At 32.7% G+C, this 140,970-nt stretch overlaps 17 protein-coding genes across 22 annotated transcripts; 8 read left to right on the forward strand and 9 right to left on the reverse strand.

The window, feature by feature from the left end:
• Positions 1 to 352: 352 nt before the first annotated feature.
• LOC107611795 (uncharacterized) lies at positions 353 to 1,461 on the forward strand. Its single transcript, XM_016313688.1, has 3 exons — positions 353 to 672; positions 946 to 1,124; positions 1,175 to 1,461. The coding sequence occupies exons 1-3, from the start codon at positions 353 to 355 to the stop codon at positions 1,459 to 1,461; spliced, it is 786 nt and encodes a 261-aa protein (XP_016169174.1).
• A 10,812-nt stretch (positions 1,462 to 12,273) lies between these two features.
• Positions 12,274 to 19,006, forward strand: LOC107612334 (transcription factor GTE10). Its single transcript, XM_088496485.1, has 10 exons — positions 12,274 to 14,388; positions 15,022 to 15,070; positions 15,258 to 15,416; positions 16,092 to 16,162; positions 16,334 to 16,403; positions 16,523 to 16,603; positions 16,682 to 16,797; positions 17,055 to 17,121; positions 17,254 to 17,384; positions 17,997 to 19,006. Exons 1-10 carry the CDS (start codon positions 13,093 to 13,095, stop codon positions 18,462 to 18,464), a joined length of 2,508 nt encoding a protein of 835 aa, XP_088352611.1. The 5' UTR covers positions 12,274 to 13,092; the 3' UTR covers positions 18,465 to 19,006.
• Positions 19,007 to 19,068: 62 nt separating this feature from the next.
• PDE312 (Nucleic acid-binding, OB-fold-like protein) lies at positions 19,069 to 25,140 on the reverse strand. Its single transcript, XM_088496486.1, has 12 exons — positions 24,297 to 25,140; positions 23,514 to 23,573; positions 23,388 to 23,417; positions 22,675 to 22,748; positions 21,846 to 21,927; positions 21,342 to 21,415; positions 21,179 to 21,242; positions 20,724 to 20,816; positions 20,259 to 20,435; positions 20,127 to 20,177; positions 19,740 to 19,891; positions 19,069 to 19,644 (listed from the first exon to the last, which is right to left on the reverse strand). The coding sequence occupies exons 1-12, from the start codon at positions 25,044 to 25,046 to the stop codon at positions 19,191 to 19,193; spliced, it is 2,061 nt and encodes a 686-aa protein (XP_088352612.1). The 5' UTR covers positions 25,047 to 25,140; the 3' UTR covers positions 19,069 to 19,190.
• Positions 25,141 to 29,662: 4,522 nt separating this feature from the next.
• On the reverse strand, positions 29,663 to 33,258 carry LOC107612337 (zinc finger protein ZOP1). Its single transcript, XM_088497613.1, has 5 exons — positions 32,464 to 33,258; positions 31,810 to 32,010; positions 31,076 to 31,151; positions 30,324 to 30,419; positions 29,663 to 30,160 (listed from the first exon to the last, which is right to left on the reverse strand). Exons 1-5 carry the CDS (start codon positions 32,470 to 32,472, stop codon positions 29,793 to 29,795), a joined length of 750 nt encoding a protein of 249 aa, XP_088353739.1. The 5' UTR covers positions 32,473 to 33,258; the 3' UTR covers positions 29,663 to 29,792.
• Positions 33,259 to 35,762: 2,504 nt separating this feature from the next.
• Positions 35,763 to 40,219, reverse strand: LOC107612336 (Sec14p-like phosphatidylinositol transfer family protein). The gene is made up of 7 exons (XM_088496065.1): positions 39,816 to 40,219; positions 37,920 to 38,385; positions 37,605 to 37,757; positions 37,180 to 37,326; positions 36,534 to 36,686; positions 36,261 to 36,383; positions 35,763 to 36,066 (listed from the first exon to the last, which is right to left on the reverse strand). The coding sequence occupies exons 2-7, from the start codon at positions 38,076 to 38,078 to the stop codon at positions 35,989 to 35,991; spliced, it is 813 nt and encodes a 270-aa protein (XP_088352191.1). The 5' UTR covers positions 38,079 to 38,385; positions 39,816 to 40,219; the 3' UTR covers positions 35,763 to 35,988.
• Positions 40,220 to 41,891: 1,672 nt separating this feature from the next.
• Positions 41,892 to 45,069, reverse strand: LOC107612335 (lysine histidine transporter 1-like). The gene is made up of 7 exons (XM_016314090.3): positions 44,841 to 45,069; positions 44,252 to 44,635; positions 43,753 to 44,146; positions 42,908 to 43,013; positions 42,687 to 42,778; positions 42,525 to 42,593; positions 41,892 to 42,304 (listed from the first exon to the last, which is right to left on the reverse strand). Exons 1-7 carry the CDS (start codon positions 44,987 to 44,989, stop codon positions 42,206 to 42,208), a joined length of 1,293 nt encoding a protein of 430 aa, XP_016169576.1. The 5' UTR covers positions 44,990 to 45,069; the 3' UTR covers positions 41,892 to 42,205.
• Positions 45,070 to 58,028: 12,959 nt separating this feature from the next.
• Positions 58,029 to 62,222, forward strand: LOC107611798 (ankyrin repeat-containing protein BDA1-like). 2 transcript variants are annotated; one of them, XM_016313690.3, is made up of 4 exons: positions 58,064 to 58,354; positions 58,465 to 58,931; positions 61,334 to 61,649; positions 61,866 to 62,222. In XM_016313690.3, exons 1-4 carry the CDS (start codon positions 58,207 to 58,209, stop codon positions 61,877 to 61,879), a joined length of 945 nt encoding a protein of 314 aa, XP_016169176.1. In that variant the 5' UTR covers positions 58,064 to 58,206; the 3' UTR covers positions 61,880 to 62,222. The 2 variants fall into 2 exon arrangements, with proteins under 2 accessions (XP_020965888.1, XP_016169176.1); XM_021110229.2 differs by having other exon boundaries at positions 58,029 to 58,354; positions 61,334 to 62,222.
• A 1,613-nt stretch (positions 62,223 to 63,835) lies between these two features.
• On the forward strand, positions 63,836 to 65,532 carry LOC107611799 (ankyrin repeat-containing protein BDA1-like). Its single transcript, XM_088496716.1, has 3 exons — positions 63,836 to 64,031; positions 64,147 to 64,595; positions 65,203 to 65,532. The coding sequence occupies exons 1-3, from the start codon at positions 63,884 to 63,886 to the stop codon at positions 65,530 to 65,532; spliced, it is 927 nt and encodes a 308-aa protein (XP_088352842.1). The 5' UTR covers positions 63,836 to 63,883.
• Positions 65,533 to 66,804: 1,272 nt separating this feature from the next.
• On the reverse strand, positions 66,805 to 70,731 carry LOC107612897 (uncharacterized). 3 transcript variants are annotated; one of them, XR_001613872.3, is made up of 13 exons: positions 70,508 to 70,731; positions 70,296 to 70,433; positions 70,137 to 70,221; positions 69,978 to 70,054; positions 69,789 to 69,892; positions 69,175 to 69,304; positions 68,871 to 68,987; positions 68,699 to 68,784; positions 68,265 to 68,331; positions 68,005 to 68,083; positions 67,729 to 67,820; positions 67,396 to 67,544; positions 66,805 to 67,282 (listed from the first exon to the last, which is right to left on the reverse strand). XR_001613872.3 is itself a non-coding variant. In XM_021110227.2 (13 exons), the coding sequence occupies exons 1-13, from the start codon at positions 70,640 to 70,642 to the stop codon at positions 67,247 to 67,249; spliced, it is 1,299 nt and encodes a 432-aa protein (XP_020965886.1). In that variant the 5' UTR covers positions 70,643 to 70,731; the 3' UTR covers positions 66,805 to 67,246. The 3 variants fall into 3 exon arrangements, 2 of the variants coding, with proteins under 2 accessions (XP_020965886.1, XP_016170158.1); XM_021110227.2 differs by having other exon boundaries at positions 67,396 to 67,548; XM_016314672.3 differs by having other exon boundaries at positions 67,396 to 67,539; positions 70,508 to 70,727.
• Positions 70,732 to 71,678: 947 nt separating this feature from the next.
• Positions 71,679 to 76,271, reverse strand: LOC107612896 (uncharacterized). Its single transcript, XM_016314670.3, has 8 exons — positions 75,501 to 76,271; positions 74,850 to 75,008; positions 74,429 to 74,521; positions 74,210 to 74,284; positions 74,042 to 74,113; positions 73,514 to 73,651; positions 73,114 to 73,434; positions 71,679 to 72,348 (listed from the first exon to the last, which is right to left on the reverse strand). Exons 1-8 carry the CDS (start codon positions 76,047 to 76,049, stop codon positions 72,064 to 72,066), a joined length of 1,692 nt encoding a protein of 563 aa, XP_016170156.1. The 5' UTR covers positions 76,050 to 76,271; the 3' UTR covers positions 71,679 to 72,063.
• A 1,887-nt stretch (positions 76,272 to 78,158) lies between these two features.
• Positions 78,159 to 79,575, forward strand: LOC107611831 (large ribosomal subunit protein uL6m-like). Of its 2 annotated transcripts, none has more exons than XM_016313723.3 (3): positions 78,159 to 78,352; positions 78,541 to 78,921; positions 79,269 to 79,575. In XM_016313723.3, the coding sequence occupies exon 2, from the start codon at positions 78,568 to 78,570 to the stop codon at positions 78,874 to 78,876; it is 309 nt and encodes a 102-aa protein (XP_016169209.1). In that variant the 5' UTR covers positions 78,159 to 78,352; positions 78,541 to 78,567; the 3' UTR covers positions 78,877 to 78,921; positions 79,269 to 79,575. The 2 variants fall into 2 exon arrangements, with proteins under 2 accessions (XP_016169209.1, XP_088352613.1); XM_088496487.1 differs by having other exon boundaries at positions 78,160 to 78,352; positions 78,532 to 78,921.
• Positions 79,576 to 81,449: 1,874 nt separating this feature from the next.
• Positions 81,450 to 84,641, reverse strand: LOC107612720 (glyceraldehyde-3-phosphate dehydrogenase GAPC2, cytosolic). The gene is made up of 12 exons (XM_016314433.3): positions 84,389 to 84,641; positions 84,253 to 84,276; positions 84,016 to 84,116; positions 83,752 to 83,867; positions 83,354 to 83,453; positions 82,998 to 83,144; positions 82,849 to 82,909; positions 82,639 to 82,736; positions 82,376 to 82,518; positions 82,132 to 82,215; positions 81,909 to 81,998; positions 81,450 to 81,754 (listed from the first exon to the last, which is right to left on the reverse strand). Exons 1-12 carry the CDS (start codon positions 84,390 to 84,392, stop codon positions 81,712 to 81,714), a joined length of 1,011 nt encoding a protein of 336 aa, XP_016169919.1. The 5' UTR covers positions 84,393 to 84,641; the 3' UTR covers positions 81,450 to 81,711.
• Positions 84,642 to 106,591: 21,950 nt separating this feature from the next.
• Positions 106,592 to 107,845, forward strand: LOC107611800 (F-box/kelch-repeat protein At3g23880-like). Its single transcript, XM_016313692.2, has one exon. The coding sequence runs from the start codon at positions 106,667 to 106,669 to the stop codon at positions 107,843 to 107,845; it is 1,179 nt and encodes a 392-aa protein (XP_016169178.2). The 5' UTR covers positions 106,592 to 106,666.
• Positions 107,846 to 108,297: 452 nt separating this feature from the next.
• On the reverse strand, positions 108,298 to 114,089 carry LOC107611801 (uncharacterized). Of its 2 annotated transcripts, XM_016313693.3 has the most exons (11): positions 113,867 to 114,089; positions 113,139 to 113,267; positions 111,989 to 112,183; positions 111,702 to 111,749; positions 111,496 to 111,624; positions 111,137 to 111,261; positions 110,738 to 110,848; positions 110,208 to 110,316; positions 109,950 to 110,068; positions 109,160 to 109,313; positions 108,298 to 108,550 (listed from the first exon to the last, which is right to left on the reverse strand). In XM_016313693.3, exons 1-11 carry the CDS (start codon positions 113,993 to 113,995, stop codon positions 108,416 to 108,418), a joined length of 1,383 nt encoding a protein of 460 aa, XP_016169179.1. In that variant the 5' UTR covers positions 113,996 to 114,089; the 3' UTR covers positions 108,298 to 108,415. The 2 variants fall into 2 exon arrangements, with proteins under 2 accessions (XP_016169179.1, XP_020965891.1); XM_021110232.2 differs by lacking the exon at positions 110,208 to 110,316 and having other exon boundaries at positions 109,950 to 110,072.
• Positions 114,090 to 120,532: 6,443 nt separating this feature from the next.
• LOC107614102 (putative ubiquitin-like-specific protease 2A) lies at positions 120,533 to 123,130 on the forward strand. The gene is made up of 7 exons (XM_016316336.3): positions 120,533 to 120,673; positions 121,464 to 121,710; positions 121,783 to 121,950; positions 122,332 to 122,463; positions 122,535 to 122,616; positions 122,702 to 122,812; positions 122,916 to 123,130. The coding sequence occupies exons 1-7, from the start codon at positions 120,616 to 120,618 to the stop codon at positions 122,982 to 122,984; spliced, it is 867 nt and encodes a 288-aa protein (XP_016171822.1). The 5' UTR covers positions 120,533 to 120,615; the 3' UTR covers positions 122,985 to 123,130.
• A 337-nt stretch (positions 123,131 to 123,467) lies between these two features.
• On the reverse strand, positions 123,468 to 131,392 carry EMB2423 (telomere length regulation TEL2 family protein). Its single transcript, XM_016315347.3, has 13 exons — positions 131,163 to 131,392; positions 131,022 to 131,050; positions 130,776 to 130,878; positions 130,380 to 130,551; positions 130,040 to 130,225; positions 129,524 to 129,684; positions 128,710 to 128,986; positions 127,473 to 127,681; positions 126,994 to 127,092; positions 125,738 to 126,258; positions 124,691 to 125,469; positions 124,292 to 124,490; positions 123,468 to 123,913 (listed from the first exon to the last, which is right to left on the reverse strand). The coding sequence occupies exons 1-13, from the start codon at positions 131,311 to 131,313 to the stop codon at positions 123,761 to 123,763; spliced, it is 3,039 nt and encodes a 1,012-aa protein (XP_016170833.1). The 5' UTR covers positions 131,314 to 131,392; the 3' UTR covers positions 123,468 to 123,760.
• Positions 131,393 to 137,288: 5,896 nt separating this feature from the next.
• Positions 137,289 to 139,129, forward strand: LOC148550100 (F-box/kelch-repeat protein At3g23880-like). Its single transcript, XM_088497030.1, has 2 exons — positions 137,289 to 137,471; positions 137,624 to 139,129. The coding sequence occupies exon 2, from the start codon at positions 137,637 to 137,639 to the stop codon at positions 138,963 to 138,965; it is 1,329 nt and encodes a 442-aa protein (XP_088353156.1). The 5' UTR covers positions 137,289 to 137,471; positions 137,624 to 137,636; the 3' UTR covers positions 138,966 to 139,129.
• Positions 139,130 to 140,970: the final 1,841 nt, after the last annotated feature.

Raw genomic sequence — 140,970 nt, forward strand, 5'->3', positions numbered from 1 at the left:
AGAACTACATTGGAAGCAGATGTCGAGGTCTAGGCATGCGAGGGACATGGATAAAAATACAAGATATTTCCACAACTTAGCTTCTGCAAGAAGGAGGAATAATAGGATTGATGCACTTGTCATTAATGGATGTTTGATAAGAAATCAAGCTAGGATCAAGATAGCCATCAATCAGTTCTACAAAAAATTATATCAAGAGAAGTCTCCATTGGTGGGATTCAAAGATGGTCTGGTGGATGTGATCAGTGAGGAGGATTCTAAGGTGTTAGAGGTACTACCGACGGCTCAGGAGGTTAGAGAGGCAGTGTGAGATTGTGAATCATCCAAGGCTCCAGGTTGCGATGGCTACAACATGAACTTCATAAAGAAGTGCTGGGATAAAATTGGCAATGAATTCACGGCAGCATTATTGAATTTCTTCCAATGTTCAAAGCTACCGTCAGATGCTAATGTTACGTGGGTGGCGCTAACCCCCAAGTTTACTGGTGCTAAGAAAATCAAAGACCTGCGACCAATTAGCATGGTGGGGTGTGTGTATAAGGTGATCTCGAAGTTGCTGGTGAGGAGAATGCGTAGAATTATGCCAGGGCTAGTAGGTGAGACACATAGTGCTTTTGTCAAAGGTCGAAAGATTCATGAAGAGGCCCTTATCGCGTGCGAAACTGTCGAGTGGTTCAAGCTGAGGAAGAAGGAAGCGGCAATTATAAAATTGGATTTCTAGAAAGCATATGATAGAGTTAAGTGGAGTTTTGTGGACCTTGTACTACAAAAGATGGGTTTTGATAAAAGGTGGAGGGGTTGGATAAAGGAATGTGTCAGTATGTGTTCTATGTCAGTGCTGATTAATGGCTCGCCATCTAAGCCTTTTAAGATGGCAAGAGAACTGCGATAAGGTGATCCTTTGTCTCCTTTCTTATTTGTACTTGTGGTTGACGTGCTACATAGGATGATTGGAGAAGCTATCAGGATCGGTCGTATATCTCCGTTATTGGTAGGGAGAGATCATATAGAGTTGTTGCACCTTCAGTTTGCAGATAATACGATGTTGTTCTGCCCACCTGAGGAAGAGACCATCAAGAATTACAGGAGGCTGCTTCGTTGCTTTGAGTTGATGTCAGGCTTAAGTATTAATTTTGATAAATCTAGCTTGATTCCTATTAATTGTAATGAGCAGTGGGTACAACGTGTAGGGTGCTAGGCTGTAAGGATGTCACTCTTCCAGTAAAATATCTAGGTGTCCCGCTTGGAGCTAACCTGAGGTTGGTTAAGACTTGGAAGCCAATAATAGACAAAGTGGAGGAAAAGCTCAGCCTTTGGAAGGCCAAGGCCCTTAATAAAGCCGGCAAGTTGGTGCTTATCAAATCTGTGTTGAATAGCCTTCCTGTTTATTATTTGAGCTTATATAAGATGCCCAGGGCTATTGCAGAGAAGTTAATTTCCTTGCAGAGAAGATTTCTTTGAAGTAAGGAGGATGTGAGGAATGGTATGGCTATGGTTAAGTGGGAAGTGGTACAGGCTCCTAAAAGGCTAGGCGGATTGGGAGTTGGAGATGCTGTGGTCCGCAACACAGTTCTTCTGTTTAAATGGTGGTGGCATTTTTCGAAGGAGGAGTGTCCGCTGTGGAAGAATGTGGTTTGTTCCTGTAATAATCTGGATCCAAATGTACCCCTGGCCAACCAAGAAATACCTGCTCGGGGGGGGGGGTGGAGGAATATTTGTCAGTTATAGTTCATGAATCAAGAAGTGAGACAGAAGATGATCACTGGGTTGTCTATGGTGGTGGGGGATGGGAGAGGTACTCACTTTTGGGAAGATGTCTGGCTTTTTGGAGGTTCGTTGAAAGATTTCTTTCCAAGACTCTTCTCTGTTTCAAACTAAAAGGGATCAGTGATAGGAGATTGTGGGTTTTGGGATGGTTAGAGTGGATATGGAACTTCCAATGGAGACGACAACTGTTCCATTGGGAGATAGATCTAGTGAACCAGCTACACGATGTATTAAGGCTGGTCAAGCTTGCACATGACAGAGAGGATACGATTGTGTGGAAATATGATAAACATGAAATTTATTCAACTAACTCTTTTGTGCAGGTAATGCAGGCAGAAATAGTCCCGGAGGATATCACAAGTTACAGCTTTACTAAAACTATTTGGAAATGACTAGTCCTGCCACGAGTGGAGTTGTTTGTTTGGTTTGCTTTGACTGGCAGGATCAGTACAAAGGAGAGACTGAGTCGGTTTGGGGCTATTAACCAACAAGATACATTGTGTGTTTTCTGTAATGAAAATATTGAGTCTGGTCACCACTTGTTCCTTGGCTGTAGTTTTGCTTGGCAGGTTTGGTGTGCATAATTATCGTATGTTGGTAGTCAATGGTCTTGCCCATGTACGTTGAAGGAGCATTTCTTAAGCTGGACAGAGATATCACAAAGGAAGGCGGAGTGCAAGAAATGGATGGTGTGCTTTTGTGCGATTACCTGAAACTTATGGCTGGAAAGGAACAGGAGGATCTTCCAAAACAAAGGAAAAGGAGTTGACGAGATTATCAACATGTCCTTTCTGAGCTACAAGGAGTGGTTAGGTGTAGATCTCTTTTATTGTTGATGGCAATGCCGGAGATAACAAAGGGATATATGTTATTGTAGGTTACAGGATTTGTCTCTTTGTCTGAGTTGTTTTACTTTTGTTTTTCTCTATGCTCCACTTTATGTGTTGAGCTTCTCTTTCAAAAAAAAAATTATCAATAATAATAAATTTTCAACTCTCTTGAACAAAGAAAATCTCTTAATAATTAAATCACATACATTACTTATATCCTCCAAGTTCAAGAGTTTATAATTTTAAGCACTTATATGACTTTGTGCTCATCCTGGTTTCATGAATATTTACGAGAATAAAACCTCTGAAATTCTCGATTAGAGTGGCACCACTACTATATTCATATATGTGGAATATTTTGATAAATAATATTATCATTCCATTAAGAGTTTTAACTCGCCCTCCTAATTTATTGTAAATAGCACTAAATCTTATACCTTAGTGCTCCAATTGCTAAATAAGGTTGGATTCTCATTAAACCTTGAAACTAGTAGTCTACTAGAATAAGGTTGGATTCTCATCATTTAGCAATAATAGATTGTAATCCCATTTTAGCAGTAGTCTCTTTGATTTTATCCCTTGACAAACCTTTAGTCAAAGAGTCTGCTAAATTTTCTTGAGATCTTATATAAGTGATGGTAATTACACCATCATCTATTAGTTGCCTCACAAAATCATATCTCAAACTTATGTGTCTAGACTTTTCATTATAAACCTTATTATATGTTCGAGACATGGTTGATTCACTATCACAGAAAATTGAAATGGTTGTCGTCTGTTGTGGCCACAACTTTATATCATACAACAAATTTCTTAACCATTCCACTTCTTTATCTGCGGCTGATAAAGCTACAAACTCAACCTCCATAATAGAATGTGTAATATATGTTTGTTTCTTTGAGGTCCAACTTATTGCTCCACCACCTATGGTGAAAATCCATCTTGAAGTGAATTTGTTATCACTAAGATTTGTAGTCTAACTTGCGTCGAAATAACCTTCTAAAACTGTGGGATAATAACTATAATGTAATCTCAAGTTTATGGTTTTCTTAAGATAACCAAGAACTCTTGTTATAACTTTTCAATGTTGATTGCTAGGCTTTCTTGTAAATTTTGATAATTTACACATAGCAAATGCTATATCAGGTCTTGTACAATACATTGCATACATTAAACTTTTCCAATACATTTTTGATATAATGAGATTGACTTAAAGTAAAGCCAACTTCATTCTTATGTACCTTTATGCCTAATACTATATCAACTTCATTCAAATTCTTCATCTTGAATATAGAAGTTAGATACTCCTTCGTTACACGAATTCCTTTTAAATTTGTTCCGATGATTAACATATCATCAACATATAGACAAATGATTACTCCATAATTTTTAGTAAATTTTGAGTAAATACATTTATCTGTACTATTATGTGAGAAGCCATTTGATAATACCACTGAATCAAGCTTCTTATGCCATTGTTTAGGCGCTTGTTTTAGACCATACAAAGACTTAATCAATTTACAAGCTTTTTTTTTTTTCATTTCTGGTTAGCACATAGCCTTCCGGTTGCTCTATATAAATTTCTTCATTAAAATCTTCATTTAGAAAAGTCGTTTTAACATCCATTTGATGTATATGAAGCTTGTAAATGGATGCTAATGTTATAAGAGTCCTAATAGAAGTCATTCTTGCCACAGGTGCATAGGTATCAAAATAGTTTAGACCTTCTTGTTGTCTAAACTCCTTGGCCACTAACCTTACTTTAAAGGTTTGTAATGAACTATCAGTGTTATACTTTTTTCTAAATACCCACTTACATCCTATAGGCTTTGATCCTGGAGGTAAATTAACCAAGACCCAGTATTATTTGATAATATTGAGTCCATTTCATCATTTGATGCTTCTTTCTAAATGATAGAATTCCTTGAAGTCATAGTCTCTTTGAATGTTTGAGGATCACCCTCTATGTTCATCACAATAAGAATCTTGTTTGCCATAGAATTTCTAGTTTCTTCTACCAAAAAGGGTGATAGCGTGAGAAGAAAAAAAATTTAGATCCAATTCCTTTTCTTTTTTTACTCTCAAACTCTTCTTTGGTTCAATCAATTCTTTGTCACTTAGACGTTTACTATTTTGATTATTTATTTCTTGTGAAATATTAATATCATTTTGGAGATATTTTAAACTAGAAGTTGAATCATTGATAAAATTATTTTAAAAAATTCTACCTCTCTTGATTCAACAACTACATTAGACACTAAGTCTAATATTCTATATGCTTTAAAATTTTGAGCATATACTATGAAAGTGGCTTTTATGGCTCTTGGCCTCAATTTGGTTCTCTTTTGATCGGGAACTTGATAAAAGGCTAAACACCCCCACACTTTTAGATAATTCAAATTAGGTTTTCTTCCTTTCTAAATTTCATAAGGAGAAACCTTTCTATGTCTTAAAGGTATCCTATTATGGATATGACATGATGTTAATAATGATTCACCCCACAAATTGTAAAGTAATTTTGCATTTAGTAACATTAAATTAACCATATCCACTAAGGTACGATTTTATTTTCTTCTTATTGATTTTGTCTTCACCAATATGATTCACTTTAGAACTTTGAGAGAGATACACAGCATTATATTTTCGAGTTTCCTCCTCTATACGTCTATGCCTTAGTAATTTCTCAATTGTGAAGTCCTCGCCAAGATATAAAATTTTCTTCCTATAACCATTCCATGATGAAGGCAATTTTAAAATAATTGCTCCAACTTGTAATGATTCAGAGATCACCACTTGTAGATCACGAAGTCTACTTATAAGGATTTGTAATTCATGAATTTGATCCATAACAGGTATAGTATCATTCATAATAAATTTGAAATATTTCATCATAATAAATTTATCTGTTACTTGTTGTTCAGTATTGTACTTTTCTTCTAAAAATTTTCAAATCTTGAATGGTGATTGAATTGACATATAAAGATCATAAAATCGGTTGGATAAAGTATTGAGAATATAACCTCGACATGCAAAAGTATCTTCATCACGTTTCTTCTTCAATTGAACAATCTTTTCTTTCTCTTCCGGTGTGGAATTTTCAGCGGTATCGACAATTGATGTAGTCTTTGGGTCAATCACATATGTAAGATTGAGAACTGAAAGAAGAAACATCATCTTGTCCTTGGAGTTCGTTCCATCAAAGCGATATAGCTTGACAAACTCTTGATTCATGACTTTGAACGTGGTGTTTTGATCTTGTGCCATCTTCAAATATCTCCCTAAAAATTGTTAGGTATATGAAGATGATTTCAAGGCACGATTAGATCGCTTTCTTTAGAGAGATATTTGTCTCCTCACTTAGTTGCTATAGGATTGATAATACTTTTCCAGGATACAATGAAACCTAAGAATTTCTTAATTAGCAATAGTAAGAAATTCTCAACTCTCTTGAATAAAGAAAATCTCTTAATAATTAAGTAAAATATACACTTAGTACTTGTGTATATGAAATAGGGGACAATAACTTATTTATATTTTGCACGTAGCAATTATAATTTATGTACACAAATGGTTGTGTCTTTTCTATTACTAATAGATACAATATTTTGAACATACACAATTATTAAAGAGTTGTATTCCTTTAGTCAATGGATACAATATTTTGAATATACACAATTTTTAAAAAGTTATGTCCCTTTAGTCAAATGGTACTAAATGGTTAGTAACCGTTTATTAATATTAATAATAATATTAATAATATTAATTAATCAAATTTGTAAGTACCCTTCAACAAAAAACTCAACACATTTAAGGTGGAGCATCAATAAAAAAGTACTAGACAGATAAAATAAATTAATCTCTAATCATCTTCGACAATGCCATCAACAACCCAAAAGATTAAATATCACTCCACTCTTTGTAACTCCTAATCGACATGTTGACAACTTCCACAACACCTATCTTTTGATTCCTAAAAATTCTGTCATTCGTTACTAACCAAGTGCTCCAAATGATAGCAAAAAAACCAAACTCACCAACATTCTATCAATTCGACTACACGATTGACCCCTGAACGACATAAATTTACGGTCATTCAATTCTATATCCACCGGTTTCATATCGTGTATCCATGTTTTAAATTCTTCCGCTGTTGTTGTTAACACACTAGCGCCTTTTCTTTCTTCCAACTGCACAACCTCATTAAAGTCTAGGGATGTTCAAAACCGATCCAATCCGAATAAAACCGACCAACTGAACAAAAAAAACTGATAACTGAACAAATCGAAAATCGAAAAAACTGAAAAAATGAAATTTTGTAGTTTTTCTGCGATTTGGTTCGGTTTTTGGTTCTGATAAGGAAAACCCTAACTGAACCGAACTGAACCGGTTTATAAAAAACCCTAAATTAAACCTACCCCCAAATGACCTAACAGCCGCAGCAACAACATAACCCTAACTCTTCTTTCCCCTTTGCCTCCAATCCTCTGAACTCTCAGCGCCTTTTGCTCTCCCTCTCCCTTCCTCTTCCTCCTTCTGCTCCACGCCTCCACCATTGTTGCCGGCCTGCCGCTGGACAACACCAACCCTGACTCGCGTCCTGCAGCCCTGTTCTATCCTTCTCCCTTCCTTGTAGCACCGCTCTCTCTTCGTCGTCCTCCCTAGCACGGCTCCACACAGCACGTCGTCGTCCTCTCCCAGCAGCACGCCATCGTTCTCCATGGATCCACGAAGGCTGCAGCAACACGTCGTCATCCTCGTAGCACCTCTCTCTCCGTCGTCCCCCCTGCACTCATCCAGTCTGTCTGCATCAGCAAATCATTAAGAATGGAGCATGAGTCAGGTTGGTTCTTCTACTTCTGATCCAATCTCTTGCTATTTTTTGCTTCTTGATTTTCTGTGTTCTATTAATTTTACTTCTTGATTTACTATTCTCTCTTCTAATTTTTGCTGACTGCTGCTACTATTATCTTTTTTTTTTAATTTGTTAATTATGAATTTTAATTTGTTAATTAATCATTATTATTGCTACTGCTACTATTAACTGTGATTGTTAATTGTTTATTCTTATTATTGCTGCTGCTAATTGATTTGAATCTGAATTTGTTAATCTGTTAATTAAAAAGTGGAGACTCAAAATATGATTTTGGTGGTATTTGTATGGTTTTGATAAATTGGTGGTGTGATGAGGTTGATAATAATAGTCACTGTTATTGTAAAAATTTTCACGGGTAGAATAATTCTAAATATGTTTTTGAAACCTTCAAATATGGTGCAAAGGGTACAATGAACATGACAGGTCTTCTTGCGTTATTGGTCTAATGGCTGCTGCTATTTTTTTCTTTTAACTTGTTATTGATTCAATGATTTATTGTTATTCTATTTTTGGTTTTGATTCACGGGTGTGTTGATATTTAATGTTGTATCTGTAATATTTTTGTAGTTTGATCATAGTATGAAGGATAATATTGGTGAAAGTGAAGGTGGAACTGGTGGACATGTAATGCTCCTCCAAACAAATCTACAAATATAAGATCACCAAAAAATTGATTGATTGAATTATTCTTTTCATTAATCTAGGTTTTTTTATAAATATTATTTGTTATGATTGTTCCTTGTTTTATAGAAGTTGCATCCACTCCTATCTTTTTTTATATGTTTTATCTTATTCTTCCTTTTCTTTTATAAATTTTGTATCATTATGAATTTATGATGAGCTATGTGCTTATATTGTTCATTGTTTTTGTTTGAATTAATTAAAAAACTGAACAAACTGAACCAAACCAAACTGATTTTAATTGGTTTGGTTTGGATGGTCTTGGCAAAAAAATCGAAATAAACCGAACTGCAGTTTTAATAAACGATCGGATCGGATGTCTTTTTCTTAAATAACCGAACCAAACCGCACCGCACCGCGAACACCCCTAGAAGTCACCCATGTAATAAAGATGAACTTGACATATCCCCGATAAAAAAACTCAACTCTTCCTACACATCAAGTTTCTCCTCCCTTATATGCACACCATACACCAAACAAACTGCAAAAAGAAAATTTTTGTTTGTCAATTCTCCTTCTATACACAACATCTCTCCTCTTTGTAACAATTACTTAACCTAAACATCATACTATCCCACATTATTAATAAACCTCCGGAAGCACCTTCTGATCCCACAAATTTCCAATCCACCACATCATTATCCCAAATTTACACTACATCAAACTTAGTAATCATCTCTTTTTTTTTTTTTATCTCTATCAATCCTAGCATATTCACATTATTTTTACACTTAAATTTTTTTACTATTCTCCACTTTCTAACACTTTTTAAACTCTTCATATTCCACGAACTAAAAATTATTTTAAAATTTTATTACACATCTTATTCTAGATTTTGGAGTGATTCTTTCTTATTTTCTTTTTCTGTTTTGTTTGCCTTCTTTTGTATGTCAATGTCTAATTTTTTTATTTAAGTCCATTAAAATGTCTCTCAATTATAGTTAATGTCTGATTTTTGCATACATGTCCATAAGAATTGAATCTAAAATATGATGTTTAAAAAACCACTAGCTATGCTAGGTTGCATGTATTTGTTTAATTGTTTTTATGTTATTGGAATTTTTCAATTACTTGTTTACATAGACCAAAACCAAAGCACGAATTTTCTATTTTTATATTGACGTATTGTTGCTACAAGAGTAAAATAAAATAAATTCCGCTACAACTAAAAAATCAGTTTTAACATTATTTTTTTAATAATCAAATACGTATTTTCTTTGTTTTATTAATTAAAGAATAATTTAAACATATAATTAATAACAATTGTATTTTTATATAGGTATCAAGAATGTTTTGTGCATGAATAGTATTTTCAAATACAATATGCATATTTTAACTACCAATTTCACCACTAAAAAATTGTTGTTTTGTTCCAACATACAAAATTAATAAATATTTAAATAAAAAAGCACAAAATATATTTTCTATTTCTAAAAGATTAATACTTAAATCCAATAATATTAGTTAAAAAGTCAAAGCATTATATTACAAAATATTAATTTGAGAAATATTTTTAAATAATTTATCTGATAATAAAATAATAATAGTATAATTATTCTAATTAGTGATGTGATTTATTTAAATTGAAAAATATGAATTACAGTTAATATTTTAAAAAAATAAAATGTCCTTTTCAACAGTCATACACACCCAACAGAATTTTAGTTTATTTGATTCATTCTCACGAAATTATATTAGACAAAGTATTATCTAAAGACAAATAAAAGACTATATATATACTACAAATCAGCAACTAAATTAACTGTTTTATATATTTTATATAAATAACAGATTTTTAATATATATGTAACATGATTATAAATCACATTGACGCCAATCTAATTTTAATAAAATTCATTTTACAAAAGCAAGTTGATACCAGATCTGTCTACAAACATTAATACATACACATTTAATATTTTTATTTTTTATTTTTGGGTTGGACAGAGAGAATATTTTTGGGTCAGGGAGGATACAATTTTCAAAAATAAGTCTCTTCATAGCAAGTTTACAAAAAAAAAAAAACATTTGTCTTTTGTTTTTAGGATCCGCTAGTTGTTTTTTTCTTTCTTTCTTTTGTTGGATCAGACTTGTTTTTTACAAAGTGTCTGATGTTGGTCTAAGAGCCTAACTCTAAACTATGTTTGCAACCCAAATATTGGAAAAATAAAAATAGCCCTCGAATAAGAACTTGGGATTATAACCTTCCAGCCCAGAAAAAGAAATAAGCAATTTATTGAGAATCAATTTAGATAGGTTGAATGGTTTGTTTAAGCAAGTATGAGGAATTTAAATCCCGTCTTGTATATGCAGGAACTTATTGACCAATGACACACTCTTAAATGGAGTTCAGATCTTATCGTGCATAATTTTTTAATCAGTATTATAACACCCATAATTCTCTTCATACCTCATTGCGTATCAGGAAGTCAATGTCCAACAAAACAGATCAGCTATTTCATTTTTTTTTTGTCCAAAAGCTCAACTACTATTATTACTCACTCTTTCTTAAAATATTTTCGTTTTGGGCATTTACATTATGATAATGCTACTTGTTCTTTAAAATTTAGTCTTTGTTAAGCTTTTTTAAAAATTTATTATTATTTAATTAATTTAAATACCCACTTTCATGTACCCATTATTTAAAAAGTCAGAAAAATTACTTATTTTTTATTTTTTTTCTTCTAAAAGCTGAATAAAGAACAATATTTAAAAGATATCTAATTGCACTGCTTACATTATACGCCTGCTACTCACATCAATTCATTGGATAACAAAAAGCCTAACCCAACTAGCTTTTTTTGATCAAATTATACATTTCAAAACAAAAAATTCATACCGGTCCACAAATGATGAGTCTATTACTCCAATATTTAATGACAAAACTAATTATCACAGAATGACTCTTATACGTAAAACAGAACACCTCTAGCTCTCCATTTCACACCACTCTCATGCCTATGCGTAAAGACAGCATACCATGCTGAAAACATACGTCAGTAGGATAGAATTTTTCATATAATGACTCTCACATGCAAAACGGAATACTTTTACTTCTCTGTTCCACAACCATTCCCATGTCCATGCGTCGTCCTCTCATGTTGCCACGTAAAGACAGCATACCATGCTGAAAAACTATGTCAGCATGATAGAATTTAAAAAAAAAATATTAATAGATTGTGTACCTATCAATCTAACTTTTTCTATTTTTAGTATAAATTTAAATTAAATTTTAAGAAAATAAAGATGCATTAATGGGTCATAGTAGTTAATAGATAGTTTTGTATGAAAACACAATATTGTGAGAATGATAGAATAATATTTAAAAGATAACTAATCGCACTGTTTACATTATATACCTTCTACTCATGTCAAATTTATAGGATAACAAAAAGCCTAACTCGAATAGCTATTTTTGGTTAAACTATATATTTCAAGCTAAAAAAATTCCTACCAATTCACAAATGATGGGCCCATTACTCTAACATCTAGTTACAAAATTAACTACTATATAATGACTCTCACGCGTAAAACGAGATACCTCTACTTCTCTTTTTTACAACTATTTTTATATCCATGCGTCGTTCTCTGATACTGCCACGTAAAGATAGTATACCATGCTGAAAACATATATCAGTATAATAGAATATTTTAAAAAAATATCAATAAAATATGTACTTATCAATCTAACTTTTTTTATTTTTAGTATAAATTTAAATTAAATTTAAGAAAATAAAAATGCATTAATGGATCATAGTAGTTAATAGATAATTTTGTATGGAAAAACAATATTATGAGAATGATATACTTTCATATGCTTGTGATTGTGAAACTCAAACTTTTTAATTTTTCTTCAAGTTGGTTTAGAAACTCAAACTCAAACACAATTAAAATACCAATTTAATGGGGGAAAAAAATATTTAAATGAAGAGTTAAGAGACTAGTTGAAAGGACAGGAGTGTGTTGTGTTTGTGGTTAAAACTCTGATTAATCACAAGAGGGTCCACATTTCACAGTCCACGTGGCGAAAGCGGAAAGGACTAACACGCAAAAACACCCCAAAAATATGTGCCGTCAGATATGCAGTCGTGTGTAAAATGTTTGAACGGCTGAGATCTTCTCAGCAGCGGCGGGGAAGGTTGTAGCGTGGCTTTAAGTAGAGAGAAGAGAAAGCGAAACAACTAAACCAGCGATCTCACAGCCTTCGCTCTGTAGATTTCGTTTCGTTTCGTTTTTTCGTTCTCTCTCTCTTTCGCTCTCTTAATTTTCTCTCTCTCTCTCTCGTTCGTTCACACAGAGAAAAGGCTGCTTCTTCTTCTCATTCTTCTTCTTCTTCTGTTAGGGTTTGTGGCTCATTGCATTTCATGCGTGCTCGGTGATTGAGATCCAGGTTTTCTTCGAATTGGATTTATGCTTAGGGTTTCGAGATTTTTCGTTCTTTCTATTTGCTTCCGTCGCCGCATTTTCTCTACGTCCTTATCGATCTAGGGTTTATGATTCCGTTAGTTTCCTTTACCTATTACATTCTTTCGATTGCTTTGTAATAATATTGTGCTCTATTTTGGGGGAAGAGGTAAATAAATAGAAAAGGAGGGTTTCTTCATAGTGTGGCTTTCCCTCTCTATACTAGTTGGTACTCGCATAGAGCTTCTGCATTTTTTGAATAGGAAGAAACTGGCTTTATTTGATTGGACCAGCTATTTTTTATTTTTGAGGATCAAGTTGTGGAGAATAAAGAACTTCTAGTGGATTGGATAGGTAATGAGAGAAGAACACCCACCATTGGGTTTTGTAGTGCTGTGTTGCATTAAGATTTGGAGATTAGACTTGATTTGTGCTTCTGAGAATTTGGGTCTTATTCAGAGATTGCCGTGTGGTGTGGGAGAAGAACATGTTTCATATTGTTGTAGTTGATATGTGCAGTTATTGTGAGCTTATGCTATGGCACCAACTGTACCAATAGACTTTGCTGGGCAAAAGGAATCCAGGTTGTACGCTCACTCACAGACAATGGGCAAGTCTAGGAAATACTCCAAAGGCTTTTCTACTGGATTTGTTCCGGATTTCCGACATGCGGTGGAGACTATGGGTGAATCAGAGGGGTTGGGTAGCTCCGGACGGGTTGATACGGAACTGACAGCGCCAAAGAGGAAATGCATTGGATTGAATGCTGATGGTTATGGTGATTTTGATGTGCCATTCCAGCATTTCAAATTGTCAAAGATGTCAGATTTCGAGAGGAAGGACTTGAAACAGAGGTTAGCACGGGAGCTCGAACGTGTAAGGGAACTTCAGAAGAAAGTTGATGGTATGAAGCCGAATGTTGTTGCATTAACTTCCCCCGGCGATATTAGGGGCTGCAGTGCGGGACAGAAAAGACCTCACCCGGAGAGCAAGTATAGACCACAAGAAGCATCGGTGCCCCAGGGTAAGAAAAGGCCCTTACCAGGACATAACGGTCCAAAGACCAAAAAAAGTATGTCTGGGCAGTTTGAGCATGCAAAACCTGCTGATTCTTCATTAGCTGCATTGATGAAACCTTGCGAGACATTACTTAACCGGTTGATGTCTCATCAGTTTAGTTGGGTTTTTAACACACCAGTTGATGCTGTTAAATTGAACATTCCGGATTATTTCAATGTCATCAAACATCCCATGGATTTGGGTACAGTGAAGAATAGAATAACGTCTGGTAAATATTCAAGTCCTATGGAGTTTGCTGCAGATGTACGGCTAACTTTTTCAAACGCAATGACTTATAATCCACCTGGGAATGATGTACACCTCATGGCAGAGACTCTTAGTAAGATGTTTGAAACGAAATGGAAGCCGATAGAGAAGAAACTTCCTGCCATGAACAGTGCTCGTTCTGAGCCATCAAAGTCAACTGCTTATATAGAAACTGGAAATTTTAACCAAATTCCTCCCATGAAAAAGAATAAAATTACCCCGAAAGAAACTAAAGTGAAACCAGAGCCTGTTAAAAGAACCATGACTGATGAGGAGAAGCATAAATTGAGTATGGAGTTGGAGGCAATGCTTGGAGAGTTGCCTGAAACCATTGTTGACTTCTTGAAAGAGCAAAGTTATGGTTCAGGTCAGGCCAATGATGATGAGATTGAGATTGACATTGATGCCCTAAGTGATGATACCTTATTCAAATTGCGGAAGCTTCTTGATGATTATGTGCTGGAGAAGCAAAAATCCGTGGCCAAAGCGAGACAGAGTGAAATGGAGGTCCGTCTCTCTCTCTCTCTCTCTCTCTCTCTCTCTCTCTCTCTCTGTATGTGTGTGTGTGTGTGTATTTGCTCATATAGGGTGGGTATTTTCACCTATTATACAGCTGGGATTGCCTTTTTGTGTAACCTATCTGTTGGATAGTCCGTCATGATGTCAAACTAAAAGATAGAAGTGGGTATTTGAAAAAATCCAATCAACTGGTTGATGTTTATATTTCAAAATATTAATATTAAAAATTTAATACAGCTGGGATTAACTTTTTGTGTAATAACCTATCTGTTGGATAGTCCGTCATGTTGTCAAACTAAAGATAAAGTGGACATTTGGAAAAATCCAATCAACTGGTTGATGATGTTTATATTTCAAAATATTAATATTAAGAATTAAATGGAGCTATATAGTGCTTAAATTTGTGATCTTTTGATATGCAAATTCAATCTAACATTTGTGTGCAAATTCAACATTTTTAGAAATGAAATATTTGGAGCAAATCTGTGATTTAGTCTTATGTTTTTCTTTATGTGCTGTACTATCACGATGGGCGTAATATAGTGCATGTCTTTAAATAATCTATGGCATGTGTATCATTCAGGCTAATGGTTTTTGTTTGCTTGCTTGATCTTTGTGCAGCTTGTGAATGAATCTGGGTTTAGCAACTCGTCAATGCAACCACCTAAAGGTATATTCGATTTGTTGTTGTTTTCTTCTTTTTTCCTGGTTATATCTTGATGATAGACATGTCTATGATAAATTGATCTTTATATATATATATTATTTTTTTAGTTATCTTTGTTTTTTTTGGGTTCATATGATAAGTTCATCGTTGAAACTACTTGTAATTCTTGAACTTTGCTGTGCAAATGCAGGTAATGATCAAGTTGAGGAGGATGTGGACATTGTTGGTGTGAATGATCCTCCTGTATCAAATTATCCTCCAGTAGAGATTGAGAAAGATGGTGCCAACAGAAACACTAAATGCAGCAGTTCAAGTAGCTCCAGTAGTGAATCTGGCTCTTCTTCCAGTGGTTTGTGTAGCTGCTTACTTTTCTTATTTCTCATATCACAATGAGTTTAGTCTTCTGATAATTTGTAATTTGATCTGTATTTTCTTGTTGTGGACTCCCTTATTGTTCATTGAGTATTAGTGTGTCATTGCGTATGATATCTGACCCCCCCACCCCCCCACAAAAAAAAAAAAACCAAGAAAAAGAAAAAGCAGCAAAAAAAGGCCTTCTCTTGTCCAAGCAATTGCCTCCAGAACTTGGTCCTTCTAATATTCTTATGTTCTGTAACTAGACTAGTCTTTTAACATTAATTTTGTGTTAGATTTGACTCCTAGAAAACAACCTAGTCTCTATTTATCTGCATCAGTAGGTTTTCTTGGATATTTTATTTTAATTGTACATTTTTTGTTGCCCGGACAGTGTTGACTGTTATTTTTATGTTCTAATTATTGGATAAAAGAAAATCTCATGATAGTTTATGTTTATGGTTTTACTATTTTTTATTTTCTATAAATGAGATTGAGGATTTTAGATAATGTGATGATTGAACATTGCACTTTTGCAAGACATTTCGTAGGCTATTCTTTAAAATTCAGTTCTTATCTCAAGATGAAGGCAATATAACCCTTGATAATGAATTTCTCTGTATGTTGGATCTGGAATATGCTTTTCTTATACAACTTTGTTGCGTGACAGATTCAGACTCAGCTAGTTCCTCGGCTAGTGAGTTAGACACTGCCAAATCCCCAGAACCTCCTAGTGCCAAGGTAAAAGGGATATCCATGAGTTGTCTAATAATATGGTGTATTAGACACTTATATAATATCCCATCATAAACAATGTCTATGAACAGACTGCTGAAATTTTATTAATTCCTAGTTGTTTGCAATGTACCCCTACTATTTTTAATGAACCTTCATTTCTGAACAATATTGCAGGAAAATGTAGGGCCTGTCTTTATTTCCAATCAAAACAGACAGGATCCTGGTAATTCTGAGTCCGAAAAGGGTGAGTCCCCAAGTTGGTGTTTTTTAATTGTGTGTATATTTTCATCTTAGGCATTTCTTTTGATGAGGAATTGAGGATGGTCCAGGAATTGTTGCCTTATAGCTCTCTTTCATGTATAGATTCAATTAATGTGGATGGCCAAGCCGAAAAGGATTCGCAGACCAAACTAGTGACTACTGAGCCAGAAAGCCTTCAAGAGGGTAAGCTTGAAACATGAAGAAACTGTCTGCTCTTAGTTTTGGGGGCATGATCTCACCCTTCGTAATATAACATTTTAGGGGAGAGTGCTCCACCTCAGAGGCAAGTCTCTCCCGACAAGCTCTACCGGGCAGCTTTACTAAGGAGCCGGTTTGCTGACACTATTCTTAAAGCTCGAGAGAAGGCTCTTGAAAAGGTTTGTTAAGGTGGTAATGTGGTAGCTAGAGATTTTTGTACCCTACTCTTGGAAACAAGTCTGTTGGCTGTCAACTCGGTACATCTAAAAAAAAAATCGTAGTTTTTAATTTTTCTTTTCTCGCCAATAAAGTTCTTTCACTTCACAGGTTTCTAATCTGGTAATTACCATCATTACCACCTTTGATAAAAGCCTTGCCAACATTAATGCAAGTGGTTTTTAAAATCTGGTCTAATTGGTTCCACCTTTGATCTCAGGCCGAAAAGCAGGATCCAGAAAAACTTAGGATGGAGAGAGAAGAACTTGAAAGGAGGCAGAAGGAAGGTGTGTTTCTGATTTTTGAACCTTGTAATACTCATTCTGTGGTACCTGTAGTCTAATTTTCTCAAATTATACTTTTTCAAGGTTTGCATTGTTTTACTAATTTATCGTTTTCAATTTGGTTTGCATCTGTAGAGAAAGCACGGTTGCAGGCAGAGGCAAAGGCTGCAGAAGAGGCTCGGAGGAAAGCTGAAGCAATAGCTGCAGCTGAAGCTAAGAAGAAGAGGGAACAGGAGAGAGAAGCAGCTCGGTTGGCATTGCAAAAGGTAACTTCTAAAGAGAGGTAGAAAATGAAAATCAATAAGAAACATGAAACATACAGTTCCTTAAAAAAGCCTCTGTGGGGTCCTAAAGAATAGCAGTGAACAATAGCAAACATTTCCAAAGTCCCTATGTAAATCAGTAACATAATCTCCCTTAAGAGAGTTGGAAAGTGATTCCGAGATTTGTATTCTATCCCACAAGTCAATAGGTAATCCAAAGGATTTAAAAATCTTAATGTCTCCAAACTAACTTCATTGTTCCCCACAATTATTATTTTCTCTATTTTACAAAGAATTTGCAATGAGACATTGTAAAATCATGCAATTGATTCTGGTATCATCCATCTATTTTTTATAAAGGGGATGGGATTTGTAATTTTCTTCCTAAAATACTCTACATGATATATATGTGTGTGTGTGGCTATTTTCAAGATTTGAATCAAGCCCACCTAAAGTAGAGAAAAATATTTACTGTCTTTGACTAATCTCACAGTTGTCACTAAATAAAAGGGTGGATTAAGTCACTAGTGCACATAACACTAATATCTTGTAGTTCATATGTTGTGATGCAAATTGAGCTTCCTTTGTGTTCTTACCGAATGGTGACTTTTTTAGATGGAGAAAACTGTTGACATCAACGAGGGCAGTCAATTTTTGGAAGATCTGGAGATGCTGAGTGCTGTACAAGGTGAACAGTTCCCAAGCTACATAGAAGAGGCGAGCCCAGATCCTCTACAAAGTAGATTGGGTAGTTTCAAGCTACAGGGAAATCCTTTAGAACAGCTAGGATTGTATATGAAGGACGATGATGAGGATTTGGACGAAGAACTGCCTCAGGGTGCTGCAGGACAACCAAAAGATGAAGAGACGGCTAGTGCTGCTCCTGGTGAACAGTTACCAATTTTCAAAGACGAGACAAATCCAGATCATCCTGAAGGTGGATTGGATAGTTCCAAACAGGAGGGTAATCCCTTAGAGCAGTTGGGATTATACGTGAAGGATGATGATGAAGATTTGGAGGAACAACCACCTCAACGTGCTGCTGGGAAATCAAATGATGTTGAAGAAGGAGAAATTGACTGATCTGTCCCTTTGTTTTCCTTCTCGCTCATGCAAGAATTTGGTGGTCGTGAGGAACAGTTGTAGGGTTACAGGGTGCTCGTTTTTCCAGCACCCCTGTAAGATAGAAGATGAGCTGTCTCCTTGAGAAGTTTGAAGATGGTATAGTAAAAGTTTATGGCTGGACTGCCTGGACATTGGATTTGGTTTGGGCTCTCTTCAATATTAGTATTAGTTTGGGAAACAGTTTAAAAATGTGGTATACCAAGCTAGACCGCATTTATTGTAGGGGTTTGATGTGTAGATGGGAAGTGTGCCAATTTTGCTTGCAAGAAGTAACTCCTTTGCAACGATATGCATCACCTTGACTAGTTAGCCTCAGTTGCAAAGTAAAATGTTAGAACAGAGGTTAAAATCGATTCTTTCTATTTATTTCAATCTTTAAAGTTGCTTGTGGTGCTTGTGAGAGGATAGCTTTAGTGTGATGAGGCAAACTAGGTTGAATATTTTAGATGTTATTTGTACATTTTTCGTATCGAAATGAATAGGATCATTAGCATGTTTAAGGGGATTGCGAGCTTTTGCAAATTTCCTACCCAACCCAACCCAATGAATCAATTACAAATAATTCATGAAAGACAGTGGATATTACTGCATAGAATTCCTACACCGCCAAAAATTTATGCACATTTCTCAGCAGCCTAGCTGTACACTATTTTTGTTTTATCTCAATACATTATGATTATAGCCTCACTCCTCAAACATACCCTCGTCTGACATTTTGAAGGACTCGGTTCCATTAACATGAATCTGTTCAGACAAGTTGCCATCTACATTTCTCAGCAGGCTAAAGTCAAAGTCGTCATCAGAATCAGAATCTTCGTCCTCATTTGAGCCCTGATCTTGCTTGTTATCTGCATTCCTCCGTTCTTCTTCCCTCTCTCTCTTGGCCTGAGCTTTTCTTACTTCTTGTTGCTTGATGCAGTCTTCATATGACATCTCATACCAAACAGTGCCCTTCCCCACAATTGATTTGTTATGTTGATCTGCTATGCGTTCTAGCCTGCTCTTCTCTGAATTCTTGGGTTCTCCCCAATAATCATAACGATATAAAGGATTTTCAGGATCAAATTGGTCTTTACCAAAGTGACTGGCATCCACATACCTTCCTGGTTCTTCCAATGGCAGACCAAGCGCTTTGCGACTGATAAGATGAAAAATAAGGGAGAAGAGACATTTTGAATAAAAAGATCTGTAATAACAGGGAATCCATTTGAAAAAACATCAACACAACATTACCAGCTGACGTCTCTAAGCAGGGCTTCTCTTTCCTCAAATGATCTGCGCCAATGCATGGCATCATACTCATCCATCTCGATGTGACGCCTTAATTTGGAAACTTCGTACTCCTCGCCTCTGGCTTTTGCTTCCGCAAATTGTTTATTATGGTGCTGCATCCGAAAAGGTGCAAAGCCATATGGGAAATAGAAATTTGAACGATAATTTGAGGGGGGAAATGAGGCATATTCAGTGAACTTATGTTTTGGCACTTTTGTTTCATTATGCTCAACAAATTTTAAGTGACCCTTACAATGTTGAACTCTCAAACCAGCCATATAATATGTGGTACCAACAGTAACACAAAAACCTTATTTTAAATAAAGGCTGGGGAGGTTGGAAGCTTACCTGACGCTCAGCAAATGCAGCCTCTAAGTCAAGCTCTTTGACACTTACTTTCTGCCAAAGTATCACAAACAAGAAGTAAATAAAAAAACATAAGTAACCAGATGCATGCAATCTCATAAAAATATCACTAACCAGAATAGTCTTGGGTAATATTGTGTTCTTATATTTGACTTCTGTATGCTGAACAGAATTTTGTTCATCAAAGTCGTCTTCATCAGTCAACTCTGACAGCTTTTTGCCTTTATATTTATCTGGATTAACCTCCATATCCGTCAAAATCATTTGCTCAGCTGCATTAATCTGCCATAACTGCAAAAGAAATGTAGTAGTTACTAGTTAGTGATGATGTCAGGTAAAGATGGACCAACCAGAGAGAACTTGAAATGTGGATGAATGATGAGGGTGGAGACAAAACAAAAGTCATATCCCATGTCCTGAAGGATGATTCTGCCTGGCGCATACTTACATTTTCATGAATGTTGTTAAGATAACTAGCGTAAGCTTTTAGGAATTATATAGATTTGACAACATTGATTTGCCAAAATACTCCGATTCCAAAATGGAATAAAATTTTAAACAGAGGTGCATCTAATAAACCTTGTCAACATATGGGTGATCTGACAACAAAGGTTCTTCCTCCGGCTTGTCTCCAGGATCTTTCCTAGGAATGGGAGGCCTTCCACAGTCTCGCTGCAAATTTCAAAATATAAAATCAAGAGAACAACTATGATAAGGTCAACCAATGCTTTTGAAACATTAAATCATTACTGCCACCTTTTTAAATAACCATGAAATTAAGACACTTAACAAAGTCAATTGAACAATCTAGCCTAATTCAATTGAGTTACAATTCTAATATCATGTGCAGAATCCATGATTAAATTACATCATTGTGGAAACTTACACGTTGCAATCAACCTTGTGAAAACATTTTCAATTAAAAGTTCTTAGATATAGATAAATGTCACGAATCCTTAGAGATCAGTGTTTGTGAAATACTTTTTCTTTAACAAGATTGCAGTCAACTTGCATAACGAGGGAAAGACACAAACCCGTATTTCATCTGGGTTAGTATCGTTACGTTGAAATATTGGTGGGTACTCGAATCTGTTAAAGCTGAAATATAAAACACAAGTTGAATATGATGCCTCAATCTAATCAAAATAAATATCAAATACTTATAGAAAGCTCAATATTGCAAATAGATAATCATACATCAGATGATCTATATTTGGATGGACAAACCGAAGTTCGATCGGAAATCGGAAACGGTAGGGATCTCTCTTTGCCTGCCAAAAAAAAAAAAAAAAATACAAACACTATTAAATAAAATTGATTCAAAAAAATTATGATGATATTTATACACGAGGGAAACTTAATACTATAGTGAAAAAACTATAATGACTATTCAGATTGCTCAGGAAACATACAATATAGAATCAGACAAATAGACCATGTATCCTAACTAGAGGAATAGTTAAGGGTTCAGTAAAGTGCATGGTTAAAGTGAGAGGGTTGATCTCAGTTACAAAATAAAATAAATAAATAAGAACATGGCCAAAAGCTTCTATCAATCCATCAATACAAAATGTGAAATCTCATGAATGGTAGTATAAGCTAAGAGATTTATCTTTGGAACAGTCCAAGTGGCCAAAATAATATACAGTCCAAGTGACAACTAATATAGGAAGTTATCAACTTGGGATTTTAAACACTCACCAAAACTTCAACCATGACATGCATACCCACTTTTATGTGATGGCGGATCCAATACCAGTCATTGTTCTTTATGGGAACCCACCTAGAACACATCATGCTATATGAGTCTTCCAGAAAAAAACACTTGCGAAAATAAATAAATAAAAATAATTGGAACATGCTCAAATAGTAAAACTGGAAGGCAAAAAAGATTTAAAGCCTTAAGTTACTAATGATAACAAGATGAGTGTGCTGGTTATATGGCAACACTATGACAGTAAATAAAATATGCAATAATTTATGGCTTCTGGAGAGAAAACATCACATTTTGAAATTTTACACAGAAGGACTGTCTGAAAATAAAATAGAATAGTGTCGACATCCTTTCAATAACCATGCCAAACGAGAGAGATTATGGTTATTATCTTCTAAATAAACTACTATTCCTTTTTCTCTAGTAAGACTGTAAGAGAACGGATCCAATATCTCAACTCAAATGCTTTAAATAGTCCCAAGTATGAAGTATGTCTGTCTCTTAAGGCTTGACCTCGTTCATGGTTGTTGATGCCAACAGATTAGAGCATCTAAGTGCTATGGATGCTTATGTAGTTGCTTTTCCCATTTTAGAAAACTCATCTTGTTTTTGTATACTAATTCCCTACATTTTGTTCATGTATGCATTAAATAACCTTTTACTTTCTAAACTTATAGCTAATCAATTAGCAACATCATGATAGTGGAAGCAACATGTTCACTTGAGTGTGTATTCCAAAAAATTAAGCAAATTAACATCCTGAACAGAAAGGACTTGAAGAATTCTAAAAAGAACAATATGAAGATTGGTAGTTACCCCTCATATACGCCGCCAATGTCAACAAATGCCCCTTGATAGAGATGCAAAGTTGTCACCATCCCTTCACAAATCTGCATAGAAGAAATTCTAGGTAATTAATATTATCATAATAACAAATAGTATAGGTGAAAAGCACTGTTAGGCATTTAAATTGCCTGCATCTCAATTATACACATTCAGGTAAGTTTTGGTTCTTGTTGGAAAAAATGTTTCAAAACATATGTAGGCATGGAGATAAAACAGAGCCAACCAAACCATGAATTACATGAGGATCATCTATTAAGTTATTAATACTATATAACTGTTCAAATTAGGACATTGTAACAGGTGAACATGAAAATTCAGTCATCATTATTAAACGGAAGAAAATCAGTGCAAACCACTAAAGCATAGAGTTGGTCAGTGGCTGAGAATTGCAACTAAGTTTCATGATCAGACTTGAAATGGTCACTACAACGAGCTACCAGAAAATCATCAGGAGCCTTCTACCATGAAATTAGTTTCCCCAAAATTGGTTTTCAATGATATGCCCTTACCCTATAAGCCACTTGAACTCATAAATCATAATCAGCAGGTTGGTAATGCAAGCATCCTAACACCTAAAAACACTTGCAGTATATGCAATCTTGGAATATTGACAACAGGTGAAGTGTCTAGAAGACAAAATTGCAGCATTAATCAAAATGAAAAACAGGAGCTAGAGGGCTTACTTGACCAGGATAATAGAATGGAAGCTCATACTGCAGAAAACATTAAAAAATCCAAACAGTGAGCACCATGTTGTAATGTTCCTAAATTGAAAGAAACAAAAAATTTGCTACTTCATCCAATCCTACCATGCCCTCCTTGTAGTCTTTCCCTCTTTTCCTCCTACCAGGGTGATAATCTTGGTCATGCTGTCACATTGACACAAAAGCACACCTATCAGCAATCAACATAACCCCAAACAACAACAAAGTCATACACAGGATGAACGAGAGTACTTAGAGGGAACATTTGGGTAAACAATACTGGAAAAAGAAAATTAGATTTTTTTTTTTTGGGGGGGGGGGGGGTGAAAGGAGAGTCAATTTCCTTTTTAGCTGTTTCTCACAAAAAGCACATTATTATACTACTTTTTTATATATATATCTATGATTCATTTTTTATCCCAAGCACTAGTATCCAAAATTCTAAATGCCAAAACCAAATAGGCTGCAACTAATCTTGGTCGAGACATCCACCATGAGGTAAAGGTCTTCACCCAGAGAATTCATTTAAACAGAATAAGTGTTTAATCACTTGATCCATGGACTCAATCTTTATCATGAATTATAAGCTTCAACTTATTTTAGCAGAAAATGACTTTCTTTATTGAAAGAAATACCACTTTTCACATACTTAAATAAATCTTTTAAAATAATCAGTATTCGGATTTCTCTCTTACTTTTTCTTTTTGCATTACAGAAGCTGAAAATAGTAGCATAGAAAAATCAATTTTCAGTTTTTGCAATCACATAAAACATTTGGGTTATAGAATCATTTTCTCCAAAGCAGAACAAAGCACACCCTATATATCAATATCATGAACACTTAAAGTAAGTAACATTTGGATTGAATTGGTAGGAAAACAAAAATACCAGATAAGATTCCTCCTCCAACCTATCCCTATTAGCTTCAACCCATTCCTCATACTGCTTCAAGAACACCTTGTACCTATCCAATGCAAGCCCACCAGTATCATAGTCTTCATCCACAATCACACCACCTTCAAGTTGTTCCAAACTCACTCTCCTGGCCAGCATCTTATGCGCCTCCCTCATGAACGCCAGCTCCTCCCTATCCACCTCCCATCCCCGCGGCGGCCAATCCCTCGGCGGCACCAAGCGCACCACCATAGGACCCGCCCAAAGCGTCTCAATAGGCTCCGGAATCTCCCCTTTGATCTCAAACTGCTTCTCAGAGAATTCGTCCTCGTCCATCCCCAATTCCTCCATCTTCTTCTTCCTGTAGCTAGGGCTCAGCATGTTGAACGCTTCAATGGCTTCGGGAGTTTTCAGAGGCACCTCTTCGCCTTCGTTGAGGCTCTTCCGAGCGAAATTGGCTTCGGGAGTGAGGATTTCCTCCCATGGCGCCCAACCGCGGTCGATCCAGTTTCGGCGGCGAGCTTCGTCTTCGGTTTCTTTGTTCCTGTGGACGAAGTTTTCGGGTAAGGTTTCGTCGACGGGGAACTCGTCGGAGGCGAAGCATTTGAGGGGAGGGTGGTGGCGGTGGAGGCGCAGAGGCGGTGGCGGAGGACGGTATCGAGGGTGGAATGAAGAGGTGGAAGGAGCGTTTAAGGGTTTAGGGAAAGTGAAGAAAAAGAGATAAGGTGATTCAAGGCTTTGCATTTTTGCTGCAGAGTGTGTAGTGTATTACTCACTCTATCCACTTTTCACTTGTTCTCAACTGAATTTTTATGCAATTTCTCCCATTTTTGGTTTTATTTTGAAGAAATTGAAGAAGAAAATTATTTGTACAATTTTATAGGAGACTCGAACCCACAACCTCTTAATTGAGAGTATGGAGAGACTATACCATTTGAGTTATAACTTATTGGCGATAATGATATCTTTCTACAAAGACGGTATTGATAATATATCTGACCAAATATATTTGATTAATTATCTAATAGGTCGTAATATAATTTTGATGTGAAAATGTCATTATCAGAATATTTTTTTTAAATAGAATTTTAGTATTATTTTAAAAAAAATTATATTATCCTAAAATGATGGTGTTAAAATAATAAAAATTCTAGTATTTTTTACATAATTAGATACTTAATAAAAAATCATGAACACACTTATTTAAAATGATTTCCAAGTATTTTTTATCTCCTTTTTTTTTCTTCCTTTAACACAATTTTTTTTTTGAAAAATTTACAAAACACCAGAAAATTTATATTTTTTTATTTTGAATTTTCTTCTTTGACGGACAAACTACGTTTCCTTTCTTTTCAAAATTTATCTAATGCTTTACAGCCCATGACCTCAAGGAATAAAAAGAAAAAGTAAGAAGGAATTTGGGAATTGATAGAATGAAGAGATAAGGAGAGAGATATGAGGAGGTAGGTGATAATAGAAGAAAGGTATCCAAAGGTGAAAATGATTTCTCCTTGTTATTATAATGAGGCATTCAAGGGTTCAGCTAGGACATAAAACATGGTCTGAGCCAAAACTCCAGATTCACCACCTGAATCTGAAGTAGAGTGAATACCCCATCCGGTGACAATTATCTCGAAAGGATAACGAGGTCCCAAGAAAAAAAACACCCAATCTGCTCTCTGATATAATTTTTTGGGACTGATTAGCTCCTGTATCAAAAAAACAACATTGATTTTTTTTTGGCACAGAGGCCTCATTGTTCTTTCTAAGCAATTGTCACGGGTCGGGTTGGGTTTTTTTTTTTTTTTTTTAAAGATCTCGTTGTCTTTTGAAGTAATTGTCAGGAGTTATTTTGGGTTTTATTCTATTATTAAAAGGATAAGGTGATGACTTGAATGAATATTGCTTGCTCCAAATTTCTGAACCATTAGACAGAAGATGCCCCAATCGGTATGTGTACCTGAATAAAATATATTTGACGAAAACCAAGTTGGGTTGGTCTAGTGGTTAGCTCACTAGTCCGCTTAAGCAAGTGTCGGGGGTTCGAATCCCGCCTTGTGCATGCAGCAACCCATTGGCCAGCGGCAAACCCTTAAATGGAGCTCAGTCCCGCGACGGATTAGTCCTTGACCTACCGGGTTGGGGGATACCGTGGGAGACCAAAAAAAAAAAAAAAAAAAAAATTATATTTGACGAAAGAAATTATGAAACAAACTCTTCCCGTTACTCAGTTTTGCTATCTACATACATGGATATCAATAAGCATACACTTTAATTTGTAAGGTTAAATAAACAATAAAATTCAAGAGTATTATTTATGCAATACACAAGCTAATTTAGCAGATTGAATGAAGCATACCACATGGCGTTGAGACCAAATGTCAATGTTCCAGCAGTAAATGGTGTAGCTTCATTTATGTCATATCCACTTAATAGATCAAGTGTCTAAAGAGTATGGTACTGAATTTTATCACGATGATTCATTAGGTAGATAATGAAAACATTAAACAATGTAAACAATAGATATATCAGATGTTCATTTCATCAGGTGTATAGATGGTTATTTTAATATTAAAATTTAGATGATTAATTTGGAAGTATAGTGTATTTTTATTTGATTAGTGGTTGTTCATATTGTTTAAGATGGTCATTGTTTACCTATCACTCCCTTTCATATAAATGGCATGTATCACTCACTATGCTCAACTAATATTAAGTCATAAGAACTAAACTTACTTCATCCCAAGATTTCCCTTGAGCAAGGCGCAGATATAGAGGTGCCTTAGGATTCACAAATGATATGAAATTGGAAACTGCAATGATCAACGGTTAGCAATTTCATAAAATAAAAATCATATACATATTCTGAATCAAGATAATAATCAGTGTTTTTGTAAACAGCAATGCTAGATCAAAGTTTCTAAGGTAACACTCAGTATTATCAATTGGAACTTCAAAGAAGCCTTTCCTGTCTTTGTATCACAAATTTGTACTGGCACAAACATTCAAATGGATAAGATCAGCATTCAGCAGGGTTCCACTTTGAAGTAGTTAATCATAGAGAGATTAATGAATAACATACTAACCTTTATTAACAAAATAACAATAATAATTAAAAAAAAAGAATTATTCAGATACACTGACTAAAAAAAGCCGAATAAATAGAGTATTTGATACTTTTTCGGTTAATGCAGGTGATTGCTTGTTAAAGCATCCCATCTTGTGTTGAATTCTCTGCAAGGAAAAGTCTAGAGGGCCAGCACCTTTGTTAAATTCTGGCCAGCATGTAACCAGCAAAGAAAAATGAGCCATTAGATGAAATCTCACACCAATCTCACACCATTAAAACCATCATTGATGGCTACAAATCACAAAAGTTGCTGGCCCCTAGCATTCCTCTTCTTTGCAATACTGAGGAACAGAGTAAGAACATTACCTGAAATCATCTGCAGATGGGCGAGGGTGATAAACATTCAGTCACCCTTTGCGAGTGGTTGTTCCCCGAAGCGATGCTCAAGTTGATAAGCAACGAAACAAGAAGAATCATACAACAATAACACCATGACCATCATATAATACCTCCATATATATGAATATATTGAAAGTGAGGAGTGGACTTGAAGTAGCAGTAGGGCAACTTGTTAAATGCATCTTCCACCTACCTACCAAGCTTGGCTTTTTAATTTGCTTACATTGACAAGTTATTTATTTTCACCCTAATCAGGCTTCCAATTGTTGCCATTAACAGACTTTACTAATAAATAATTCTTCATGAGATTGAAGGTTCTTTTGTCACGACACAAAGTATATAGACTGAGGAATAAAAGTATATTTCTAACAATTTTCATGGATGAAACTTACCAATTTTGCATGACCTATCCAATATGATATATCCATTTTCATCTCCAGCACACTTAAAAAATAAACAAATAAATAAATAAAACGGTTAACCAAGTTACAGAAAGAAAATTCATGAGTTCCCAAATTAAAAAATAATTAGATAAAAAGAAAACTCAAAAGATGTTTGGTTAATCTGGTTCATATTCATTGCATCATTGAGAATTAGTTTAGTTTTGGACTTAGTTTTTGTTCTTTGCTTTTCTAGAGAGAGAAAAATTCTCACTTCTTTTTAGATTTTATGATTCTTTAATCATCTTTTACCTTAATTTTTATATTGGATCTTGTTAATTTCAGTGTTTATTGCTTTAATTGTAGTTTCTTCATTATAATTTTGCTTAAATATTTTACTAGTAGTTTCATCTTAGTTTATCTCTTTGTTTCAATTTGTGAACCTTGTTAATTTTAATATTTCGTCAACACATTGATGTTTTTATGTTTCACTAGTTTTATTTTAGTTGTTATTATTGATAATTGTTAGTAGGTAGTTTTAATTTCTATTTAATTTTGCAATTTAGTTATATTTTTGACTATTGCATATCAAGTATTTGATGAAATATCTTCTTTAATTATGGAGTAGTTTTTCATACTCTTAGCCTAGGTTAAAGTAATTGAGTGACCTTGAGTCATTGGGTCTAATCGAATTGATGATTTGGGAGTCCTTATTAGCCAAGTTGATAGCCAAGAGTTCTTTTGCCATTTGTACTTGAAAACCCAAAAATCTCATTCACTTAATTCTAGTCTTAGTTATAGTTAGTTTAGTTAGCTTTAGAGTAGAATTAGATTCATACATTGATTTGTTAGATTGCCATCCACTTAGGTATTGCTTGAATTGCTTGAATTTAATTTCTTGTCATTTAAGTTTCTTGCATGTCAAGTTTGTTAGTTTAAATGTTTGTTTATGTCTTTTAACTCTGAAATTCTAGCCAACTTTAATTTAAGTTTCTTGCATGTCAAGTTTGTTAGTTTAAATGTTTGCTTATGTCTTTTAACTCTGGAATTCTAGCCAACTTTAATACACACGATTATCCATTCTTGTGGGGATGACTGAGTAATACTTTCGGTTATTTTTATTGAGTTGAACTTGTAACAACCAAATTAAACTTTGATTAAGAGCTAGTTGTCGGTTTAGAACTATACTTGCAACGCAATCTTTATTGATAAATTCTAGACCGACAATCGACTCCTATCACCCCACATACGGCGCCAATATACAAAAAGTCTCTGATACCGGAACTTGCGAGTCAAAACCGTCGCCGATTATTTTCATGCTAAACTAAATAATTTCAGACGGTACGGGGATCTATTTTCATGCTAATTTTAAGTTATATGAGCGGAAGCAAATCTTGTTATGTTGTCATGTCATATAGTGTAGTATGCGCAAATGCATGTGAAAACCACATTAGTGATGTGATATGTAATCATTGTCGAAAATGATACGCGAGGTTAATATGCATGCAAAATGGCCAAAAAATATATATAAGTATAAAAGAAATGGAACATTTTAATTTTACAAGGTACAATCACATGGAGAATTACATAACCCACAAAATTTAGGGTGAGGAGGAAGGGTGTTAACGTAATTTCCCAAACTTAGTAAGGTTTATTGTATAAACCAAGCAAGGATTTCTCCCTCTCTTCTACTCTTTTCCTTGCAGCTTCTCTTGCCTTAAGAGCTGCTTTCTCTTCTTCAGAGATAACCTTGGCTTTGGACTTCTCTTCAGGTCTCTTTCTCTTGCCAACAGTAAGAGACGAAGGAGCACCTTTCACATTTCTTTTGGGATTCAAAGAAGAACTAACAACTGGCCCTGGTGAAGGTCCATTTTGAGATTTATTTTCTGTTTTCTTTTCAACTGATTTTGATTGTGAAGTTGACAAAGACTTTGAATTTGGTCTACTGATCCCAGCATTTGATGAAAACTGAGGTGAGGCATATGCTTCTTCTTGAGTCACCCACTTCCCTGTTAAAAATTTCTTTGAGTAAAGGTCCCATCCATAACTAATCTATGATATTGACTTATAGAAATCATGTGTAATGTCACTTAATCATAGATGAAATCAAATAATCAATATAATATTACTTCATATAGTAAAATGAGAAAAGGAGAAGAATAAAGCCCAAACCTATAGCTTCAGAATAGTAAAACCCTGATTTTGGATCATAGCAAAATCCATTTGTTTTATGGTAGTAGTAACCTGAACTGTCATCGAACTGCCATTCTGCAAATTATGCAGTCAACTTCAGGCATAAAATAAAATTGCATGACAAAATATGCTTGAAACTCGCAATGCATAGTTACATGAGTTGAGTATATAAAGCTAAGTGGATATTTTATCCATGCTTAACAGCAGCAAAAATGTATTTTTGTTTAAATCTCAACTCAAAACAAAAAAAAACGAAACACAGTATGAGAAAAGGCAAAGCACTTCCAAATTTCTCTAAGGGGAAAAAGGTTAATAGTTATTTGACTAATTTTTCCATTTCATTGATCTTGGTGTGACATGAAAACATATCTAATTTTCGACATTATCTAGTAAGTTTCCTGAAACACAACACTCATTGATCTTGGTGTGACATGAAAACATATCTAATTTTCGACATTATCTAGTAAGTTTCCTGAAACACAACACACTACTCTTAATTCTTGAAGGATAGTTAACTTGGTCTTTTATTTATTATCTATAGAGGACTATGTCTCCTCAATCTACCACAGATAGTTGATTGATTATACAAGAAATTGCAAATGTTAAATAGACAGTTTTTATTTCCTTATCTTTTATTTATGGATACCTACAGAATGCTATCAAACTATGCCAATTAATTATTAATAGACCTGTATCAAGAAAATAAATAAACAAAAACTCATACTTACAACCTTGGTCATCCAATTCATGAAATTCTCTTGTTTCCTCAAACTTTGCTTTATCCTTTTGATAGCTGCGATGTGCTTTCTGCAAAAGAGAACACAGATATAACAAACGTTGTACATCTGATCTGAGTGTAAATGTATATAAAACATTAGCACTTGTCCAGATATTTCCAACTCCTGGACAAACTATTTTTGAGTTCCTAATCAGTAGTTGCTAAAATTGTATAGTCCCTTTGGAATTTGAAGGCTGTTCTGAAATCAGGTCTTATATTTGGACTATAAGCAATAGTATATATGTGGAATTGTGAGTTATGCATTAGCCATGTGGATCACATAAGATACTTTTTATTATCATAAATCAATGGTCGTACTCAAGCTATTAAAACTAAGTTATGAAAATGGTTTTGTATATAATTTTCTAACCCCATCTGATATCTATCTATCGGACAGCCCTCAATCTGATATACTCTTATTACTAAAGAACCAACTAAGGTGATTTTATCATCTTTCTTTTCTAACTTTTTTACAACAAGTGCTATCTCATCTCTCTCAAATGCAATGATTACTAAAATTCACAAGCAAGCTTTCCAGTGAAACTAGACAAAAGGCATATACATAGAAATAAATCATACGCTTCTATATCAGAAGCTAGTATATACTCAAAGGGTTTTCGAAACAGTGGAAGAAAGAGCCAGGTAAGCATCATTTTAACCAATAAGAGAAGTGTAAAAAGATCTTACGGCTTCAATTTGCTCAAGGGCGCGAGCTGTTTCCTTCTGCTCTTTCTCCTTAGCAGCATTCTCCTTTCGCATAACAGCTAGCCTCTTGGCGACATTGTCTTTGTGGCGTTGACCAAGCTCATGATTTCTAATGCTCGAAGGATTGTTCGATATATAAATTTTACAAAAGTCACACCATTTGTTCCCTTGGCTCACCCAGTACTGAAAACAAAAAAAAAGGTAATCAATAACAAAGTGCCTCCAATCAAAATCTATTACAACTCACAAGTCTAACTTATACACATCATAAAAGTGAACAAACCACCACATCTCCATAATCCAAGTTAATATTTGCATCCTTACCTAATGAAGGAAGCAGGATCATATAATGCAAACAATAGAACTACCTTCGGTGGAAATAATAAATGCACACAGTTTACAGTTTCATCAAACTACACTTCTGTGAATTATTATAATTTACAAAACCAAAATAATATTACATTAATTTGGCTTTTAGGCACCAAAGCTGCCACATCTAGTACACAAATGAGAATTACGGCGGAAAAGTAATTTTGAGTGCGGGAACATAGAACGTAAATTTAAAAGAAAAAACAGAGGAAGTTAGAGCATGGAATATAATTAGGGAAATTAAATTAATAAAAATTAGGCGCTTACTTCCGTCATGGCAGCAAATTAGGGTTCCGAATAGGAGGCTATGAAGAGATTTCGGAGATGTAGGTTAAGCTCTGAAAAGCTGGGAGTGGTTGGAACTTTGAAACTAGGCGTCCCTAAATGTCTTCAACTTTCAAAACCTGGACAACGAAGAAGATGAGTTCGAAAACTCGGTCAGAGACGTCAGATCAGAGACACCGCAACGACGGAAACGAACCACTGCAACGCAACCCGCAAGTTTTTTAATGGGCCTCTGTGCTAAAGAGTACCATCTCGGCACTGGGCATTTTAATATTATATGGGCTTATCTAGGCCCAAAATTAGAATCGTAATAGAGTTCCAGACCCTAACTAAAATCAGGAAGAGAAAATTTTCTAAGCCCAAAAATAATGTTAAGACACCTCCTTCTTCCGTTCGCCATCCACTGTTGGGTTGGCAAAGAAGTGGAACACCTGTAGATAGGAGATGATCTTGTCGATTTCCTCTATGTCGGTGGTGGTGGCATTGAGGGTGTCGTTGGATTTGGCGATGTCGGCAAGGGCGAGGGCATAGCTTGTGGCGGCAGTGGCGCCATTGTTGTTTGACTGGGAAGATGAAGAAAAAGTGCGAGGGATCTGAGAAGAAGGTTTTTCTTTTCTTTTTCTTTTTCTCTCCTTTTTGTTTTGGATGTTGGATTTGGTGGTGTGAAAAAGGAGAGGCTGAGGTGACCACTGCGAGAAGCTTGGAGCCTCTTGTTATCAGATAAGATAATTGGCTCCTATGAATAAGAGGACATGATTTGGTGTAATGGGGATATGCTTTTGTGTGGATTAACTGCTAATTTAGTATTAAGTAAATTTAACTGTGGATAAAATTTTTTTTAAAATATATTATTGATAAAATAATTTTTAATAATTAAAAATATAACAAAAATAATTAATAAATATTATATTTTTAATAAATAACAAAAAAATTATATTTAATAAATAATTTATTTGTTTCGAATTTTTTAAGGACATTTGAATAAATATTTAAAATATACATAAAAAAAAGTTTGTAAAAAAATTAATCTCTAAATTTTCCTTTTATGTTTCAAACAAATATATTCATTCATACTAAAAAGGTAGTTTACTCATTTAAAAATATTAGATTAAAAATATATTATTAAATTGTTAGACTAAAAATGGACTAATAACTAATACCGACAAAAAATAATAAATTTTTTCAACTCTTGAAATTTTTTTTTGAATATAACATTTTTTTATGAATAATATATTATCAATTAATATATTTATTATTATTAAATATAATATATATAAATCTAAATTAATATTAATAAATTAAAATTCTTATCTCTTTGTTTAATAATTAATAAGAATATAGTGATAGAAAACCGTATTGGTAGAAATCTAAATTAATAATATATTTACTCATAACTAACATGTATACATGAATGACATTTGTGTGGAAACAAATCATTTTGATAAATATATATGCTATGCAAAAATGTGTCTGAAAACTTTGAAAGACACCAAAAAGAAATTTTGACTAAAATGGCGCATATTCGGCCGACATCTTTTTCCCCAGATCCCATATGACCACATTCCCTTCATCTCTCTTCTTCCCTCCTTTCCTAGCAACTATTAGTTCTCTCTTCTCGGTTGATGACCTCTCATTTTCTCTATTTGCCATCTTTTCTCCTACAAAGTTTTTACTCTGATTTTGGTGTGTCTATGCTTATATCTTTATATATATATTTTTGAAACTCATGTTGTTTTAGCTGGTTCAATCTGTGGACTATACTTGTGCGTGAGGAAATGTTAAATTGATGATTTTGAACACGAACCATACATGCTATAAACGACCACCTAATTTAATTTGTTTAAAATATCTAGTCTTACTGTTTTACAGTTTTACCATATTACAATTTTAGAAGATTAATATACTCTTTTAATTTTATTATGACAATTTTAATATACTCATTTGTTTAAAATAATTTCATCTATTTATACAATTTTTAATAAAATTATTTCGTGTTTATCTTTCATAAATTACCTAAGAATTCGACAACTAACATGAATTTGTGTCTATTTTTCGTGATAAAATAACCAATGTTGGATATGTGTCTATTTTTCGACAATTAAGTGTGTGTTTGGATTACGGTTTGCAAACTGAGGTTTGTATAAAATTGATTTTGTAGAATTGATTTTGATCAAAAGTGAGTTAGTATTAACGTGCTTTATGTTTGGTAATTCTTATTCAAAATGGATTATAGTAAACTAAATATTGTTTGGATTACATTATTCAAAATCACTTTTAGATAAATAATTACAAAAAAGACATGAATTTAAATAATTATTTTATGTTATCTTATAATTTTATTTTAAATATTTAAATAAATTTTAATATTTTTTTTAGTACTCTCAATATTTTTTAGTACTCTAATAGGATTAATAGAATTATAATACAAAGTAAAAAAAATATTCCATACAAAAAAGAAATAACAATAACAGTCAAAAAAATTCATATAAAAAAACAGAAATTTTATAAAAAATAATAATATACATAAGAAAGTACGAGAAAAAAGTACTATAAAAAAAATAAATATATGAATAATGAAGGACATAATTGGTATATAGAACCTAAAGTTTAATCCAACGTGAAAAGGTGAACGGAAAAGCTAGAATTTTTAGCTTTTGGTAAACCTAGGTTGAAGGCAGAAATCACTTCTGCGTTTACAGCATAAAAATATTGCCAAACATAAAGATGAAGCTTTCAAGAAACTCAAACGAGCTTCTCTCTTCTCCAACGCAAATCCAAACACACCCTAAGTGGTTTGTGACTCGACTCACATTAAATAATGCTATGAAAGAATAATTTAAAAATATTTTATGTAACTTAATAAATATAATTTCATAGGTGTAATATATATAATTACATATTTATTACCTTTAATGTTATAAGTTATTCTGAATAATTATTAAATACAAACAAAAGGCAAAAAAAAATAACAGTGAGATCGAATGGTGAACATAAATGCCAAGAATGTGAAGCAAACAGCATTAGACTTGCCAATGATTGAAAGAGCGTTATTGAACGCTAGAGCAAAACTTGGTGCATCAATTGTTGTTGAATCCTTTGGTATAACTTTAATTTCTATTAGCGTCTGAATCTTTTATGGTTAAAAATAATTATTTACTCATATATATATATATATATATATATGAAAATATAATCTTAAATAAATATAATAAATCATAAATAATTTATTATTTAATTTTCAAAAATTTAAAATTTTACCGAACTAATGGTGGTGGTAGTGGTGAAGTGAAGTGTTAGAGGAATTGAAATTGGTTAGAGTTGGATGAGAGAAGGTTAAAATTAAAAAAAAAAAGAAATTAATTAAATGTTGACTGGTACAAATTTGACGGTAAGAGTAAAATTAAATCAATCTTTCTCTGAAATAAAGTGTATTGGTATCACAACCACATATCGGTCACTGAAAACCAAGACAATGCTATGCAGGAGTAACTTTTGTGGAAAAGGCTTTTAATCTCTGAAGTTGGGTGGCAAATTTTTATCAGTAAAATATTCCTTCCTGACCTCTTCTGCAGAGCAAAATCTTACCTGCGAAAGTGGATTTAACCAAAAGAAAATAAAGATAGGGAAGCATTTAGACTTGATATCTAACACCAAACACTGCGGAAAATAGTAAAAGAGAGTCATCATCTTACATACAATATAATTAAGTAAAATTATAACAGATCTCCTCTTTCTTATAATCATAAATAGAAAGTTAACATAACATGGCTAATGCTCACCAGAGAAGCATAGGACTTTAATAAGGGTTTGGCTATCTGCCAAATTGGCTTAAACACAAAAGGAGCATCCACGAATAGTACTTCACCCAATCTCTTGGGATAGTAATAATAGAATACATCAAACTGCAGAAAGTGAAGGAAATGCATTAGGTTTTTGGAATGCTCCTTTAGTACAATTTCTTACAAGTGAGGCACTTGCATTCATAAAACACAAATTACACAATGGTAATACGTATTTATCAATCAAAAACTAGTAAGAAAAAATAAATATACCAAGAATGTCAAATATTTAAGATCAGCATTTTCTGTTCCAAAACCTCTGAGATCAACTATTGCAACCATCTGCTCCTTCCCGGTTGGAAGCTTACTCAATGCCTTCTCAACCAAGAAAACACACAATCTTTCATCATCTTTGGGGTCCTGTGCCTAATGATATAATCAGAGGTAAGGTACATCCACTAACAAATAAATGCAATGCAATAAAAGAATGTACTATGGTAAATCCAACATAGTAGACATTCATGGGTCTTGCTTGTGCAAATTGAAATTAAATTGGACATAATTGCGACCATAAATTCATGGCAATTTAGGCAATCTTGTACTCAAATTTAAGAGTTATTATGCAGAACATTGCGGCACTTGGAAGCAATGGACGGACAAGGTAGAACAGAGGGAACACAACTATGAGCTAAACATGTAGGCAAGTTCTTAACAAATCAAAGAACCAAGGGCAAATGAAAATCATACAAAATAAGCTTACAAAAATTGAAGAACCTAGCTATTCAGTAGAGCAAAGCAATTTGCACTTGCATCCGAGTAGCCATGCTTATTTTCCTCTTATTGTATATATAATTAGAAGCAACACAGGCAAACATAAATCAAAATAAAAGATTTCTATTACTGCAACTTCCAGACTTACTTCAGGAAAATGTTTTGAAGCAACCACCATAAGTACAGGTCTACCATAGATATCTAGAAAGTCATGTACATATGCCTTTCCAGTTTGAGCAACATCTTTAACTGCCTCTTCGGTAAGCTCCGCCACATTAAAGTCTTTACGCCATTTCTTATAGAGCATAAGGAAAGCACAAATCATGTAAAATTTTCAAGCAAGGGCTGTTCACTTGGTTTTGTAGTTGGTACATGGGAAGGTAGAAAACTTGGAATGAAAATCAAATTATGCTTGCTTGCTTAGTTTAGCAAATGATCCATAACAGTTGAGTACAAAATGCACTCAAAATTCACCAACATTTCCACATTTCCATATTCCAATTAGTAAATGTCACTATCCCTATCATGTTTGCAAAAATTTATTGATGATGTATATAAGTAGGGAAAGGATACAATGGCTTTAGTCAACTTCTTAACAGCTTCGTTAACAGAGAACTTGCGGTCTTTAAGGAACCATAGTATCATGTCTTCATCATCCCTTCCATTTTTTCCTACAGGGAGGCTATAGTGTTCTTTCTCAAGCTTCTCCTTCACTGCCACAACTAACTACAAAATTCTCAACAGACACAACCTATAAGTGTGCCTTTAATGAAATTAGTAGCATTCAATTAATCAATTCTAATATTATCTAAGGTGTGGTCAATTTCAAGAACCCTAAGATAGAAAGGAATGGGAAATTGGAGGAAACAAAAAGAAAAAGAAGAGTACCTTGCGAGACTCATTAGGATCCAAATCGAGTGGAAAGTTAGAGCTGCGAACAGTGAGATTGGAGAAACGATGAGGATTGGTTGTTACAGGAAGCTTTGATCTAGCGACGGAATAAGGAAGGTGAAGAGTCATGGCTGGGCAAACTCGTAGCAGCAACATTCTGAATTTTTTTTTCCTAGGCGGTATAGTTTATTGTGGAAAAGGTGATTTTGGCTGGGAAGTTAGTTAGGATGAAGCTAATAGCAAGAGAGTCGAATTGTGTGGCTGACCAGCTTGCCAGACATGGAGGATGGAGCCCTTGGAGTTGAATGGCTTATTGGCTGCAACCTCCTCAAGACCTGAACCTATCTTGCAGCTGTTGGAGTTTGACCAAGGTTTTGAAAACCGGACTGGTCATCAAACCGCTTAAGTCACTGATTTTTGGTTTTTTGATCCAACCGGTTCAACCGTAATTCAACTGGAATAACTGTTTTATGATAAAATAATAAATAAAATATAAATAAACACATTAGAACATATTATAGTCTAATATAAACTTTAAAATGTTATCCAAATTTAAAGCACTACATGAAACGCCATCAACCAAAGTCATAACTTCTCCGGTTATAAGTTTAAAACAAAGCCTATTGTTACTTTAGCTAAGAGAACTCTGGATCGGACAAAAAATAACGTGTTTACTTCTCCAGTTATAAGTTTAAGAGCTTTGTGATATAATAAGAGTATTAAGCACCAACTTATGGCAAAATGTACTATCAAGGATACATATACTCATGTTTTGCGTTTTTGTTGCCACTTTATTTGGCTAATCAAGTTCAGTTTTAAAGTATGAAATCCCAAAGGTTCTAAAAGTTGATTTCTTAACCAATAAATCAAATTGCATAGTATCACAAAGTTAAATTTTATGTTAAAACATGAGGCTTGTTGGTATTAAGCATAAAGTGAAATTAACAACATTCAAACTTTACACACAATTACTTTCAAGTTGACATATAGTGGTTAATCACATATCATTTCAGTTTTTCCCTGTATTCAACAGTATTAACACAGACGGAAATGATAATCACTTGGTTTCTGAGAGCTAAAACAGTATTACTAAAATGTCAGTAAGACAATATTATACGAGTTCATTCCAATACACAAATTGTTACATTTTGTGATTAAATTACAAGTATTCCTTTAGGAGGCATTTGTTTTGTTTTTTGGTTTATAACTAGTTCACAGAAACTAACAGTACTTTAAATAACAAAAAATCAACACATATCAAGAACATGCCAAAGTTTTCAACCTAATTTTAACAAGCTCAGCACAATGATTAACAACAGAAAAAAAAAAAAGCACTGAATGAGGCAATGAGCACAAAATTTATCACCAAAAAACTTTAACAAAATTTAACAACAGCAAAAAAAAAACAATTTATCAGTATCAATTTATCATCAATCGACAATCAGTAAGCCATTAACTGAGTTAATTGTTACCTAGATTATTTATTTATTTTTTTATTTTTTTATTTATTTATTTTTTTTTTTTTGAAAAGAATGAAAAATCCCTTAAAAAAATATTTGTTGAGTTATAACTCCTTATATACTATGTACTCCTTATGTACTCCCACTATATAAAAAAATACAAATAAAAAAATAATCTAGGTAACAGAATGAAAAATCCCTTAAAAAAATATTTGTTGAGTTATAACTCCTTATATACTATGTACTCCTTATGTACTCCCACTATATAAAAAAATACAAATAAAAAAATAATCTAGGTAACATTAATCAACCCAGAACAAGCAACAAGAAGCTAGTAAGCCTATACCAGAGCTAAAATTTATCATCAAGCAGTGAGCAAAGCCAATCAACCAAGAAAAAGCACCGAGAACTGACTGAGCATCCGAGGCATTACCTTCGGCGAGGGGCAGTGACCAGAGATTTGAAGAGAGCGACGGACGACGGGAAGCTGGCGACGGTCGACGGGGAGCTGGCGGCGAACACGACGGACGGACGACGGACGGACGACGGCGGAGCAGAACCTGGAGACGCTGGCGTTGGGCGAACGGGAGGGCCTTCGAGCACGGCGAACCAGGAGGAATGGCGAACGACCACGACGAAGCAGGCGGCGATGGTGAGACCAACGGCGGAGCGATGGAGGCTAGGATTTTCAAGGAAGAACGGGAAAGAACTTTGAAAGAAGACCAGGGTTTTCAAGGAAGAATGGCACTGAAAGCTTGGAAGGGGAGAGAGAGAGAGTGGTTTCTCAATATCAAAACAGTGTGTTTAGAGTACACTGGCCGGGTCCCGATTAACTCTTCTTGGACCAATCAATACTTCCAATATTAAATATTAGTTTTGAAAATAAAATACCTATTATAGAGTAAACTATGCTGCACTTACACGGACACGGACACTGGACACGACACGACATGACACGGGACATATTGACACGCAAATTTTAAAATTTGATAAGACACAAGAACACGCATACACATAAAATATAAAATATTTAATAGATAAATTATAATGATATTTTGATATTTTATTCAAATAGTTTGAATTGAATTAGATTTACAATTTTATAAATTAAAAAAATTAAATATATATAACAAATCTCAACATCAAATTTTAAATAACCAATAATAAAATAATAAGTCTCGACAAAAATAAAATTAAATAAATAAATCTTATTTTAAATATAAAATATTTAATAAATAATATAATACATAAATAATATAAAAATATGTAATAAATAAAATATATTATAAGTATAATAATAAAATAATAAATGATGTGATTTGGATTAGATTAAATTGATTTTATAAAATAGATTTAAAATTCGATCTAATTTATGTAATTTGCAAAAATATAATCCAATTAAATCTAAATTAGTACAATTTAGATTGATTTTTAATTTAAATTAAATTAGATTTGATTTAAATTGGTTTAGATTTAAACATCTCTACTACTACGTGGGACTAAAATCTCTGCTCTTTATACAATTAAAATATTATTGCTTAATAGATTTGTTGATATTTGAATAATGACTTATGTATTGGTATATATTGATATTTATGACTTATATAATACTTTAGTGGTGATTTTAAACAAGCTTCAAATTAGAATAATCCGTTTAAACGTTAAAAAAACATAAAAGATCAGGCCTGTTTTCATGTCTATTTTTTATTATGAGTATTGAATTGTAGTTGTTAGTACAATTGATGCTAAAGTTATTTACAGATTAATTTATACACACAAAAAAATGATCTAACTAACTCCAGAAGTATATAAATTTAGAGTAAATAGCAACTCTAAAAAAAGAAATTTTAAAATGTGTGATTAAAAAGTCAAAAATAAATTATTTCACTTTGAAAAACATAAAATAAATTTTTAAATTATCGAGGACAGTAATTTAAAAAATTATGCGGTGATTTAAATATATAATACCTTTAAAAATATTAAAATAATTTAAAATCATGATTTATTAGTAAAATGTAAAATAATTTAAAATATATAATAATATATAATTTAAAATTGAATAATATTAATTATAAAAATTTATTAATTATAGAAATTATGTATATAAATTTATGAATATTACATGATAAACAAAAAATGTTTTTATTATTATAATATAAATTATATGTATTTATTTAATAAAAATGTAAATTGATAAATATATATAACTATAATATGTTATTTAATATATGCACTTAATAGTTTTTTATACGGTAAATATTAAGATAAAAAAGATAAGAACCCTGAAAAGAATAAATAAACATTACTTATCTTATTAAATAGAAAATTTTGGCTATTTTTATTTTTGGCATCTACTCAAATAAAGATGCTAAAAATATTATCTTATGAAAATTTTTTTGTTAAAAATATATTTTATTTATTTAGCCATACTTTTAAAAAAAATAATACTTTTATAACACATCAAATTCAAACCAAAAAATTCATAATCTAATGGTAAGAGAAAAATATCTTCATATAAAGACAATTATAAAATCTTTCATTATACTATCTACCTTTGTTCTTGGTTCCCAAACTTTTGCGGGAAAGGAATATGGATTCTACTCTAATGAAATAACCTATTAAAAGCTGAAAAGGAAGTTCGACCATACTTAAAATGAAATTAGTCTGTTCTTCTAATAATATACTTCACTTAATAAAAGTGTTTTTCTAAAATAGTTAACTAGGTATTTGACTAAAGGGCTAAAAGAAATAGATGAATAAATGTGATGAATAATATTCAAAGTAACATCATCGTTGACGCAACCTCGTTTGTGCCAAAAAAGATCAAGAGAAAAATTTGTAGTCCTTAGCTTGCATAATGATCTCCCTCATTGCGCCAATCGAGCCTAAAACCATCAATAATACTCCAAATACGATGCAAAACTAAACACCATGAAAAAAAATTTAGTCATATATATAGTATAATCGTAAATTTTGTGAGATTTTAATCCATGCACTCTTAGTACGTATAAAATAGTACTACACTTATATTTGATTTTTTATTAGTTATCAAGAGCACTATATATTTATTAGATGTCATATTATGCAATATATGGAAATTCAACTATATAGAACTATGAGAAGAATTTTTAAAAATACATACCCAATTTGCACACCAGGATCCGCTAAATCTCTTTGGTTTATAGACTACTAGCCATATTATGCAAGGGAGCTGCGAAAGTTCATTAAATTGAATACCATCAGAGTTTGTTTGTAGGTTACAAAATAATAAATAAATAAAATGAGATTAATTTGATTTCCTTACGAAGTATGTGGTTGGAGCGAAGACAAGTCCTCCTAAGAAGCTAAGGAGCCCACCAAAAAACGGAAATATAATTGCAACTAGCATAGTAAGTGCTGCATGTGAACAAAATTTTCAACGGTGCTATTAGATTCTACTCCCGTATTCATTGAAAAAGAACAACTATATATATATACATATATATATATAGACATAGTAGGGAAAATATTATGAAGAACACTCACCAACATAAATATTGCGGGAAATGAAACGAAGGTACCAGGTTGGCCTGAAATTCATTCTCCGCACCATGATTGATTCCATCATGTCAAACACCGGAACAGCAAACACCTAACAACATGAGAACTTCTTAGTGCTCTCGGGAACTCTTGCATTCATTTATTAGTTAAATGATAAGTCATTAATAAATATTTATAACAAAATTACTTTCACCGTATGTAGCATAAATTAATTAGAGAAGATAAATCCTCTTAAAAATAACTGAATATTATATATTCAGATAATAAATTATGATAATGATGTAATACATCTATGTTTTTACAGTGAAAGGATACAATGAACCCTTTCCGCTATATATAAGTAAACTCTTAAAAAATACTATAAATACATAAAAAAATAGCCATCAAATTAATTATTAAACTAAAATATATATTAAAATATAAAATATATAAAAATAATTTAAATAATATATGTATTTATAAAAAAAATCCAAAATATTAATTCATCTTTTTAATTATCAAGTTTTGAATTTTTTTATTTTTTATGTTTTTAAAAATTAACATATAATTTGAAGTTTTTACTCTTTTAATTATTAGGAGAATAAGTAGGAAGATGAATTATGATTTTTAATTATTATTTTTTGTAAAAATATATATCAACTAATTTAGTGACTAATTTTTAGTGTACAAATAAACTTTTTAAACAGAAATTTGATAGCTAGTTAGTGACTTATATTCATTTAAGTTTGTGTGTAAACAAAAATTATAAAACTAAAAGATACATGAAGCCCAATATGGAACCCTAAAATAGCAAATAAATTAACACAGCTTTAGTGTAAAGTGAAGTGTACCTGATAACTTCCGGTGACATGAATAACCACAAACATATTGGCAACGGCGGTGAGCCAATGGGGTTTATCGAGGGACATGAGGATGTTATCAGTAACAGAGTTTCCAAAAGCCCAGTAGCCAAAGATTGCAACAGGGAAGTAACACAAACCCACAACAATGTAAGCAGCAATCATTCCCTTCCACATGGCCTTCTTTGAAGGCTTCTCTGGCGTCGAAGGAACTGTTGCTTGGATCTCAAGTAACACATTGTGTGCAGCATACCCAAATGCTATGGTCCCCAAACCGGTGAAGAAGTCGAAAACGTTCCCTGTCGTAGTTGAAGATCTTCCATCATATTTCACATCTGGTAAGGCACCTTTATGAGCCGAACTTGTCCATGCAATCGTTGAGTAGCTGCAATTTTCAAACATGTAACTAATCAAGTTCTTAACTAATATAATTAATTACCAGACTAATATTATCTTAGCATACAATATATATAAGCAAAACAGAAATTACCAGATGGACATGACGGCTGCAGAAATAGATACACCAATGATGGAATTGAAACTGGGGAGATGCGAGAGGAAAAACTGAAGGCTTGCAAAGATCATAATGAAGTAAGTGGTCCTAATTGGCTTACAGTCTTTGCAAAGAATCTGATGGGCCTTCTTCAAGGAATTTCCACCAGTAATCATGTAAATTATATCTGTGCCAATATCCACTATGAGTGTTTGAGGCACCACAATCCATAAACCTAGTTTCTCTCCGAAGGCATATTGCCCTAATTCATGGTACCTATCAAACCTCTTCCCAGACTCAGCCTCGTGCATCTCAATCATCTGCCATGCCGTGTATAACGTGCATATCCACGAAAGCACCAAAACCGTGATGCCAGGACCCCTAAGAGAAGAATATTTTTATACAAAAAGATATAAAGTTAAATCTTTAATATATTTATTAAAGAAAATTATAAATTTTAATTAGTAGTAATGTTCAGGTGTGTTTTTAGGATACACTATAGCTGAATCTTATATTAAAAAAGAAAACCTCAATTAGAAAAATAAAGTTAATTGATGAGGGAGATGGATGAAAGGAATAAGCAAACCATCCAAGTTGAGACATGGCATAGGGAAATCCAAGTACTCCAGCACCAACCAAAGCAGTGACATTGTGAAAAGCACTGTACCACCACTTTCCATTCCTGGACCTCGTCACTGCGAGCCAATTATTGATATCTTTATTATTATCTTCCATCTTCTCTTTTGTGTTCAATCAAGAGAACTTCAACCAACTGCATGTGTTCAGCAGTAACACTATTTTTATATTGATATTCTGTTGACAAAAGATAACAAAAGATTAAAAAAAACGTCTTTCCTTTTATAATATAAGATTTTGTAAATCTTTTTTGTTTTTGTTTTAATTTAAGTAATTCTTTATTTATTCATCTTTATATTTATTATCTAAAACTTAAAACTTAAAAAGATTCAAACATCACTCTGATTTTTTTGTCCAGTTAAAATTCCAATGACACTTATCTTTTATTAATATCTTTTTTAAGGACTTGTTTGAGTAAGTTTTTAAAAAAAAAATTTTTAAGTTATCTTTTTTCAAAAAATCTTATCGAAAAATAAAAATAATTTTATATTTGAATAACTCATACAAAAAATTTTTTTATACTCATTTGTTTAAAATAATTTCATCTATTTATACAATTTTTAATAAAATTATTTTGTGTGTGTTTATATTTCATAAATTACCTAAAAATTCGACAATTGACATGAATTTGTGTCTATTTTTCGTGATAAAATAACCAGTGTTAGATATGTGCACAATCTCTAAGTGGTTTGTGACCCGACTCACATTAAATAATGCTATGAAAGAATAATTTAAAATTATTTTATTTAACTTAATAAATATAATTTCATAGGTGTAATATATATAATTACATATTTATAACCTTTAATATTATAAGTTATTCTGAGTAATTATTAAATACACACAAAAGGCAAAAAAAAAAAAAAACAGTGAAATCGAATTTTGTTGTATGTTAATTAATTTGAAATTGGGTGCACGCAGGCTGTTGATTTATTGAAAAAATGGTGTACATAAATGCCAAAAATTTGGAGAAGCAAACAGCATTAGACTTGCCAATGATTGAAAGAGGTCATTGAATGCTAGAGCAAAACTTGGTGCATCAGTTGTTGTTGAATCCTTTGACTACATATGTTTGATTATAAGAATAATTGTTAATTGTTACTGGGAATATGATTCTGCATATTCATATAAAATTTCAACTCTTAGTATGAAGTCCTTTTTATTTTGAGTTAATCAGAACCGTTACTGTGTATAGTTGTATACCAGGTAAAATCACGTGCTTTGTTTTGTATAGTCAACTTAGAATATATAATTTATTCACAAATCTCAAGGTCCTCAAACCAATAAACTTTACATAATACATAAAAAACGAAGGTTAAAGATTGCCACTTATTTTAACAGCGCGATTCAAGGGTTGAGTTCACATCTGTTCAGTTCCAAGATCTTGTGTTAAGATCCTCGGTTCTGAAAAGAAAATCAAGCTAAGGAAGGTTATCAAACATGGCAAATATTAGTGAGTTGTATGGTGCTGCTTCGTTAGGAGAAACAGACACTATCTACAAAGTTATTCAGCAGAATCCACGCATTTTGGAAGTGGTTGATGCAGTACCATTTGTCAACACTCCTCTGCACACTGCTGCATATGCAGGCAAAGTCGCTTAAATCTCTAATTTTACTATTTAAATCATTTTATAATTTAGTTTAGAGTTTATTTCCAAAGTTAGAAATGATACTCGAACTCGTGACCTCTAAGTGAGTATGAAAAAACTATGTCATTTGAGTTATATCTCGTTGGTTGGTTTAGTTGAGAGTTTAGACGTTTAATATATACTCTTAATTTTGTGTAAAGCATTATTTTTACTATCTTTTACAGGACATCTAGAATTTTCCATAGAGATTATGAGATTGAAGCCTTCATTTAGTTGGAAGCTAAACGAGCAAGGTTTTAGTCCAATCCACCTTGCATTACAAAACAATCAACACAATCTGGTGCGTCGCCTTGTAGAAATCAACAAAGATCTTGTTCGAGTGAAAGGAAGAGAAGGCGTCACTCCTTTGCATTTTCTATGTCAATCTGGTGATGATGATGGAAATATCACACTTTTAATTGACTTGCTTGAAGCATGCCCTGATTCTATTGAAGATGTGAATATGGAAAAATGAGACTGCACTCCATATTTCGCTCATAAATGGAAACTTGAGAGCCTTTCGAATATTGGTGGGTTGGCTGAGGAGCATTGTCCATGAGGATGCTTTTTCTTTAGAGCGCTCTATTTTGAACTGGAAGGATTCAGATGGCAACACTATTTTGCACATTGCAACAATCAATGATAACAAACAGGTACACTCTTATAAGGTGAAAACTCAAGTGCAGTCGACTTCACATGAATTTGATACCTGAGAGCCGTTGAATGATTTGACTGATTTGACTAAATTTTCATCTAACGACTCTCAGGTATTAACTTCACGTGAAGTCGACTGCAGCTGAGTTTCCACCCTCATATATATATCACGGTAATGATAAAAAGACAAAAAAAAAAAAAACAAAGTCAAAATTTAACGTATTTAGCTTTTTATTTTAGCATTAATAAAATGTTAAATACCACAAATTTTAATTGTTTTTAGCTAATTTTTTTATCAAATATTTATATATATATATTAAAAACTCCAGTGCAATGATATGTTCTCTATTCCTTTCCTCTCAAGTTTATAGGTCAAAGTAACTGTCCATTTCTACTTTTAAAGATAATTTCATCTATTTTTTTTTTTCATAAATCACTTAAAAATCCGATAACTACCTATGAGTTTTTGTCTATTTTTTTTAATAAAACAATCAATATTGGAAATGTACACAATTTCACAATAGTTTGTGACTTTACTCACATTAAATCAAGGGTAGAGTATAATTTTAGTTCCTAACATAAGTTCTAATTTTGTTCTTTAAAATTTTTTTTTATCTCAAATATCTTAATTGATTATATTTTAATTTTAATATTAAAATCAAAATTTTCTTTTAAAAAAATATTCTTTTTGTCCATTATAATTTCTTTTCGATAACAAAAAAAATCGTAATTATAATAATTATAACCATGAAAAGAGAATAATCATAGAGAAGAAAACGTTTTAATTTTGATTAGATAACAAAAATAAAACAACATAAATCTTTGGAACTAAAATAAAACATTTTAAACATTAGAAAATTTAACCGAAATATTATTGACTAAAATAATACTTTACCGTCTCATCGAATTTAGTTGTTAATTAATTTTTTTTTTTGGTGTCTAGTTGTTAATTAATTTGAAATTGAGTGCACGCAGGCAGTTGATTTATTGATAAAAAGAGTGAACATAAATGCCAAAAATTTGAAGAATGAAACAGCATTAGACTTAGCTGAAGCTCTTGCTTTATCAACCATTACAGAAACATTATTGGAAGCTGAAGCAAAACGTGGTGTATCGGTTAATGATGATTCCAACCGTGAAGACAAACTAAAATTTAACTCACTTCTGTCACTTTTTTTATACAAACGGATCGCGTTAGAATGCAAATAAGTGAACAACAACGCAACGCTGTCATGGTAGTTGCTACTCTCGTGGTGACCGCAATTTATCAAACCGTTCTAAGTCCTCCAGGTGGACTCACTCAAGGTGGTAGTGACAATAGTCCAAATAGTGATAATCTTGTAAACGCTACTTCATCCCTCAATTCTACTGCAGTAGGAAAATCTGTCTTGTCAAGCAGTGTTTTCAGTAGTATTACAACATTGAACATTCTCATCCTTTCCCTAGGGATTGGCATGATTTCTGGGTTGATGCCAACTACAAGATTATCCATTCTTGTATCAATCCCACTTGGGATGTTTCTTGTAAGTTATGCAGTATCTGCAACATTCATATCGCCGTCACAGAGTAGGGCAAAGATTTGGTTTTGATTGGATGGATTGAAGTCTATGTAATCAAGGCGCTTGCTGTGGTGTTCTTCTTGTACTCTCTTTCTTTTGGTTTCCTATGTCTGTGAATGACCTCCTGTTTTGGGCATTCATGTGATATGCCTATTTAGACTGGTTTTAGGTGTTCTTTAAGATGTTGTTGAATTAAATACTAGTTTCTGAAATTACATTTGGATTGTATTTTAGTTTTTAAAATTTTGATTTATTTAATTTGGTCTTTTAATTTAATATTCATCACTGGTACTTTATTTTTAAAGTAAAGTATTGTTTTTGTCCCCAATGTTTGAGGTAAGTCCTATTTGTGTTAAATCGTCGTATTTGTATCCTTAACGTTTATAAAAGTGATTCAATGTTATCCTACTATCAATTATTCTAACAAATCATATTATATTTTTCAATTATTCTCACTTGGATGTATTCATTATCAATTAAGTCTCATTTGGATGTGTTCGATTTAATATTATACCCACTATTTGTGTTTAGATTCAATTATGTCCCTAAAAAAGTGAATTATGTAAATGTTATAGGAATTAGTTTCAACATTTGATGAGCTATTTTTCGGAGTAGATTATCGATTCTATCCCAGACATTTGTATTCTAACTTCAAGAGGTGATTTTTAAAACTCAAACTAAAGCGCTCATAATGTGTAATGGACGGCAGGATAACATTGAATCACTTTTACAAATGTTAGGGATACAAATAAGACGATTTAAACGTTAGGGACACAAATAAGATTTACCCCAAACGTTGGGGACAAAAACGATACTTTACTCTTATTTTTATCACAAAATTGTTAAATTTAAAATCCTGAACCATGAAATGTGTACTTAGATGGAGTAAGGTTACTTTACTAGACTTTCTAATTGCTGTTTAAGTGACAATTAAAATTTTTTTACTTCAATTTATTTTCTACAAAACATTTAAAATCATAATTTAAATTTCATTTAAGAGTTTTAAATGCTTCTTATGGAACAAATTGGGGTAAAAAAAATTTAATGATCATGTCACGGAATGGATCTTCTGATATTTTTTTTTCTTTAATCATTTGGTAAGATGTGATCTCTCACTATATACTTTTTAAGTGGGATAAAAAAAAAAACATGTGAAAAAATAGTGAATGATAAAAAATCACACTTTAGCAAATAATTGAAGACAAAATAGAGAGGATCCACTCCTATCACATAACTGTCATCAGTCTATCTCAACATGTCATTAATAGTTCTGTGACGAAAATAGAATTAAGAACTAATGTGAACCACATGTGACAAATTCAGAGACAAAATTAAATAAATTAAAACTTTGAATATCAATTTAAATATTAGCTCATTATATATTTATATATAAATATATGTAGTGTCCAACTCATTTTAATATGTATTTTATATTTATCAGATATTTTATATAAATGACTGATTTGGTAATTATTTTTTATTATAATAATTGTTACTAGCAGTTTTATAATATGTGACACAATTATTTTTTAAACGTATTACATCATTTATAATATTTGGATACTATTAATTTTTACTTCAAATTATCCCCAATAATGATATCATTTTAAAAAGAGTTAAATCTCAAAGTGGTCCTTGAACTTGCACTCGACACTCAAAGTGGTCCTTAACCTTGCACTGGCCTCAATATTATCCCCGAATTTAACACAAGTGTTTCACGGTCGTCCCTGAAGCATTTTTCGGGGAATATTACTTAACGGCGCACTGACGTGTATGGAGAGGGGCCACGTTGGATAGGTAACGGTTATCTGATGTGGCAGTTATCTTTATTTAACTCAATTTAGTCCCTGAAATCATTTATAACCCTAATCCCCAATTTATCACGAGAAACCAGACTGTTTCTTCTTCTCTGCTCTCCTTCGTCTTCCCCAGCACCGTTGAGCTTGAGTTGAGTGGAGTGGGTCATGATGGGTGGAGGCAGCAACCATGTTAGTAGCTCCAGTAACCGACGTTTAGAGAGAAGCTGTGGGAGGAGAACCACCAGAAGTAGTCAGGAACGAGTTTCAGATAGGTGTGGGTGTGGTAGCCGACCCGTCCTGAAGTGGTCAGGAACAGAGGCGAATCCAGGGAGACCATTTTATGGTTGTCCTAACTACAATGTAAGTGATTTTTATTAATGAATATACCTAGCGTCGTTGCTTATTAAATTTGTAACATTTCTTCTCCATGGGCATGAAATGTGGTTGCAGAGTGTTGGTAAGAGGTGGTGTGGTCTCTTTATGTGGGCTGACAAATTGGCTGATGAAGAAGAAGAAAGTGACAGAGGTAATTATGGCTTTGAAATGGAGGAGTGGAGAATGAAATTTGCTTGGAAACTTGGAAAGTTGGAGTGTGAAGTTAAGGCTCTAAAACTAGCATTTTGTTTGTTGTTGGTTGTTGTTACAGTAATTATAATTGTTGTTTGTGTAGTATGGAAGCAGTGATTTCTAGTTGAATATTGTGTAAAACAAAAGTTGTAATTACTGTACCTTATGATGAAGAAATGAATAGATTTGTGTAATTCTATTTTAAGTAGCTAAGGAAGTGTAATAGAATTTGAAACATTCAACAATAACATTTCCACATGGTTAACTATTTTCCAAAGTTGTCTGTGTCAAACTAGACACGATCAAAAGACAACATAGAGTATTTAACTACCATAATCCAAAACACATACACGATCAAAAGACAACATAGAGTATTTAACTACCATGGAAATCAGAAACCATAAAGTTCGATGTTTAAAAGCAAAATATCTTAACAGAAAAATAGCAAAGTGTTCATTTGTTGAATTTTCTTGGTGGTTTGAACCCCGGAGTTGGAACAAAACTCATGGCGTTACGCAACCTTGAAGCTGTAGCTGCTGATGCACCAACCATTGGATCGATAGAAGCACTTGTCGGAGGTGGAGTATTTGAAATTGGAACAGTGGCTGGTGGAGAAGTATTTGAAACAGTTGGAGGAGGAGCACGGGTTGCTGCTGGAGGAATCGAAGCTGTTGCAGGTGGTGGAGGTTGTCTTCTTTTTTGAGGGAGCTTTGGTGGCCTTGCCTGGGGCTGATTTACCTGGTGGGATGCTTCATTTTCATTTTCTGACACCATTGGTTGACTCATGCCAACCTCAATCTCAGTAGCATTGCCCTCATTTGGGACTTCAGGTGCAGCAGGGAGAGGTTGTTGCTGATTTCCTGTATTAGCTTCACTAGCAGCAGCAGCTGCCACAGCTGCAGCCTCGTCGTCAGCCTTCTTCTTAGCACAATTTCTCTTGTCGTGACCCTTGCCACCACAATGACGGCATGAACCCTCTTTATATACCCTATTCATCTTGGTGATCTTCTGCTTCTTGTCTCCAACCGGGCCTTCATCAACTCCCTTTCTTCTTTTCTTCTTGGGTACCCCTGGCATCTTCTTAAATTTGGGTGCTTGTGGTCTATTGTGAAGAGACTTCTCCCATAGTTTCTGGCCAGGAATAGGATTGATATGGAATGCATAGGTGTCATTGTATGCATCCATTGTCAACCATCTATGACAGAAGTCTTCGAGCTACCTGCCTGCCCTAGCCATTGCAGCACAAGCATAGACACAGGGCATCCCTATTTCAAATCAATTATATGCATCCAAGTTACTAAGTAATCAACTCCAATTCCAGTATGCAATCCACATAAATTAAGAAAAACAATTACAATATCAGAATAATTATTGGAAGGGTAATGACAGTTAAAGTAATACCACTTAGTTGCCAAAGTCCACAGGTGCATATTGCCTTTCCCAAGTCCACTACCATGTTTGTCGGCCACCCATGTACCTCGAATTGTTCATAGTCCGCATCTCCGGACCACATTGGCAGCCAATTCTTTGAAGCATTCCTGATCTTTTCCAAGCGGCTACGTTGAACAGGGGGGTAGTAACCCAACATGGTTCTTGAATTTCATTTTGTTTCGGGCTATTGTCCTCATGATATACATTCTAACTTCCTCGAGTAGTGTGATAATTGGTTTAGCCCTTGCTTCCTTGATTCTTACATTGAATACTTCGCAAGCATTGTTACATATGTTGTCACATTTTGATTGGGTAGGGAAGAAGGCCCGACTCCATGCATCTCTTTGCCATTTGGCAAGGTACTCCCAGGCTTCCTTCTTAAATCTTTGAATTTTCATCATCCCCTCAACGAATCCCTCTTGAGTGGTAGATCTTGCACACTCCCACAGTAATCCTCTGAGTTCGTTGTCTTTCCACTACTTATTGAAGTTTCTCCATAAGTGCCAAACACAAAATCTGTGGTGGACACCAGGGAAGACCTCCTGGACAGCTAGCTGTGATTAGTCCCTGTAGAAAACCACAGAAATTATTAACTTATAATATCGGGACCCAACCTGGTCCCTTAACTTACATAAGTGACATAAACTTAGTCCCTACATATACATAACTGATATAAAATTAGTCCCTACACATACATAAGTGACAGTAAACTAGCCCCGACTATATAGTCAGTTCTACTCCTATCCCATTATATTAATACAGGCATATTGATACAGAATCATGAAAGCAAAACATGACAACAACAATGTCTGAAACAAACCAGTGGTATTGGAATCAGAATCATGAAAGTAATAACTAGTAAATAACAAATTCGTCGTTACCTTTTGCATGTCCGAAATGAAACAGCATCCATTTTGGGTGTAGCTCCCTAAATCATCATGCAGCAGCTCAAGGAACCACCTCCAATTATTTGTGTTCTCTACTGGTACAATGGCATATGCAATTACGTAAATATGATTATTGGCGTCTTGTCCAATGGTTGCCAATATTTGTCCACCAAATCTGATTTTTAGGAATGCTCCGTCAAGTCCAATTAGAGGTCTGCATCCTGCCTTAAACCCCTTCATGCATCCATCGAGACAAATGTACATCTTGTCAAAAGTGGCTCTTTTGAGTGGTTTGGATGAGGAATTGTGGCGATGCGCACAGTAGAACCAGGGTTGCACTTCAGGAGAGTCTCACCATAATCTCTCACCATCCCATATTGTGCAGCAGCATCACCATACACAATGTGCCTTGCATCTCCGAGTGCTCTTGTCAGGGAATATTTGTTCAACTCCAAGTCATATTTACTTTTAAAGTATGTTAAAGCTTCAGAGTGCTTCAGATTCAGAAATTTCCTAAGCTTCTTGACCAACTTGCTAGCTAACCACCCTCTGTTAGCTAATCTATTTTTTATCTCCCTTGGGCAGATATGATCATCATTGAAGGTTTTAACTTGCCAGCAAACACTCTCACTATCCATAGAGGCATAGATAACCCATGGACAGTCCTCAACCTTACATAAAGCCCTGCATCGTACTTTATCATTTTTCTTGAATCTAACTCTCCTACCTTCCTGGATGCAATACTCCCTCACAGCCTCCTTAAAATCCATCTTCGTGTTGAATTTCATCCCAACCTCTAATCGAATTTTTCCAAACCTTGTTCCTTCTCTGAAAACAGGAAATGCATCGTCAGCCTGAACTTCAGCAAATTCATCCTCTGAGTTGGGGGGTGTCCTCATTTCTTCGGAATACCAAGAATTCGCCCCATCTGACTCATCATGATATTCATCATGAGCATCATAACCCCCAATATCAGGACTATGGTCTCCCGGTTGTCCAGAAAAGAACTCATCATCTTCACCGGAATCATCCTTAGGTACTAATCCATCATCAGGTTCTAGTATCTCCTTCCACAAATTACTCTCCTTAACTTTTTTAGGGTGCTTCCTGTTTACTTCTTTCCTTTTACCTTGCAGTATTGTATTGGTGACCTCTTCATCACTCGAACTTTCCTCAGCTCCGGACTTGTAAGCACTATCCTCCGCACTTTCATAACTGTCCGAATAGTCTGATTCTGATAACACAACCGTATCAGCTAGCTTTCCCTTACCCTTAGTTGTTTGCCTCGCCACATGACCTTTGGCTAGACCCCTGGTTATATATCTCCTATTCAGTGTTGTTCTTTCTTCGCCTTTCTTTCCAGTTTTTTTCAAAGCAGCTTGTTTCTTCTTTGTCCCATTCTTTGAGGGCACTTTCGGTTGGAAAATCTTACCCTGTTTTGGCTTAGGCACCAGTGTTATAGTACTTTTGGGAATTGGTGTTGATTTCGTGGTTGCAGCTGGTTCTTAAGTATGATCCATGTTTTGGTTGGGTGGGGCAGGGGGGTAGCAGCCATAGAAATTGGGGTCGAAATGGTGGATTTGAGGGTTGGGGTTGATTTGGTGGTTGCAGCTAGTACTTCAGTATGGTCCATGGGTGGGGCAGGGGTAGTTTTTGTAGAGGTTGCCTCCTGGGTGGGTTTGGTAGTACTCGAACGGTTGATACATGGGGTTGGAACTGGGTCTGGAGGAATGGCCTTGGAGCTTGGTCCTGTTCTCAGCAAAACTGGTTGGGTAGGGACTTCAACCACCACCTCCTCCTTGTCCTTTCTGAATGGTGGTTCTTCCAAGTACGTTGGAATAGATACCTCATGTTCATAGTACACATGCACCTCTCCATGGTTGCTTTCAGCAAGGAAGCACATCTCCAGTAGCTCAGCATCAGAATTAAGTTCCCTTAGGCCAGTCTCTAAGGGTCTCTTTGGAACCAGCCACCAACAGTGTTCCGCCTTATCATACCCAAGTTCTTTGTAGTAATTCCTGATAAAAAAGACATCTAGCCTATCAGGGTCAACCTTCGGAATCTCTGAAATATGATCCCTGGTGTATGACACAACACCCTCTTCACTCCTCACAAAGGATTCCCCATGGTGACACACAATAGTTATGAAGCCCATCTGAAAAAAAAATAACAAATGATCATCAAGATTGCCATCAACCAGGAAAGCACAATAACACCAGTCCCTAACCCTCCATGAACACACATGAACAGCATACATAAACAACCTACATTCTTCTATTTTCAGCACATTACAACCATAACTACCATCATTACAGCAAAAAACAATAACAAAAAAAAAAAACGCAACATCAACATACGCAGAAAACCCTAACAAAAATTTTCAGAAAAACCATATAACAAAACGATAAGCGAATGAATATATAACGACTTAACAATGTACAAAAAGTCATGATCAACAAAAATAGAGGAGTAGATGGTAGCTATTGTGTTTATCCTTTCTATTTTGCTTACCTCTAACAATCAAAGTGCTTCCCGTCAGACCACTACGTGTGCGATAGAGACGAGATAATCACAATATGCTTGATTTCGTTGAGAGAGAAGGCCAGCGAAAATCCCTCTCAAATTGGCGCCATTGAAGAAAATAAGGAGAAGAGGAAGAGACTGTGTTGGCTTGAGAGAGAAGTTGTCACTGCATGTTAAATCCCTTCTCCAAACACTAACCAACGACATTTCAATGCAATTTGGGCGCCAAATTAAAAAACGACGTCGTTTTGGGAGTCCAGCCTGGCTTCCAGCATGGCATCCGTAAGTCCAAGTCATCTTTCCGTCACCGGAAAATGGTTTAGGGACGACCGTGAAACACTTGTGTTAAATTCGGGGATAATATCGAGGCCAGTGCAAAGTTAAGGACCACTTTGAGTGTCGAGTGCAAGTTCAGGGACCACTCTAAGTATTAACTCTTTTAAAAAAGAAAATAAGTATAGTATAGCATAATTTTACATAAAAAAAATTACAAAGGAGTCAACCTACATATTTGAAAAAGTTTGTGGAGTAGATTTGCACATGATGTAAAAGTTTAAAGAATAAAGTGCTATATTAACCCTAATTAAAATTAGAAGTGCAATAATAATAATAATAATAATAATAATAATAATAATAATAATAATAATAATAATAATAATAATGGGTTAAATATAGAAAATTTCAGTTAAAAGACAAAAACTTTCAAGTTTTTTAAAATTTTCAAAGCAATTATTGTAGCAAGAATATCAAAACTTTTTAAATTGACCATATCAAAATATCTTTATATATATTAACCCCATAAGTCATGAACAAGAAAAAAAAAAAAAAAAAACCTTCGGCATATAATGTTTATATTGTTCACCAGCTTACTAGCTTCAAATATAGCCTTCAATTTGGAAACGATGAATGCTAGGGGCCATCAACTTTTGTGATTTGTAACCATCAAATAACCATCAATGATGGTTTTAATGGTGTGAGATTGGTTTGAAATTTCATCCAATGACTCACTTTTCTTTGATGGTTACATGCTGGCTAGAATTTAACAAAGTTGCTGGCCTCCTAGACTTTTCCTTTGCAAACATGGCCTGATGAACTATAATAATAGAGTAAACTATCATTTCTGGCCACCCTTCAAAGACAGAGACATGTCTTAAAATAATTGAGAATTAATTACTTCTGCATGGAGCACTTAGGTGGATTCTGTTTTATCTACTGAGATGTCATCTTTTAAATAAATCAAATACAATTTATCTAAGTGCTCTATGAACAAACAATTGCCTGCATCTCTCGATTATAAAATCTTCTTTGCTTTTAGCTTTAAGGTAATCCTTTAGATGTAATCGTGTAAATGAGAAAGACTTGTCTGAGTAACTAAAAGATTCTCCAAATTTTTTCATGTTAAAAGGAGAACGGTGTAAATGTGTTATGTCTTTCCAATTCATGGATTACGGTGGACATTTTGATCGACTTTTTTGTTTGTTTTTTGAAAAACCTTTTAAGTGTGTTTGATCTAGAGTCAATTTGTAACTTTGTTTTTTTGAGAAAAAAGTTAGTAACACCTCACTTCTAAAGAGAATCAAGTTACAATGGAAAAGTATTGTAACCAAGTTAGAGTCTGCGAAGATTTGCCAACAATAATTAAATTAATTTAAATAAAAAAAACAAAATTTAAATAATTACGCGTCCCGGCAGAATGATGGTGATGGCGGTGCGACGTCGCGTGTTCGAGCAGAGGCAGCACTGGACAGCGTTCTTCAAGCGGACGGAAACGCGTCAACGCGTCTCCATGAAAACATACAGCAGTGGTAAAGAATGACTAGGTGAAAAGGGTGAGGGAAAAATTTGAATTAGGATAAACTGAGATAATTGGGTTTTTTTTTTTTTTTTTTTTCTATTATTATCAACTCCCCAGCCAACTTTCCTTGCTGGTTTTAGCTGATTGTAATGGAAGGTTTTTTCCTAGAACTTGCTAGTTGTTTCCTTTTTTGGCCTAGGGCCTCCTTTGTACCAAAAAAAAAAAAAGACTATAAAATCACGCGCTTTGTTAGGTGAGTCAACTTAAAACATATGGTTTTACTTTACTCTTCCTAGACTATATAGTTTATGGCTTCATTCACCGGTACTCAAATAATACATAGAAAATGAAGGTAAACGATTGCCACTTATTATAACCGGACGATTCAAGGGTTGAGTTCAGTTTTATTCCGTTCCAACATTGGGTATTAAGATCCTCGGTTCTGAAAAGAAAATCAAGTAAGGTTTTCAAACATGGCAAATATTAGGGAGTTGCATGCTGCTGCTTGGTTAGGAGAAATAGACACTATCTACAAAGTTATTGAGCAGGATCCACGCATTTTGGAGGAAGTTGATGCAGTACCGTTTGTCAACACTCCTTTGCACACTGCTGCATCTGCAGGCAAAGTTGCTTAAATCTCCAATTTTACTATTTAAATCATATTACAATTTTAGAAGTTTAATATACTCTTTTAGTTTTGTGTAAAATATGATTTTTACTCTCTTTTACAGGACACCTAGAATTTTCCATAGAGATTATGAGATTGAAGCCTTCATTTGGTTGGAAGCTAAACGAGCAAGGTTTTAGTCCAATCCACCTTGCATTACAAAACAATCAACACAATCTGGTGCGTCGCCTTGTAGAAATCAACAAAGATCTCGTTCGAGTCAAAGGAAGAGAAGGCGTCACTCCTTTGCATTTTCTATGTCAATCTGGTGATGACAATAAAAACATCAAACTTTTAATTGACTTGCTTGAAGCATGCCCTGATTCTATTGAAGATGTGAACGTGAGAAATGAGACTGCACTGCATATTGCCCTCATAAATCAAAACTTGAGTGCCTTTCGAAAACTGGTTCACTGGCTCGTGAAGAATGTCCGTAAGGGCGCTGATTCTTTAGAGGTTTCCATCTTGAACTGGAAGAATTCAGAAGGCAACACCATTTTGCACATAGCAATAATTAATGATAACGAACAGGTACCTGTCATGCTTACTTTCTATATATATTTTGAAACAATCATACTAGCCTACACTAAAATCAACCAGTATAATTATTATCAATATAAAATATATATAAAAATAAAAAATTTATATTTAAAAAAAATTAAACTACACATGTATTTATACATAAATATATAATAATTAATTTTTATAATTAATTTTAATGTATATTTTTTTTTAAAAAACTGCAGTCCAAATTATATACTCCACATGTAGTGTAGTTCCCTCCTTTTAAGTTGATATTTCAAAGTAAATGCTCGCTCCTAATTTTATGATGAAATTGATTCGTTTTTTTTTCAACAAAAACTTTTTTAAATTTAGTTATGATAATTGAATAACAAATAATTATACAGTGAATTTTACTTAATCTTCTCTAAAATAAAGAATAACTTACTCCTTATAATATGTTAAATGATTATTGAATGAAATTAGTTAGTTTATTATAATTAACTTTAACTTTTAATTTAATCTAAATTTTGATTAGGAGTTCACATGATTCGGTTCGATCCAAAGATGGTCCGAATTCGAACACTTTGGGAAATTAACTTGGTGTGATTTCATCAGATCTAGAGTCGGTTAAGAGTCTTAAAAATATACCCGATCCTTATTTAGGGTCGGATCTGAATCAAAGTAAATCTGGTTTCACCCAATCTATATGCACTCTAAGAGAACTAAAAAAAATATATATTTTTTAAATTAATTTTAATATTATGTTATATTAATTATAAGTTTATTGTTTTGTTTTTAATCACATTTGTTGATTTAGAAAATAGATAAAAAAAAAAGCATAAAATTAGAATTTATAGACAATTTCAAGTTCAAATATAGATATCAACTCATCGGTAACAAGTATGTTTTTTTCTTCTTTATAAATAAGTGCATCATAATTTTTCGACGTAAAGTTTGTCAAGACCTGAATTTCACTGGCTTAGACCTGGTTTTAGTGTGACCTGAAAGTAGTAAGATTTCATCGGATTTAGGATCGGATAAGGATCTCAAAAATAGACCCAATTATTAGTTAAAGTCGAGTCCAGACCAAGACGAACTCGACTTCACTTGACTTATATACACTCTTAATTTTGATTACCTAATCAATTAATCATGATATAATTTCTTTTGTAAATTATAAAAATTACTAGATATCAAAATTTTCTAAAACTGTCTTCAAATGTATTACATGTACATATATAATACTACGTAAAAATCAAATGGATTAAAAAAAAAAGAAAAAAAAGAGACTGGTAATTAACTTTTTTCTTATATATATGTTAGGTGCTTGTTGAAGACTTAAGTATAAGAAGTGATCGATAAATATGAACATATGAAAAAGTCAATTAATGATATTGAACGATAAATTATTAAGCATAGAAAGTGCAATAGTAATACACTTTTTAGTTTTAAAATAGAAGGACACAAATAGAATTTCTATTGGCTTTCAACCTTAAAGAGGCACCAAAAAATTTTATTTATTCCTTTTATTTTTTAAAAATTTTTATTGTGCGGTTAAAATTACAAAATGTAATTTTTTAGTAATTTCTATAAATTGAAAAAGAAAGTTATACCTTGGTTAATTAACTAGTTAGATTATCATAACTTATGCTAAATTAAGAGTTAATATTAATTGCGATAAGTCAAATCATTTTATTCAACAATTATTAGACATATTTAAGGGAATAAAAAGTTATACCTTGGTTAATTAGCTAGTTAGATTATCATAACTTATGTTAATTAAGAGTTAATATTAATTGTGATAAGTCAAATCATTTTATTCAATAATTATTAGACATGCTTAAGGGAATAATTTACTCTTTATTTTAAAAAGAGTTAGGTAGAATTCACCTAATTTTATATATATATAATTTCATCAATTTATACAATTTTAATAAAATTGTGCTTTTTCTTTTTTAAAAAAGTTTAATAACAAAAAAAATAACCAAAAACAACCATAATTTACTTTATTTAATATTTATTAATTATTACAACAATTAATAAATAATAAATAAGACAAATTTTACTTACTTTTTTTTGTCACTCTAGTATTACGGTTCTTTTGTTATATATGTTTCGACCATTAACATGAATATTTTTGTCTATTTTTCTTAATAAAACAAGCAACATTGCGAATGTAAAATTATAAACACTACGAATAAGGGTGGAGTTATCTCACATTGGTTTGTGACTCGACTCGACTCACATTAAGCTCCACCATGCTTCATTCAGTTCGTTTACTTAGTTCAATCTTATACATTTTTTGAAGCTTATTTATTTAGCCAAACAGGTCAAGTGGTAAAAAGTGAACTATCAAAATACAAAAATCAAATTAATCTTGAGGTCGAATTCATTAGTTCTTAATTAATTTTTAAATTGGGTGCACGCAGGCGTTTGATTTATTGATAGGATCAATAAAGGTGGATATAAATGCAAGGAATTTGGAAAACCAAACAGCATTAGACTTAGCTGAAGCTCGTCCTTTGCCAACGATGAATAGAAAATTACAAGATAGATTTGCGTTATTTATCAACCGGTTTCGACGTGGTTCTATAGTATTAGTAATGGATCGCATAAAAGCAGAAGTAAGTGAAGAACAACGCAACGCTAACTTGGTAATTGCTACTCTCATGTTAACCGTAATTTATCAAACGGTTCTGAGTCCCCCAGGTGGACTCACCCAGGGTAGCGACAATGATCCAAGTGGTAAGAATCTTCTAAACTCTACTTCATCCCACAATTCTACTGCAGCAGGGAAATCTGTCATGCCACAGAAAACTTTCTATCTTGTTACAGTCTTGAATGCTTACGTCTTTTTGTTTGCGATTGGCATCATTATCTCCATGCTGCCAAAATCATTCTCCGCTTTTGCAGTTTTTTCAATTCTATACTTTATGACGAGCTATTTTGTTTCTGAGGCAGTGATATGGCCGTAGGAGCACTAAGCGTAAATATTTCAGCTTGCTTGAATGGATTGGATCAACTGTTAGTCATTGTACTCTCTTCCTTTGGGTGGGTGCTCTTTAGTTTCCTATATGTGTTTGTGTAAAAATTAAACACCCCTTTTTTTTTCTCTGTGTTTCCTACATGTGCTTTATTATTCAGGCTTCTTGTATGAGAAACATGATTACTAGTCTCCCATTGTAACCATGGCAAGCTAACCCCATCTGTTAAACCCCATTCTGCTTCTGTCATTACTTCTCTGAAAAATAAAATGATAGAATGGTTAAATGGTCGGACATGAAAATCATTATGTGAATGCTTAGTGTAAAAGAGTTATCCACCTGGCTCTTGATGGTTTTCGTGCAGACTTGTTCTTCGTACCCGGAAACAGTTCATTAACTATCTTCGAAAGTTCTTTGCCTCGCTGCTCCTCAAACACATTCTTGTTTTCGCTTCTATTGTCATATCATGGGGTTTGGCAAGTGAGAATTGCAAGAAAGCATTTTTTCCATAGCATACTTGGTTTTAGAAGGACCAGGATACCATTATGAATAAAGAATAATAACAATAAATCATTTGCTATGCTATTCTATAAATTTACTAATACTAAAGCCAGAAGAAAATAAAAAAATATCAAATACAGAATAGATGCAGTACAACTTTATGAAGTCAGTACTTAGATTCACAATTTTATAAAAGCAAAGTCCAACAATTTCAGATGGAAGTTCAACAAAGACTAATTCGATTGTTTCTAATGACCCCATGTGAAAGGCAATCCCAAGCACCTGGTAAAAGCTAGGTCCTTCTTTTTATAGTAATTTTCCATCAAAATCTCCCTCGGACTATACTATAGTATTTGATGAAATCTGCTATACTAAAGCACCTATATAATTGAGTAAGCACTCAAACTCAGGAGAGAAAGGTTAATTTAATGATTTAGCTTGCTGGATGTTTGTTATGAAGGAAGACGAAACGTATGAAGGGGAGTGGATCCTCTTCAGTGAAAAAAACTGGATGGTATCCAGTGCTTAATCTAACCATTCATTACTCTCTCTTATTTATTTTTGGTCCCGTTTATAGAATCAAAGATGAGAAATCACACTGGATCTTGTCAAGTATTAAAAAAACTGGAGAGGATTCATTTCCGAAAACATATGTACATTCAAACGGTATGGTTAACTGTTTGTGGCAAGTGGCAACTACATTAAAACTGGACATGTAATGTGTAAAGCAGCATGCAACAATATCTTACAACGTTGTTTTCGGGCTTAGTCCAGTAAAATCCTTGAATACTGAATAGTAATCACAATCAAGTTTGACGACACGAGCACAAGTATCATTTCTCATATAGCATCATTGAAATCAAAAGGAAGCTAATAATTTGCAAAAATACAAACAATCACGATGATGAAGAAATCATCCTTATTATAAGTTAATAACCCATGATAATTTGGAAGTATATATGAAGCAGCCAACGAGATACTCGGTTGGAGACTCCAGCTTGGTGTGCAAATTAAACAAGAGTGGAGAAGTTGCGATTGATCAGCAAGGATCTAAAGCAGGGTGCATGCTAGCTGAATATGCAAATGAGAGGCAAGCTATAGTTGAAAACTAACCACACAATAAACACAAGTTGATTGTTCGAATGTATATTTTGAACATGTAGAGATGTGGATTGGACAGGAAAGTTGGCCCAACACTCAAACCCAATACAAAAAAAAAATGCATAATATTGAAAGTTTAAAAAACTATAAAATCACGCGCTTTGTTCAGTTTCATCAACTTAGAATATATAGTTTGACTTCACTCAAGTTCTTAGAAAATATAGTTTATGACATCATTCACAAGGTACTCAAATAATACATAGAAAATGAAGGTAAACGATTGCCACTTATTATAATCGGGCCATTCAAGGGTTGAGTCCAGTTTTTTTCCGTCCCAACATTTGGTATTAAGATCCTCGGTTCTGAAAAGAAAATCAAGGAAGGTTTTCAAACATGGCAAATATTAGGGAGTTGCATGCTGCTGCTTGGTTAGGAGAAATAGACACTATCTACAAAGTTATTGAGCAGGATCCACGCATTTTGGAGGAAGTTGATGCAGTACCGTTTGTCAACACTCCTTTGCACACTGCTGCATCTGCAGGCAAAGTCGCTTAAATCTCCAATTTTACTATTTAAATCATATTACAATTTTAGACCTTTAATATATACTCTCTTAATAATTTTGTGTAAAATATGATTTTTACTCTCTTTTACAGGACATCTAGAGTTTTCCATAGAGATTATGAGATTGAAGCCTTCATTTGGTGGTTTTAGTCCAATCCACCTTGCATTAAAAAACAATCAACACAATCTGGTGCGTCGCCTTGTAGAAATCAACAAAGATCTCGTTCGTGTTAAAGGAAGAGGAGGCGTCACTCCTTTGCATTTTCTATGTCAATCTGGTGATGATAATGAAAACATCACACTTTTAATTGACTTGCTTGAAGCATGCCCTGATTCTATTGAAGATGTGAATATGAAAAATGAGACTGCACTCCATATTTCGCTCATAAATGGAAACTTGAGAGCCTTTCAAATTCTGGTTGGCTGGGTCAGGAGCATTGTCCGTGAGGATGCTTATTCTTTAGAGCGCTCTATTTTAAACTGGAAGGATTCAGATGGCAATACCATTTTGCACATAGCAACACTCAATGCTAACCAACAGGTATCAGTCTTGCGAGAAAAGGACAAAGTGATCTTGATTTTTTAGTCTGTAGACATTTAAGTTCATAAGAATTTAAAAATGTAATTTTTTACTTTTTTTTATTTTAATATGGACACATCAATCCTAGATCTAATTTGTCTAATTTTAAAAACTCTTTCATGTTTGCATACATATCATGAGAGTCACATTTGATTTTTTCGTTCGGTCCGACAGGTCCAACTAAATATGAAGAATCAATATATTCAAGTTTTGAAAAGATCAAGGTTTAAATGTATTTTTAAATTCTCAAAAATTTAAATGTATACAAATCAAATGATGAAGGACTTATTTATTTTTTTTTCTATTTACATTATATTCAACTCTCTCTAAAATAAAACGTAAATTGTCCTTTATAACATGTCTAACAATTATTAAATAAAATAAATTCAGTTAATCATAACAAAACATTTTTTTTCAAATTACAAGAGTTATTAAAAAAGCTCATTTCATAATTTTCATTTTTTTCCAAACCAATCGTTTATTAATAAGTTCAAAATCCAGCAAAACAGCATACTTTTCCATTTGATCGAATTTAGTTGTTAATTAATTTGAAATTGGGTGCACGCAGGCTGTTGATTTATTGATGAAAAGAGTGAAGATAAATGCCAAGAATTTGGAGAATCGAACAGCATTAGACTTAGCAGAAGCTCTTGCTTTACCAACGATTATAAAAACATTATTGAAGGCTAAAGCAAAACGGGGTGTATCAATTGATGATGATTCCAATCGTGAAAACAAATTAAAATTTAACTCAACTCTGACACTTTTGTTCATACTAATGAATCACACTAGAATGCAAGTAAGTGAACAACAACGCAACGCTGTCATGGTAGTTGCTACTTTCGTCGTGACCGCACTTTATCATACAGTTCTAAATCCCCCAGGTGGACTCACTTAGGGTGGTAGCAACAATGGTCCAAATAGTAATAATCTTGTAAACGCTACTTCATCCCTCAATTTTACTGCAGTAGGAAAATCTGTCTTGTCAAGCAATGTTTTCGGTTCTATTACATCATTGAACTTTCTCACCCTTTGCTTCGGGGCTACCATGATTTCTGGGTTGATGCCAACTACAAAATTATCCATTTTTGTATTAATCCCACTTGGGTTGTTTCTTGTAAGTTATCTAGTATCTGCGACACTCATATCGCCGTTAGATTATTAGGAAAATATTTCGGTATGATTGAAGGTGCTTGCTGTGGTGTTCTTGTACTCTCTTTCTTTTGGTTTCCTGTGTGTGACCTCCTGTTTTCGGCGTTCATGTGATATCCCTACCTAGACTTTTTTTAGTTGTTCTTCCAGATGTGGTTGAATTAATAATCAAACTAGTTTTTGAAATTACAATTGTATCTCATTTTAATTTTTAAAACTTTGATTTATTTAATTTGGTCTTTCAATTTATAACTTTGTTTTTTGAGAAAAAAGTTAGCAATACCTCACTTCTAAAGAGAATCAAATTACAATTATGAACAAAAATACTTCTCAAATAGTGTATCAAATATATATAATTTGGAAAACAATTTGATCTCAAGCACATTTTCATTTGGAAAATAATTAAAGTTCAGTGATAACCTGAGTTAAACTTGCACCCTTTGGGGTGAAGGTCATCTGTGCTTTATGATTCAGGCTTGTCGCATGAGAAACATCATTACTAGTCTCCCCTTGTATCCATGGCAAGCTAACCCCATCTTTTAAACCAGGAATCTAGGTATTATTGGTGGGTGGGATACTATATGTTTCTGGCTTTATCAATCCTCCAATGGATGAGCTTGTATCATTCCTTCCTCCATCCAGAGAAGAAATATCTGTAGTGTCTTCAACATCTGAAATAAAATCTTGAAAATATCTCTCCGCCTCCTCGGTTCGGCACATAGACATTCTGCTTCTGTCATTACTTCTCTGAAAAATAGAATTATACAATTGTTAAAAAGTCAGACAACAAAATCATTATGAGAATGCTTAGTGTAAAAGAGTTATCCACCTTCCTGGCTCTTGATGATTTTTGTGCAGAATTATTCTTCATAGTAGGAATCAGCTCATAAACAATCTTTGAGAGTTCTTTGCCTTGCTGCTCCTCAACCACTGTTTCAGCTAATAAGTCTTGTTTTCGCTTCTAATGTCAGTTATTTTATTTTAAAAAAGTATATCATGGGGTAAAGGCAAGCATGAATTGCAAGAAAGCATTTTTTAAATAACATAACTTTAGAACAACCAGGATACCATTATGAACAAAGAATAATAAGAATAGATCATTTGCTAAGCTATTTATAAATATACTAATACTAAAGTCAGAAGAAAATAAAAAATATCAAACAGAGAATAGGTGCAGTAGAACCTTATCAAGTCAGCACTTATATTCACAATTTTATAAAAGCAAAGATGGAAGTTCAACAAAGATTAGTTTGATTATTTCTAATGACCCCATAGTATTTGATGAATTCGTGCTATACTGAAGCACCTATGCAATTGAGTAAGCACTCAAACTCGGGAGAGAAGGGTAATTTTGATGATTTAGCTTGCTGGAGGCTCGATTTGTTGATCCCTTTGCCTGAGGATGCGTGTTATGAAAGAAGACGAAGCGTGCAAAGCTAGCAATACGAGAGGACCTTATGTTATGTGTGCACAAAACGTGTTACAATCCAATGTATCTGCAAGGAGAAGATATGTGCATTCAAATGGTATGGTTAACTGTTTGTGGCAAGTGGTAACTACATTAAAACTGACAACATAATGTGTAAAGCAGTATGCAAGAGTATCTTACAATGTTGTTTTCGGGCTTAGTCCAATAAAATCCTTGAATAGCAATCACAATCATGTTTGACGACACGAGCACAAATATGCTCAATGAGTGCTTTCCCATCCATTCCAACACACTTGTTAAACGCCTGTGACCATTAACATCTACCTGCACTGTCTAAACACTATTACAATTTCTTCAAAATCAGAAAATGTAAAACAAAAGTAAATGCCACATGACACAATGCTCACGAAAAGAATATAAAAATGTAATGAAGCCAATAAAGGATGTTATATATTATCGAATCCGTATCCAGATATTATTCTCTGGCAAAAGCACTAAGAAGTAATAACTCACCAGAACATATAAAGCGATGAACGTGAGGCCAGAAGCTGCGGAGGTTATTAGCATATAACTGATTGTGTACAGAGATTTATTTAGAGGAATGCCTGAAAAAGGATAAAATATATATCATTTCTTCTATAGCATCATTTAACTTAAAAAGAAGCTAATAATTTGCAAAAATACAAACAATCATGATGATGAAAGATCATCCTTAAACTGTAAGTTAGTAACCTATTGTAAGTACTCCACATATTGAAGAAATCCACAGACAGCTTATATAGCACACACCTATTAAAGCCAAGAAAAACCCGAGGGCCGAAAATGAAGCTGATAACCATAGCCACTGGTTTAGCCTCCCTTTGTGTTCCTATAGTAGAATTATACAGAAAAGTAAATTTGAATCCATAGTTAACTAAAAGTATGGGAGATGACTCAATGCCGATACACAATATTTGAACCAGAGTATCAAGGCTTTTAAGTGTTCATATCATTGAGAATGATAAATTTTACATGCCATGAGTTTCAATAAACTTGATGCTCAATCTTACCTGTAGATGGGCAAGAACATGGCCATATTGAAGTCCAATAATGCATGACACTGCGGCAGTTATGGAGCTGTGAACAATTGGAAAGGATTATAAACTGTCTATCTATTGGTCCAACCAACATGACTTTAAAACCAAAATGAAACTTACACACAATGGAATACTAATAAAGAATGTTAAGAACAAAAGATGATAGTAGATTACTGATGTCTGCAATTTAATTTATAGAAAACAATCCATTTTAGGTTCATCAAAACCATGGTACAATAGAAGGAATCAAACAAGATCACATAAAAAAAATGAGGACACACAGTTATGATTGTTCAAAGTAAACAAGGATCTCACAAAAAGGTATCTAATTAAGGTCCTCATTTTCTTAATCAATCGAATTATAAAAGAAGAAAAATAAGTTTAGAAAGTGTATTTAGATTGAGCACCTTAAAATGCCTTCTGGATCAAATGGAGAATGACACCATGGAGGTGAGGTATCCGAAACTTGGCCCTTGGTAGACATGTTGCACTCCTGGCAGGTAGATCATGAGCAAGACATTGATGTATCATCTTATGCAGTAAACCATGGAGCAAAGAAATTGAGCAAGTATAAGTTACCTTAAGATTTCTGTAAACAGGCTTTCTGTAAAGATGGTTAATGCCGAGCACATAGCGATCAATCATTCCGGCAGAATTACAGGCAGGTCCAAGATCTCCTCTCACAGAACAATTCACCTTATCAATTTTGAAAACACTGCAATCATCAGCAGCATATTTACAACAAATGAATTTAAACATGCAAACTTAATTAGCATAGAAAACCATCTTCTGTAAACATATGCAGATCATATTGTAATTAAAAACATTGGCTCATGCATCAAATCCAGAACAAAAGTCAAAGCCAGGTTCAGCCTAATCTTACCGTGTAAATAATGTCACCATCAATTTGAGGAAAAGAAGAGGTTGAGATTGATTCTGGAAATTGCCAATCTGGCACATATAGACCATACAATAATCCCGAGTAAAGCGCCAATAGTGTTACAGCAACAAACCTGCATATAATGGATGAACATCACTACTCTACTAGTATTCAGCTATTTGAGTAAAAGGTAAAATGAAGGGAAAATATTATTTCATTAAAATGAAGTTAAGTGCTATTGACATATTTGGGGATTGATAAACAGTAACCAGAGAGAGGCAGTATACAGTTGTCTAAGCGATGACATTAACAGATTGTTATGATACCATTTCTCCCAAAAACTTAAGCTGATAGGAGAAGACTGCATAAATAATTATATCTTTAACACACCCCTTCAAACAAGTAGGTCTTCTTTACTCTCTTTATTTGCCTTATGCTATTTTTTTTTTTTTTCAATTCTAAACTTTTCGGTCATAGAAACTCTGATACTATGTCATGATACTACTTTTTCTAAAAGTTTAAACTGATAGGAGGAGACGACTTGAATGGTTATATCTTTAACACGGATGATGATTGCATAATGGAATTAAAGCGATTGTGAGAGAGGTCAAATTTACCAATGCGAGAAATAACTTCTGAGGTCAAATTTGTGTTCTTTGCAGCGAGGAGGTGGAAGCCAAATCTCGCATAAAGCTGCAACAATGTATCCAATAGATATCCTCTGGGTTGACAGAAGAACGGAAGACTTACAGATTCATCATGAATTGTGAGTTGTAAGTTGTAAGAAAGAAGGGGGAATACCTCACCTGTAAAATTCCCAGCCAGCGTATTGTTTGGATGTCAACACCAAAAGTGAAGGAATTTACTCCATGAAAATAGCCACCTGAATTGAATGATAACCAATACAAATCAGAAGAATTACATGGTATATAAGAATTACAATTATACTTAGGAATTACGATTACCTTGAAGGAGGATACCAACGGCGAAGAGTTTGAGTGCTCTGAGTAAGGCTTGCGATGTGGCTGCTAGTCTTCTTGGAGGCCTTGTCTGAAATTATATGAATAATGAATGAATGAATGGAATAATGAGTGAGGAAACAAGAAGAAGATGTAACGTGTTACCTTATAAACAAGAGCAAGAGAAACTCCGGCTATGAAGAGGAAGAAAGGCATGACGAGATCAGCCAAGTGAATTCCATTCCAGGGGGCATGAGCTATCATGGGGAAGATGGAGCCACCATAATCAACCACCATCATCAGCTGAAAACCGAATTTGTCAAGGGCGTTGACTAGAAGAGAGCAACAAAGAGTGAGTGAGTTAGTTAGTTAGTTACAAAAACAGAGAGGCCACGGAAGACATCAAGGGAGGCAACTCTGGGAGGGCGTTGAAACTGAGTTGGCTTGGAATTCGAATCAGAAGCAGGGAGGAGCAGCGGCTGAGCCTGTTCCTGTTCCCGAGAATCAGCCATTCCTGTAATTTGCTGAATTGGAATGGTATTTGGTAGTTTGTCATCATGGTGCCAGCTGATTGGATCTCCTGGGATTGCTGACTAAGCAACAATTATTTTCACAACTTTTCCCTCCCCACGACCCCACTCCTAAGGCTGCTCTTGTTTGACGTTTTTTGCAATTCCTATGATCCTATTCCTATCTGTCCTTCTTTCTTTCAACTTTCAATCACGTGCCTCTGCCCTGTCTTCTACCCATGCTCACACGAACTTTTATACTTACATTATTCGCCTTATATAATTTGTGTTATATGAATGAATTTGTAGGGAAAAAAATAGCATTATTAAAACTAAAGTGGCAATATCTATTTTTCATTTGTTATTCAAAATATATGTACTGAAAAATTACTCACTAAATTAATATGATATATATGATATATTTATATATTTAACAGGTATTACTTTATAATTTTTTTATATATATTTTATACAAGTGATTAGTTTTACATAATAATATAAGTATATAACTATTTATTATGTATTAATAAAATATAAAATAAACATTATAAGTTTTAGAAAATTGTGCTTTTTAATCGGAATTTTTTTAATTTCTCCATTAGTCCATTACTCTAGCGGTTTCAAATTGTAAAACATATTGTACTTCTTACTAAATCTTAAAACAAAAAAAAAATCTCAATGTACCACTTTAGTTTAGTTATTATATATTTTATTTCACATGTTTTTTAAATATATTTTATATTTTAATATATATTTTATACAAATAATTAATTAACACCAAATGTTTTGTGCATACATAGGATAATTTTGTATATTATTTTTTAAATAAAATTATCAACGATCAAAATAATCAAACTTCTTTGCAACAACATAAAATTTTTATAAACACAAAAACTAATAATTACTACATTTTTATACTTTTCTAATAACAATAATAAAAAGTTGTTTAAGGTGTTAAATATAGAAAATTCCTGTTAAAGCATAAAAACTTTCAAGTTTTTAAATTTTTAGAGCAATTATATTATAAGAATATAAAAACTTTTTAATTTGAACACATTATAATATCGACAACTTTTATATATATTAAACCCCACAGGCACAGTGTGATAAACAAGAACAAAAAACTTCGGCATATAAAGTTTATATCGTTCACCAGCTTACTAGCTTCAAATATAGCCTTCAAATTGCAAACATGGCCTGATGAACTACAATAATACGAATAATTATCTATACACAGAATAGAAACCATGCCACAGAAGAAGGCAAATTGGCCACCCTTCAAAGGCAGAGACATATCTTAAAACAATTGAGAAATAATTGCCTGTGCATAGAACACTTAGATGGATTCTGCTCTATCAATTGAGATGTCATCTTTTAAATCAAGTGCAATTTATCTAAGTGCTCTATCAACAAACAATAATTTCTCAAAATAATCTCAGGTTACATAATACGAGGCTGCCAGAATTAATTCTATGCTGTTGCCTCCATCTCTCAATTATAATATCTTCTTTGCTTTTAGCTTTAAGGTACTCATCCATGTCGTACCTTAATCCTTTGGATGTGGCCGAGAAAGACTTGTCTGAGTAACTATAAGATTCTCCAAATTTACTGTATACATCCTTTCCAATATACTCTCTAAGGCATTCTGGGCTCCAACTTCCACGACTGCTCACAGAATAGCTACTTTGATCTTGTGCCTTCGATATTTCCTATGGAATCAATGAATTTCAATAATCCAAGCCAAAAGAGGAGAAATATGAACTATGAGACATCAGAAAATGGGGGTCAAGATAGTATGTATGAAATCTTTAAAATTTGTTTCTAAAACAAAGAGCGGTCTTTCAATTCATTGATTATGCTGGCCATTTCGATTGATTTTTTTTATTGTCTTTTGAAAAACCTTTTAAGTGAATTTGATCTAGAGTCGATTTATAACTTTTGAGAAAAAGTTAATCAAATTATAATTATTTTGGTAAAGTATATTTTTTGTCTCTAAAGTTTGTCAAAAATTTCAAAAATACCCAAGTTTTATTTTGTTTCAATTTTGTTTCAAAAAGTTTCAATTTGCATCGAATATTCCCCTAACAACTAAATAGCTTAGCAAATGATTTATTCGTAGAAAATAACTTTCCCTAGAAAGAAAAATACAATATACTTAAAATAAGTTTTAAGAAAAAGCCGCTTTTCAAAAGCAAATGCATCCAAAATCTTACTAGCTACTTAAAACCATCCAATTATGCAACAAATCAGGGGACATATTTGGACTATATGGTGTGCAGTGTGCTAGACTACATGTGACCATGTTAATATGACCAATCAAAAAACATGATCTCTGTGTTCACATTGATTGAAACCAGGCTTGTAAGTCAGAATCACGGTATTTTTCATATAGTCATATTATTTCCGGGAAGAAGCAAAATAATTTGATCTCAAGCAACCTGTCATTTGGAGAATAATTAAAGTTCAGTGATAACCTGAGTTGAACTTGCACTCTTTGGGGTCAAGGTCATCTGTGCAATATTCAGGCTTGCTGCATGAGAAACATCATTACTAGTCTCCCATTGTAACCATGGCAAGGTAACCCCATCCGTTAAACCAGGAATAGATCTAGGTATTGGGGGGCTACTATATGTTTCCGGCTTTATCAAACCTCCAATGGATGAGCTTGTATCACTCCTTTCCCCATCTAGGGAAGAAATATCTGTAGTATCTTCAACATTTGAAATAAAATCCTCAATATATCTCTCAGCCTCCTCAGTTAAGCACATAGACATTCTGCTCCTGTCATTACTTCTCTGAAAAATAAAACACAATGGTTAAAAGGCCGAACAGCAAAATCATTATCAGAATACTTAGTGTAAAAGAGTTATCCACCTTCCTGGCTCTTGATGGTTTTTGTGCAGAATTGTTCTTAGTAGCAGGAACCAGTTCATTAACAATCTTCGAAAGTTCTTTGCCTCGCTGCTCCTCAAACACTATTTCAGCTAACAACTCCTGTTTTCGCTTCTGTGACTGTTAGTTCCAAACAGACAAAAAGAATAACGTCTAACGTCAATTATTGTATTTTAAAAAAATTATATCATCTGGTAAAGGCAAGCATGAATTGCAAGAAGGCAATTTTCCATGATACATTTAAAATTCAAGAACCAGGATACCATTATGAATAAAGAATAATGATAAGAATAAATCATTTGCTAAGCTATTTTATAAATTTACTAATAGTAAAAGCAAAAGAAAATCCGAAAATATCAAATGGAGAATAGCTGCAACAAAAAGTCAGCACTTACCGTTATTCACAATTTTATAAAACACCAACCAAAAGAATGTGAATGTTCTAGGGATGAAAAAATTCGTGTTATACGAATAAATAGGAGACCATTTATCTTCTAAAAATTCTATTACCTGTTCCAGTTCACTTTCATAGTTCCTTCTAGCCAAAGAAACAGACTGAACACCTCTTGGTTTTGCCACAGCCTAAAAGTGAGTGTTTCATTAGAGAGAGACAATGCACGATGACATTCATATTAACAACAGATATAGAGAAAATAAACTCATGTAACAGACACATACTTGTTCAATTCCCAAATGCCTAATTTCTTTCTGAGTTACTTTGTGTGATCCATTATCCCTGACTGAATCTGCCACCTGAAGTTTTTTTTTTTTTTTTTTTTTTTTTTTTTTTTTTTTTTTTTTTTTTTTTTTTTTTTTTTTTTTTTTCCGAAACAGGAAGAATATTAGAAGTGAATATTATTGAACTGAGGCAGCTTTGAACAACTGTAATTCATCAACCTTCTTCTGTGGATAAACCACTTGTTTCTCACTTCCATTCTTATTAAAGTGAACACCTGCTCCTTCATCATCCGTAAGAACTGAAGAATGACTCTGAAAAGCAATAGAAAGATTAACAGATTTAGCTAAATTACAAAAATATGTGCAATGAGATATTGAGAATAACATTAGTTTACTATTCCTTTTATTACTTTTATCTTAGACATTTTAAAAATTCTATCAACACCATTAGTTTTCCCCCTCAACCTCAGCATCCAAACTATAGTAAATGTTAAAACATTCAAATCTCCTAGCATAGCATATTGTTTCAACTGATGCATCACAAGATCTAATTGGAAAAACTTTATAACAAACATTTGAAGTTTCACATAAAGAAACAAATACTAACATTAGAAGAGAATACGATAAATGTAGTACTTACAGAGTAGCCATCAAACGGTCTCAAATCCTTCTGGCTTAGAGACTTCTTAAGACTTGGTCTTTGATCTGAAGCAACTGATTTGTTCATTAGCTTGTTCCCATTATCAGTATTTTTCATACTCACGCGACTTCTAGACTTCTGAGAATGATCCAGGTCACTCTGCCAAGAAAAAATCATACATGGTTTTATATTTTCAGTACTTTTCTAATGTGACATGTTATTAATAGTTATATCAAGGTTGGTTGACCGAACAATGATTAACCATATACTTTTTAAGTCTCTTTCCTTCACGAAATTCAAAAAAAAAAAAAAAAAAACTAAAAGTGAAATGAAAACAAAAACCAAACATGCATATCCAAATGAAAATGAACCATATATCTCTCAAAACAGTATAAAGCAACAACATTTGAAGTCCTAAATCATATTTTGCTTTCATGAAAACGTTTTTTACCGTGTTATACAAAATAAGAATAGAGCTCACACTTTGCTAAACTCAAGATATTCCCTGTAATTTCTCTCAATGCATAATTCAAAGACATTCATTCCTTTGAAGTGCATAACCGCACGTATTAAAATTGAAATCGAAATCAAATTCAATCCTAGGAAATGTAAATTGAACACATTATAGGCAAAGCATTAGTTACTTCTGACCTCAGAATCGCTAATTTGGTATCGAACCACCGAAACCGATCTCCTCCTCCTCGGATTATTCGCATCGGCGACCGTTCTTCCCCCGCCGCCGCCACCGCCGATACTGATCCTCCGATCATCTCCAGCTCCGGAGCCTTTCCTCGATACAGACCTCCCTCTCCTCTGCGACGCGGCAGGAGTAGCCTCCGAATCGAACCTTCCAGAACCTGAGGAGCGGCCTCGGTTCGCTGACTCGAAGAATTCGATAGCGAGGTCGTCGAGGCTGATCTCCGGGAATCCAGAGCCTCTTACGGTGTTGACGAACTTCCCTCTCCTCGGAGCAGAGAAATCGTAACCGTTACCGTTACTGTTGCTGCTATTGCTATCGTTGTTCTCGTGAGAAGTGAGAGAACGGGAGAACCTGCTGAGGCTCCTTGAACGGCGGTGGTGGAGTGACGTGGAGCTGCCGCCGCTGCGGTTGGAGGAGGCGGTGTCCTCGGCGGAAGAAGCTGAAGCTCCGGCTCCGACAGGAGTTCGTTTTGTGGTGGATTTGAACGCCGCAGTGGCCATTGGATTCAACGTGTTGGAGAGGTTAGGGTTTCAGTGTTTGGGAAATTTGAATTGGAAAATTAAAAACAGATGAAGAAGAAGAAGTTGAATTCATTGTATGCGAAGAAGCTTCAGTTCTGAGCTCTGTGAACTTGAAACACAGTAAGGAAGGAAGGAATATACAGAGAAGATTGGCGGAGAAATCAAAAAGTGAGAGATTTGAATTTTATATAACAATAACGTAAAAAGATCGTTGTTTATGAATTATTTATTATTTATTGTTCATGATTTATTGAGAAAAAAAATACTAGTGCATATATTACTTTATTTTTGGTCAACCAATTTTGTGTGCCATTGAAAATTTATTATTTATTTCAAACAATAGTTAATAATAATAGTTTTTATATGATTTTTTAATTTGTTTTAAGATAATATAATTTTTAAATATATAATAAAAGTAAGCTATTATCTTATTTACAATTTAAAATATTTTTTTTTAATAAGAGAACTCAATACAATACAGTGGAGCAGTAGACAACTAAACTGTAGTCATAAAACTAAAGAAATTAAAGCAAAGGTAATTAATTTTTTTATTTTTTCCTATTAAATGCATTAATGCCGTTAAACAATTATTTGTTACTTATTGAGAAATATCCCCGTTACTAACCATATGCAACGTACTTATTTAGCTGTTACTGAAAAAAATTGAAAAGTACTAAACTACTAATCATCTTTAATGGACAAAAATGTTACAAATGGTAATTAATTGAGTGAAAATGTGAGTTAATTTGTCTATGTGTAGATAACTATTTTCAATACAAATGACGACGTCGTTTTACTAAACTTGTACATTTGAAACATATTATGTTTCATATTTGCAAACTAATACTCATCGCCTTGATTTTATTCATCTAAAATGATCTTGTTCTCTTGCTTCAAATATGAACAATGCTATGGTCAAAGCTATATCTTTGCTTACCGTAAAAAGGAATATGTATAAAGAGCATGTCATAATAATAATAATAATAATTAGTATTATTATAACAACAACAACAATAATAAAGAGGACATCGATAATTCATTATGACAAATATCAACAAACAAACAAACAAAAAAATTATAGAATTAATTTTTTCAACAACAATTAACCAATAAATTAAGAAAAACAGAAGTAAATATAATTTGAATAATTATTGTACAGAAAAATATAAAATATTTACCTACTATATGTTAAAAAAAAAATTGTTTCTCTATAAAACTATTTTTGGGTATTAAATTAGCTAACCCAAAAAACACTAATTAAGGAACTAATTATAGCAACTTCGTATTTGAAAACTAAAACTTTTTAAATTTTAAAATTTTAATTGTATACAACTTTAAAAAATAATTCAGAATAAATCATTTTAACTAGTGTTTTTAAAGAATATATTAACAAACCCATATAATAAAAATGGAAAAGCTTTGTGATCCCACGAATAAGTTACAAAAGTATTGATAATAAGCCGAGTGTAAAAACTAAAAAGTTAACCAATGAAATAATCTTCACAAGATTGTTGTTGGTTAGGTGGGCCTTAGGTGGCAAATGGTGGTAGTTGAAAAAAAGTTAGGTGCATAATAAAAAGGCAAAAAAAAGTTTAAAAAATATATATAATTTTTTTAAGGATTAAGTACGATTTTAGTCTTTAAGATAAATATTAAAAAAAATTTTTGTTTTCAATTTTTTTTCATACAAAATCACACGTAAGGTTTAACTTGATTTTAAAATCGTTTTTCGGACCAAAATCATACTCAAGGAGATTTCATACAAAGTTACAAACTATTGAGATATATATATATATCCTTCTACGGTATTTCTCAATCCAGTAATCCAAGAATTAATCCGTCACTATAGATTAGAGCTTCATTTAAAGGTTTGTCACCAGTTAATAAATTACTGCATGCATAAGGCGGGATTCAAACCCCAAATACTTGCTTAAGTAGACTAATGAGCTAATCACTAGACCAACTAATTTTGTTTTATTTATTTTATTTTTTTGTATTAATGAACAAAACTTGTATTTTTTTTTAACTTATTTCGTATCATCCATTTTTTTTTATATTTTCAGCCCAAATGGCCAAGGCACTTGAAATCGGACCAACGCTTGGCCCAATACAGCCCATCTCCGGGCTCTCCTCATTAGGGGATCATCAGTAGGGTTGTTGCCTCAACCGTGCGAATCACCTCCTTAGTACTCACGGTCACCGCTGCTCCCCGTGGCGTCGCCGTCTGCCTCCACCAGTCGCCGTCTGCCTCCACCAGTCGCCGTCCACCTGTTCCATTTCAAGTAAGAGTTATCTCTGTTATCTTTCTTAGGGTTGTTTTGTTTCCGTTACATTGTGAAGGAGTAAATTTATCTTGACTTGTGTTAAAATCACTAGTAATTTTTGCTGGCAATCAACACCTTAAGTCAGCATCTGAAAACAAGATGAATAAGTAGTGAACACTGAATTGAATCTGAATCAGATCTTGTAGAATTCATTCTTTGGCGTTGATTAAGATATGGAAGCGTCGTTTTTCCGTTTTCTGAAGATTGTTGGAGTTGGATACAAAGCTAGAGCGGAAGCTCAAGGTCGGTTATTGTATCTGAAACTTGGATACAGCCATGAGGTTGAATTGGCGGTGCCGCCGGCGGTGCGTGTGTTCTGCTTCAAGAACAATGTGGTTTGCTGCACCGGAATTGACAAGCAAAGGGTGCACCAGTTTGCTGCCACAGTGCGCAATTGCAAGCCTCCTGAAGTTTACAAAGGGAAAGGTATAATGTACATTGATGAAGTCATCAAGAAGAAGCAAGGAAAGAAATCTAAATGATTTGCCACACCAAACATAACATATGATCCATCCATTTTGTATCAGGTAGAGATAACTGTTAAATAATCCTCTTTTGTTTGTCTTCTGTACTTCTATTAATTGGTTTTGATCAATTTATTAGTTTTGTGATTTTAGAATTTGCTTGAATCAATTGTCATTACTGGTTCTCTTTTCTTGCTGCCTCTGCCTTGGTTATAATAACCAACTTTAGCTAAAGTAACAGTGAACTTGATTGTTCTTTTAGAAGAGGGGAAAATTCACTAATTTGGTTAAAGCAACAAAAGAGGATAGTTTCTTACTTTCTTTAGCTTTAACAATAAAGTAAAATAAAATAATATCACGGTAAAGTGTAGTGTGTAATTTCTTATTTTTGCTGTAAAATGTCAAAATAGTGTGGATTTATTGGTGGAAACCAAAGTCTTGATGGTGCCTTGGTCATGGCAAGAGCTGCATTGAAGATGTAAGCAAAGAAAGGATCATAATATTTTGCAGTAGCTTTAACAATACAGTTTGCTGATTGTATTGATTGGTCAACTTGTTTAATTTAATCATGTATTATTCAAACATTAGTATGATTGATTTTACTATTAGCTCTTATGCTAATAGTGTATAACGTTTTTGTCTAGATTTTGCTCACTTGAGAGAGCTTTATAAACAACTTACAGAATGTGTAGTATGATATATTCAAGTATTTTTGTGTTGCATTTTTTGTTATATAAACGATTTCAATTTTAGTTACAGGTAATTTCCTTCAAATTAAATATTGATGGATTGGTGATTGGAACATATATATAAAAATTTGAAATTTTAGAAATATTAATTGTATACAACTTGGAATAATTATTCAAAATAAGTCATTTTAACTAGTATCTTCTCTTGTCTTTATGCTCCCGTGAATGAAAAGTTATGAAGGTCGTTATGGGGATAAGCCGAGTGTAAAAGGTTAGCCAATGAAATAATCTTCACAAGATTGTTGTTGGGTAGGTGGGCCTTAGGTGGCAAATGGTGGTAGTTAGAAAAAGTTAAGTGCATAATGAAAAGTCAAAAAGAATAAAAAAAAATTAAAATGGAACATTTTTTTTTTAATAATTCGACTTATAACAAGATTTCATGCAAAGTTACAAACTATTGAGTAGTATTTAGTTTTTTTTTTATTTTGTGTGTTTTTGTATTCAATGAATAAGCTTGTATGCTTTTTTTTTTTTACATATTTTATATCTTTCATTCTTTTTTATATATAACTTACTATTGAATTATCAATTATATATTTAATATATATGTGTTTAAAATTATTTAAATATCTGTTTTATTAATTAAGAATTATTTAGTAATATTTGTTTTAGATTACTCTTGAATTTGTGTTTTCTTAATAATTATAAATATAATCAAAGTCATAGAAAAAAGAAAGAACAATGAAATTTTATTATGATTGTTAGTGTTACTTGGGAATTTTGTCATCCCATGAATGGATAATCAAGCAGTTGCTTCTTTAAACGAAGTCAAGGATACATTACAAAGTCCTAAAGATTACCTAGAATTTTTGAATACTCTACTTGTCTACCGCAAACACATTACTTCCCAACAAGAATTGGAGTCATTGATATGGTTTAAGGTTCTATTTATACATTTAATTTTTTGTTAATTTATTCTGCCAATATGGTTGAGTAAACAAATACATACAAAATTTCTTCCAAAATTAATGAAATACAAGAATAGTCCATTTATGGGAACCAATCACAAATTCACAAATATGTAGTGTGAGAATAATCACAATCACCTCTTATTTATTTATTTTAATAATGGTTTTTGGATGTATTTTTTCGAACACAACTTTCTTTTCATCGATTGGTCTATCTAGCAAAGATGGATGCATTATGTCCACAATAAACATAACAATCCCAAATGGTGAGGACATTTTCAACTTTTTCACAAGAGTTGTATTAAAGTTGCATAATTGGCATTACTTGGAAAAATAAGTATCGATCCCATTAGTTTCTTACTTAATAGGACTCAAAAAGGAATTCATATTACCCGTATTTAGCAATTAGTATGGACTAGTAGAAGTAGGGGATTGCTTTATCATTTTGGTGTCTCATTCTTTCGAGGGGAAAAAAAGGCTTCCTGTTTCTTTACAAACAAATTGAGAATTAAAAATGATAATGTACTAACTGATGACTATAGAAAAATGTATAAAAAATTTAAAGGTACCGCTATTAATTTAATTTTGAAAATAATTGAAAAAAATATTAGCCTGTCTGCCGAAATGGACCTTTGATTAGAGTTCAAGAGTTTGGTATTGTGTAGGTGAAAAGCAATTTGGAAACATTTCCATCTAAATAGTCTCGTATTATCCGCGAAGTATTAAACAAACATACACAAAATCACCCCAAAAACCTAAAACCAAATTATATCAACATTTCAACACAAGCAGAGAATAGAAAAACTGGTTTTCGGTCCAAATATAATGGAGGATTTCCTAGCGCATGTCGAGATCACCAAAAAAGACATCAGATTCATTATGACATTATCCAAATGCAAACCAAAAGTATAAAAAAGAAGACGAGAACCAGCGATGAGAAACGTAGGATGGTGTGAAAATCATCCACTATAGCGATGAATAAAAAGCCGAGCAAAGTACATTGATGTGCAAGTTCTATATATGAACCAAAATCCATAATTCACGAGAGGCAATCATAAAAGTCAAAAAAGAAAGAGCTAACACTCCTCAACGGGTAACATATCACGGGTTCGGAAAACATTTATTCAGAGACTTTGCAGCTGGACATAATAAACACACAGTACTCAACGGTAGTCCTACTTTGCAGCAGCACCACCTTACTGTTTTGCAATGTGAACAACAAGATCAACCACGCGAGTGCTGAAAAGGCCACACATAAACCAAGCATTAATGTCTCGTGAAAATTAGATATGTTTTGAATAAATATTAACCAACTCAACAGTAATCAACACCATGATTGCCCCATCTCACAGGAAATAATGTGAAGTAAAGGAAAAAGTGAATGGTGTATTACCTGTAACCCCACTCGTTGTCATACCACGAAACAATCTTCACAAAGTTCTTGCTCAATGCAATTCCTGCCTTGGCATCAAAGATGCTTGACCTGTGGGGGGGAACCATGATAAAAATTGTTACGGCATCAATCCATGACTTAGTTTAACGAGCATTCATATGAACAACAATTCGGTATTGTATCAACCAGCAGAAATGAAAAGTTTTTTCAACAAAATACACACCTGCTGTCGCCAACAAAGTCGGTGGAAACTACATCATCTTCTGTGTAACCAAGGATGCCCTTCAACTTGCCCTCTGACTCCTCCCTGAGAAAGGCAACCACATGAACCCAGATGAACCAAAATAGCAAAAAAAAAAAAAAAAACTAATCCTCAATATCCAATAACTTGAAATTCAGCGTACGATCATTCAAATACAACATATTATCCAAAGATGAGATTGATATTCTAAGAAAGCTGCCCTTACTTGATGGCCTGCTTGATTTCGTCATAGGTGGCAGGCTTTTCCAACCTCACTGTAAGGTCAACAACGGAGACATCAACGGTGGGAACACGGAAAGCCATTCCGGTCAATTTTCCATTCAAAGAAGGGAGGACTTTGCCCACGGCCTATACAGACAGGGAAACAACAATGAGTAAAAGTAAATACAGAAGATTTTTAATAAACACTATTATATCTTAATGGACCATAAAGGCCTTAAATGCCACGACATAATGTCAAATATTCACCTTGGCTGCTCCAGTGCTGCTAGGAATGATGTTGAAGGAGGCAGCTCTTCCACCTCTCCAATCTTTGCTGGATGGTCCATCAACAGTTTTCTGGGTGGCTGATTCAAAAACAAGAAATAGAAACCAGAATTAGCATCAAATTTCAATGAGATAGGCACGTGGCAACATGCATAATCAACTAGCAAATAGTAGCAAGCAATAGGCTCTCACCAGTGATGGAGTGGACAGTGGTCATGAGACCCTCAACGATGCCAAACCTGTCGTTGATGACCTACAATAGCAACAATCAACAATTACGATCCTAACACAAGACGTAAAAAGGGATAATAACAATTCCTATGTCAGATCACAAAAAATACCTTGGCAAGTGGAGCAAGGCAGTTGGTAGTGCAGCTAGCATTAGAAATGATGTCAAGCTCTGGCTTGTATTCGTGTTCGTTAACACCAACAACAAACATGGGGGCATCTTTGCTGGGAGCAGAGATAATAACCTTCTTAGCACCACCCTGTATTATACACGAAAAAACACTACATTAATAATCATACGACCACTCGAAAGTAAGAAATGAAAATAACACCCAGCAGATTCACGCTTGACAACACACTCAAAACAAGATCATCCACCACAGGGGACACTACAAAAAACTGGCATCAATCATAAAACAAGTACCTACAACAGAATCATACAAAATGGAAACAGTACAAAGAGACAAACCTTCAAATGGGCCGCAGCCTTGTCCTTGTCAGTGAAGACTCCGGTGGACTCAACGATGATGTCAGCTCCGGCGGATCCCCATGGAATCTCCTCAGGGTTCCTGAGACAAAAAAAACAGAACACATAAATAACCATATAATCGAGCCCGTGAGCACACAAACAAACGACGAATTACGATGCATGTACTATGTTTCTTTCTCAAACACCTTGCGCCTCCATTATATGGAGGACAGGATCCCATCCAAAGGTGGATGAGGCTCCAGTCAGCTCAGAGTATGAAACAGAGCGAGTTCAAAAATCATTTCTCATATAAAAATAGTACAGCAAAATCATTTTATTTTATATACAAACCAACAACAGAAATAACCATAATCGGAGACTTAAAAGGATGAAAATACCTGATTCCGAAAACAGTGACTGGCTTCTCGCCAAAGAGAAGGGTCTTCTCGTCCTTGACCTTCAACTCGTGGTGCTTCCATTGACCGTGAACACTGTCGTATTTGAACATGTATGTCTACAAAATCGAAAAACCGACTCAACCATCAGATCTAGCTACTTCTTCAAAAAACAAAATGGAAAAAAAATCATAGAAAATATTTTAAAATTGTGCATGCTTAGTAGTTAGTAGAGATCAATGAAATTGAAAGGATTTAAGAACGAACCATGTAGTCAGTGGTGATGAAAGGATCGTTAACGGCAACGAGTTCAACATCATCTCTCTGGAGAGCAACCCTAGCAACCAAACGTCCGATTCTTCCGAATCCTGTCGCAAACAAATTCAAAAATAACAAAACAAAAAAGAAATTACAAATTAAAACAAAAACAGTAGTAAAGCAAGTAGAAGAAATGGATCTGAAGAGTTAGAAGATAGATCAACGGAAGAGATAGGGTTTTTGTACCGTTGATTCCGATCTTGACCTTGCCTGATCCAACATCATTTCAATCAAAATAGAAACACAAAAACAAGTTAGATCGGAGAAGAAGAAATGAAGTAGCGAAAGGAAGAAGAAATGGAAGGTGATTAGTGTTGTGTACCCATGATTGAAGATTGTTGATGCAGAGAGAGAAGTAGAAGAGTGAGTGGTAGAGAGTAACAGAAAAGTGAAGAAGGTGAAGAGTGAGTGAAGAGTGTTATGGGAAAGTAGGGTTTTATTGAGGTGGGTGACCGAAAGGGTAGGTTAACGTTCGAGAAGAGAGAGAGAAAGAGGTGATTATGTTAATGTACGTGACACACGTATGACTCGCCATGCTGTGTCACCAATTTAGGTCTCCGGTTTCTGGTGGCTTCTTGACTCTTGTTGAGTTTGATATTATTATCCTCTTTTATCCCAACGGAATATGCCTTTGTGTTTTCAAACAAAAAAATTAATTTATTTTTAAAATATGAACTATATTAAATAATTTAATTAAATATATTAAATTATTTATCAAATTTTAAATATTATCTTTATATTAAAATATTTTCACGTGAATCGATATACTTACGTGTATAAATATAATATATATTTAATTCATTTTAATTATTTTATATTTTAGTATATATTTTACAAAAATAATTGATATAGTAACTAATTTTTTATATACATATTATTCATATTACTCTTTTTCAAAACGTGGATTTGCACTCTCTCTCTCTCTCAACAAAATTAATTTATATGTGTGTTTAATAATGATATTTTAATGATATGAAATATTTTACAAAATTATTTAATTAATTTTTTTATTTTTATATACTAAATATGAAAGTATAAATAAAATTTTATCTGTAATTATTTTTATATAATTTATTATTTAATTATTTTTAACTATTAATTTTATATAAAAATAACTGTATGTAAACCTTAAACAAAAAATAATCTCCAAATTTAATCTCCTAATCTACATGTTGAATGCACACAATGCATAGTAAATATATACTTTTGTCTTTCAAATAAAAAATATAATTAAAAATACTAAATTAAAATGGATCATGACCATTTAAAAGACGAAAATAAAATATTTATTCTACACCAAATTCAATGAGAATAGATTGTAAGGAAATAAAATACAATCTCTAACTTTTTAATGTTTTTTTTTTATTTCATTTGCAAAATATATACCTAAAAAAAATTAAGAGAAAGGATTCCAAATTCAACATGTAAATGGGGTAACAATGTAAAATGCAGAAGTGGAAGCTTGTTTTAGAAGAGTCTAGATTCGTTGGATTGTGTGGAAGGAAAAAACAGAGAACAAAACAAGTGGCTCGGATTCAGTGGGCTTGTCACGTCGCTTTTGATTTTGAAGAGCGAATACTGGAGCCTCTCGTATTCGCATACGCATACACGTATGCGTGGGCCTTACAATTCTCAAAGCCAAGCCACTACCTTCTTTTTAGGGTTCCCAACTCATGCCATTGGTTGACTTGAATCAATGCTCCAGTTTATTTACCCGCAAAATAATAAAGAAAAAGTATAAGGAGTCAATAGAATATTTGTACAATATATATAATGGAGGATTATGGAATATTAGGGATATAACTGTTAGTGTTATCTGCTATCAATTAAAGTTTTTGAGATGAGTGGTATCATGACATGGTATTAGAGCTTTTGGGAAGATATTTATTATCCCTAGTACTCAGATGATTATTCTAAATAGTATGGGGAATGTTCATTTTATAACTCAATAACCCATTTAATTTGTAGTATAAAAATATTATAAATTTATCTATATTTATTCATCAAAATACATATATATATAAGATTTGAATCCTCCAAAATTCATTTTTGTTATTCACTTGAAAATATAAAATATAAAATATAATATTTTATTATTTATTTTATAGGTGGAAGTAAAAGAAAATATTCAAAGATAAAAAATTATACGTTATCTTTTTAAGTGAAAAACAAATTTAGAAGATCCAAATTTATATATATGTTTGTCTTTTCTTAAGAGGGATTAGATTCTTTTGGTGAATTTTTATTATTTATTTATTTTATTTATTTTAGAGGTGTTTGAGTTATGATTTTTTCTTTGTTAGAATTATGTTTAATAGATTTTGCTTTTTATCAAGTCATTTATCTCGTTGGATTTAAGAATGTATGTAAGTTAAATCCGATTATATTTAAACGAATTTGTGATTAGATCTATACTTAAAACTTTGGATCAAATCAGATATAGATTTGTTGTATAGTAATCTCTAGACTATTAAAAGTAACTCTTTATTTTGGTCTTTGCTTCTTTCTTTTTTTTTGTGTTTCTTTAAATATTTAGTAAAAAGAATGTTCTAATCTTTATTTTTTATCGATTTTAATCAAACAAAAAAATCGTATACAAATTAAGTATAACTTGTCTTCTAATGTGACTAAACTATATTTGAAGTATGGATCAAATAAAATATGACTTTGATTGTTACACGAACATTTGAGAATTTTGTTCATGATATTTTATAACCAAAAAGTTGGGACACCTCAAGCCACTGCTTTTGGCACCAACATTGGAGCCTTTCATGCTGGCTACCACTTTTGGCATCTCATCACATTATTTATTTGCATATGGAAATCAAAATTCTTCTCAAATTGGATTCCTTAACCAGCTTTAACTCTTATTTGTACCTTATGAGCTAACCTTTTTGGTAAAATGTACCTCATGTGTCATGTCTTTGTGATTAAAGAATAGTAGCATCTATGAATAGGAGTTACTTAAATAAAGATGTTAAAAATATATTATTTTAAAGATTTTTTTAAAAATTAAGATTTAACACAAAATAAATTAAATTGTATTATTTTTATTAAAATTAGACCGGACAAATTAATTTAGCAAAAAAATTAATAAATTAAATTTTGAACCGATATAAATTAATATTTTTTTTATAAAAAATTATTACAATATCCATATTATAAAACACAACTAAAATATTCCTATTATATATATATATATATATATTAAAAACTTTAAATTCTAACCCTATAACAATAGAGAAGAAAAAGACTAAAATTTAGAATTCTCAAAATTAATATATATAATAAGAGTATTTTAGTCATTTTATATAATAGAGATATTGTTGTCATTTTTATAAAAAATAATATTAATTTAGATAAATTCAAATTTTGATTTACTATTTTTCAATCAAATTAATTTGTCTGACCTAATTTTAATAAAAATAATATAATTTAAGTAATTATATATATTAAATATTAATTATTAAAGAATATCTTAAAAAAAGACATTTTCTACATCTTTATAAAAACATCCTCTTTATGAATAGGGCCTCTAGCTTTGTTTGTGGCCGCATATATATAATTTCCTAAAACGAGGAATGAATTATTCTTAAATTATTTTGATTTGATGGGACTGAAATAAATTAAAATAAAAGATAAATTATACTTTTTTGTTTATGAAATTCGTCAAAAAATTTTCTAAGTTTTATTTTATTAAAAAATTTTAATTTGTATCAAATGTATCCAAACTATCCATTTTTTTGTTTGCCTCGTCCATTTTTGGTAATATTTTTTTCTTTTGGTCTTTCTCTTTGTTTCTTTGGGCCAATTTTTTTTATCTTTAATCCATTTTTATGCAACCGTTTTTGATGGGCTTAAGTATCTATACTACCTCCGTTTTTGGTTGTCAAGTATTTATCCAACCTTCGTAAGCTATTCTTTTCCAACCTTAAACCCAAATAGTCAAAAGTTTGTCGGGCCTAGGCACGTTTCTTTGGGGAGTGAATCCTCTCTCATAAAAAAAATTAGATGGTGTGCGGTATTTATTTTAATCATTTATTATTTTCTTTTTTATTTATTTTTGATCCCACTTATAGAATTAAAAGTGAGAGATCATACTGAATTTTGTCAAGTGTTAAAAAACCTAAAAAAAATCTATTTCCCGTCTCTTTGAGTATATAAACATTCAAAACCAAAAATATGAGACGCAACCAAAAAAAATAGCATAAATTATAAATTCAAGCGTTCATGACGGCATAACACGTCCAAAAAATAAAAAAAGGAATACAGGGAACAATGACTACTTAAAAAGACTGCAAGCATACAAGACACTGTTAGGCTGTGTTTGTTTCTGAAAATAGGATAGGACAAGATACTGATGGATAGAGACATAAAATTTTGTGTTCTTGTATTCTGTTTGGTGATAAACTAGAACAAATTATGAAAATCTAATTTATTCTCATTTTGTTCATTCAAAAAATTTGAGATGAAAAATATAATAATAAAAAATATAATTATGAAAAATTAACAAAAATAATAAAAAAAATAAAAAATATGTTGTATTTCTTGTTATTATTTATGTGTCTTTTCTATCAGGATGAACACAAAATACACTAATTCAGTGTCTCTAGATATACTGTTTCTATCCATGTCTCATCTGTCAAACATAATTTTGTATCTCAATGTCTATGTTTCAGTATCCTGTCTCCGTAAACAAACACAGCCTTAAGATTCAATGTGTGTGAGTGAGCAATAGCCCAATAAGATAAAACTCTTAAATATATGTAAGTAATGTATGTGACCTTGTAATAAGAGGTTGTTTAATCCGTCGGACAAAAAAAATAGACGCAAATATAGTGGGGCTCTGAATTCAGTAAAAAATTTGTAAAATTCTGTAAACCACATTTTAAAATTCGAATCTTAATAGAGACGGTAGATTTTAAATAATTTTTTTGTAAAGAGTCTTAGAGTATGTGTAAATGTGTGTATATAAATTGTATAATAAAAATAGATACATATCTTTTGTCTAAATTCTAAATTCTAAATACTTATTTTCAAACCAAATATGAATGTCTCTTTAATATAGTAGCATCGATCTTTGTATCTTTCTCTTGAGCTAGAAGTTCATATTTATTTTTAGGCCTTTTTACTTAAATGATTTCGTTAAAATAATTTAGCTACTATGGAAAAACTTATTCAAAGTGCTGCTAATTTTAAATCATTTATATTGTGCTCTCTAGGGTTAAATTGAGAAAGACTATATTGATATGAAATTAGATAGCATGCATAAATAGATTGCAAGTTAAGTGATTAAAAGAAACAACGAACTCTATATATATCGAGTTGAGAGTAACAAAATATGATTTTTAAAACAAGTTTAAGTTTAACCTCAATAGATTGAAATTGTCAAACAAAAAGCAACTGAAGAACAACATTAAAAGATTAAAAATTATTATTATACGTATAAAATTATAAATATTAAATTAATAAAATAATTTTAGATTATTATTGTGCCGTGACAATAATAACGATATGATTAGGGATGGCAAAATTTTATGAGACGCGAGGATTTTTGCGGGAACTGCCTCGAATGGGGATCCAATTGTGGGGAATTTTTTTCGCGGGGATGGGGATAGGGGAAGCAGGCGCGGGGACCCGAGCGGGGATCCCCGCCCCGTCCCGCTATTCTCCAAAATTTATGAATTTCCTGAATTATTCTTAATAGTTTATTTCTCATATATGTTTTTTAGTCATTTCTCACACACACATATATATAGAAATCCAAAACTCCTAATCTTTATTTGCATAACCCTTCTTCAATTCAGAGATCCATAATGCTGTCCACACTCCATCCAACCTCTCTGCAGCTACCTCCTCATCACCCTTCTCACCGCATCGTATTTTTATTTGCGGCGTTCCTTTTCGTAACTCTGTCGTCGTATCCATTCTCCTCTTTGTTGTCGCATCTCCCACCTCGTCCACTGCTTTGTCCTTTGGCTCGTCGTTGCGTCCCCCATTGTGTCATTTCAAAAGAAGTCAACATCGTGTCATTTAAACTTTTTGTATAAAATCTTGCAGTTTTTGTTTAGATACTTGCAGCTCTATTCATATGGAAATTAATAATTAGTTAGAACTATTATGTAGATAGGGAATGGGATCCCCGTGGAGAATGGGACCCCGTAGAAAATGGGGATGGGAGCAATTTTCCCCACGGCAGGAAATTGAGATGGGGATAGGGAGTAAATCTAAGGGCAGGGATGGGGAACAGGGAGGCATCCCCGCCCCCGCCCTGCCCTGCCCCGTTGACATCCCTAAATATGATGGTAACTAACTACAAATTACTAGAATATTCTACTCATTAACTTAATTATTACAAGTCTTGAATTAAAATCATGAGAAAATGAAAATCTAATTATGTTAAAAATTTAAAATTTGAACCGCTCAAGTTGCTTTATCTCAGTCGACATTATTATTTTTTTGTTCTTGCTAACATGTATCTTAAAAATATTTTTTAAAAATATTATAAAAAGTATCTTATTAAAAATTATTGAAACTATAACTATTTTGTATTAAAAAATACATTAACTATATTGAAAATTTTTTAAAAATTATATTATTAAACTATTAAAATATGTCATTATAATCTTTATTTTTTATACAAAGGATATTATTATTATTATTATTATTATTATTATTATTATTATTATTATTATTATTATTATTATGTGCTTATTTATTTTTTTCCTTTTTATTCTTTCAAATAAACCAAAAAATAGCATTATTATTATTATTATTATTATACGCAATAGTTAGCAATCTCAAACTTTTGTCATTTTCTTATATTGCTTTATTCTTTATGACAAAAAGAACAAGACTCAACCAATATAATTGAGTTATTCATGGCAGCCATGATAGCAACCAAAGATCAATAATTGTCTCTGAATTGAGAATGACATTACGTGATATAATTCTGGGAGACACAGTTTATTCACAATTATAATTACTTAGCTTGTTTTGCTAAAAAAAATTATGATTTTAATTAATAATATATTCCTAAGCTTGGCAAAAACCACCGACCATGCCTTATCCATGAACCTCCAAATTAAATATGATACGCTCCAAAATACGAGTGATTGAGAAACTAGAGAAAGTCTTCATGACAAATAATAGTGCAAAGATGAATAATATGTATATGTAGAAATAATAATATAGCCAAATTTATGTATGTTATCTTTTATGGATTAATTTGTTTGCTGATTACAAACGTATACGTATAATTTGTCTTTTTATACAACAATTTCGTTATGTAATTAAAAAGTATTCTACCAATTTCTGTCAATTTTTGTTGGGCTGAACTTTAAAGTTTATCAAATAAAAAAAAATACATCTCAATTACTCAAATTTATCATAATTCAAAATTATATTTTACTACTTCTTTCTATTTTTTTTATTACCATTGTCCTCAGTGCCACCATTGTGGTTCCATACGAAGGTCACCGTCATCGCTACACCGGATTTTTAATGAAAGTGGTTTTTTATTGGACTGTGTCTTTTTTATTGTTGTGTTTTTTTTATAACTGTGTCTAATAGAAGTATCTTTGTGAATGTGTCTTCTAGATGTGTCTCCTTATACATGTGTTTTTTAGTGGAGGTGTCTTTTATCGGACGCGTTGCAATGGACAGCGGCGATGTAAATCACAAGGGGGAGGGTGTCGTAGTGGTCCTGCGGAGGAGAAAATTGCGCATGCAAAGCGTGTTGCGACAATGAAAATTGGTTGCGGAGGACACCGACACTATGCCATTTAAACTATTACTCATTGGCCTGTCAGTCAAACAAATTAAAATAGAAAATACTAGTAATTTAATTAAATAGCTGTTAAAATTCCATTTTCAGAAACCGTTTCATCATCCTTTTTTAATTTGTTTAATCGCAACAACCATTAAATTTAATTTATGAAACATACAGGCTCCTCAATTTTTTGAATTTGAATTTCATTCACCCAACTTCACAGCAAAACATCAATGTTGTCATGGCTTTCAAATTCACAGCGGTTTAATTAATACATTGGCATCATTGATTAAATAGTTCTAGTATTTACTGACCAAAAATAAAAAAGTAAAAATTATTAGTGCCAGTATTTGATCCCAATGAGGATGACTATGGTCTTAGTTCAATAATTAAACTGCATTTAGAAAGCTAAAAAATGACTATTAATTTGAGAATAATAGCTGATATCATTATTATTATTATTATTATTATTATTATTATTATTATTATTATTATTATTATTATTATTATTATTATTATTTAAGCATTGCACAAAAGTTCTTCACAACCACTTTGTTAGTGTGCATTAGGATTTCATCATCATCATCAATGGTACTACTCAAAATTACTATTTGTAGTAGTGTTTGTAATATTCTTACATTTTAAATAGAAAATAATTTAGAGTCACAAAATCACTTCTCTTTAAATGTTGAGTTACTTCTAGCATCAAAACATACATCCTACTCAAAGTTATAACAAAGTTATAACTCTTTTTTTTAGAAAATTTTTTAAATAGTCTCTAAGATTTAAGTCGTGCATTAAAATCGTTCTTGAAATTTTAATTGTATTAAATACATCTTTAAAATTGACAAAATTACACTATATTAATTCTTAATTCACTTTTTGTTAACGATGAGCTAACATGATTTGATGGCTAGACCTTTGCTGACATGTGTCCCCTCATAATTTGCGTAGACCTTTGATGACGGATCGACATTGTGACACGTAGCATAACTATTCATATCGGCATACCAGGAAGTTTCACGTGTAACTAACCAACCGTCATCATACAATTACATGTGATCAAACTATGAGGTGACACATGTCACTAATTTCTCGTCATCAAATCACGTTAGTGTGTCGTTAACAGAAAATAAGTCAGAGACTAATATGGTACAGTTTTTTCAATCTTAAAGACATAATTGGTACAATTGAAATTTTAAGAATAATTTTAATACACGACGACGTCAATATCAAAGATTATTTTGGATATTCACTTTTTTTTAATGAAAATTTGAAATTTTTTTATGATATTATATTCCAAAAAATGTCCTGAAATCTTGGAATAATAATAGAAATAAAATTGACATATGAACGAGAAAGTAGGGATATGTGGGTATGGTAGGTAATGTGTAGTTATATAACTACAAATAAGATGTGCAAGTGTCAATAGTACATCATACTTATCCTCAACATTTTTCTACAATGACCCTCTTCATTATTATTAGCTCTTTGGATTTAAATTGATTTAGTTTGACATTCAACTCCCATGAACATGTATATGATTAGGGGTGTTCGCGGATCGGATCGGATCGGATATGTCTGAAAATTTTATTTGATCTGCACAATTTTTATTGAATCGGATCGGATATGATATCCGCACTTTTTAGTGTCGGATCGGATATCGGATATCAGATATATCCGCATAATTAAACCTTCTCTTTTTAATCATATTTCTATGTAAAAAAATTAGATAAAAATATTTCTTTCATACTTTTAAACTTATTTATTCCTAAAATATTTTTAATCAAACTCTCTCTAAATAACAAAAAAAAAATACAATATATTAATAATAATTACTAACTAAAACATACAAACAAGTAAATATAATACCAAACATATATATATTTATTTATTTTTTAATTATTATAGTGCGAATCTGCGGATCCGCGAATTGAATACGCAGATGTAGAGCAGATGTTCACGATCGGATCTGATCCGATCCGATTAATTTGCGGATCGAATCGTATCCGCAATTTTCGGATCGGATGCGAATATTTATTACCGCAAATTTACAGATACGATCCGATCCATGGACACCCCTATATATGATGATTATTCAAATATCACTATCTATAAGCAGATAACAAACCAAATCAAATGATACGCTCTCTCTATATACAATATCATCAGTTCATCACTCTTATTAGCTTCATGAAAAAATAGTATAATTACCTTTTAAGTAAATCATAAAAAAGTGTTTTCAAATGATCAAGGTACTCTCTTAAAATTTATTAACAACAAAAATACTTTAAAAATATTTTAAAAAATAATAAAAATAATAAAAGAATTTATTTTTTTATAAGTGACAAAAAATTTTTGTATTTATTAATAAACTATTTGTGTGTTTAATTTGAAGTTTTATAGAAATATTTGAATAATTGTTTAAAAAGTGCATATAAAAAAATAAGACTAAAATTCAATTTTTATTTCTTTTTTCATTTTTTAAAATATTTTTGCCATTAAAAAGAAAATTACAAAAAAAATTCACTTAATATAAAATTATCAAGTTTTAATGATAAAAATATATTTTTTAATTATAATTGCTAAAATTGTATCAAAATCTGATCTCTAAAACTCTTTTGAGAATATATATTTAATGTTTGGACAATTTTATCACATTTAAAAAAATTTTTAGTAAGTTTGTTGTCAAAAAATTTAACGAATAATTTTTGTCAATAACTTGATAATTCGAAAATATATTCGGTGGTTTGAAATACCAAAGTTTAGTGAATAAGATACAAGTATCAAGTCACTTTAAACCATAAAATATATACCTTCAAGTGCGACTACTAATATTTTGAAGGTTTAATTGCTCTATTGGTTCTTATAGTTTTATAAAATTTTTAATTATGTTTTTATACTTTTTTTTCTTTTTAATTGGGTCTTTACACTAATTTTTTTTTCAATTAAGCCCCTCTTAATAGTAATTGGCTTAATTTTATAGGGACCCAACTAAAAAAAAAGAATTGGTATAGAGACCTAAATAAAAAGAAAAAAAAGTGTAAGGACCAAATTAAAAAAAATTTGGTGCAAGGACTCAATTAAAAGGAAAAAAAGTATAGGGACCTAATTGAAAATTTTGCGAAACTATAGGGACCAACAGAATAATTAAACCTATTTTGAAATGTTGTGTATTTATTTTATTTTATAGATAAAATACATACATACTCTTTTATTATTAGATTAAGGTTTAGTTTGGATAAACATCTTAATTAAATTTTTTTTGAAAAAATAATTTAAAAAATAAATGATTATATTAAAAGTAGTTTATAAATAAGTTATTTTGTATTTGGATTTTTAGTTTTAAAAGTGTTTATTTTATAGAAATGTGATAAAAAGTAGTAGTATTATGAAAGAAGTCATTTTTTTTAACTTCTCTACAAGCTCTTAAATAGCTTTTTAAAAAGCTACAATTTGATTTTAAAAATTGTACCAAATATTAATATTACTACTTTTCACAAGTGAAAAGCTAAATAGCTTTTTAAAAAGTTGCAATTTAATTTTAAAAATTACACCAAATATTAATATTACTACTTTTCATAAGTCAAAAGTAAAAAAAAAAAAGTTCTTTTCAAACTTTCCAAACTAAAAGTTGCCCCATATATAATAATTGGAGTAAAATTATATGGATGGGGTATGGGGAGAAAGCAAAGGGTATTTTGGTACCATTGAACATTTGAATTCTATAAAGGAGAAGGTGCATGTAACGTGTACAATAATAATCTCTCTCATTTTTTCAAATTTCTTAGCAATAATAATCTCTTCCTACCTTCCTTCCCATATTATATAGTTTCTATTTCAGTTTTTAATATATATATTGAAAAATAAATATAAGATGGTGTCTAAGGTGGAAGAAAGAATGAAGAGGATACATCATCATTATGAGAGGCATAACAAAAAACAAGTTCAGAAAGTGAGGAAGTTCAAGAGAAGCAGCTCCAATGTTGAAGAAGATGGTGCTTCTTCTGCAATTCTTTTCCTTGCTTGCATTGCTTGTGCACCTTGCTATCTAATCATGCATGCTTTAACAAACAATTGACCAGCCAATGGTATGCTTACACGTGGCACAGAAAATCTAGATAAAAGAATTAAAGTGAAAATTCAGGTACAGTCGACTTCACGTGAAGTTAATAATTGAGAATCGTTAGATAAAAATTTAGTCAAATCAGTCAAACCATCTAACGGCTCTCAACTATCAACTTCTATCAACTTTACGTAAAATCGATTGCACCCGAATTTCCACCAAGAATTAATTCATGTTTGTAATTCAAATGATATAGTTTATAAGTTAATGTATATTTTTGTCTTTGAAAATTAAGAGTAAAACAAGATATAATTAATTAATTATCCTTGTGAATGTTTTTAAGTTATCGTTTTTTATTTTTCCTATAATTTTATATTTTTATAATAGTGAAATATCCAACAAAAAATAAAATATATTACACATAGGATAATAAAATGAAAAAAGTCCTAATATCGATGAAAATAGAATAAAAATAATGAGTATCTGTTTTTTTATTGTATTTTTTTTAACTCAATAGAATTTTAAATTGTAAATAAAGTTGGTCTGCAAATTTAATCTTATTGAATGATTATATTCATACCTTTCATTCCAGATCTGTTATGTTAATATAATTTAATACTGAAAAGAGTAAAATATATTTTTAATTACTTCTTAACATGAATAAAATCTCCCCTTTATTCTCTATATATTGTTCTCTCTATCTTAATTTACAAATCATTTTCAAAATCAGATTCATTCATTTTCTCTATTTTTTTTAACATCTATCCATTTTTCATCTCCTATGTTTTTGTTTTATTCATACTAAGGCCCACGTCTCAGATATCCAGGAGAGCTTAGTCTCACCATCACATTATTGTGGATTTGTGGTCTTAAAAGTTAAAATTATATATATATATATTTTTTTTCTTATTAAAGATAGGAGACTCGAACCCGCAACCTCTTAATTGAGTATGGAAAGACTATGCCATTTGAGCTATTACTCGTTGGCCTTAAAAGTTAAAACTATTGAAATTTGATATCAATAAAATTTTATTACTCTTAGATAAGTATTTAGTTATAATCGTAGATGTATACTAAAATTAGTTATTAGTATAAAATATATATTAAAATATAAAATATATATTAAAAATAAATTAAATAATATATATATTTATATATAAATATATGATAGTTGATTTTAGTAATTAATTTTAATATAAAAATAATATTTTTAATTTAGTTAATAATAAAAATAATAATAATAATATCAACAACAAAATTGATAATAATATTTATTATTAACAAGAATAAAAATAATAATAAATTTATTATAGTGATATTTTTTTAGTTATTTTGTAATAACATTTATTAAGAATTTATTTGTGTGTCGTGCATATTAAAAATTTGATTATAAGTAAAGAATGAATTAATTTGTTCTATGAAAATAATTTTTGAATACTCTAGTAAATAAAAATTTATTAGAAATTAAAATGTTCCATTCAAATTTTACAAGACTTTAAATATTAGTTAAAATCATTTTTGCATGGTCAATTAGTTCTTGATTTTGTTTTGGAAAAAAAAATACATTCTAATTTTGTAGTAAGACTACTCTTTAGTCTTTATGAGCTAGGAACCATAGAAGTTAACTTCTCGAGAAGTTAACCATAATTTTGTTTGGTATTATTTTTGAGAAATATTTTTAATTTTTTAGAAGTTAATTTAAAATTTTTTAAAAAATAAAAAAAATCATAAATTATTTTATCATTTTCATTATAAAAAAATGAAAAATTGTAAATTTTGAGAGCAGAAGAAACGAAAGAAAACGAGAGAGAAAGAACTGAAGAAGATTAATAAAAAAATCACTAATCATTCTCTTTATTGTCACAAATCATACAAGCAAGAACTAGAGAGGAAGAACCATCACCGGAAGCCTTCTATGATTTTATAAAGGGACAACTTAAAAATATTGAAAGATTTATTATCTTTTATTGTAATTTTTAATAAGTTATTTATAGATTAAATATGAGTGATAGGTCAGCAAAAGTTTTTGAAATTCGATATATGAGTATTATCTCAGCAAAAAAAAACTTCCTTATTATGCATCTTTAACTTGTATTTTTATAATTAACTCACAGTTAAAATTTTTTAAAATTTGATTGATTTTAATTTAAATTTATATAAATAAAATAAATAAATTTAAATTATAAACCCTAACAATTAAGCGCTTGACGCTATGAATTTTTTAAAAATCAAAGAGATTTCGAGTAATTATCATTAATAGTGTGAAAACGGATTTGACGAAAACCACGACATATTTATTAAGTATTACTTATTATCTTTTTATTTAGTTTTTTAAATAAAATTATTAGTTATTATGTGAACTTATTAGTAGTTTTTTTTTTAAATAAAAGAGTAATATTATTATAATAAGAATAAAATATAACTATAATTTAAAAATAAAAAAATAACAACATAATCAAATAATTTATATTTGAGTTGTGCTCTATTACTAGGGTTGCCGTCTATTCTGTTCTGTTAGCGTTAGGAGAAATCTTAATCGTGAGTTTTTTTCACTCTTGTAAGTGTCTTTGGTTGAACAATGGCAGCATCTGCTGCCTTTCAGAGGCGTGATATGTGTGCAATTGAAGAAGAAGAGAATGAGGTATTGAGGTTTGAAGACGAGGAAATTCAGGAGAGTATTAAGAAGTGCAATAGGAGTTTGATTTAAGGTTATTGGCGGATCGAAAATTTAGTTCTAGAACGTTGGAGGCAATCAGAAGGCTTTTGGGTGATGGACCATGGAAAAATTTTATTCCAATTCTTTTTCAGCAGTGAAGTGGATATGCTTAGGGTGGAAAAGGAGGACCGTGGTTGTTCAAGAACTATATTTTGCATCTCAAACGTTGGAGAGAAGATAATCCGACTGACGAGAAAGAATTTTCATGCGTTCCAATATAGATCCAACTATGGGATTTACCGAAAAAAATATAAAAGTAAAGGACTCGACAGGAGGATTAGAGGATCATTAGGGCAAGTTATGGATGCGGACCTATTTATGATGAGGGGGAAGGAAGATCGTATTATTAAGGTTCTGGTACAGCTTGATGTTACCAAATCTTTGCGTAGAATTATGAAGATTTTAGGCAATAATAACCAGATTCTGGAGGTGTAGCTCAAATATGAAAAAATTGGCAATTTCTGTCACTATTGTAGAGGAATTGGACATGAAATTAGAGCTTGCAATGGTTATTTAGAAGATTTCGTGGCAGGAAAATTAAAAGAGGAAGGATGGGGGGAAGTGGATTAGAGCGGATCAATTTGGTCGAAGAGTTGAAGAAGACAAGGAGAATAACAACTCAAATCATAATTTCAGCACCAACACACAAGATCCTATATACAAAAAACCAACTCCGGTATGCCTCATTCGAGATTTTGCCAATCTCTCAGTAAATGATAGGAGCTCGCAAGCTAGGCCAGAAGAAGAGGAAGTTCAAAGTGTGAATAAGACGCTGTTGCTAAGTGACACCGGGAAAGCAAAATTTGAGGCTAGAGGAGTTTTGGAGAAAATAAGGAAGGAAAAAGGGGAAAGAACAGATCAGTATTATCATAATAAATCAGTTGGCGCCTTTTCAATTGAAGTGTGTGAAGGAAAAATGAGAGTTTTGGAGAAGAAGAAGCTGAATTTAAAGAAATTGGCTAGGAAAGGGCAGAACCACAAACCTGTCATGGGTGCTAAAAGAATTACAATAGAGGTGGAAGAAAATTCAGCAACCAAGAAGCAGTGTTGGGAAGGACGGTGAGATAGTTACAATGGGGGAGGGTGCCACCCAAAATTGGGCACCCAATGAGGTATGAAGATGTTGTCGTGGAACTATCGGAGTTTGGGAAAACCCCTGACAGTTCACAACATACAAAGGATTATAAAATCTCATTCCCTCGAGGTGTTGTTCTTGTGCAAAAGTAAAAACAACACCTTAAATGTGGAGAGAGTCCTAAGGAGAGTCGGATTTGATTCAGTCTACACGGTAGATCTGATTGGTCAGTTTGGAAGTTTAACATTGGCATGGAAGGAGGGAATAAGTATTCAGATTTTAAATCGGGATAATTTTCTAATTCACTTTGAACTAGAGATTCAGCGAAGAAATTTGAGGTGGGAGATTTCGGCGGTCCATTTGCACACGGATGAAACTATTAGGGAGTAATAATATTCAAAGTTATTACAATTGATTGAGAATGGTGGAGACTAGATTATACTTATGGGAGATTTTAACACTATCACAACTCATCATGAGAAGGACGGGGGTAGACCTAAATGGCATCATCTATAAGGAGTTTTAATGACTTTATTAATGCGGGAGGGTTGGTGGATTTGGGTTACGAAGGTGAAAAGTTCACATGGTCAAATAGGCAATTTGGTGGCAACTTTATCAAAGAAAGGCTGGATAGAGTGTTGGTGTCAATGCGATAGAGGGCAGAATTTTCAAATGGTTATGTTAAGCACCTAGATGACATGGGTTCGGATCACAAGCCACTCCTTATTGATTCGGATAGGGAGGTGAGGAGAACGAAGAGGAGATTCTGATTTCAAGAGAGAAGGTGTGAGAATGAATAGGTGAATAGGTGGTGAAATTAATTAAGCATACTTGGGCGCCAGACATGAGGGTTTCACCTATGTTTAGACTGGCTGGGAAGCTCAAGGCAACTAGACAGTGCATAGTGGAGTGGCAGCGAAATTCTTCTTCTAATGCCAAAAAGAAAATTCAGAAAATTAAAAAAAATAGTAAGGGAGGCAGTTAAGGGCGATCAAGCTAATGGAGCAGCTATCAGGATATGGGAGGCTGAATTAGAAGATGTACTTGAGTTAGAAGAACGATATTGGAAGAAAAAATCTCGAGTCCAGTGGCTGAAATGGGAAGACCGCAATACAAAATTTTTTCACTCCAAATTTCACACTAGGAGTAGAAGAAATAAGGTACAAGAGTTAGAAGATGCCGAAGGGAATGTAACTACCAGCGCTGAAGGCATTGCATCAACAGCCCAATGATACTTTGAAGAGCTCTTTACATCAAGTAACCCAAGAGACCCAGCAACCGAAATTGAGGGTATCCCAACAAAAATCAATGTTGTTACCAACCGGGCACTAACTAGACCGATCACAGAAAAGAAGTGAAAGCTGTTGTTTTTTCTATAAATGCTTTTCGGTCTCGGGAGAAGATGGATTCACTGCTAAATTCTTTCAATTTTTCTGGAAAACGATTAAAAGAGATGTGTTTCAGGCGGCTATAAGTTTTTTTTCGAGAGGTAAAATCCCAAAATCCTTTAATCATACTCATATTTGTCTTATTCCGAAGGATCTGAATGCAAAATTCATGAAACAGATCTGACCTATAAGCTTGAGTAGTGTTTTTTATAAAATCTTATCAAAGATTATGGTGTACATGCTTCAATTTGTGATTAATAGACTCATAAATGATACACAGAGTGCTTTTATTAAAGGGTGGTTGATTAGTGATAACGTTTTAATTGCTCATGAATTTATATATTTTTTTAAAGAATAAAAGAGACGGTGATTATGAATTAGCTTTAAAACTAGACATGAGTAAGGCGTATTACAGGGTGGAGTGGAGCTTCGTTTGGGAGGTTATAAGAAAGTTGGGCTTTTGTAGGAGATGGATGGAATGGATTCAGGAACTGGTGACGACAGTTTCTTACTCTGTTACTGTGGATGGTCATTCTCATGGTTTTTTAAGCCATGTAGAGGGTTGTGTTAAGGCGACCCTCTTTCCCCTATCTATTTTTATTTTGTGCAGAGGGATTGTCCCATCTGCTCTACAGAGGAGAACAGAGACTGGAGATTATAGGTTTGAGACTTAATCAAAGGTGTCCTAAAGTCAGTCATCTATTTTTTTATAGAAGACTCAATTTTATTCAGCAAAGCTACAGAGGAAAGGTGTCAAAATCTGCTTCTGATCCTACAGGTTTATAAAGATATTAGCGGTCAAGCAGTAAATCTGGATAAATCCTCAGTGTTTTTCAGTAGAAATACTCCTGTGGACATTCGTGATCATCTATCTCACATCTTACGTGTCTCTCACATTGGCAACCATAACAAGTATCTTGGGCTACCAGCGGTTATTCAAAGATCCAAGAGAGCAACATTTTCGTATATCAAGGATAAAGTGATACATAAACTGCAACACTGGAAGAGGGCCTTGCTATCCTCAAGCGGCCGAGAAGTACTAATAAAGGCGGTGGCAACGGCAGTTTCAATCTATCATCTGAGTTATTTTAAACTGCCAGAGACACTGGTTGATGAAATTCAAAAGCTCATGCTCCAATTTTGGTGGGGACAGTGAAGCTCGAAAAGAAGGATGCACTGGATAGGATGGAGAATTTCTTGTAGACCTAAATCTCAAGGGGGCCTTAACTTCAAAGATCTTAAAGCCTTTAACCTTGTAATGTTAGCAAAGTAAGGGTGCAGACTAATAACTAAGCTACACTCTCTGATTTATAAGGTGTACAAGAGTAAATATTTCAAGTTCTCAAGTTTTTTAAATGCAGGGACTGAAAACAACCCATCTTAGGGCTGGCAAAGTGTTTTGGAGGGTCAAAAAGTGCTAGAAAAAGGAATTTTATGGCAAATTGGCAGAGGCAGCACAATTAGGATTCAGCAAGACTTATGGTTAAGAGACTTTCAAGCAATTACTCCTAATCCTAATAACCCAAAGGGTCGAAGACTAGAATGGGTCTCAGATTTGATGCTACCAGACAAAACATGGAACCAGACACTAATTTGCGAGGCATTCAATCTAGCAATTGCAAATGCTATTCTAAATTCAATAATTCACCAGGAGGAGGATAGAATTACCTAGATGAAGGAAAAATCTGGGATATATACAGTAGCATTTGATTATGGTGTGGCCTTTCAATTTTTTCACCCTCCAACAGATTTTCTTCTAAAACACTACAGAAAGAAAGAATTATGGACAGCCATTTGAAAACTCAGATGTCAACCGAAAATTAAAAATTTTATGTGAAAAGTGTTGCATGACCTGTGAAACAGAAATTGGGGCAAAGCATCCAAATAGTGATACCGATTTATCCAAGATGCCACAGTAAAGAAGAATCGGCCTTCCATTGTCTCTAGGCTTGTCCGGACGCAGTTGAAGCTTGGCATGCTTGTGGCCTCCCTGTTCCATCTTACACGGACCTTCCATGGCATTGGTAGCTGAAACTGCTCGAATGGTTCAGTGACGCTAACGGGAAGAAGAAGAGGAACTTGACAACTATTACAACTTGGCTGAATTTGAAGGCTAGACATAAATTTATTTTTGAAGGGAAACGACAGTCCCCCTACCAGTTGCAGAAGAAGCTATGCGGATCTTCAATGAACCTCAAGATTAGAGATGTCTCTCCCTCTCGTGAGACCTTTACTCTTCTTATTATAAGTTTAATTGTTTTTTGGTGGAATATTTTCAATACTATTCTTTTATTGGTGTCCAAATATGGACTGTAAATTTATTTCTAGTGAAATAAAATGACTTTATCTTTGACAAAAAAAAAATTTATAATTTATAAATAAATTTTTTAAAATTAGTTTAATAATATTAACAATTAAATATGTAACAATTTAAGAAAGTGTATTTAAAATTTTAAAAAGTAATAATGTAAGTAAATAATAATTTATAATTTATGATATGTGTTTAGGAGGATATTTTTAGTATTCTAGAGCTAAGTGACAGAACGATAATCTTATCATGTTGAAGGATCTGAATAATAGAAAAATTATGTTATGTCGGTCTTAGACTTTAAAGAGACTATGAGTTCGTTTAAAAAATATAGATGCTAAATTAGCGGTATTCATAAAGTCTATTGGGTTAAGTTAAGACAACAACAAGTCCATTAGTACATTTTATATTCAATAAAAATCACAAAATTATCATTTAATTTCCAATTATTAAACTTATGTTTTAGTTTGTTTTGTTGTTAGGGTATTAAAAGATTTAATTTGGTTCTGATTTTTTTTTATAGGATTTGTTGAAATTTTAAATTTAAACCAATCTAATATAATAAGATCAAATCTGATTTAATACAATGTACAACTTATTTATAGATGTTAAATAATTTTTTTTGGATGAAGAACAATATTAATTAAAAGTAAAGAATTTTACTCAATTTATAATCTTTACTCTTTATTATACCATTTTGGCAAAATAAATCATAAAGTAATTAATCTAATAAATACATAACATCTTAGAGTATAATTTAATTAATATTCAAATATTTTAGAATATTTTAACACTTATAATTCATTCTTTTCTGGCACACCCAAGAGAGAGAAAAAAAAATATATATATATGGTGCAGACTCTGATGGCTTATTTTTTTCATGGCTAAAGTGACTAAGTGGACCAAACCAAAAGAATGTTGGCATGTGGTTTAGGTAATGTTTGGTTGTTGTCTATGTCTCAAAGAGACATATACACGGCGACACATGTCTCCTGTTTGGTTTAGTAAGACACAATTTTTTGATGGACACGGAAAGATACGGATGGTTACGGAGACACTAAATTTGTGTACCTCCAAATAGCTGAGACACTGAGACATAACTTGTGCGACACTAATTTTTTACAATTTTACCCTTATTTAATTTTTAAAATTCCAAATTCAATCCCCCATCCTCTCAAATTTGTCTTGAGTTCTTCTCTCATGCATCGCCTCCCTCTCTGGCTGCAACTTCTCATTGTTCTCAACAGCTCCATCCTCTATCCTTTCTTACTCCCCACCGCCGATCGCCGCCTCTCCCTCTTCCTCTTCGCAACGCCAACTGTTGCTTCTCTCCCACTTTCTTTTCTCAGCACCCAGCACTCCTCTCTTCCACTCTCATCTTTGCTCACTGTGCCTTCTCTCTGCCTTGTCCTCTTTCTTGGATAGTCAGATCTGTGTTCATTTTTTTTGCCGTCGATTGTCATTGCTCCTCCATCAAGAACTGCTGCGTTTGCTCCTCCTTCTCTCTCGAAGGGTTTGGGCTACGGGAGTCCAGATCCATCGTCATCCAGATTCGCCGGCGGCTTCGAGCTTGGACGGCGCTTCCCACCACATCCTCTCTTTAGCTACGTCGTTCATTTTTTCCAGAAAGAACGTCTCCGATATTTTTCTCTTCTGTTATCCCTTTATTAAAAAAAAATAAATCTGTGCATCTTATTTTACAGATATGCAACAAATTAAAATTTTTGTTGATTTTATTAAATTTAATTTAGATTGTCATATTGTTGCTTTTTGTATTTGGTTGAAGATTATAGTGGTATTGATGTTGATAATAACTCTGAAAGAAGAGATTGGGCAAAAATAGTGGTGGGGATAAAATTAACACTATAATAAAATTTTGAGTTGTATATTCTCTTGTGTCTAAGTTATCAAATAAGATGAAAAATTGAGTATCTTTTTGTATTTATGTATATTTGTGTCTATGTCTTTATTATTTTGAGACATCAACTAAACACAACCTTAGTGAACAGAGACCGAAAAGTTTGTTTGACTTTGCTGATCATTCAAGGTAAAAAAGTTGGATAGTTAATTAGAACCATCATCTTTAAAAGTTAATCAGATTAAAAAAAATGGACCAATTAAGAATTTCAAAAAGCTACCAAAAAACCTAAATGACCAAAAAGCTCTCGAACACAAGCGTCGCGGCAAGGGTGGTTGACGACATCGGAGCCTCCTTTGATTTGCGGCCGTGTATCTTCTTGTTTTTTGGGTGCAATCTGTACAGCCGCATATGAGGCACTCATCCTCATTAATTTTCTGATATATTAATTAAGTATTTTACCAATTTTTCAATTCTATCTAAATGTAACATTTTTTTTAACATATCAAAAAATATTAATCAAAAAATACTACTAAAATAGTTTGATTTTTACATATCTCTTTATAAATTAATTTAAAATTTGTTGTTTGTGAATTACGATGAAAAACAGTAACATGAGGATTTTTTTTCCTTATAAATCAATATCTTCTAAAAAAAATTGATAATAAAATAACAAAATAAAAAATTAATTACCTTAAATTAAGATAATAAAACATACATTTTATAAAAATTGTGAAAATTAATAATAATTAACTTTTTATTTTATTATTTTATTAATTTTTTATTTTAAAATATTCAAATTTTTTTATATATAAAAATTTTCATTATTTTAAAAAAAAAAATACAACGAAAGATGAATTAGTGTTTTTTGTAATTAAATCCAATTTTACTTATAATTAATATAAGAAAATTTTGTACTAACACGTATTTTTTAGGTTTTTCAATTCAAATCCTAAAGAATTATTTTTATTTTTTTAAATTTCATGATTAAAGGAATCTATCAATCTAAATCCTAAAATGAATACCCCCCTTATTTTTTCCCTCTACATTGCCTTCTCCACCTTAATTTTTCATTCATTTCTAAAATTAGATTTATTTTTTGTCCAACCTATTTTTTGGACATTCAACCTCTTTTTTAAAACAAGTGTTTTTGTCCACTCACACTTTAGCCAGCCCATGTCACAGACATTTTTTTTTAAGTTAAAATTACTCCACTGTCCCTACAGTAAACCTCACAAACTTAGGCGATCAAGATCCTTTTGACAGGTTGATGTACTCATAGATAAGACTCACCACATGCCACATATCAATATGTCATTGGCCAGTTAAACATCAGCCATAGTTAGCGCCTAAAACCATGCCACCAGAAAACCCACCTCTCTCTCTCTCTCTCTCTCTCTCTCTCTATATATATATATATGGGAAAGAATGGAAAGCCAATGGAACATGCGAGAATGGAACACCTTGAATGCGAATATAATCTTCCAGTAGATCTGCTCAGAGAAATCTTGGTGAGGTTTCCAGTGAGGCTTCTCTGGCAACTGAAGATCGTATGTCGTTCATGGAACTCTCTAATCTCCAGCCCTGAATTCGCCATGCACCACCTTCAACGCTCAACGCTAACTCATCCGCCGCCCCTATTGCTGTGTTGGAAGGTACCGGTGGGACTGGCGGGCGACATCAAGCATTGCTCTTCGCAATCTCTTATTCTTGATCGCCAACATCAGCCCCAGCCCGTGTCACATCCGGGTGACGGAAAATTCATCAGGGGATCTTGCAACGGATTGCTCTGCCTGTCTGAAGGTTTTCCCTATAAAACTCTTACTCTTCTCAATCCCAGTACTCGTTCGGTATCCCCATCCGTTCCATTCGAGGGCTCCGACGAGTGCGGAAACGATTTTTTTTGTGGCTTTGGCTATGATATTCTGCATGACCAGTACAAGCTTGTTATGGGTTGTTGTGCCTCGTCTCGTCTAACTGATTCCAAGGTGAGATCTGGCGCTATAGTTTTCACTTTTGGTGCAAATCCTTCTTGGAAAACTGTTGATCATCCGGTGTTTCCGTACGATTTTCGTGGCCCAAGAAATGAAATATTTGTGAGCGGCACTCTCAATTGGCTTGTGTGTGATCCTACTAGTAGTACTATAGATAGTGAATTGGAGTGGTTCGTTCTTACTTTCGACTTGGAAACAGAATTGTTTGGTCGATTTTGTCTGCCTATTACTAGAATGCACCGTGACTTCTGCGAGATGCCTCCCTTGCAAGTCCACAATAACTGTCTTTCTGTTTGTTATCGCACTCCGTATGAGCCAATTATTTGCACTCTCTGGATAATGAAGGAGCATGGAGATGAAACGTCTTGGATTCAATTGTTCGCAATCACATCCGATGTTGGAATCGATCGAGGTTCTTTGGTAGCACCCCTGTATATATCAGAAGATCATAATCTTTTGGCACTAGATACTGGCCAAGTTCTTGTGTATAATTTACGTCAAAACCAACTGGTTTCTCGTGTGCGTCACAGATATGATTGGGTATATTTATATCGTTGCCTGGAGAGCTTGGTCTCACCATCACATTATTGTGGTCTTAATTAAAACTATTGAAGTTTGATGATCAATAAAATTTTATTACTTTTGATAAGTATTTAGTTATAATCATATTAGATGTATACCAAAATTCATTATGCCATCACGTAATTAAATTTCTTATGTTATCGCTATCTACAGTAACTTATAGATTAACTTAAACTTTTAGCTTGTCACATGTAATTTATTTATTGGTTAGTTTAAATATTATTAAAATCTAATATGATGATAAATAATAGATGGGTCGGGGTGTTATTCCATATAAAATAAATACACCTATACTATATTACTATGAAAAAGTATAGGGTACCAAATATTATCTACCAATTTATTGTGGATAATAATTAATTATTATATTTTAAATACATATATAAAGAGACACATCTAAAAAATATATCTATAAAGATACTTTTATTAAATACAGTCATAAAAAAGACACTTTTATTAAACACATCCACGAAGACACTTCTATTAAACACAATTATAAATAACAGTTGGCAGAAATTGACAGAAATGTTGTTGGTAACGTAACGGGATTGACGGGATTGTATTACTATATATAACCTATAACCTATAAACTCAACCTTGGTTCAAAGCTTCTTTTGCAAAGGGTTTCCACTGTTGGGCACAAGAATAATTGATTCCAAGTCCCACACTAAGCCCCCTCAGTAATTGAACTGTTCTCAGTACACTAAACAGTTCTTCTGGAAAAGCCTACCAAAAGAAATAGAAAATTTAGTTTAACACAAAAGTAGCAGCATCATATGTAATGTACAAATTCATTTCAAACTCATCTCTATTATTGTTCAATAATTCAGTTCTTTGCTAGCATACTTTCTCAAATTCTCTAACTATGTCACTACAAACAGTTTTTCGTGGTTAGTTTAGCCAGTAAGAACGAAAGCATTTCGCGCAAAATATACTATTTACATAAATCTTAGGGAAGGTTAATGTATGCTTTTAGAAACAGAGATGAGTCTTGAGTTAAATTTCACCAAATCTCACCAAATGAATAAAAACACTCTCTTCTCTAAATAAGTACCATTTTGTTTTTGTTAAGAAGTAATTAAGCACCAACATAACAATAGATATGCATCTCAAATCACAAATGAGAGTGATAGAGTGAATGGAAGGTTTTTGCATTCTAGAATCAACTATACTATGAGTACACAAAAAATCAGTCACTAAATTGGTCACTTGTATAAAATACATGTTGAAATACAAAATATATATTAAAAATAAGTTAAATAACTCATGTATTTATACATAAATACTGGCTGATTTTTGTATGTACGTAATATTTTTGTTCTAGAATATATATACCTGGACGCCAATTTTTTTTATTAAAGAATCGTCCGAGAAAGGCTGCAACACCGACTCCCCTGGAGGCATTTTTGTGTCAAACATTTGTTGTGCCAGTTTAAACATGTCTTCTTGATGAATTTCACATGTGCTAGAGGTGTCTATGCCAAGCTCCCTACATTAATCAGAGTAAATTCATTTAGACATTCATATAGATTAAAAGAAGTTGACTAAATTGTCCTCGAATTAAGGCCTTACTTAACATTAGATGATCATCAAATGGATGAGTAATGAAATACCCTTCTAAAAACCTTCTTACTTTCTATTTTTATTTTTAGCATTTTCTGTTTTTAAGATTTTGCGAGAAAAAAAAGAGAGTAAAAACAATAAAATACTGCTTTATGTTTTTATGTCCTGTTTTTTCTTTCCTTCTTTATAAAATTTTGAATGCAGAAAACACTGGAAAATAAAAATGCAAACCAAACGCATTATAATTATCCTCCTAGTTTCTATACAAAAAATTCTCTGAATGCATTTAATTGAAAATATAAAAAACTCGTTAAGACTTTCATTGTTTAGAAAAAGTTGGCTGATTTAGGAGGATAAATCCTTTCTCTTAGATGAACAACACTAAATGCAAACGAAAATGTTTGGTAACGAAAAAATATTAGTCAAAAATTGCCAGAACTTATTATTTTTGGCTTTATTTAATACATCCTGCAACAAATAAATGCTAAATAAGGCAAGTTTAAGCGATTTGATTTGATTATTTTTTGTCTTTCTAACATTACTGAAATGCAAAATTCAGTACCTAAAGCTCTCAATGACTCTTAAAGTATCACCATCGGCGATCGCAAGAACCAGATTAGCATAACCAATCCTTAACTTCTCAGGGAGATCCTTCACCTGCCCATAGTCTAACAAGGCAACCTGACTAGAGGGGGAAAAAACAACATTAGGCATCAAGTTCTGAACTGATAAGAATGCTTTAACTCAAATCATTTCAATATTCGTCGAAAGAGAACGAAATAAACATTCAAGGAGGTTCAGAAAAGAAATTTTGGCTTGCCTCTGAGCCTTTACAAATCAAGATGTTTCCTGGATGAGGATCAGCATGGAAGAATCCACTTTTCAAAATCATTTGACCACATGCTTGGGTCAAGCTTTTAAGAATTTTCCTACACTTTTATAAGAAAGTTAATGGTGTATTGCACATAACATTACATGCATATGTAAATGCAATTTTCATATATGAAAATAAATTTTATTAGAAGTGAACAAAAAAGTACAAAAGAGGATAAAAAAAAAATCCTTGAAACAGGATATAACAAATTAAATCCTTAGAGGAAAGACCATGCAACAATGCAGAAAGAAGATATAACAAATTAAACACACAATCCTCTAAAGATACCCAATTCATATGTGCATATACGAAGAATCATCAACATTATGAAGTTAATCTATCAAGACTTCACTATACCCAAATGTTATCTGATTCTCAATTTTTCGCATCGTCGTGTATAGTTATCAATCAAGATTCAAGAAAAATGGCTGACAAAATGAAAGGACTACATTTTGTAAGGTAGTAAACAGGCTTACTGCTTAGCTGCTGTTGCTATCTTTCCATTGGGGTTTATACCTCTTTTTGCTATTTCATCACCAAGTTTCATTATTGAAACACCGTCCATATATTCCATAACTAGGACTTTCCTGTACATGCAGGGTGTCGAACGATTAGTAAAATACATATGAACTCACATCTAAATTGAAAGTTGTTCATAAAACATATAAAATGCATATTTAGCTTGCCAAAAAGTTCATGTAATAGAAAATTAGCCGCAAACAAATCAGTAATTCTAGCATCATTAGATGGCATTTAACATGTGATTTTGAACAGAATTCATGAGTATAGTAAGTTTAGAATTTTTATGTCCATTGTTGATATTATCATCCAAATCTTCTAAAAATGCTGCAGTACTGCTATGTGACTTAACATACCTAGTAACCATATCTCGAATTACTCGAGGTACCAAAATAGGGGACCTTTTATTGTTTTCATATAAGAACTTCCTAATCCTTTGCATGGAATCTGCCTCCCTTCTGAAGTCAAATTCATATCCAATCTAGAATGTCAAAATGATAGATAGAACATTATCAAGTAGAAGAATTTCAGAACAAGTGCAGTAGAGCCATGAAAGGACATTAATAATGGTGTTAAAACACACTTCACTAATAGGACTTCTCTGATCATCAAGCCAAGAAAAAACAAGTCGATATAAAAATAAAGTGGCTGCTAATTAAAGAAGTGCCACCAGAATTAACTATAGAAGAAATTCAAAGCAGAAAAGGAAGTTCACCTGTGTTTCCATTTCTTTTGTTATTGAAAATAGATCAAATTTGATATCTGTCTTTTGCATGTATAAAGCAAATGCTTGCAAGTTATGGATATCTGTCATCATGATATCCTGAACTCCAGGATGTTGAACCTAGTATATACAAAAGAAATCTGAATCGAAAAGTTTACATGTGCTGTGAATCCGTAAGGATTATGAGGTTCATTTACCTTGACTACTACATCATCTTTATCACCTCTGAGTCTTGCTCTATGAACCTGATGCAAGGATAAGATATTTGCCAGTTACATGAATATGATTCCCAAGAACTGTTGTTGTAAACAACACTCTTCCAAAGTAAAAAAATTACTTTGATGTGTTTTTTTTAACATGTCATTGATTTGTTCCGAGTAAACAGTAACTTTTGGACTATTTTAATGTAAAAATTAGCACACATGAACAAAAATGCTTGATCAATTTTTTTCCAGCCATGATATAACCACAAAAGGGTGCATACCTGAGCAATTGAAGCAGAACCAAGGGGTTCCAAATCAAATCTTTCGAAGACATCAACGATGTCTTGCCCCAGCTCATTCTCCAGCACTATCTTCAGAGTCTGATATGGAGTTGCAGGAGACTGATCACATAATGTAACGAGCCTTTTCACCCACGCAGCTGGAGCCAAGTCCGGCTTCCCTATAATTTGGGCTACCTATTTCACAATTTAAATCATGCCAAGGACAAAGGGCTAACCAACAAATCAAAAGGAAAACAATATCACAAGCAAAATGCAATGACTGTGAAAATCCTCCAAAAAATTAAAAGCTAGTCTATAATTTTCTGGTAAGCTAAAGGTTAGGCAGAGAAGCCTAACTTTATAATTCAAACCTCTGACATTGCATGTAAAGTTTTGGCTCAAGATTCAACAAACTTCAGCTAAGCTAACTCTCATTGGTAGTTATTCTATGTAATCTATAATGTTCTAATAACAAAGATAAACAACGCAATCTCCTTTCTGGGAAAAAGGACAATAGAAATTTGAGTCCTCAAGTTACTGTCCGTTTCTTCCATTCAGACCTGTTATTCTCATAAACAAAACCGTTCGAGAAACCAAATGTGTTTGGTTTGTGTTTTCATTTTTAGAATTTTATGTTTCAAGATTTTGTGAAAGAAAAGAAAAATGCATTGATTGCGAAAATCCTCCAAAAATTTCAAAGCTAGTCTATATTTTTCTGGTAAGCCAAAGGTTAGGCAGAGAAGCCTAACTCTATAGGACCTGAAATGGTAAACAATAAAGCCCCTCCCTAAAAGAGTTTCCCAAATTTCAAACCTCTGACATTGCACGTAGACTTCGCCCCGAGATTCAACACACTTCTGCTAAACTAACTCCTATTGTGTAGGTATTTTATGTAATCTATAATGCTCTAAGAACAAAGATAAACAAGGTAATCTCCTCTTTGTGAAAAAGGAGAACAGAAATTTGAGATCAAAAGTTATTGTTCACTTCTTCCATTCAAACATGTTATTCTAATAAACAAAACCATTCGAGAAACTAATATTCCATACTCACTTTAGGGCAGTAAAAACAATAATAAAGGAAAAATCATTGAAGAAAGCATATATAGAAATTTGATATAAAATTCCATCTGAGACATTTTAACAAATACCTTGAGGAAGAAACCTCCAAGCTGAGTGCACATATCATATATCTTATCAGCAGCAACTTGGTGCTGCTTTTCCCACATTGCTTCTTGCTTTTTCACATCTTTCTCAAAACTTACTCTCACCTGAAACACCTGTTTAATAGCAACAAAACCACAACACACAATTCAATTCACATTTTTCAAGTAGAATCCAAAACATGCAGAAGGTCCCATTTGGTAACTGTCTCAAGATAGAAATAGAAACACAACTTTTCTATTTTATTTCTGTCTTTCGACCTCAATGTCATTGACATTTTTCTGCCCTGAAATACTTATCAAACACGGCCTAACATGTCGATAATTTTTTTTAAAAAAAAGAGTTCAACACAACAATGTCAAGCATAATTCAACCAAAAAAAAAAAAATTAAAACAAGCTATATCCAACAAACACAAACACCCTATCTCAACAAACACAAACCAAATAAAATAACAAAAATACTGTATATAAATAAAGAATTTAATGTTAATGCACTGACAGTGTATCTAATCACATAACGTTACATCATCAAAAATAACTATTATTTTTAAGACTGCATAAATTTTATACTATCAGTGCATCAAAATTAAATTCATAAATAGATGCATTATTTTCAATATGTAGTTCATGGCTGATTTTTGGCGTATACACGGCATAGTTGATAAAATAAACACCACAAGCCACAAAAGATATTTAGAAAAGAAAGAGAGAGACCTTATATCCTGCATAGATATCAATGGCGCGAGTCCAGAAATGGAAAGAACGTTGCAAAGGACGGAATTGAAAGGAGAGAGTGTCTCTGAGATTGTTGATGAGGTCTAGCTGAGGAAGCAAGAATGACATGTTTGTGTGAAAGTGAGAGAGAGGTGAAGTGTTTGCATTTCACGTTCGAAAAGTGTGGCGCAGAAAGAAGAGGAGCATAGAAGCCATGAAAGTAGCTAGTCCTTGTTAACTGCATTTTGTACATGCAGGTTGTTGCAACTTTATTGGAGACGAATTATCAATTTTTAAAGAATTCTAAAAAATTCACCATAGTTAGGTCATCACAGAAGTTCATATGGAGACTCGAACTATGCGATTTGAGCTATTGCTTCTTGGTCTAAAGATTATTTTATTATCGTGTTATTAATGTATCTTTTAAATTACATTTAAAGAGTACTAATATAAAAAAAAAATAAAAATCAATGGTATAATATTAACATTAAAAATTAGCTACTAAATTAATTATTTATATAAAATATAAAAAAAAAGTTAAATATTTTAAAAATATGTATTCTAATAATTTTAATAATTAATTTTAATTATAAAAAATATAATATATTAATTAAAATTACTAGTTAAAATTATTAGAATATTAATATTTTAAAAAAATTTAAAATATATATTAAATATAAAATAAAAAATAAGATAAAAAACATATATTTTATATACAAAAATACATAATGAGTATTAATGACTCATAAGTGACTGTTTTATTGTCTATAAATAGTATTTTTATAAAAAAAATTTTTGACTAAACTTTTTTTTAAAAGTGAGATTTTTTAAATATATTTTTAATATATTAAATACATAAAATTTTAAAAAATGTTCATTATAATTTGCTTCATATATATCTTTATAAATATATTTTAACTAAATTGTTTGTTTATTTATTTATTAAAAACAGGGTGAAATTGATATATATCAAGATAAGTAGTGGTTTATATTTTGGCCCAAAACATAATGAGGACCAAAAGTGAACAAAGTCTAATCCTATCGATCTTATGGAAGTCAGACTTACTCGAACTTTGACTCTACCTATTTGTAGGGCTCCACGCGGATCGGATCGGATATGGCCAAAATTTCGATCCGATCCGCACTAAAATCATCGGATCGGATCGGATCTAATATCCGCAGTTTTTAAGGTTGGATCCGATCCGCACATTTGCAGATCGGATCGGATCGGATATCGGATATATCCGCAAAACACAAAAATATTTTTAAAAGCTTATTTTTATTAAAAAAATATCAATAAAATTCATTTTTTCTATTCTTTTAAATATGTTTACTCTTAAAATAATATTAAATATACTTTTTTTAAATAATAAATTAAAATAATACAATATATATGATAATTATTAGTTGAAATAAAACATAAAAAGAATATTTATTAATTAATTTATTTATTTTTGCGGATACTAATGTAAAATCCGCAATCCGATCCGATTAGTGTGCGGATCCGATCCGATCCGATCCGAAAGCCTTGCGGATCGGATCCATATCCGCAATTTTCGGATCGGATTCGGATAAATACCGCGGATATGCGGATCAGATCCGATCCATGAACACCCCTACCTATTTGGATCAATAAACTAACTCCTACAAATTCTCCTTTCATCTAAAAGATATATTTCAACAACTTCTCTAATAGAAGGGAAGGGAACGAATATTCATCATCAAATGAGTGTGAGGCAATTTTTAATTTTTAAACTAATTTTTAACTTTTTTGTTGCTTTGATATCATATAAGAAATTAAGTGGGTCTAATTTATCCCAATAATTAATTCAAAAAATAAAGGTTGTTTCATATTTATAAAGACCAAACTTTTAATTTTAGACAATGTAAAACTTAATAATATAGATGTAATACTTTTTATTATAATATAAATATAAATTAAAAATGTATGAACCAATATATGTATATATACATGAATATATGGGTATAGTCACCAAAAAAGAAAAACATGAATATATGGGTATATAATACTTTTGTAGGGCCAAAGAGAAAGAGTTCTTTTGTTTTTTTCAATTGCATTTGGTTTGGTTAAAATTATTAAATGTTCTGATAATAAATAGGAATATTGAAAAGTGTTATATATTTCTGCCTTGAGTTTTGCAAAGAAAAATTATCCCTTGCATTGGAAAATAAACTATCATTATTTTGTAAAATGTGTGCCACACTTAGCAACGAATATGATGTTATCATGTTACCAAGGATATGTCATATCTGGTATACACAGTTTTCTTTTATAATACTCCATTTGATTCATAATAATACAATGAGAAAATGTGGATAAAATTGTAAGTCTATTTTCTGTATTGTTATTCAATGACATAGTACATATATGTACAATGAAAATTTTGTACATAGCAAATCTTTCCAAATCATCAGAGATTCCTAAAACTAACAGAAAAGGCATTGATACAGAAGAAAGAAATAGAATGTATCATAAATATAAAGAAGTAAAGAAAATATCAATATGGTTGAGCCTCTGTATTCTTTAATAAATGCTTGTGTTGGACTATTTGTGATGTGTGGTACTGTGGTCCAATAAATAGTAAATTTATTCATTTGTAATGTATTTATAAAATCAATATATTTAGATATAATTCACATAAAATATATTAATTTACACATGACTAAGAAACGGAATATAATTTAAATACAGAGTTTAATTTTGTAAAAAAATTTAGTAACATTTTTTATATTATTAGTGAATAAAAGATAAATTCTTAAATAAATTAGGCCAAATTTCATCTTTAATTGTAGTTTAAAATGAAGTCTACTAAGTTGAGCCTATATTGAATTTGGCCTCTTGCAGAGATTAATTTAACCTGAAAGTTAAACAAATCAGGAGAGCTCTCTGTTATTGGGGTTCAGAGATGGGCTGGTGGGAAGGATATATGCGGAAGAATCGGGGTCCTTGGAGGTGATGCCATCAGTTGAGGAAATTAGACAGACAGTGTGGGATTGTGAGTCCTCGAAGGCGCCATGATATGATGGGTTCAACATGAACTTCATTAAGCGATGCTGAGATGAGATTGGAGCGGAATCCACGGGAGCGGTTATGGGATTTTTTCAGACAGCCAGGCTACCCACAGATTCAAATATTACGTGGGTGGCGCTGGCCCCTAAGTTTACTGGTGCGAAGGAGATGAAAGACCTCAGGCCTATTAGTATGGTTGGGTGCATGTATAAGGTCATATCAAAGGTACTTGTTAGGAGGATGGGAGCAATGATGCCTATGCTATTAGGGGAGACTCAGAGTGCATTTGTGCAAGGTAGAAGAATTTATGATGGGGCTCTCATAGTATGTGAAACAGTGCACTGGCTTAAAATGAGAAAGCAACCATAATCAAGTTAGATTTCCAAAAGGCTTATGACAGAGTCAAGTGGAGTTTTGTGGATATTGTGCTGGAGAAGATGGGATTTGGTAGCAGGTGGAGGGCTTGGGTTATGGAGTGTGTGACTACAGCTTCGATGTCAGTTTTAATTAATGGATCACCAACTAAACCGTTTAAAATGGAAAGGGGATTGAGACAAGGGGATCCGCTTTCTCCGTTCTTGTTTGTGCTGGTTGTGGATGTACTGCATAGAATGATTGGCGAGGCAGTCAGGAATGGCCGTATCTCCCGTTTGGTGGTTGGTCGAGACAGTGTGGAGCTCTCACACCTTCAGTTTGCTGACGACACTATCCTGTTTTATCCACCAGATGATGAGACCATGTAGAATTACAAGCTGCTGCTGCACTGGTTTGAGTTAATGTCAGGGCTCAGTATCAACTTCGACAAGTCCAGCTTGATTCCTCTCAATTGTGAAGAGCAGTGGGTACATCGTATGTGCAGATTATGGGGTTGTAAGGAAGCTACCCTCCCTGTTAAATACCTTGGAGTCCCCTTAGGAGCTAATCCGAGGTTGGTTAAGACCTGGAAGCCTATCATTGATAAGGTGGAGGAGAAACTAAGCCTCTGGAAAGCTAAGGTGCTAAACAAAGCGGAAAAGCTGGTACTTATAAAATCTATCTTGAATAGCTTACCAGTGTATTATCTGAGCCTATACAAGATGCCGAAGGCGGTTGCAGAGAAGCTGATTTCCCTACAAAGAAGACTTTTGTGGAGTAAGGAGGACGGGGAGCAGGGGATGACGTTGGTGAAATGGGAGTTGGTACAGGCCCCTAGAAAGTTTGGTGGGTTGGGAGTTGGAGATGATATGGTTCAAAACACCGCACTGTTGTTTAAGTGGTGGTGGCACTTTGCGAAGGAAGAGTGCTCTTTGTGGAAGAAGGTGGTCTGTTCATGTAATAACTTGAGACCGAATGAGTTACTATCCACGCAAGTGCTCCCTACCAGAGGAGGGCCCTTGGAAGGATATTTGCCATATAGAATTCAAGGAGCAGTATCTGAGGGATAAGATGATTACAGGACTGGCTATGGAGGTTGGTGACGGACGAAGGACTCAATTTTGGGAGGATGTTTGGTTGCATTGTGGTTCTTTGAGAGATCGATTTCCCAGGCTCTTCTCTGTCTCAAACCAATGTGGGTCGGTTATTGGGAATTGTGGGTTTTGGGATGGGTTAGAGTGAGTTTGGAACTTCCAGTGGAGGCGTGAGCTTTTTCAGTGGGAGTTAGAACTCCTGAGTCAGTTACATGAGGTATTGAGACTTGTGAGGCTAGCGAATAATAGGGAGGATAGAGTCGTGTGGAAATATGATAGACTTGGTATTTTTTCGACTAACTCCTTTGTGTAGGTGCTACAAGAAGAAATGCTATCAGAGGATGTTACCAGTTACAGCTTCACGAAGAACATCTGGAAAGGGTTGGCTCCACCAAGAATGGAGCTGTTTGTTTGGTTTGTCCTGGTAGGCAGGGTGAATACAAAGGAACGGCTAAGCCGTCTCGGGGTTATTAGCCAGAATGATAAGCGGTGTGTCTTGTGTAATAAGGATGATGAGCAGGTCCATCACTTATTTCTTGGCTGTGATTTTGTTTGGCAAGTGTGGAGTGCATGGATATCTGCGTTTGGCTGACCCTGGGTCTTCTCAGAGCGAGTGAAGGACCATTTTCTGAGTTGGACAAATGATCCGAGAAGAAAGGAAGACCGAAAGCAGCGTCTGAGATGCTTCTGCGCGATCATCTGGCACATTTGGATGAAGCGAAACAGGAGGATTTTTCAGAATGAAGGTAAAGGCGTTGACGAGATCATCTCAATGACCGCCCTGAGTTGTGATGAGTGGAGAGGTATGCATTCCTATGGTTGTTGATGGCTATGCCAGAAATGACGTGGGGATGTTGGATCGTTGGGGTAGAACTCTTTGGGGGTGGTCTGTCTTCTAGTTTGGATTTATCCTGCCACCTTAGTGTGTTGAGCTCTTTTCTTTTAAAAAATAAATAAATAAATAAATAAACAATGCTAATATGCAATATACTAAAGATAATTAAAGATAACTAATACATAATAAAAATGCATAAATATTATCACCCTTAGTTGTCACTATAGCTACCTGTTGGTTTGGCAAAAAAAATCGCCAAACTAATAAATTCTGCTAATCAAAGAATGGTTATAAATTCTTAGGAGAGGATATAGGTGGGGCTAAAAGAGATGCTGCAGTTTAATTTTCGTGTAACCAATAATCATACAAGCCTTGCCTTGCATATAGTCTTAATCATAAACTAGCATAGACCAAATCAGATGGGTTAATCGAATTAATTAAAAAACAATTATTAGATTTATTCGGTTCAAATGAAAAATTAAGTGATAATGAATTGGTCAAAGATTTAGAATTATTATTTTTTTTTTAACCAAAGATAGGAGATTCGAACCCGCAACCTCTTAATTGAGTATGGGAAGACTATGTCATTTGAGTTATAACTCATTGGCTTAGAATTATTTTTATTGTTCACGATATTTCTTAACTCGATATACTGCATATAACAAGTGGAATTCGAATCCTCGACAATTATTTAAACTGACAAGTGAATTGACTACTCGACCAACTCAAGTAGGTTAAGTATCTTTGTCTAACTTTATTAAATCAGAAGTAATTTTTTTTTTGGCTAGCAGAACTTGTTTCATTTTATTTTAACAAGTTAACAAAAAAATAAAAAACTCAAACCCAATTTTAGTATGACAAGCAGTTGGGCTCTCAAGGAAAAACATAATGCTTTCTTATGGTAGACCATTGTGAGTTATGGATTTTTTTTTTTTATATTTTTTAATTGATGTTATTAAGAGTATTTTTAAATTAGGAATGTTAATATGCTCAGAAAAAATAAAAATTAATGTAGAGTAAAAAATATAATAAATAAAAAACACTATAAATCATAAATTTTAAAATTTTAATTATTAATATAAAATATAATAAATAAAAATTAACAAGTAAAATATAATTCCTTATTTAATAAAAATAAGAAATATCTTATACTATATATGTTAAAGTAAAATGAAGAAAAATCTATAAAAAATTATATAATAAAATCTTACAATTAATAACACCACTTTCAAGGAAAAAACAAAAGTGTCACTGTCACAGTTAGCATGGTGCAGTAAAAATATCTTAAAATCTGTCACTGTCACAGTGAGTAATTGATAACATTAAATGAAACAAAATAAATTAAAAAAAAAAAAAGAAAAACAAAAACAAAAAGAAAAGGAAGCGCGCTCCAATGAAACTTTCCGTACATGCTAGGTTATAAGCATCAGCATCAATGAAAACCAGAGCTAGAACTCGAAAGGTTCTTGCTGCTGATAATGGCGATGATCAAGGTTAGTTCTTTATTTCTTATGTTTATGATTCTAAGATAATGATAGCAGCGAAACCTTGATCATAGCTTTTTGTTGCTAACAGAACATGCTTCAGTTCAGATTCTTGCATATGTATAATGTAATTAGGGTTGTTTTACTTTGGATTCTTGTTTTCACCACATTGCTGGTTTTACATGCTCGTGAAGTGTAATTGGGTTTGTGTTGTGCCCTTATGTTTGGTTCTGGGTGTATAAACATGATCATTCTTAATCCAGATCTTAATTTTGTGAAAAATTTGTATACACATATTGGTTTGTTATATCATGTTTGAAAAGATTATTTTGAGTTATACTTGAAGATGGTTTTGAATAGGTAGGGAAAAAGACTTGCTCTTTAGTTAGGGTGAATTACAAACTATAGCTAAGCTCAGGGGTGGTTGAATGGGAAACCCTTTCTAGAAGAGGCACCCATAATCTTCAAGTTGGGTTAGTTGGATTCCTAATAAACAACAACAATAACAAAGTCTTATCCCACTAGGTAGAGTCCGCATCCTGCCATTGAGATCTATCATATATTATGTCTACAGTGGATTGTTTTCTTTGACCACCTCATGTACATTCGTTTTAGGTTTTTCTCTATCTTTCCTGATTTTATTTCCAATTTTCTCACCTTTAAGGTTGGTTTCTTTGTTTTGGATTAAAGAACAAGGGGAAAAAGGGGGGTGGGTGGTGTATTAGTTTTCTGTTCTTTGTTGTGTTATATTTGATGTGGAAACCAAGATGCTATGTTGATTTTGGGATTTTCTTATCAGTGGGTGTTGTGAAGCAAGATACAGAAGTAAGCCCAAGATGTAGAATTGAGCTTGTCTATAGTCGTCGAGGAAAGAAAAGTGAGCCCGTAATAGATGTGACAAGAAGTGTTACCAACTCATTGCCCTGTTATTTGAGTGACATGACTCGGAAAGTGCAATCAAAGAGGAAGAGAAAATCTGATGACGAGGAAGAACTCTGTAAACCCAGAGAAAAGCTAGACAGTGGATTGTTCGGTGAATACTTGGAGTGAGTTATAGTGTTCAATATAAAAGGAAATACATCGAATGTCCTTGTTTCTTATTATACCTTTTCTCACAGGAAAATATGGAGGAGTTTCTCGGAAGAGAAGAGAAGGCGCAGCACATACTTTGACAGCTTATGGTTTAGCCTATACAGGAGGGCCTCATGTAAAGAGAAGGTGCTGACTTGGATAAAAAAGGCGCATATTTTCTCAAAGGCATATGTTTTTGTTCCAATAGTTTGCTGGTAAGTGCATTCAGTTTTTTAACTGTCAAAGCATTGTTCACTCATAAAATTTAGGGATAGGACTAGATTTTTGAGCCTATTTGGTATAAAGTTCATGATTATTTAGAAGACTTTCCTTTTTCCTGAGAAGGAAAGCTACTTCATAGATGGTAGTTATCTTTGCTAATTTGGCACATACTTGCATATGTATTTGTTGGAATTTTTATGCTGTCAATGCATAGAAATTAATTTTCTCTGACAACAAGGATCTCTATCCTTCCTTTTCTTGAATTTTTCTTCTTTCTGTCGTACTGATATTTTCCTTTTATATATAAAGAAAGAAAAAAGAAACTATTAAATATTAGTTTGAGGAATTCATCCTTTGACATGGAAATGTTGTAGGGGTCACTGGAGCCTTTTGATCTTCTGCCATTTTGGTGAGAGCGCGCAAACAAATACCAGATCACGTTGCATGTTGTTGCTAGATTCTCTTGCAATGGCGAATCCAAGGCGACTTGAACCGGAGATAAGAAGGTTCACCATTGTTATTTGGATCATGCATTGCTCTAGGAGCAGTATTCTAAAGCTTTTATCTCCATTTTCAGATTTGTTCTAGATATTTATCAGGCAGCGGACAGGCCAGAAACTAAGAAAATCGTATCTCGAATTCCGTTGTTGATTCCTAAGGTAAATTTTGACTTCTTAGGATTTTTGTCCCTATTTATCCAAATAAATAAATAACCATTGATTGAAGAAAAACAAATAATTGCAGGTGCCACAACAAAGAGACGGTAATGAATGTGGAAACTTTGTTCTCTATTTCATTAAACTGTTTCTTAGTGTCGCCCCCGATGATTTTAGCATGGAAGGGTATCCTTACTTTGTGAGTTTTCTCTTTTGCTGTTTTTGCTAATTATTACTATCATTACTATTATTAAAGGATATATGTGTTGATTAATATTTTGTTTGAAATTGGCATGATGCAGATGAAAAAAGATTGGTTTACCCACGAAGGCTTGGATAGGTTTCTTGAGGGACTTGATTCAATGGGCTAGAAGTCCCAAAATTTTAGTACAAACTGTTTGTAACATTCCAATATGTGTAGTTCAACTTTGTTGGATTTTATTTTCTGCTGGAACTGATACTCAAGTACTCTTACGGATATCTATGAAGTTAATAAAGTTGCATGTAAGTAGGAACATTTCTTAACCTTTTATGCTAGCTTAGTTAATTTGACATGAAGTTAGAGTTCTTATGGGATGGGATTGTTATAATTAAAAGAAGGAATCCTCCCAAATTTAACACTATTATTATAGATCGTTGATTTTTCTTTGGCAAACAAAGAACTTTAGTGAAATGCCACATGTTTTGCGGGTAGTTTCATTACATGTGGGAATGTCAATGTTGCCAAATTTACTGTTGCATATATATATATATATAATGCAGCAATTATTAAGCTGTATCGGAATATTATTGTAAAATCAATTTTGATATTTTCTATTCAGGAATTATGTCAGGTGGCCAAACTAAATAGAAAAGAGATGGTCACCCCAGATACAATAAGCATTAAGCAATGATGTTACAATGAATATTACTAAACTTGAAACGCATTTGTAATATCACTATATGAACATTGGTGTTATACCAAGTGCTAGCTCTGAAGACTGATAAATACACATTTTATGTAAGATACAAGGAGTGGCCTAAAAGTTAAGATGAAAAAGCAGCAGAGGGGAAAGTAGAGTGATTCCGTTGACCCAAAAAATAGAGTGACTTTGAATTTACATTCTGCAGGATAATAAAAAAAAAATCACAGTAGCAAGAAAAATGGCTAATCCTTGTTTAAATAGGGGATCTTAATGGTCACTTTGGATGCATCGGAAGGAAGAGCAGGACTGTACTTTAATGAACTTTTTGCTGACTCCAAAGCTCGCGAAGTTTGGAGAGCCATCTCGGCATGGAGCTGTAAACACTTCATAGCCATCTATAGTAAAGCAAATGTGTATTCGGTCAGAGAAGATTAACGGAACAACTAAGTCTAACAATGGAAAGGAGTAATTCCTACATATAATTAGGAAGCATAAGAGGAAATATACAAATAGAAGTCACAATAATAATATCAACAGGTAGAGTCAATGTCGAAATTTCATATCATAAATCTTATGAGACGAACGAAGCAATAACTAACTAACTAACAACTTATGTCTACAATCTTTGAGACAGTAAACGACTGTAAATCAAATAATGAAAGTTTAAACCTTTGATATGACCAGAGATACAAGCAGAGATAATTGAAAAGCTTGTAAAGAAGGGAGGACATGTAATCTGAAACTTTTGGAAGTTTCATATTTGCTCTGCTTACCATATAGCATTCTCTATCTGTGTCTGAATCTACTACATCAAGGGCCCATGTGCGAATCCATTCAAGGCCAGAGGCAATTTCCACATTTCCTTCGAGCAAGGCAGAAGAAATGTAAGTAGGATGAACAGCGACCAATACGCATGATGCTGCAAAGAGGACAGCTCTTCTCACATATGCTTCCTTGTGATGGCATACCTCTCTGCATGAGTTTATAACAAAAATTTATGCAATTTTTCCAAATCACCAAAAAATTCTACTAAGGTGCCAAGAGGAAAATATAAATCAATATAAGCAATTGAGCACCAAACCGTTTATTTTACGTGGATCTGCACACACAGAATCACTGTCAATTGTAACAAGCTTTGCAATCAAAAGTATGATGTATATCTCAATCATTACCTGGATTTCAACATATCTAAGAGGGAAGGAGCTAGCACAGACGCTTCTGGATGCATGGCTACAGATTTCATGCAAATACCAAGCATATAAATGAGTTTCCCAAGGACAATAAAATCCCTGCCAAGCAAGTCAACACCGTGCCTTTTCTTATCATATCCCTCCATAGCAGGAAGCATGAATGCAGCAGCATACATGGGAAACTTGTTCTGAGAAAACTCCATCTGGTTTTGTTCTGCAAAGGGGGATCTTAGGCTCCACCGGCGTGTTTTCCCTTTCATGGCCTGGTTAGGTTTCGGGGGAAGTTCCCTCTCATAGGTATTTGACCAGTTCTGAAAAGCTCCAGTTCCTGAGATCTCTTTCCAGGAACTTGCCCCTGGAGTCCCTGAGTTGCTAGGCAAGAACCAAGGTCGAGTATCCGAAACAACTGAAATAAGGGAACTAGTCTCCCTAGTTGGATGTTTGGGTTTTAAAATTTTTGATTCAGCGAGCTCCTGAGCCGCTTCTGTCATGACATCTAATATCATAATGCGTTGGCTGATATCTACATTAGGCGAATACAACAGTTTGTTCAGTGTCTCAAGCGATTCGAATGGGGAGGTGACAGCCAATGCAACTAACGCTCTTTGTCTTTTCTCTTCTGCTGAATCTTCTGCACCTTCTAAAGATATATCAGAGCAACGAACCTGAACAAGAGTTCTGGTTAGATCCCTTGCGGAATGTTTTAGTTCATCTGGGGACGCTCTTATAAGCTTTTCAGCAACATCAAGAGCTCTTTCCACCTGCAACAAGAGATTGAAAGTTTGCCAAACATTAAGTTTCAACATAAAGGCAAGAATACATCAGATCAGTCTGACATAAGAGAACAATGTAGTTTCTGAATAGCTTAATTTGAACCAGAATACTTGCTATTTCAGCACTATTGTAACAATATAATTTGTATTACGTCATAGAATATTTGGTAGTATTTAATTATTAATATTTACGAATTGTAGATATGGCAGATAGTAAAAAAGCATCTAAGGACTGCGCTGGGAGAAAATAGCTGACCCCTTCAGCATCATCTGATTTTCGAAGAGCCGCAACAATATCAGTCAACTGGGAGAAGTTTTTTTTCAGATCTGAGTAATCATCTGACAAATCATATGGCTGCAAAGATGAATCACTTGACGAATATGAATTCTCACTTGCACTATCATCGTCGTCGTCATCATCATCATCAATGTCTGATTCAAGATTCAGGGATGCTGGATCAATTATCTCATCTGGATCAAGAGTATCAAAGTCCAATATATTCTTTTTAACCTTTACACTAATGCTTTTTTCTTTATTGACAGGAAAGTCAGAGTCCTTGTCCTTGCTTGGCAGTTCAGATGATTTCATTCTCTCAACTACCTTTTCTCCACAATTTCGTTTCTTGAGGGCAGTGAATCCAAACTCCCAATCAATTGTCTCCCCACTGCAGCTATCATCGAGGTACAGAGGATTTTTCGGATCAATAATTTTAGAAAACACCAAGGCAACATTGCTAGCCATTTTGCGAACTAAATCATTTGGACTCTCCAGCCTACCTGAAACAAATACACAAATCATTAGAAGTTGAACTCCAACCACTCATTATGCAAGAAGGGAAAGAACCCCACTTTCAGAAATTCATAAAATTAATGAGTATGGGATGGATAGAGGGATGAACCTCATACGAAAGGAATTGAACAAACCAGACACTTCTTAGCATAAAGCATTCAATATTTTCTACACAATGACCTTTTCTTTGAGAATTATATTACATAACCAGAAGTATGGCTTATTAGCAAACATGAAAAGTTTTGAATATTTTCAAATGATAGATAATTAAAATGAAAAATAGGTTTGGACCAGATAGGATAAAACTTCAAATAAGTTAATAAAACAGATTAGATTCACAATTTGTTCATTGGTACTAGTAGCTCGGAAAACCAAAGGTACCACAGAAAGGTCCATAAATCAGAAGCATTAATTTCAATTAGTTCAACCTCACTTTCTTAAACAGGAAACCATAGCTAAATGAAGAGCAGTGATACGAACTTTTGGTAATCATTGTACACAAACACCACAATCATTGCAGATTATATGCCTTAAATAGCAACCTATCACTAGACTTGACATGGTTGAATTCATTTCATGACAATTGACAGGATCATATTAAATAGGGAATGGTATTTAAATAGTGCTATAAAGGATTAATTGAGGCAATAGTTCCAATCCCACAAATCTCATTTGCCATTCTTGTTATCAAGACACTGAACAATCAAGTGTAGAATAATTACAGCTAACTCCTTGAAGAATCAAATGCATGGAATCCTTCATCACATCCAATTCTTCTTTAGACATTGTCTCTAAAGAAAGTCCAAGAGCTGCAGATATATCTGAGATAAATATAGGAAATATAAAATAAATGAATCACGATAACGAAGGTGACATCAATCCCAGGGAATGCTCAGAAGAGGAGAAATTGTTATAATCATTATGCAGTAATTCACATAAAGCAAGATGAGCCTTGATGCAAAAGTAAAGTTGTAGCCTTGTGACATGAAGATCATGGGTAGTAGTTGCAAAGATGCCTTTCTGCCTGCAGGGAAAAAGGCTATAAACATCTTAGTCTCTTAACCACCCTCAAAACCCACTTTTTACGGTATCTTTATACATTGGGCCTCCCTTCATTAATTCATATCAAACAGAAACTATAGTATGTATCCATCTTTTTCCCGCATGTTTTTCAGTGAATTAGCACAATGAAAAAGGATACAAGCTTGCTGCTCAATAGGTGCAGTTTGCACAAATTCTTTCTTGGACCATGTTGTCAGTAGCCGTTCGACAACATTCGAGAACCTAGGATGATTGTGTCCTGACAAGGAATTACCAGGTGGGCACTCATGTACAGCAAATTGGAGGATCCATTTCAGGCAGGTAATAGGAAATACCTTCCAAAGCAGGAATTTGTCAACAAACATGGACCTGAGGAGGGGCCATGGAAGCATAGAGAAAGAAAGACAGATAAGCACTTCTATTAATACAAGTAGATTAAATTCTAAAGGGAAATACTACTTATGGTAGTGGTGTCATGCCTGCATGTTTTAAGGTATGGAATCGTAATGTAAAGGCATAATGCAAATAATAACTAATAAAGTAGGAACTGGGCAACTGGCGATGAAAGAGGAAAATGTAGTTCAATTGAATATAAAATATCAGATAAATTAATAATATCAGATAAACTGAATATAAAATATCATATAAAAATTTCTTTAATCCCTCGAGTATATCCCTATGAATTTTCCTAACAAGGTACAAAACTTTAAAAATTCTATATAAAAATAATTCTAAAATTCTGTTTCTTTGATTTTATTAAAAAATATAACTATTTGAAACTATTTTAGTTAATATTATATACAAATTCTATATTCTAGACTCATATTGGTGTTGTATTAATGGGTGATGGTTTGATGATACAAGAGGGAAGCTCGGTAAAAGCAACAAGAAGAATTGCTCAGATACCAGTAAGTGAGGCTTATTCGACCATTTTCTTTTTAATAGAAATATAGTATGATTTGACATCAGAATCGCAAAATGTTAAGGAAATTTTGATTATTGTATATACAAAATACCTAATTTTAAATTAGTATCATTACTATTACAGATCAAACAAGATATCTGTAAAATATGGAAGGAGGAGAAGATTTTTTTTTAGTTAAGATAGTGAAGGGTGTGATTCTTTGTGATGTAAGTCTCCCATCTTAATCTCACTCAACCACTCTCTATCAAAACTTCATAATATGACTCACAACCTTAACCATTTTTGTAATTTATAGAGTTCTGTATGCCTTCCTTATTTTTATAGATAGCAACTTAAGTAATCTTCCAGAGTTTTCTTGCCTTGAACCATTTTCTTCATTCATTTCAAAAGAATTTGTCAAATTTTCTTCCTAGATCCAAATGGGGCAGATAATCCATGAACAGAGGCAAAACTAAATAATATTTACACTAACCTGATGGAAGCTTGCACCTTAAAATTGCGGTGGAATAATAGCCACAGAACCCAATAGGCTTGGATATCATCAGCATGATGAGTTGCTAGCTGATGCAAAATATGCTCAGAAATTCTTTCTGTGGTATAAGGATCCCTAATTGCTTCCATGATAATCGACCAACACATAAACTCTGGATTTGACTCGAGCAATCCCTTAGTTGATGAGTGGTTAGATGAAGAGAAGCATTTCTTGACAAGCCTTAAAACTCGAGGCACTAATTCACTAGATAGCAAATCTACAAGAAAAAATTTCAGACATTTTAAACAATTCAATAGTTACAAGCATAAGTAGTCCATAACCAGTTAACCAGTTAACCACATGCCACTGCAGTTGAACTGACTAAAACAATGCATTCAAAACCTTGACATACTTCATAGTTGGAACTGATGTCATTTTCACATTGATTTACTAGCTTCCATTTACTTGTGTTGTGTTATATAGTTCACAAACATTAGAAAATAAACTTCTGCAAACTATAACACAAGTGACACTTCTACTGTCTTCTGCAAAGTAGAGCCTAGATGGCAAATGGCTTTTCTCGTTTTATTCACAAAAAGACTCAATAATTGCAATATGAATTTGTTTTTTTTTTTGGGGGGAGAAGGGGGGGGGGGGGGGAAGAACGTGAGCTTTCACAAAAGAAGATGAATATGAAGAATCATGATCTATTTTCCTATTTCACAAAGGTTGAACATTAATTCTAGGCAATTTTATTTATGTTCCAAAAAAGAAAAAGGAAAACCTGTTCCAATGTCTTAGATTTTGTAGTTACCAGCAAAACCACGGCGAGAAATGCGAGAAAACATTTCCCCAACAAATAACAATGCACCATTCTTGTCCATTTCAGCCAACGCATCTACATTTTCCAGCAAAGTCGCGTCTCTTTCTTCTGCTAGCGAAAGAAGCTGTGCAATAATCTGTTTGAAGAATACACTGAATAATCTTGGTGAAGGAAAAACGTAAGTTTCCTTCTAAAGGAAATCATAATCATCAAAATATGAAAAATGATATATCCACCTAAACTATCATCCAAAACATCTTCCAATTTTAATATAACAAATGCATTTGACATTACCCTGTTTAATAATTAGAAGGGTAATAATTAGGAAGACGATTAGAAGGTGTATCATTTCTCCTATAATAGAGTTGGGAAATGTACACACAAATCATATTCAAATGAAAAGAGTGAAACCATAAGATATGTTAACCAAGTAAAAAGAAATACAAAACCATGCCGTAATACCAAACCCATATAATATCTAAACCAAGTAGAGCAAAAAGAGGATACTGTGATGACAACAAAGTCAGGGTGTTCATTCTAGCTTTGTCAGGAATAGACGCAACAATCTGTGCCACTCTAGACACAGCAGGTCTGATCCGTTCATTAGTAAAACCTTTTGATTTAGAAGGATCCCCAAACTCTCTTGCTAACTGAAGCATCCCATTATTTTCAAGCAAGCACAGTACAAGCAATCTGTCATAAATGTAAAAATCTGAATAAGTTACCCCACTGATGAATTAATTTGGATTATTAGTAAACACCAAATAAAGCAAAAGCATGTTTATAAAAAATTAGATGACACTGAGAAAACAACATTCAAGAGACAGCGCAATATGCATGCTCATACCCTTCGGAATTTGAGATGACAGCGCTAACATCAAGACCATCACTCCCATTCTGCTGCAGAAAAGGAACTAAAATCTGAACCACCTCACTGACAAGTCCATGACTAAAGAAAACATCATAAGCATGTTTCTGTGCTGAAATGGGGAAACATCCCAACCAATTGGGAGCAACATCTGCATAAAGTTGCTTATCATAAGAGAACAACAAGAAGAGCAAACACACATCACTCTAACACCCCAAAAAAAAACTATATTTACAGTCCCCAAAATCAAAAGGAAAAAAAAAAGATAGTCCTTGAAATAAAGAACTACACTAACCAAATCAGCAACATTGCATAGTCGAAACAATGATTTATTTATTTGTTTATTTAAGCAGAAATTTAATTTAAGGATATTACCAAGCAACAAGAACCTGGCTAGTGTAGGAAACCCAACTCCTCTGTAAAATGCATCCCACCAATCTTGTCGTTCTTCAACTGAAGGAATTTTTACTCCTAACACCTAAACACACCGGAAAAAGTTCAAAACAAAAATCGATAATAATGATAATAATTATAATAATGAACTTTATTTTCAGTTCTAACTAGCTTGAAGATTATAAACCAAGTTCCAAGCTTCCATGGAAACATGTGAACAACACTAACCTTATCTCGGTAACACTCTTCAATGCTACCTGCAACAATTTGAGGGAAATTCACACAAAACAATCAAATTCTTCTTTCAAAATCAACGACATACAATACAACACATTCAACTGGACCACAAAATTAACACTACGAATGAACCTGAAATGAGAGAAGAATCAAGAGGGAAAAGAAGAGCGGCAATAGAATGAAGCGCACAAACGACTTCATCAACGTGTTTCGCGTTCATTATAGCTGAAATGACTTCTTTGACCTTGGCAATAACTGCACCTTCCAGTTCTCTCTTCTCCATTTCGCGATTCTACGATTTTTCTCAGCTCCCTCTCACACAACGAAGTTTCTTCTTCTTCTTCTTCAAAACTGTTTCTACTTCAATGCTTAAGAAGGTTTCGGGGGACTAACAAACGACGCCGTTTGAGAGAGAAAGAGGAACACCAAAATGAAAATGATGTTTAGATTATGAAAAAAAATTGTTTGATTTTTTCAAAATATAGTGATTTTTCATTTTTTTTCCCCAAGTCATACTCTTAAGTAATAATTAAAATAGAAAAATCAAATGTTTCAAATTAGTTTTTAGTTCTTAATTTTAGTGATTGGTCCATCTATAACTTTCAATCAAATTTTTAATATATTGATTATAAAATAATTAAATTTAAAAAAATATTATTGTGAAAAAAAATTAATCTCTATTTAAAATAATAAACACACTAATATGAACAATTAAAATTTATTAAAATAAAAGTATTCGATATATTTTTTTAAAGAAATTTAAATGTTTACTAATTTATGAATAACATTCATAGGTTAAATGCCAATGAGTTATATTTTAAATGACATAGTCTCTCCAGTCCCCATACTCAATTAAGAGGTTGTGAGTTCGAATCTCCTATTTTTAGTAAAAAAAACATTCATGGGTTAAATTAGTAAAATTACATGCATCATGCTTTAAAGATGAGTACATATTTCAGTAAATCTCAGGACAATGTGATTATATTAGGCAAAAAGTTTAAATCATTACTTGAAAAAAAATTTAATACTAGTTTGGATTGATTTTTTTAAATAAAATATTTTTATTTATTTTTAAATTTATTTCAATACATCTTTTAGAAAAGTTTTTTATTAAAAAAATAAATTTTTTTAAACTAATAATACTTTATTTTTTAAAAGATAAAAATAAAAAATATTTATAATACTTAATTTTTTTATAAAAATTTATTTAAATATAAAATAATTTTGTATTTTAAAAAATTAAAAAATAAAATAAATAAATATTTTTTTTCAAAAGTTAATCTATCAAAATCGTCCTAAGTAGATAGAATCGTCTAAATAAGTAGAACCGACTTAACTAAATAGCTGCCTTAAGAGTATAACTCTTTTGGGCACCCATGTGCCGGATCTATTTAATGGATATTGCAAACAATAAAAACCTTGCAAAGGGACAACCATCTATATTTTGCACATATCTAGCTTCTAGCTACTTAGTTACATCATAATATCAATTAATGGTTGGAGTGTGAAGGAGCCTGCTGTTCCATTTCCAAGTTATAAGTGTTTTATTTTTCATCATATATATGAGTTTCTTCTTAGTGTCCTTTCCCATATCTATCATGCTTTGGTATACTCTTCAAATTAGGCCATGTGTGTGTAGACACATTTTTTCGCTCTATTCGCCCATGGCACTTTTGGTATAATTTATCTACATTGATAATCGTGTAATAATAGGCATAATTATGAGGGTAAAAAACACATTTAAACCAATGAGAGAAGTTTATTACGCATATAAACCAAATAAGAATCTGATACAAGAATCGGTCAAAGCACACTATAATGTAATTCGAAACAACTTTATTCGAATTACATTCCTTAATAATTCGAATCAATACAGCTCGAATTATTCCCAACCATTGCGTCCAAGTAATTCGAATCAACTTGGAACGAATTATAAAAGCATAATTCGAATTGTGTCAATTCGAATTAGTAGGAACACGTGCGTAGGAAGAAGTTCTGTGTTTTGTTAAATTAGTCATTAATATAATTTTAATTGGCCCAATAAAAAAATAGGGATATGATGGTAAATGATTAATATTGGGTTATTCTTGTAATAAATAAGAGATATAGTACTGATGTTATAATAATTGACTAAGGGTATTTTTGCAAAAAAAAAAATACAACCGTGTTAGACAAACATTAAGAGAGACCAACGTAAATGCCATCAATCTTGTGTGTTTGAGCTACTTATTCTTAGTTTTTCTTGGTAGACAAAGCAAACTAAAACAAATTAGTATAATCCGTCTTCCCTTTTTGCCAAGTTATCGGCTACTATATTTGTTATTCAAGACACATATAACAGAAAATATTGCAATCATATTAATTAATGCAAATTCATGTATTGATCTCCAATAGGTAATAATATAGATGGTAAACTGAGATTTTCTTTTTTCGATAGTTCCAGTAAGATCCCACAATGGGATAAAGTTCGAACCAACATATGAGCATGTAAGATAAGCAAAGAAAAACAACAATCCACAAAATGACCAAATAACATAACTAATCAATACTCAATCAAGCATTAATATGACTCCGAATCAGTATACAAGTCTCCCAGTTCAGGTCTCTCATGTAATATCTGTCTCTCACTCTGTTGCACACATGATTTTGGCCCTTCACCCACGTTCTACACCAATGTTTTATTTCTCATTCTATTGCATTTAGATTCAGATTCTTTCCATTAAAGACTTTTTCATTCCTCACCTTCCAAATATACCAGATAGTTGTTAAAAATATCGTATCTTAAACGTTCTTTTCTCCTCCAACACTAGGAGCCTCCAGCCATGAGTTGAAACAGAAACTGACATCTCCTAGCCATGACTACGCAATTTGATGTCTTCTAATGCACCTCAACCACAACTCTTAGGCTAAGTTACATGAGAGATGTCTTTCAGAAAATATTGTTATTTCTTTTTTTGGACCAAACATTTCATGAGTTGGTTCATTTTTCTTATCCAAATATTTTGAAAAACATAAATTCAAAACTAGAACTATACTAGTTCCTACATTGAACGTTGTTGAAGAGGTAAACAACCATTTAATAGCTATTATCCTAGAGGGAAAAAAATTATATCTTAGTTCGAATTTAATTTGTATGAATGAAGGAAATATGAAGAGTCAACTAGATCTCTATAGTCTTAAATTATTGAATAACATAAATTGTTCGAATTTGTCTCCACATAAATTAATACTCAATGTTAGTATTCTGGTGATATTACTGAGGACAAATTCAGTGATTTTTCTAAAGGTAAAAGGCTATAAGTTAGGAAGTTTAGAAATCATATAATAGGATGTGAAGTTTTAACAAGTCATGTTGCTTTGATTTCAATAATGAATATGGTACCAACAAATGAAACCGTCTCAATTAGATTTTAACGAAGACAGTTCCCATACTAATATTATTTGCCATGGTAATTAATAAGTTTCAGGACAAACTTTATCTCATGTTGGATTATACTTGTCCAAACCAGGTTTTAGACATGACCAATCAGGATTTAGATCCTCTAAATTTTGAATTTCATTTTAGAGGGTAAAGTGTGATCTCTCACCATTTATTTCATAGGTGAGACCAAGAGAAAACATGAAAGAGAAACTATTTAAGGGTGAGAAATCATACTTTACCCTCTAAAGTAAAAATTCAAATTTTGGAGGATCCAAATTCGACCAATTATATGTGGCACTTTCAAGAGTTAAGAGTAAGAGCGGTTTAAAAATTTTGCTCATGAATCAGGCAAAAACATCTGCAAATTCAACCATCAAAGTTATTTATAGAAATTTTTTTGAAAAGATAGAATCCTAATATAAATAATTTTATTTTATTTTAAATTATGTATTGAAATCAACAAATAATTATTTCACTTCGAAAGAGTGTAAAATGATGATTATTCACTATTCTCAAGTTCAATTTTAATTTTGATAGTGATTTGTAATTTTTTTAGGATAGTAATTGTTTCGTGTATTTTTTGTTAAAATATTTAAAAATATAAATATTTTATGAATTTTTTCGTGGACGGATACATACACTAGTTCATATAAATAAAGGAGTTAAATATTAACAAAAAATCTAATTAATTATAATTTTTTAATAACTAATTAATGATATTTAAATATATAATGAGACTGACAACTTTAAACTAAATCGAATTTGAATATATTAGATTTAGAAAGAGTATATAAGGTTGTGCTTGTTTATAGAGACAAGACATTAAGATAGAAATACAGAGACACAAAATTATGTTTAACAGGAGAAATATAAATAGAAATATTGTGTCCAGATTCTAAAAATATTGAATTAGTATATTTTGTATTTATTCTGACCAAAAAAATATAAAAATACTAACAAAAGATATAACTTATTTTTTTATTATTTTTGTTAATTTTTTATAATTATATTTTTCGTCTTAAATTTTTTAAATAAAAAAAATTAAATTTTTGTTAATTTTGTGTTTCTACTCTTTATAACTTAGTTTTCAGAGTCTTGTCTTTTTTTATTTTATTCAAGAAACAAAGAGAGGTGCGTGATTCAATGCTCCTTAAACCTTTGGAGAGAGTTAAACAAAAGTTAACACTTATATTTTTTTTTGTCCCTTTTATTTAAAATTTGTTTGAACTAAGATTATTATTTCAATTTAGGCTATTTTAAGCCCATTATATTTTGGATTAATATTACTCATATTAAACTATTATAACATTTAAAAAAATTATTATAACATTATTATAAAAGATTTAAAAAACTGAAGTGAAACATATATTTTCGTATTAATTTTAAAAGACTAAAAGCTTTTTAAAATTAAAGTTATTTAATTTGAATTAAAAATTTAATTTAATTTTAAAAAAATAAAAATAAAAAATTATATTTAAATCTAAAAAGATAAAATTATATTTTTTAAAAATTAATTTAAAAATTATAAAATATTTAGTTAAATATTAATAAAAAGATAAAAATATCTTTTTGATATTGACGTTGTTTATATGATCAAAAAATTAGAAATTTAAACAATAAAAATTATTTTAGGATTAAATTTGTTTAAATAAATTAAAAAATAAAATTTTAAAATTTAATTTATCAAATATTCTTATAGATAATTTTATAAAGATAAAAATGCCCTTATAAAAATTAACACTGACTTACAAGTTTAAACAATCAATCTAACAACAAATTATATAATTTTTATCTAACCCTAATCTCACTTTAATTATCATTCACCTTTTTTTATTTATATTTTTTTCGTTGCAGAAAATTTTTTCTTTTTTTTTCTTTTATTTAAAAATCAAATTCTAATTTGGATTGATATCATTTAATAAAGAGTAAAGTATCTTTTTTGTCCTCAACATTTAGGTAAGTCCTAAAATTGTCCCTAACATTTAAATCGTCCTATGTTTGTCCTGGCGTTAGAGATTTGTTAACAGAATTGATGGTGGGACAAAATTGAGACTTTTGAAACGTTAGAGACTTAAATACGAAAATATTAGGGACAAAAACGATACATAAAAATAAATTTTAGTTTTATCTTTCAATAATATCAATTTTTTACGGTACATTGTTATTCAATTATTTTTTAACCCCATCTAAGTAAATTAAATTTAATCACATTACTTTTATTGTAAAAAGATTAGAGTGTATATATAAATATATAATATCTAAAAAGATTAATAAATCTTACCTAAAAAATATAGTTAGAGATATTTTTTGCTTAAGATAATAAAAATAATACGAATACGTTTATTTTTATTAATTTAAATTATATATATCTAAATTTTAAATAGAAAATTTTATAATTTTAAAATTTAAATATGTGAATAAAATTAGATTAATAAAAAATAAAAATATACGAATACGATTCGAATTGTACAGAAATAGAAATAAGTTTGTCTGTGGACAAACTCATTATTTTAATGAACAGAAAAAGATAATATATTAAATAAGATTTATGAAATAAATTATAATTTTAAATAAATAAAATATAAAATTATTAATTAATTAGATTTTATTAACTAATTTAATAATTTATATACTAATAGAGCATATTAAATTTGTTATTGTAATTATAATTATCATTTATTAAAAATATATTTTACAAGTTGTAATTAATATGTTTATAGTTTTTCAAAGAGTTTTAAATTTTAATGGTATATATATTTTTTTTTGCTAAAAATATATGGAGTTTTAAAACTCCAACCATTAAAGGAGTATTGTAACATCTACCACAAAAAAAACCTAAGATAAGTAGTTAACTACTTGAGATTTGAACTGGATGTGGGCCCCGACAGATTAGATTAAGAATCAATTCCTGATGCCGAGGATTTGAAACCCTCTTGTTGAACATCGGACAGATCTGGAGCTCCAACACAAGCGCAGATCATCCGCTTTCTCTCACCATCGCCGGCGCCATCTTCCTTTAGGTAAACCTCTGTTTTACTCTTGGCCTCTGTTTTTCTTCTTTTATAGAATCTCCATGTATGTTTTATTTTGTAAATTAAATGGCAATACCGCTGAGATTTGAATTTTAGTAATTATATTGTTTTTGATTTCTTATTCCTGCTGTATTGTGGAGTTTCCTCGTACGTATGAGGAGGGGTCCGATTCCTGATGATGATGATGATGCTGTTCCGAGGAAGGGGAAGGTTGTCACAACCACCGGGGGGTGGCCGGAACTGCTCCGCTGTGTCACGACAAAACCACCACCTATCCTTCTGGACGAGCTCATAGCGGAAATCCTGCTGAGGATACCGGCGAGGTCTCTCCTTCGATTAAGGAACAGCGTCTGCAGTTCATGGAGAACCCTAATTTCCAGTTCCCAATTTGCCAAGGACCACCTTCGACGTTCAATGGCGGTGGATCCAGCCTTGACCCACCCACTTATTGCCTATTTTGCCCGAGCCTGCCGATACCCCAAAATCGGAGTGTTCTCCGTACGATCTGTGATGGAGAACCCTCCCCAGGAACCCACTAAAGTAGTTTCCTATGAGGGACGACGCTACCGCATCATCATTGGCTCTTGCAATGGATTGCTGTGCTTGCACGATGAAGAGCGCGGCGAGGATGGATTCATAATAAGCCATCGTGCCATGCTGTGGAACCCCTGCACCGGATTCACTTCTCAGCCGCTTGAAATTGCAGGTGTCCTCTCCATTTGCGGATTCGGTTATGATCATGTCAATGACAAGTATAAGCTCTTGGCTGTTGTGAGAAAGAAATCAGGCGAACCCGTCACCACCAGAATGTTTACATTCGGCCCAAATTCTACCTGGAGAACAATCCAGGATTTCCCCCATAATTATTTTGACTTTCATTCCGGGGAATATCTGGAGCGTCTTGCAGGGCTTTATTTAAGTGGCACTGGCACTCTTAATTGGCTTCTTTACAGCTATAGTAGTTTTGTGAAGGTTATTTCCCTTGACTTGGTCAAAGAGACTTATAGTCAGTTTTCCCTTCCCAGCAGGGATTCACATGATAATCTCTTGATGGAACCCAAATTGGGTATCTTGAGGGATTGTCTTGCTGTTTGTTATGAGACTAAGAAAACTCATTGGACTGTCTGGTTCATGAAGGACTATGGAGTTCCTCAGTCTTGGACTAAATTGACCACAATCCCCCACCACCCGCTACTCGTTCATAGTCCCTCATGCGTTGCATTACAGCCTATATACATGTTGAAAGATGTTCTCCTTGCAGTTGCTCTGAGTGGCAAGTTTGTTTTATGTAACTTAAAAGATGGCAGCATAGATCTTCCTAATATTAACAGCTCCAGTGATGGCATGCCCAGACTTCTTCCTTTAACTCAGCACGCATGTACAAGGGTCTTTCAACTCTATCATGAAAGCTTAGTTTCACCCTCGCACTTTGGTCTTCCAAGTTGCTCATCTGAGATGCGGTTAATTAAGCCAAGCCTATAATCTCTTATGATTAATGTAGTGCCTTGTTTTTTTTGTATTTTATAGACTCTGGCTTCATGTTTAATGTTTTTTAATTAGGTTCCTTATGAATACCGATTTTCTTTTGTTTTAGTTAGAATATGTATTCATCATAAAATGCTATATAATTTATGTTTTGTATCCAACAACTGCACAGAGGAGCTTCTGATAGTGGACTTTCTGATCTTAACAAAATACAGAAATGCCAAGAAAGTGTTGCTATAAAACCTGTAAAGAAAATGAATAAGATATACAAGAAAGAGCTTGCACTTGCATTCTTATTGCTCACTGCTGCATTTAGGAGCTTGTTATAAGCACAAGGGATGCACTTCTACTACTTATTGTTCCAAGGAGTGTCATTTCTCCTTGTAGGTTTGGATTTAATTGGAGAACAAATGAGCTAGAGGATCATAAGAATTTGTTATTGTTACTATTATTAGAAAGATAAACAATTCAAGAGGCCAAACAATTGTGGAATTGCTGCTATACAAAGATGTTGGTTTTGGCAGTTATATCATATGCAAGGTTTCTGGATAATGTGGCTCATCAGGTAAAAATGCTGAAAGCTCTACCATTGAGTCAAATCATATAAATAAGTTTGTTATTATTCTTCTTTTTCAAGTGCTTTTATAGTGTTTTTTCTGCTTTTTTGTTTATTTTTTTAAATTTTCCCGACGTGGGTTTATTTGTCCATTGGTTGTTTTTCATTTTCATTTTTTCTCAATTTTCTGTAATATATAAGCAGATTCGCTTTCTCTCAGTTCCGTATCAAACTGTTGCTCAATTCACTCTCGGTTCATCTGTAATATAATTACTGAAATGAATGACATTGATATGTTACAAGTGCATTTAAAGATTTATACGTTTGTTGTTCCAAATTTCACTTACATGATGCAACTTTGCTTAGGAGTAATATAATTACTTTATTGCTTTTGAAAACTTACTAAACCTTAGAGAATGATACTACTTGACATGACATTCATCTATAACTTAACTACTTTTATCTTTCTATTCTCTCTTGTTCATTTCCCTCACCTTTCTCAAGAGAAACCAACGTTATTCTTGAGTTAGAGAGAAAACTAGAAGGGAAGAATGCTTAATACTTGTGTGCTTTCAACTTTATTTTTTTTATTTTTATAAATAAAGTATATATGATATTATATCAACTCATTTAATTTTTTTTCTTATTAAATGAAAAAGAAACCTGGTGTAATCAAAATTCTCCTTTCATAGAATAATTTGAACGTAGAAGTTAACACAATGTCTTACTCTTACACTTTACACGTATCATGTACGTATATATTTTTTTCTTAAATATATTTTCTCTTAAGAATTGCTCATAATATTTTAAGCAAAGTGATATTAATTATGGTGAAAATTTAGATGTAGTTAACTTCATGTAAAATTGATAGTTGAGAGTTGTTAGATGATAATTTAGTCAAATCTATCCAGTATTTAATGACTATCATCTATTAACTTCACATGAAATTGAAATTAATAGTACCTGAATTTTCACCATTAACTTAGAATCCCGCTAGGGGCCAATAGAGTATTTGTATAATGTGTACAATGGGCTATTTATTTGGTCCAATATGAGTTAAAAATAAACCTCCAGAATAAAATATTACTAATTTCTCAAACACAATACATCCAGAATAACCATCCGATTACCAGGGATAATAAACATCTGATATCCTACTGAATCGAACATCCCTAAACTCTCATTGTACACATTGTACAAATACTTCATTAGTTCACTATACTTCCTCTTAACTTAAAGGCTTGTATGATTCAACTAATTATTTGCATATTGCAAGGCTCAAGCTCTAGTAAATACACGAGACAAGTAGATATCATACAAAATTTAATAAGTAGGGTCGTGGATTCAAATATTCAAAATTCATAGAAACGATTATCTAACACATTATATATTTATATTTAATTTTTTTTCACGGTATCCATTGCAAGAACTAATTCGTCGCGAATT

The sequence above is a fragment of the Arachis ipaensis genome, chromosome B8 (genome assembly GCF_059453495.1).
Source record: "Arachis ipaensis isolate K30076 ecotype BB chromosome B8, ASM5945349v1, whole genome shotgun sequence".
In the NCBI taxonomy this organism is placed as follows: Eukaryota; Viridiplantae; Streptophyta; class Magnoliopsida; order Fabales; family Fabaceae; genus Arachis; species Arachis ipaensis.

Excerpts from the sequence above, each read along its gene's own strand:
- LOC107612337 (XM_088497613.1), bottom strand. Across the intron at positions 31,152-31,809 it reads CCCTTGAGCAAATTGAAGCC|AAAGCACATCGCAGCTATCA; the intron begins GTAAGATCTTTT and ends TCTCTTTTGCAG. Across the intron at positions 30,161-30,323 it reads TTACTATTCTGAAGCTATAG|GGAAGTGGGTGACTCAAGAA; the intron begins GTTTGGGCTTTA and ends AATTTTTAACAG.
- LOC107612335 (XM_016314090.3), bottom strand. The coding sequence starts at position 44,989 with ATGGAAGATAATAATAAAGATATCAATAATTGGCTCGCAGTGACGAGG. Across the intron at positions 42,779-42,907 it reads TTCCCGCAATATTTATGTTG|CACTTACTATGCTAGTTGCA; the intron begins GTGAGTGTTCTT and ends GTTCACATGCAG. Across the intron at positions 42,594-42,686 it reads TCGCTCCAACCACATACTTC|CTCCCTTGCATAATATGGCT; the intron begins GTAAGGAAATCA and ends GAACTTTCGCAG.
- LOC107612336 (XM_088496065.1), bottom strand. The coding sequence starts at position 38,078 with ATGTTGCTGCTACGAGTTTGCCCAGCCATGACTCTTCACCTTCCTTAT. Across the intron at positions 36,687-37,179 it reads CTTCAAAACATTTTCCTGAA|GCACAGGACCCCAAAGATGA; the intron begins GTAAGTCTGGAA and ends TTATATCATTAG. Across the intron at positions 36,384-36,533 it reads TTAAATATTTGACATTCTTG|TTTGATGTATTCTATTATTA; the intron begins GTATATTTATTT and ends CACTTTCTGCAG.
- LOC107611831 (XM_016313723.3), top strand. The coding sequence starts at position 78,568 with ATGGAAGCGTCGTTTTTCCGTTTTCTGAAGATTGTTGGAGTTGGATAC.
- LOC107611800 (XM_016313692.2), top strand. The coding sequence starts at position 106,667 with ATGGGAAAGAATGGAAAGCCAATGGAACATGCGAGAATGGAACACCTT.
- LOC148550100 (XM_088497030.1), top strand. The coding sequence starts at position 137,637 with ATGAGGAGGGGTCCGATTCCTGATGATGATGATGATGCTGTTCCGAGG.
- LOC107612896 (XM_016314670.3), bottom strand. The coding sequence starts at position 76,049 with ATGGCCACTGCGGCGTTCAAATCCACCACAAAACGAACTCCTGTCGGA. Across the intron at positions 74,522-74,849 it reads GACCGTTTGATGGCTACTCT|AGTCATTCTTCAGTTCTTAC; the intron begins GTAAGTACTACA and ends ATTGCTTTTCAG. Across the intron at positions 72,349-73,113 it reads AGAGTGCAAGTTCAACTCAG|GAAATATCGAAGGCACAAGA; the intron begins GTTATCACTGAA and ends TTGATTCCATAG.
- LOC107614102 (XM_016316336.3), top strand. The coding sequence starts at position 120,616 with ATGAAAACCAGAGCTAGAACTCGAAAGGTTCTTGCTGCTGATAATGGC. Across the intron at positions 120,674-121,463 it reads TGATAATGGCGATGATCAAG|TGGGTGTTGTGAAGCAAGAT; the intron begins GTTAGTTCTTTA and ends TTTTCTTATCAG. Across the intron at positions 122,464-122,534 it reads CTTGAACCGGAGATAAGAAG|ATTTGTTCTAGATATTTATC; the intron begins GTTCACCATTGT and ends CTCCATTTTCAG.
- LOC107611798 (XM_021110229.2), top strand. The coding sequence starts at position 58,207 with ATGGCAAATATTAGGGAGTTGCATGCTGCTGCTTGGTTAGGAGAAATA. Across the intron at positions 58,355-58,464 it reads GCACACTGCTGCATCTGCAG|GACACCTAGAATTTTCCATA; the intron begins GCAAAGTTGCTT and ends TCTCTTTTACAG. Across the intron at positions 58,932-61,333 it reads TAATTAATGATAACGAACAG|GCGTTTGATTTATTGATAGG; the intron begins GTACCTGTCATG and ends GGGTGCACGCAG.
- LOC107612720 (XM_016314433.3), bottom strand. Across the intron at positions 83,454-83,751 it reads GTCACTGTTTTCGGAATCAG|GAACCCTGAGGAGATTCCAT; the intron begins GTATTTTCATCC and ends TTTTTGTCTCAG. Across the intron at positions 82,910-82,997 it reads GCCTTGCTCCACTTGCCAAG|GTCATCAACGACAGGTTTGG; the intron begins GTATTTTTTGTG and ends TTGCTATTGTAG.
- EMB2423 (XM_016315347.3), bottom strand. The coding sequence starts at position 131,313 with ATGGAGAAGAGAGAACTGGAAGGTGCAGTTATTGCCAAGGTCAAAGAA. Across the intron at positions 128,987-129,523 it reads TTCTCGCCGTGGTTTTGCTG|ATTTGCTATCTAGTGAATTA; the intron begins GTAACTACAAAA and ends TTTTTCTTGTAG. Across the intron at positions 127,093-127,472 it reads ACCTATTGAGCAGCAAGCTT|ATATATCTGCAGCTCTTGGA; the intron begins GTATCCTTTTTC and ends TATTTATCTCAG.
- LOC107611801 (XM_016313693.3), bottom strand. The coding sequence starts at position 113,995 with ATGTCATTCTTGCTTCCTCAGCTAGACCTCATCAACAATCTCAGAGAC. Across the intron at positions 110,069-110,207 it reads TGATTTGTAAAGGCTCAGAG|GTTGCCTTGTTAGACTATGG; the intron begins GCAAGCCAAAAT and ends CCCTCTAGTCAG. Across the intron at positions 109,314-109,949 it reads AGAGTCATTGAGAGCTTTAG|GGAGCTTGGCATAGACACCT; the intron begins GTACTGAATTTT and ends TGATTAATGTAG.
- LOC107611799 (XM_088496716.1), top strand. The coding sequence starts at position 63,884 with ATGGCAAATATTAGGGAGTTGCATGCTGCTGCTTGGTTAGGAGAAATA. Across the intron at positions 64,032-64,146 it reads GCACACTGCTGCATCTGCAG|GACATCTAGAGTTTTCCATA; the intron begins GCAAAGTCGCTT and ends TCTCTTTTACAG. Across the intron at positions 64,596-65,202 it reads CACTCAATGCTAACCAACAG|GCTGTTGATTTATTGATGAA; the intron begins GTATCAGTCTTG and ends GGGTGCACGCAG.
- LOC107612334 (XM_088496485.1), top strand. The coding sequence starts at position 13,093 with ATGGCACCAACTGTACCAATAGACTTTGCTGGGCAAAAGGAATCCAGG. Across the intron at positions 15,417-16,091 it reads ATCTGGCTCTTCTTCCAGTG|ATTCAGACTCAGCTAGTTCC; the intron begins GTTTGTGTAGCT and ends GTTGCGTGACAG. Across the intron at positions 16,163-16,333 it reads CAGAACCTCCTAGTGCCAAG|GAAAATGTAGGGCCTGTCTT; the intron begins GTAAAAGGGATA and ends ACAATATTGCAG.
- PDE312 (XM_088496486.1), bottom strand. The coding sequence starts at position 25,046 with ATGCAAAGCCTTGAATCACCTTATCTCTTTTTCTTCACTTTCCCTAAA. Across the intron at positions 23,574-24,296 it reads TGGAGGAGGAATCTTATCTG|CATGACCAAGATTATCACCC; the intron begins GTATTTTTGTTT and ends TCAATGTGACAG. Across the intron at positions 19,892-20,126 it reads CTGCATTTGCTGAGCGTCAG|CACCATAATAAACAATTTGC; the intron begins GTAAGCTTCCAA and ends TTTCGGATGCAG.
- LOC107611795 (XM_016313688.1), top strand. The coding sequence starts at position 353 with ATGAACTTCATAAAGAAGTGCTGGGATAAAATTGGCAATGAATTCACG. Across the intron at positions 673-945 it reads GCGTGCGAAACTGTCGAGTG|GATGATTGGAGAAGCTATCA; the intron begins GTTCAAGCTGAG and ends CGTGCTACATAG. Across the intron at positions 1,125-1,174 it reads TGAGTTGATGTCAGGCTTAA|TGGGTACAACGTGTAGGGTG; the intron begins GTATTAATTTTG and ends TGTAATGAGCAG.
- LOC107612897 (XM_021110227.2), bottom strand. The coding sequence starts at position 70,642 with ATGGCTGATTCTCGGGAACAGGAACAGGCTCAGCCGCTGCTCCTCCCT. Across the intron at positions 69,305-69,788 it reads AGAAGTTATTTCTCGCATTG|GTTTGTTGCTGTAACACTAT; the intron begins GTAAATTTGACC and ends CATTATATGCAG. Across the intron at positions 68,988-69,174 it reads ATGGTGACATTATTTACACG|GTGAATTGTTCTGTGAGAGG; the intron begins GTAAGATTAGGC and ends AAAATTGATAAG.